Below are 138,190 nucleotides of genomic sequence, written 5' to 3' on the forward strand. Positions count from 1 at the left end.
AAAACTTTCTTTCAGTTAAGAGTGCTGGCAAGTGTTTTCCTTTTATTTGTTTAAAAACAAGTTGATCAGGCCATCTCTACTGCTTTGTTGACAGTATAATATGAATCAGAACTTTTTCTAACTTCCACATTAATCATGGATTCTGATCTGTGGTGCCTGATGGTTCTCAGTCCTAAAAGCTCTTTCAAGCTTGGGCATCTGTGGTTGCTTAGAAGTGTAGAATGTGATATTTAGTGGAACCAATTTGGTGAGATTGAGTTGGAACAAATGAAAATATCAACAGTCATGATGAACTTCTGCTGGATTTGGCAGATGATGTTAAATCCATCTATCTCAACGAGATCAGTGAGAAAGCAGGACATGAAGAATTTAGTTAGACACTGACTTGAAAGGCTTAATATCAGCCCTTTATTTTCCACAAACCTTGCAAGACTATGGAGTTGACTCATCCAGAGAGATGCTCAATCTTTATCCAGTGATGGTGTCCTTCCCTACAAACTCTACAAAGGCTCTGCTGTTTTCCTGTGAAGTTGTGGGAACAGATTAATGATGGAATGGGCTCTGATGACGTAGAAGATGAGGAAATTATTGGAGCTGGTTCCTGGTATTCAATGTCCCATGTGTCACTGTGGATTGTTCTTCATCTCAACATCTGACCCAGATGCTTTTACACTCTGGGATGGCTCTTCAGAGTCATGTCCATAAATCACCTGCCTTTGGCGACCTTGTGTCTTCAAGGAAAATCCTGTGGAACAGTTAGCTTCAACCTTAGGGGAGGACACACTCTGAAGAGCCAGCTCATTAAGCGAGCTTTGAAGGGGGTGTTCTGCAGAGCAGCTTCCTGTTATTTGGTTAATGGTTGACCTAGTTCTATTGCCATATGCCTCCTGGAATGCATTCTAATATAAAATATGTGCTAAAGCAAGACCAGGATAATAGATGGAACGTCAAAGCCTCTATGAAACAGAAATCATATAATGCTGTTGCATTTTGGAGGGTATCATAGTTACTAAAAATGGCAAATCTTCGTGGAACTGTATTTCTGATGGCAAACTCGGGAATGTTAAACACAGCCACCCATGGTTTTTTGATTTTTTTTTTTTTTTTTTTTTCCCCAGGCTGGCCTTGTACAAAAGGTTTGTATCAATAATTCCCCATGCTCCGTATGTGAAGCTAAAGTTAGGTGGTGAAGCACTCAGAGTGATATTACAGCTGTGAGAAAAGATGAGATTTGGCTAAAGGCAGGAGGATTTTTTTCCCTGTGATAGGTGTTTTTTCCATTGCAACCATGGATTAGCAATTTTTTTTTTTCCTTTTTAAATGCTGTCTGGAAGCTAGAAATGGGTATTTGAGCTTTTACCTGATAACAGAGACAGCATACTGATGCACGTACTTACACTTCGGCAAAAATAAAAGAAATTTTGAGGTAGTAGGTAAAATTCAACCTCCAGCCTGAATGAGACTTTCCAACGCGCTGAAGTTCTGAAGAACTTACTGGCTGTGTTTTCTGGTTGATTTGGTTTTCTGCCCTAGGAAGAGGAAGGATGTATGATAACAACTGTTTTCATAAGCAAGTGTGCATTATGGTAGAACAAGGGGGAGGGAAAATTAAAGCCACGTTTTGTAACCTCTTGAGAGCTGAGGACTCTGAACAGTAGAAGTTGGCGATTTATTTTTCTTCTGTTGGTGTGGGAAACGGAACTGCTTACCAGACACCACCACATTGCATGTTCACACAACCTGGCAGTGGCTAACCTTTGTTTCTTCAGTTGCAGATGGCTTTGCAGGCAGTCCAGGTGTGTATTCTGGGCAGAGGTATGTCACCACAGCGGTGGAGGTGGCTGGGGCCAGCCCAGATTGTCTGTGTGGGAAGCAGTAAGCTGTCAGGACACGCAAAGGCAGCTAGCTGTTGGTGATGAGCACGAGGAGTGCCCTGCCTTCAGAGAAGTGGTGAGATGCCTTGGGAGTCAAAATAATCTTGTGCCTAACTCCTTCAACTCAAGCTTGTTCAGTTGCTTCTGGTGACTCTGTGCTCATTTGTATGGGCCTGGGAATATTTTGTCACATTTGTCGAGGATACATGTAGCAACAGCATTGTGCAGGTTCCCCCTCTTCCTTAGTGTGTAACACTGAACTGAGTTTTTTGTAGGAGAGCTGCCTGGTGGAAAACAAAACTGCAACATTTTTAGCAGGACACAATGTGTTGTGTGAGCTGTAAATCATATTGGTCATGAAAGAAAAAAGAAAAGAAGGAAAAAAGGAAAAAAAAAAAAAACCCACCAAAAAAATAACAAGACCCAGAAAAATCTCTGCTCTGCGACTGACACAGGCACAGCTATTTGTGCAACCTGATCAGAACAAAGGATAATGCTTCTGCTGCAAGATCAGACAGATCTGACGTTTCAGCAGGCTGAGCAAATGAATGGCGGAAGTGGTCCGCCTCCTCTTATCCATTGTCTCAAAGATGCAGGCTCATAGAGAAGAAAGGGAGTTTGAATAGGGCTTCTGAAGGAATATGCTGCTTTGTGTTCTGTGGGAAGAGAGCAAGGAGGAGTTCTAGAAGTTCTCTGCATTGGCAGGCTGACAAGCTCGTAATAGGAGAATGTGGCAGTGGACTACTGGTGCTGAAGGAGCACTTTCACTTCTGTAGCCTGCCTAGAAAATCTGATCTGTAATTAGGAAACTGGTGAAATGTTCCAGGCCTGGAATATGGGACCAAGCCCATCCTGAAGGAAGGTCAGGAGGTCTTTAAATCCAGTGAATTCTGACCTCCTGCTTGAGACTTTTTAAATGCTTATAAAATACTTTTTAAACACATTTTTTATACTTTTCTTATACTTTCCTTCTCTCTCTTTTTTCCTGGGTCGCCTGAATAGTCTATGTGTTCTAGGATACCTCTGAGTTGTGTTCCTGATGGGATTTTTGCATAGGAAGGGCTGGACTGATCAAATTGCTGGGACAATCAGAACCTTCTGCTTGGGAGATACTTGTGGTTTCTCATGCTCCAGCTGTCAAATTAACGCATCTGGGATTTTAATAGCAATCTCCCTTTTTAAAAGCGTAATGAAGCCAAGGAAATGTGAGAAGGGAGAGAGCAGGACAGGGATTTTTGATAAGCTGGGTAGAATTTAGGGTTACTTCATATTTCTATAATATATGACTTCCAGCCTCAAGGGGTATTTCAGCTGAGAAATGAATCCTTTGGAGGGAAGGGTGTAGAATTTATATCAGTAACCTGGCTGATTAGATCACTGTATATTACCTTTTGCATGGTCACTGGGACTAGAAAATGCTAGCAGTTAAGTGCACCAAGATCAGAAAGCTTTCATATGGAAACAGTTTTCTTTAAAATCAAGCATTCCCTGGCTCAGGATCAATGACTGCTTCTTCTTTTTTTTTTTTTTTTTTTTTTTTAAGAAAACACGGTATTTTTCTTTAAGTTAATGGAGATTAGATTTGTGTCTGTGATAACAGAATCAGTCATGGTGATCCATGAGATCTTTTCTGCCCTTTGTTTTCCACATACAGCCTAGAAGATTCTGTCAATCCAAAAGAGACATAAATTAATTCCACAGGATGCTGACAGTCCATCATCAGCATGCACTGGGAACAAAGCTGCTGCTTTAGAAGCCCACCTAAAAAAAACCACATCAGAAAGTCATCAGGTTCTCCTAACTGTGTTGAAACTTAACAGATGTGTGATGACTGGGCTGCCATGATTGGTGTGTTTAGCGTTCAAAAGCAATTGTGAAATTTCACAGAGAATCACAGCAAGGGTCAGGTTGGAAAGGGACCACATAAGGTCATCTGTTCCAGCCTCCTGTCATCCCTTTTCAAGAGACAGCCCCAGCTCCCTCAGCCTTTCTTCATGAGGGAGATGGTCCAGGCCCTTCCTCACCTCCACAGCCTTTGCTGGACCCACTCCGGGAGCTCTGTGTCCCTCCTGCCCTGAGGAGCCCGGAGCTGGACCCAGCACTCCAGAGGTGCCTCCCAGGGCTGGGCAGAAGGGTGGGATCACTCCCTGACCCGCTGGCAGTGCCCTTCCAGGTGCACTCCAGGATCCCACTGTCCTCCTTGTCCCCAGGATGCTCTGCTGGCTCAGGGACAGCTGTTTGTCCCCCAGCAACTCCAGGTGCTTCCTTTCTGTTTTCCAGCAGATCACAACCCTCCTCCCTCCCTGTCCTCAATGCTGATGCCTGGGGTTGTTCTTGCCCAGGTGCAGGACCCTGCATTTTTGAATTTCAAAAAGTTCTGCTCTACCTATCCTTTCAGGCTCTCAGGCCCTTAAGAAGGGCAGTACAGCACTTTGAGGCATCAGCCACTCCCAGTTCTGTATCATCAACTGAACTTGCTGGGGGGACAGTCTATCCCAAGCCATTAAACAATACTGGACCCAATAGCAAACCTTGGGGACAGTACAAGACTCTGTGCCACTGGTCACATCCTCTGCCTGCCCTTCAGCCAGTTCTCAGTCTACCTCACTGTTCCCTCTGTTTATTCTCAGCAGAGTCTAAAAAGCCTTCCCAGAGGACGTGCCATGCTGAATTTGACCCAAAACCCACCAGCATGCATTTCCAGCTTCTTTGACCTAAGGGGAAAAATAGGGGAGACAGGAAATAATACCACTAGCATTGCTCCGTTATTCAACCATGGTTGAAAACTGTGTCTAAACTAAGTCGGTGTTATTTGGACAGAGTGATCAAAAATGTTTATATTCCAAAAATGTCTAGTGGAAGGAGTTCAATGAACTTTCAATCCATGCCTGAGTGTGAGGACAAGGGGAGAAATCTCATGACTGCACATAAATCTCACCAAAAAAGTGTTCTCTCAAGTGATAAAGTTTTGGGTCTAAAAGTGAAAGAACAGTATCAGCCTGGCGCTAAGCAGAGATTAAAAGGTCAATTGTGTATCAGTGAAGGCTGCAAAATTATTTCTTACAATCTTCTGCTTTCTCATGTCTTCAGGAAATAGAAGGGACAGCAGAGGATCTTGGCTAGGTCTGGAGATCTTGAGAAAAGTATCCTTTGAAGCTGTTACAGTCCCAAATTTGTATTAGGTAGATCTTTTCTCTGTAGGATATTTTTATTATTTTCTTTGTAATATGACTCCTTAAGCTATAAGACAGCTTTCTGAAAATTCAGAGCACTGTGCCAATCATAAAGCTGATAATTTATTTTTTTTTTGGGGGGGGGGGGGGGGGGAGGGGGGGGAAGAAAAAAAAAAAAAAAGAGCAAGCTATATTGTGACCGAAATCAAGGAGGAAGCATAGGAAGAATGAAGGATTGGATCTCATGGAACTCTGAATGACAGCAATGTGCTTGGGTTTTCAGGCATCTGTTAGGTCAGGCAGAGTGGATGTCTGAAATTCCTGTGGTCCAAACTTGAATTTTGGAATTTATCAGTTACACTTAAAAGACTATAGCTGACTTTTAGGCTGTCATTGAATGTTCACAGTGGGGCTGAGCTGAAGGAGACAAATGATTAAAACATGTATTTGTACCAGCTTTAGATCTACATCTGACATCTTTTGTGGTTTGGGGTTTGGTTTTTGTTTTTGTTCCCCCCCGCCCCCCAAAGTAAAAGGGATTGAGAATTGGGTCAGTGCCTCAGGGATCATCCAGATTGAGGCACCTGTTTTTGCAGTTCTAGGAGAAAGGGACGGTAGGATGAAAAAATTCCATGCAGAGAGTGCAAGAGAGTCATAGATCTCCTTGGCCATTGGCTTTTCTGGTGTATCAGAAGACTTTTGGATCTTTTCAAGATTAAAATAAGTGATGACCTTGCTTTGATGTATCAAACAAATAACACCAGTGTTGTGCCTTTGAGAGCCCATGATCGCAAAGAGATAAGCAAGGGTTTTCCTTTGTATTTTGGACCCATTCCATTCAAAACAAAAGTATCCCACAGGTCAAACAAGAAGGGTATCTTGACAGGATTTAAAGAGACTTTTCCTTTTTTCTGTTTTCTATGCTAGTAATTTATATTGTTTAATGTGTCAGACCTAAAAGCTCATAATTCAGTTTGTATCTGTAAAAGTCAGAAAATGTGGAACAGAAAACTGCCCATGACTCACTCAAGAAATGTGTTGGCTTTAGAGCCTGTGTGGACTTATAGGAAGACTCCTGTTTTCCTTTTAAATTAAAAAAAAAAAATAAAATAAAAAAATCCTGCAAAGTATTTAATATCCTGCAAATATATTTACAACAGTTGGAATAGCTAAGTGGACTAGACTGGAAATGCTCGTGATAGTAAAGGTTTGAAGTCTGGCAAATTGTGCTTCACCATGACAGCTTTCAGGCAGTCCATTTCTCCCTTTCCGAGATTTTCAGGAGTGACATTTGGAAGACTAAAAGCAGCCAATTTGCCTGTCAGTGTACAGTACTAAAGGCATCTGGCATCTGTATGAAGTAAAAAGATGCAGTGGCTGGAACCTAAGACTAGAAAGGTCCTCATTATGTAAACAATTCCTGATTTCTAATAGAATTGTAGAAAAAAAATTAAAGATATTGGAATTTCTGATGGGCTGTCAAAAGTTGTAAGGAGTCAAGGACAGTTTCTCCTCAGATGCTATGGTGGGATACAGGCTTGATTGAATTGGTTTTAGACAAATTGTGTAGCTGTAAAAGCTGAACCTTCAGCAGGATGACTCCCAGTGCTGCTATCTTGTGTCAATTTAGGGATTAAAGCACATCTGATGACAATCCTGCCATGTGGAGCTGCAGGGAGTCCAGGGAGGTGGTTGTGTTCTACCAGAATATGCAGTAAGATTCTTTTTCACCTGGCAAAGGAATGGGAAGCAAATAAACCAAATTAAGGGAAATGATAAGGCCAAGCATGGTATGTAGTTATCAGTTAGGGCTTGATTATCTGTACTGGGTTTTCCTCCATATCTCCATTTTAGGCTTAAAACTATGGACAAGTGATTTGCATTTTGTTTTTCAAGTGGAATCTGTGCAAAAGATTAGTGGAAGCTGCTTTCCTCTTAACAGTCAGATGCATTTTTCTGTTGTCTCTACAGCAGAGGTAAAAAGGAAATTGAAATTTTGTTTGTTTGTTTTGTCCTGACAGAGCTACTGTAGACTTTCACATAGTAATTTCTAAAGGATCAAAAAATCCCCCAGAAGGAAGAGCTCTGGTTTCTTCTGGAACTTAGCAGCACTTTAGTCACCCCAAACTTTTGCCCTGGTTTTACAGATGGGGACCATCTGCTTTTGTTCTGTAGTTACCATAGGGGAGGTTGTTGCACAAAAACCCAATCATAATTTGTCAACATGTCAGTTTCCTAGGGCAACCTAACATTCTACTATAGATAACCCAGCTAAACCATCTGAAATTATTATTAGCAGTAGTATTATTATTGTAAATGCATTTCAATAGATTTGAGGGTCTCAGCTATTTCAGTAGTAATTTGTTTGTTTGTTTGTTTGTTGTTTGTTAGCCATCCCTCAAAACCTTAGGCTTTGGTCTTCCAAGGGTGATAAATCTAGAAAATCTAGAGATTAGGTGGTTTTGTCTTCTGTGCTTATGAAAGACTAACAGTAAGCACTATCATTAGATTCTTTTCTGATAACTGATGCAAAACCAAGTCAGTTTCAAGGGAAAAATAGTTCATTAGCTTGGTTTTGATGGTCAGCAGTAGAGGCCTCACTGTAAATGCCTTTTTTTTTTTTTTTTTTTTAACTTTATGAACCAATTACTACATCAGGATGAAGAAGAATTTTGATTCCCTAATTGACAGGTTGTTTTCAGTTCTTATAGTTTCAGTTTTGGAAGGGTTCTTTCAAGATTTAGAACTCTGTATGGCAGCAGTCTGACTGCAATAGCTAGAAGCCAGTAGGAGAAGAAAGGAGGTCAGGGAGGAAGGAGGGGAAAGATGTTGAAGCTGTTTCCTCTGTTTTTGGAATGAGTGACTATTTTAACCTGTTTTAACCTAAATAACACTCTGATTAGTGGTATCCCATCATGAAATGCAAGTAAAGATAAGATATAAAAAGACTACTTCCTCTTGACAAACCACTTTTTCTCCATTTCTCTCCCATATTCTGTGTCAAATCTTTTCTCCCAGGCATGGGTGCAAGTCCTCTTGTCTTCAGCTTGAACATTTTCCTTTCTTCTAGTAATCAAGCCTACACATACAGACCCTGTGTGCTCCGCTGACCACTTTTTTTTTTTCTTTTTTGACAGTGAACCTTCACTGCTGAAATGATCTTGTAGTGCAGGTGGCTTAGAGGTATACGATATCAGTTATTTTGTCAGCTTTGCAACACATCTGAAGGGCATGCTCTACAGGAAGGGTGAACCATAGAACCAGTCCGTGATTAGCATGTCTGGGTTCGGCATCCTTCAGCCTCTGAGACCTGGGAAATCCATTTCAGGTTCTGCTTTCAGGTGAGGACAAACTCATTCCTGTTTCGACTCCCCACTTCATAATAAAAGGCTGTAGTGAGTACTGGTGTACATGAGGGTCTGGTGCTCAGCTGGGAAAAACTGGCAGAACTCCAGCAAATTTCTAGAAATGAAAACCTAGAGAAGTCTCTAAAACCACAGCAGTTACTGGGACTTGCACAATATTCTACCGCTTGCAACAATACAGCACCATGAAGCTGGGATGACACTGATGGCTCAATATTTTTTGTGATCTCTTGGGATATTTCTATGAGAATGAAAATCTTCAGGCAAGAACTTTACTCCTGTTCTCTTGGTGGCATTGGCTTGGATGGCTTTGTTTTTCTTTGAAAACTGATAGCAGAAGACTATCCAACCTTCAGGAGTGGAGCCATTATATGTGGGGCTGTGGAGCCAAAGTTTAAAAATAAAATACCAGGCTGCCTTCCCGAGGATCCTGACATAGCAAACACACACGCACACGCACACAGCACCTCGGCTGGCCACGGTTGTATCAGTTACAGAGCTCAGAGAAGCAGACAATGAGAACCAAAAAGGGAATCTTGTTCCTCAGAAAGAAAGAGGAAGAAATACAGGGCCTCTGTAGCCTCAGATGCCAGTTTCTGGTGTGCACAGGAGGCCCCTCAGCAGCAGCAGATTGAGGGACAGACAACTGCCAGTCACTCCTGGTGATGTTTGCTATAGGCCCTTCTCGGCCCTCCCTTCTCTCTTCCACATTTTCTCTGCCCAGCTGAGTCAGGGGTCTGAGCTGAGCAGTCTCTTTTGAGAATGTGCTCCTTTCTTCAGAGAGAAAAGCAGTGGCTTTTATGTCATGCCAAGTGCTGAGTGACCAGGATGACAAACACCTTCAGAAGAAAGGAAGGAAGGACCAACTATTTTGGCTTCAGAGCCATATTGTTGGCATGTTTATCTGTTGGACTGTAGAAATAGCAAATGATCAGATGATCTTTCTAGAAGACTGGAGGATGAGAGGCATATAGAGGAGATAGTGGATGGACCAGGAAGAATAATTTGTGACAGAAAAGCAGAAAGATACGGCTTAGTGCCAGGAATACAGCTTGGAAAGTGACACAAGTTATGTTAGAAAGGAATGGTCTTTTGAAAGAAAAGGTGACTCTACTGCAGTCTGGGAACCTAGGAAGATACAATTCTTCATTAATTATGAGCATGGAGAGGAATGAAGAAGGCAAAACATTTGACTCTTTTTTGCCGGCTTCCCCAATGCGCTGACCTCACACCGACTCCCATGCCCATTGGGAGTCGGTGAGCTGGGCTGGCCAGGGTGGGAAGCCAGGATTCTTCCAGGATCTGAGTGTGGAGCAGCTGGGATTGTCCTTTTCTCAGGTGACACTGAGAGAAACTGCAGGAAGCAGCTGTGCAGAGCCTTACCTGCCTGTGTGCCACCTCAGGTGTGCTGAAAGACTGATGCCCATGTTTTTGACTGCATGGTATGCCCAGATGTACCTCACAGTAAATGCAAACTGAGTTTTTAGCCAGGTGTCTTCCAACTGCACCGAGAATGTTTGTGTATCTCAGCTGACAGCTATAGGCAGGGGAAAAAAAACAAAACAAAACAAAAAACCACAACCAAAAAAAACCCCACCAACACCCAATGAAGAGATGTTTTTCATCATCTCTGCCCAAGCAAAGTAGCAGTCACAGCTGCCCATGACACACTTGGCTTTTGGCAGAGCTCAGGCTGGTTCTCCTCTGCAGACATAGGATGAAGCATGCTCAGTGTGTTTCCATTCAGCAGGAATGCCAGTAGTATCTTGGATTATTACAGAGGCTGCTCTGTGTCTGTAAGCTCCTTTTGCAGAGTTTGGGTTCATATGAAACCGGATCAGGACTCTTTGGTAGGCTGTGCATGGCTCTGAGCACAGAGCCTTTTGGAAGGATGTATTTTCTTAGCCATCCAGGCTCTCAGTATGGAACACTTACTTTATTGAAAAAACATATTTTCAGAAAAATCATTGTAGCTTCTCATACTGGTTGAACATAGGCCGAAGGTGATGTGTAGCCTAAAGATTTTGTAAGACGTGATTCTCATACAATCCAAGCATTAGGAAAAAAAAAATCTATAGAATATCTGTGTCTTGCTTGTGATGATGTAAAAACTATGAAGGATAGGTGCAATTGTCAGCATGTGAAAACAAATTGCTTGGTTTGCTGCTGTCATAAATTTTGTCAGCCAGGGTCAAGTGGAAGTGTGCACATGCTTTTTGGCTCCAGCTAGCATGTGTGGAAGAGAGGTCTGATTAAATCCAACTTCTTCTATGGTCTTGAATATCTCCTGTTTAAAAAAAGACATTGAGGAAAACCCAGAGAGTTCCTCTTGCAGGCATCTTTTTGAAGATGCTATAAAGGAGACTTTCTTTGATGACTGCTAGTAAGTATTGATGGGGTTTTATCTAGATTATTTGCTACAGCAAAATTAATATTATGTTGCTGATTATTTAGAAGAGTTCGTGAAGAAAGACTCAGCAGTTTGGGCAAAGTCCTATTAAGAGAAAAGCCTCTCAGATAATCCAAGAATTTAAGTTCTTCTAGCTGCCAGCCCTGCAAAACAAATACTCTTCTTCACCCTCATATAAAACTCCCCTAAAAAAAACAGTTTTTTTTTTTTTCCCATGTGCATCCTCCACTGCAGTGGCAAGTCATATTAGGGTTAGACCATGTTCACCAATCCCAAACTCTGTCTCCACTGGCATTCTTCTCTGCAGCTCTGCAGGCATTTTTCCGAGTTGACCTAAATTCTTCAACAAAAGGCCTGGATTCTGTGCAGAAAGGTGGAAATGGCAACTCCAGCTAGAAAATAAATACACAGATAAATAAAGAGCATCAGTTGTATCCTTGTGTGTGGTGTTTTGATTTACCCTTCCTTCTGGAATTCCAACTTCTGCCATGCTGGAGAGCTTTTTCATTTCTTTTTCTTGTGGAAAGTTAGCTCTGGGATTCCAGGAGCAGTGACACAGGAAGGTAGGGTGGTATCACAGGGAAGGGCTGGAGTCTGGAAAACCACTTTGTGCTGCTGGCTGTGCCACAGACCAGCTGTGTGACCTGGAGCCAGGCTGTTTCACTTCTTTGTGGTTCTCCACTACCAGGTAAAGGAAGGGGTTTTTTGTGGTACAGACTGACTCCAATTGCTTTTCACATAGACAGAGCCCACCAACAAGTGTGGCCTGAACTTCGTGAGTCAAATAAACAGGTTGTGGTTGGATGGAACAGATAGTCAGTATTGCTGCCTGAAATACTTACATCTGCCTTTTTGTTTATTTGCAACTTAAAATCATAAGCCTTCAGATTTTGTTTTGAATTTGCAAATGTTTGAAAACCAGGGAGATACTTCAGTCTTTCGCTCTCTCTGAGAGCAAGTCACTTCTGCTGACTTAATGACTTGTCTGTGATAAATGAATTGAAACCTGAAACATATGATCCTGCCTTTTGTCATGCTCCAGTGTTCCATAAACAGCAGAAGGGAAAATGAAATTTGTGCAGAACTGATTGTACACTTCTCCTATAGACACTTTGTCAATGAGGTCATAAATGAATGTGGAACTTTGACTCTGCGTGCATTCCTGCAAACAAGAACCCACGCTTGAATGAATGCTTGTTCCTAGAAATGAATTTTAAAAAAAGTCCACATGCCTTTTATTCAAATGCTTTTAAAAGGGAAAAAAAGTTTATAGAGTGGACAGCAAACCATGTTACATTCTTTTTTTTCCTCCATACTGTTCAAGAATGTTGGTTAAAAACAAATCAAATGCTCGTAATACTCTTTGTATGAATTCTGATGTCATCAGATTCATGTCTGCCTCTTTTGGGATGAAAGAAACAGGGAGGAGATCACCTGACTAGCAAGTGGTGTTGCTGAATGTTGCGTCTGAAGAGCTGGACTCTTAATGCAAGGCGAATGTGTTGTTTATATATGTGATTGTCCTTGTCTCCTCTCCATGTGTAAATGAAAAGATACACCCTGTCCACCCAACCACCATAAGTCTTTTTTTTTTTTTTTCCCCTAGCAGCTGAGTCTAACATAGGTCTTCGCGCTTTAAGGTTTTTTTTCTGGGTTTTTTGCTTGTTTGTTTTTTTCCTTGCTTGCTTGTTTCCATCTTTATTCCTTTAGTAAGAACAAAATAGAATTCTTTATGTGGTTCTGCTTTGAACTTAATCCTGTTTTATTTTAAAATTTCCTTGATGGAGGATTCAGTGACACTTGATCTACTGGAAGTACTTAGATGTACATCTTGGAAAGCAGCAAGTTGGAAAGGTTTTAAATGCCTTCCCTTTAAGACAAATCTTGGTTCTTTTTTTTTTTTTTTTTTTTTTTTTTTTTAATGGTTCTACAATAATCAGTAAAGATAATAGGTATTATGTACCGATTTGCTTTGGAAATGTGGAATGCAGCACATGTGTCTTTGATATTATTATAGGTGAATTTATGTTGTTGAAATCACTGAGAGCCAGAAAACCATTCCTTTGCTTTCAGAACATTACTTCTGAACTTTCCAGATTAAAAGGCAAGCTATAGTCCCTAATTTTGTTTGGATCTCATCAGGCTGAAGGTTCTATTTGATTTACATACGGATTTTAAACCATGACGTGGCTTCAGTCTTCTGGGTTTCTTTTGCATATTTTAATTTTTTTTTCCTTCCCATCTTTGTTAGCTTAAAAATATCTTACCTGCTCCTATCCACTCTTGCATGCAGAGTATATGTCAAGGTTTGCCTAACCATGGATTTATTTAGACAGAGGCACTGTGGTTCCAAACAGCCTTTTTGGGTCCCAAAGTACATAGCCAAAAGCAGAATACCTGTCCTGAAGAGCCATTGTCCCACCAATTTTCAGTAATGCATTAGCAATAAAATAAAGGTTTTTCTGAAGACAGGTCTTATTAGAAGACCTTTTTTGGCCATTTATTTAATGCTTCTCCTGAGGCTTGTCTTTATTGCTTCTTATTATACACAAACCCAAAATCCTGACAAAGCTTGAATTGCCGCTGGGCTGCCTTTTCTTGAATTTCTCTAAGAATCTTGGTGGGGTTTTAAGTGCATTTTGTTTTTTTCCCTAATTGTAGAAGGTTCAAATTTTTACTAGGGATGCATGCAAGTGCTTTTTAAAAAGCCCCTCCACCTTGAATTTCCCCAAGAATTCTCCTCTTTTAGCTCTTTTAGGCCAGGAAGACTGCAAATCTCTTCCAGTCTCTTCTTGTCTGTTACAAAAGTCAAGTATTTGGGTGCTCATTCCAGATTACTCAGTTGTTGGGTGGTTTTGTGTGGGGTTTTTTTGTTTTTGTTTTTAACCTCAAGAGATACTTTTTATCTTGATAAACTAGTCTTGAACGGAACTTTCCTTGTGACAAGAGACAGCTGGGGTTATATATCTAGTTTGGCAATTGTTTACATATTCTGGAGTGAAGTTTTTGCTTCGCTTTCTTTTTATCAGACGTCATCCTGTATCTTTAAGGCCAGGTGAGAATGGTTCTTCAATTATTTTGTTCTAAAATTGGATTTTGTTATTTTCCGAGATAAATTTAAATGCTTGAAGATCCCTGAGTTTTAAATCATTAAATGTAAAGCATTTGCAACAGTTGGGGAAAAAAAAAAGGTCTTGTGTAATGGACTTGCAGAATAGTAAAAAAACCTCTTAAGAGTTCTGTAATGTCTACATATTTGCAAGGATTGCAGCTTTTGAAGGATGCAGTTGCTTATAATCTAAGCCCTATTACAAAGAAAGTCTTAGTTATTTTTTATTCTTTATGATCCATTTCCTGTTTGAGTATTTCTTAGGAGGAAGCAAAAGAAACTGTATGTCTGTGGCTGACCCTCAAATAGCTTATTTAAGGCAAAAAGGATTAAGCTAGGATAGAAGAACTGCATTAGGAGGTTCAATCTCTTACCATTTCTGATACAACTGAGCTATAATACTAGATTCCTCCTTGATTTGAATGCATCCATAGTAGTCAGGGGCATGAAATGTTTATTACTGGAAAGATATTAAATAAGGTTCACAAGAGGTTGATTGTGTTTGTGGGTTTTTGGTGGTGGTGGTGTTTTTTTTTTTTAATGTGGGAGATTTTTCTTAATTATTACCTGCATAACAAAGTGGTGGTTTTTTTGGCTGTTGTTGTTGTTTTTGTTTGTTTGGGTTTGGTTTCTTTTTGTTTGTTTGTTTGTTGTCCCCCCCCCCCCCCCCCCCCGACTGTGACTAACAGATTTTTCTTGGTTTTAATGTATTAGTTTCTAATTCCTCTTTGATTAAAACACTTTTTGGCTGGAGAACTTTCATTAACCCTGGTCAATTCGCAAATGTTGTGACCCCTAATAACAGGTTCACTCAGAATTCCCTTTTCCCCCCATCCTGCAGTGCACTGTAGATGTTCCACTTGGTTTCTTCTAGAGCCTGTCTGCCATCTATGTATCACATTAGTGGTGATGATTATGAGCCAGAATGCTATTTTAAGCATTTTGTACTTGATCTGTTTTATTATTATACCAACTGCAAAAAATTGATTCCTGGAAGGATTAAGTGAGTGAAAATGGGGGCTGAAGAGGGAAGCAAAAGGAGCAAGGTTCTCATTTGGATCCAGGGTATTGCACTCATACTGCATCTCAACATGAAGTCCAGAGGACTCTTACCTATATCTGAAGTTGTTTGGGACAAAGCATTTTGGGCAATGTGTAAGCAGCAACTTGTTCCTCTTCTGCAACATCCCTTCTCAGCTGGCAGGACCAGCATCTTGCTGCCACCACCACAAAACAGACAGAGGACCTTCACTTGCCCAGGTGGAAAACAACTCTTTGGAGGGGTTGGGAGAAAGGTATTAGCCTAATGGTGATCACTGGTCTGCGAGCTGTCAAATGCTGGAAGAGTATATGTTCTTTCAACTGGGGCACAGGTACTGGCTGCCATACTGCATGTGAGTCAGTGGACAAATAAAACTGTATTCTGTCTGGTATTATAAATGGGTCAGTGATGGATTTGTATTACCTGAGGAAATGAACTGGCGGACAGAGAAGCTTCTGCTTGCTGCCCTGCAAATGTCAAATATAGCAGAAAGCTTGGGGGAAGGGGAGGGATAGCTGGAGACAAAGGCAGTGTTAAAATAGCCAGGGTGTCAGTGGAGCTCTTCAAGCAAACATGTGCTTCTGAGGGGTAGGCTGGGAGAGCTGAACAATCTTTAGATATTGTTCATCAGAATTTTCTTCCCTCCCAGCAGGGTTTCTGCAGTGGATCTTGCTTCACAATTGGAGTCATGCATGAGGTGGATTTGGGTTTGCATGAGGTGGTGTCCTGTTGCACTTAGTTTTGCTGGCTGGTACAGAACATGAATTCTGGTGCTTTGGTTTTATGGGATTAAAACTATTCCTCTGAATGTCCTTTTCCATCTTCTCCACATGTAAGATCTCTGGATGGATGAGATAGAGGGCTCCTTACTCCCCAGGGTTCTTACAAAGCTGAACTCTTACAGGTGATGAAAGACAGCAAGAGAGCTATTGCTCGCTTGGATCTGATCCAGACAATGTTCCTTTGGTTCCCAGCTGCCCTGTGAACTTGTCTTAGAGAGTTTTGAGTGACCAAACAGGGTAACGGGGTGCCTAATTAGGGAAGTGATCTCTGGCTGCAAGATCACTCATCTCACCAGCCAAGTTCAGTCTCTGTTACCAGAGCTACATCAGGTTCAGTTCAGTTTCTGCGCTTAAAGGAGCAACATTAGTCCAGAAAAGTAACTTTTCACATACATCTTCCAAGCTAGTGGCATTCTGGCTTTATTTGGCATCACATTTTTTCAGTAGGAGGCCCAAAGCAGGGGTTTGCCCTTTGCATTTGTGGTTTCTGAGTGCCAGTGACTTGATTTTCACCTCTGTGCCTACACTCAGAGTGCCTGCATATGTTTTAAACCAGCTGTGTTGGTCTAATCTCAGATCCTTTAAGATTAAAATTCTGTGGCTCCTAAAATAATCCAGCAGTTTCATGTTCCCATGGTTTAGCTCTGTCACCAGTTTATAAAGCTGTATTTAGCCTCTGTAAAAATACTGTGCTTCTTGCAAACTGAGGTTTGGTCCTCTTTAAAGCTTGCAGCTCACCAGCTGCAGCACTGCCAGTGACCATGGAATGGAGCTTGGAGCTCAGGGTGAATTGTAAGATGACTTCCAAAGGCACTGGAGGGTGTTTTAAGGACAGATGGCTATCAGGAGATAATCTCTTCTCTCTTCAAACATGACTTCATGACTGTTCTTTCAGTCCATGGTCCAGTGAGGGGTGTGATGGAGTTTGCCAAATCTGATTTGCCACTGGTAGGACCCCCTTTAAAACAGCTCTGCCTTTTCTTGGCAAGGAAGAGATCTTTGCTGGGGTTGTGCCAAGCTGAGGAGCCTGCTTCTTCCAGGGTGAGGCTGGTAATGCATCCTTTGTGTAAAAGCTCCTGGAAGATGTTTGCAATGCATGAGAAGGAATTAGGTTGTTACTGGAGTAACCGGGTGTGGTGCTGCTGTGTTCTTCAGCACCACCTACTGACATCTTCCTCTCTCTCAACTCCACATACACCGGGGTTTGCACCCCTTTCTTAACTCACAGCAACAGCATTACTCGAGGTAATTAACAATACACTCTTGGCTGGAAATTAGAAACCCAGACCCCAGTGCATTCAGTTCCATCGTGCCATATGGGGAGCACTAATAAGCAGGGTACAAAAGCCAAGCTGTTTGGCTCTGGTATCTGTTTTCCTCGGCTGGGCCAGCCCACTTTCCCCTTGAGCACCTGTGTCTGTGGAGAAAGAGCGTTGAGGGGCTGGGTTGTGTCGGGAAGGTGAATGATTTGGCTCATGTCCTATAAGAACAGGAACCAAGTAGCAAAACCACATTTCTATTCAATTTTTGCCCCATGCTGTTTCACCTCCCTCTTAAACTAGTTTGGTGCAGCAAATTAAGTATCATACTTAATAAGGGAGAAAGTCCTACTCTGACCATCCAGTTGTTCAGATTCTTATATATATATTTAGTGTCTTTCTGAATTCTGTAGGGGATTAAAAACTTGCCATGAAAATAATTCAGAAGATCAGAAGAACCCATCCTAGCCTTTCTTGGAACAAGAACATTTAAAGTTTGAGAACCTCTCCCATCAGGGAAGTTCTTTATCCTCAGACTCTGTTGCCTGTGCTCTGTATCATGTAGTGCCTCACAGCTAACCCAAATGAAAGAAGGACAAAAAAAAATCCACAACTGTAATTTGTATGACTGAGTTTGTAGTTTGTAGTTTAATAAGATTGTGGCATTTTATTTGCAATCTGCTTTTATTTGAAAAGTTTGAAAGTATCCTTCAGGCATTCAGATGGCCTCTTAATGTATTTTTTTTAAGCAGAACATATATATATATATATGTAGAGCCCAGGACAGAAAGAAAGAGGAGAAACATTTGTGAGTAAAGAAGGAGTCATCAGCACTTATGTAGCTTGAATCAGTAAAGCCCAGCAGCAGATAGGTGCCACCATCTGTGATTTTCCTGTCACACGTTCTTCTAAAATCCATGGTGTGCCTTTATTCTGCTATGGTTTTACAGCGAAATGGCTAATAGGTATTAATATTCAGCAACCACATTTTTCTGGGGTTTTGGATTTTTTATATGTTTTGCCTTTTTCCCACCACCATTTTTTGAGAAGTTGCAGTTGTTGGAAACCAGTTGAGCGTATCCACCATTTATGTGAGAGGTTCTGTGAATCCTTATTTTCTTGACCTGGGGGGAAAAAAAAAAAAAAAAAAAAAAAAAAAAAAAAAAAAAAAAAAAAAAAAAAAAAAAAAAAAAAAAAACAACACCAAAACAAACAAACAAACAAAACCAAAAAAACCCAAAACCAAACAAAAACCCCCAAGCATTCTTATGGCAGCAATGAGAATCATCTCTACCACGAGCTTTATGTGGTTTATATATATATATTTTTTTAATGCAGAAGATTTTGCAAGCTGTGATAGATTTAGTGTGGTATTGGGTATGCTAAATGTCTGTATTCAGGAACATAAATAAATACCAGCTGTATGGGGTTCAGCAAAGTTTGCCATCCTATTTTCCATGACAGGGAGATTTCTGAAAAGTTTGGAATATAATGTCCAAAGACTATGTAGAAGACCTCCTTTTGTGGAATCAGATCTGAAACCCACGTCAGGTTCAAAAACTCTTTCAGGTAGCTGGATGAGGACGGTTTGGGAAGAAAATGAGTTTCTGTATTCTCAGTTTAGATTGTTTTTACTATTGATTTGTAATGAATCTCTAATAGTAAAGTTTTCCAGAAAACACCTTACATTTTAATATGCATTTCCATATAAGTCAAAGGAAATATTTACAGGAAGAATGCAATCACAGGCATCAGCTAATGTATCTCTTATGTCCTTAACTGTTCAGTTTCAGAATGGAACAACCCAAAACTGGATGTATGGAGATACTGATAATTAAAGCTGTAACCAGTGATAAAGTTTTATCATTAATTCCTTTAGAAAGAAAGTATGAACCACAAAGTATGTATACGGTAGAGTTGCATCCCAGCCTATGGAGCTCTATCAAAACCTATGTGTATCAAATTGAAAAGAAAGAAAGAAAGAAAGAAAGAAAGAAAGAAAGAAAGAAAGAAAGAAAGAAAGAAAGAAAGAAAGAAAGAAAGAAAGAAAGAAAGAAAGAAAGAAAGAAAGAAAGAAAGAAAGAAAGAAAGAAAGAAAGAAAGAAAGAAAGAAAGAAAGAAAGAAAGAAAGAAAGACACCAACAAAAAAACTGTGAAAAAAGAAATGGTATTTCAGTTTAGTTTATGCTGTTACCGGCTCAGAGAAGTAACTCCAAAGACAGTCCTTGGATGACCAAGAATTCCAATAGCTAGACAGGAATTCAATAATTGAAAAAGACCCTTGAGTTGAGTAGGTCTGTCTGACTGTAGTTGGGAGTTGAATTTATTCTTTGAATTCTTAATTAATTATGGGGTTTCCTTTCATAAATGAAAGATGAGACTGGCTTCCTCCAGTTGGAATAGCCTTCAGGTTTCCAGTTTCTCACATGTGTAAGTTTTTGCATTACTCCTATGATTTTATTTGTTTAGTCCTCATTTTCACTGTTGTGATCTTATATTATAAAAAGTGTTTAAGAAGTAAAAATCGGGGGAAAAAGAGCCAAAAACCCCAGATCCAAAGATCAGAGCAGCAGCTTCACTGTACATCAGCTGAACCTGGCCAGGAGCCCAGGCAGCTGGGCTGGAAGGTCCTCAGCACAGCTGTGGGCACTGGTATAAAATCCAGCATTCTCTAGCAGGGAAAAATGCCTGAGGTGTTAGTCATGGGAATTTTGAAAATGTGTCTTATCTGTAATTACATGGCAAAGTTCGTTTCTGTTTCCGTGGTGTTTGGTAGTTAATTTCTGGAAGGGTGGGGAAGACTGGAAAAACCTCGAGGACCGTCTAATCCAGCCATCAGCCAGCACTGCTCAGCTTCACCCACTAAACTGTGCCCCCAAGGTACACATCCACACATCTTTTAACTACCTCCAGGGAGGGTGACTCAGCCACTTCCCTGGTACATGTTTTGAAGAGAAACTTTCTCTTCACCTGCACCTTTTCACTGAGTAAAATAAAAGCTGTGAGTGCAACCTGCAGTTGTGTGATGTAGAGGTGAAGATGCCTCTGATCATCTGACCAGAGGAAGGGCTGGAGAGCTGGAGATGCCTTTGTTTCACATGCAGTGTTACCAGTGCTGAGCTGGAAGCTCGTGGAGTGTTGTGTGGTCTGACTGACCTTTTTAGTTGTGGTTGTGCATGTGCATGTTCTTAACTTGTAGAAGCTCTGCTGATTCCATCTCAAAATATAACGGATGGGTAGTCAAACCACAGAAGCTCAATTTTGAGGTCAGTGCCTTGGGCTTCACAATTAATTTTGTATTTTGAAGCTTTAAAACCAAACTTAAACATAATGATTTGTACTACTTTGACTGCTGCCAAATTCTGTAATTACTGTTGTTCAACAAGCACAATTATCTTTTGTTTTGGATTTTTAAAAACCTCAAAATCTAATGCAACTGTGTCTCAGATGTACTTAGACATTTACGAATGTAGAGAAGGATGCTGTAGACAATTTGAGACCACCTTGTGGCTTTAAAATGTGGCTTTGAGAATCTATTGCCCAATGTTCTGAAAGCTTTTTGCTCATAAGAAAAATGAGAATACCTCCATATTTAAGCATTAAGGCCATGTATTTAAGAAGAGGTTGTAAATGCAAATTAGCCAGACAATAGCACATTAATAATGTTTTGTCGGGTTAGCATTGCATTAGTAAGGGTATTTTAGAAGTCAAATATTATTTATAGGCAATGTGGTCTCAAGAGATTGCTTGTGAATATGTTCAAGGGCTTCTGGGATTTATGGATTAATTTAATAGTGGTTTTGTTTGGTTGCTTTGGGTTTTTCTTCCCACACTTCTGCTGCTGATTTGGTAACTCCTGTTACCTCCTAACTGATTCTGCTAGATTTGGTAACTCCTCCTTACTCCACCTCCATTCTCCTCTACATTTTCTTACTGAAAATGTGTTAGCTTAGCTGATCATGATGGAGAGGCATGAACCTTGCTTTGTTTCCCTGGCTTGGGATGTGTCTTGCCAGTGTATTAACACCTGCACTTCAAAATGTTCTTTGCTGGTCTCCCGGTGTCATGTCCCATGCCGACAAAAAAGAAGAAAGATGCACATTGTGTTACAGTTTCTTTTGATATATGAGCTCAGACTTGCAGTGTTTGTTTTTAGCTCTTACACAGTGGTGGGATTTTAAAGAAGAACATGGAAATGGTAGAGCAGAATCCCTTACAGAATGCTTCATCCTGCTCTCAGCAGGTGATGCATGGTGAAAACATCATGCTGAAGTCCACTCAGTTGTACCTGATGATGTTTGTTCCTCACGGGAAGCAGTAAGATTAACCTTTTCATGGACTTTGTGCTGCAGACCTTGCTGAGATTAAAGCTGGAATCCATTAGAGAGTCTCCATCAGTTTTGTAATCAACAGCTATTAAAGATATCTCTCAACACAGTGTCTGGTTTAAGCTTGTGTAGACAGCAGGCAGCATTAAGGATGCATTCTCCAAGCAGCAGCGTGTGCTGGAGATGAATGAAGATGATGGTGGATTTCACCTCTTGGAGCTGCCAGGATTCTTTTTTTCTCATATCCTCAGCGTTGGTCTCCCTTCTGGCTTTCTATTTCGTAAACTGGCCTGAAGTTTTCCAAAAGAGAAAAAGCTGAAACCGGTTTTCGGTGATGTTTCTAAAGGGGCTGAAATTATCGGGGGGCTGAGGAGGGGGAGGGCTGAGGGGGGGAAAGAGTGAGATTTTTGTGTGCGCGCGTTGTTTTTCATCTCTTCCACACAATGGAGCTTTCAGAGAACCTCTCTTAAAAGGCATAGCGACAGGCTTTGTGTGAAGGGTGTGTCTGCTGGCAGGGTTTGCTGATGCAGACAGGCTGGGTGGTGATTAACAAAGGTCATTAGACTTTGGAATCTGGCAGGGGAGTGGGGTGGTGTGTCTTCTGCGCCAAGCAGGAGAGCTCCCCGGGGACAGGCCCGGCTGGAGGCTTCCCGCCTGCTGTCCCCCCTCACTCCCCCGCGCCTCCTCCTCCCTCCTCCGCCTGCTTCGGGGCGGCTCAGCTGCGTGTCGCCTCTGCCTGTAGGACAGCTTGGACCAGTGTCTTGATGCTGTGAATGCAGGGTTTGTGGTGCGAACCGCCACATTTTGTCATCCATGGGACAGGGGAACCCAACCCTGAGGAGATGGTTTGGGGAAACCCAAGTCTTCTGCTGAAGGAGAGAAGGTTCAGCTTTGAGGAGGGTGCAGGGGGAGAGCAGCGACATGATTTGGAGGGCAAGCCATGCAGGAGAAAGGGAGATGTGATTCTGGAGGATGGTGATTTTTAAATAAGCACCTAAGGAGGAGGAGTTAAAAAGGGGAGGAGGGGGTGGAAAATAAAGACGGGGGAAAAAGAAAAAAAAAAAAAAAAGGCTGGTGTGCTTGAGCTGAAGCTACGTGAGGCCATGTTGTGCACAGGCAAGAAGCTCTGAGGCTCTGAGTGCAGGAATTGTCTGAGCTAAAATGGCTGCTCCCAAAGCTCAGAGGACTAGGGCAGCTTAGTGAGTCTTAAAGCTTCAGTGACGCAGGGGCTCATATCTCTTGAAAGTGTGATAAACACATTCAGTAGAGCTGTGGCTTGTTTGGCTGAGATGAAAGGACTAAGCTTGGGGGATGGGTAGTGAAAACTGGATGATCTGCTTTTCTGTGAAGTGCTCTAAATGCAGGAGTCATCTGCTCCGTGGAAAAATTTGTTTTCAGGTCTAATGGACTGTGCTAAAGGAGACGTGGGGTGGGGCTTCATTCACTGCTGTAATTTGATCCAGAGCAGATAGCAACCTCTTCCACACAATTTGGTCTGGTGCTTGCGCATAAAAGCTTGAGTATCTCGATTATTGTAACTTTGTTAGCTGAAAAGAAGCTGGTGCAGCGTTCATTTTCTTTATTGGTGGTGAGAGAGAGTGGGGGAAGAGAAAGGACGCAGTTCAGCCTCCAAAATAATGTAGGTATATACGTGGAGAGCTTCTGTGCTCAGACTGTCCGGAATTTGACTTGCTAGAAGTTTATTTTAGCAGGCTATCAGAAGAAGCATTCTTTCATCTAAAATCCTGGTGCAATACGTTCTCTTGTTTCTGTTCCTTAATGTTTGGAGCTTTCTCCTCACTTTGTAGGTTGGTTCCTTCATACACCACATACAAGAAACACAAGGAATTTAAATTGCTGTGGGCTGTTGTTTATCATCTGAAATGCTCTGTTTGTCATCCTTTTCCAGCATGGAAAAGCATGGAAGCTTAAAAAGGCAGCTCTTGTGCCTAAGCACTGCACAGGGTAGGAGGGTGGCCTGTTCTTTGTGTCTCCTGTGCTTCATGGCTCTGCAGTCTTCTGTTGCAGGATTAATTGTCACAACTGAACCGCTGTTCTTCACTGTATCTTACGATGCTTTGTACTTGAAGGTATGCAGGGCTTTTGGATGAATCAAGGAAGTCATAGTGTCTCTTCAGTCTTTGTAACTCATGTTTCCGTTGCAGTTTTTTGGTATGGTTATTACTGTTGCTGCCCTTTTCTTCCTCTGGTTGTCTCCGTCCCCCAGGCTTCTAAGGCACAAGGGTATTGTCCCTAGAATAGACTGAAATGAAATGAAACATTTTTAAGGAAGAGTGGAGGTGCCCTTAAAAGCTTGGTGGAAGTAGGGCAGAGCAAGTATTTTGCCTTGGGTTTGTGTAACTGCATCTAACCTTGCTGTTAGGTTTGTGTTTTCAGTATCAGGACAGATAAGATGTGAAGAAAGATAGGTTTCTCCCTGTGAAAGCTTTTGTTGCATGGTAGTGAATGAGGCAGGAATTGGCAACTTCCAGGAAGGTTAGAGTGTCTCTCCTGAAGGCAGAAGCTGTTGTTGTCTGATTGTAAATTCCAGTACATAACTGATAGTAATGTGCCATTTCTCTGCACATGGGCTGTGGTCTTTGAACAAGACCAAATTCTGAATAACAACCCTATGTAATGGAACAGCCAAGAGGTCAAAGTGCCCTGGATGAGTAGTCACTTGTCAAAGAGTTGACTGTTCACAGAGCTGAGTCAGCAGCTTGTGAGCTACCTAGATAGGACTTCTTGTGGATCTGAGTAGATGCTTCTTAATAGGGTAAAGAAAGGTTGAATTCCATGCTGCTGTGTTTATGGAATCTCTGCAAATGACTAAGTCAACAAAAGCTTGGTGTTACCTTGGTGTTTCCAAGGTTTGTTCCAGAAGCAGTGGTGTAAACTCATATTTTTCTTCTTCTCTCCTTCCCCTGTTTTTTCTTGTAGATTTTTCTAATGTAAAAGATCATCCTGAGCCATGGAGGTCCTGCAGTGTGATGGCTGCGATTTTCGAGCTCCATCTTACGAAGACCTAAAAGCTCACATTCAGGATGTTCATACTGCTTTTCTGCAGCCGACTGATGTCTCTGAGGAGAGTCCTACCCAGCAAAGGTCTGGTTCCATCAATGCCAGCAACCAGACTGAGGTTGAATTTTCTTCTGTAAAGGATGAATTTGCAATTGCAGATGACATAGCAGGTAATTCTCAACTCCGAGATTGGTCTCAACTCTTAAGATCTCAGCTCTTACCCCGTATCATATGTGTCCTATTTCAGTGTGTTTTAGTTTCTCCTTTTATTGTGGTTTAAAAATTTGCATTATCTTCATGGCTATGTCAGCAAAGCAGATACCTAGCATCAGCCATACTGGTTCTGACCATGGCTTTTTTTCTTTTTTTTTTTTTTTTTTTTCCTGAAAATGCAAGCATGGAGGATGGTTTTATTTCCCGGCTTCTTTTTATGGGGCTCTTCATACTGATTTTTCATTTTCAGCTTTTCATGGTTGTTCTTCATTACTGTGAACCACCTCCAGATTGCAACTTTTGTTAGTTTTCAAACTCAAACTAGTTTTATTTTTTCCCCCAAGAAGGTAATTTTGGACATTATCCACCCAAAGCTGTACACCAGTCATTTATATGTAGAAATTATGCATAATGGTCATTTTTCTGGCCACTGGCAGGTCTGTAGATATTACCATAAGTAAGTGAGGTAATTCTGGAATGGTTGTTGTCAGTTCAGGATGTGATTACATTCTTAAGCATACAGGGCGGGTGGAGGAAAAGCCTTTTTATTTTATTTATTTACATATACACCTTAATTCTCATTTTAGGGCAAAATGCAACAAGTCAGATGGGGACTGGAAGTTACTATAGCCAGAGCCAGACTTTCTATGGCCAGCATATAGCTCCAAATCCTAAACCAACCAGCAAGTTTTTCCAGTGCAAGTTCTGTGTGCGTTACTTCCGTTCCAAAAACCTCCTCATAGAGCACACACGGAAGGTTCATGGAGCACAGGCTGGGGGGAGCTCAGTGGGGCCACCAGCTTCTAGTTCCCTAAATTACAACATCATGATGCATGAAGGGTTTGGTAAAGTTTTCAGTTGCCAGTTCTGCACCTACAAGTCACCCAGGCGTGCAAGGATTATTAAGCACCAGAAAATGTATCACAAAAACAACCTGAAAGAGAGTTCAGCTCCTGCTGCTGCTGCTGCTGCTGTGTCTGAATCAACGTCTGCTTCTGTGCCAGTGCAGGAACCCTGCAAGGAGCTGCCAGCAGAGGTGGTGGAACGGAGCATTTTGGAGTCGATGGTCAAGCCCCTGACCAAGTCTAGGGGCAACTTTTGCTGTGAGTGGTGCAGCTACCAGACACCTCGGAGGGAGCGCTGGTGTGACCACATGATGAAGAAGCACCGCAGCATGGTGAAAATCCTGTCAAGCCTGAGGCAGCAGCAGGATGGAACCAGTGCACCTGAGGTGCAGAGTAAGAGTGCCCAGAGTGCCTCGCCAAACTCGAATTACATGTCCATGAACACAACAGGACGTGAGATGTCGAGTGCTAATGTCTCAAACTTCAGGGGATCTATGGGCAATTCACTCATCAGGCCCAACTCTTCTACATCTTCAAAGTTTTCTTCTGTGTCTTACCCTCAAATGAAGCCTAAGTCACCTCACAACTCAGGCATGGTTAATTTGTCTGACAGATCCCGCTATGGAATTGCTGATATGACGAATTCTTCTGCTGACCTGGAAACAAGCAGTATGCTAAATGACTCCAGCTCAGATGAAGAACTAAATGAAATGGACAGCGAGAATGGCTTGAACTCCATGGATCACCAGACCTCAGGAATGTCTGCAGAGCAGCTGATGGGATCTGATGGCAACAAACTATTGGAAACAAAGGGAATTCCCTTCAGAAGATACATGAACAGGTTCCAGTGTCCTTTCTGCCCTTTCCTGACGATGCACCGCCGAAGTATTTCCCGACACATTGAGAACATCCACCTATCTGGGAAGACGGCTGTGTACAAGTGTGACGAGTGCCCCTTCACCTGCAAGAGTTCTCTGAAGCTCGGTGCCCACAAGCAGTGTCACACAGGAACAACATCCGACTGGGACACCATGAACTCCCAGGCTGAGAGCGTTGCTTCATCCCTGAATGACAGCACAGCGTCATACGAGAGTGGGAATATCAACGGCAGGAAGTCAGCTGGGATAATGGAACCTGTGCAGCCACAGCCGCAGCAGCAGCAGCAGCAGCAGCAATCACCCCAGCCCCACTCACAGCATCCATACAAGTGCACGTTGTGCAACTATTCCACCACCACTTTGAAAGGCCTCAGAGTTCATCAGCAGCACAAGCATTCATTCTGTGACAACTTGCCAAAATACGATGGGCCACCATCAAACGCACCCCAGGAGAGCGAGGCAGATGCTCACCCCTCTGCCAGCACGGTGAAGAAGAGCCAGACCTCAATCCTTGGGCTCTCATCTAAAAATAACTTTGTTGCAAAAGCCCCTAGGAAGGTCTCAAATGACTTTCCCTTAGATCTCTCTCCTGTGAAAAAAAGAACTAGAATTGATGAAATAGCAAGCAACCTGCAGAGTAAAATCAGCCAAAATAAACAGCAGGAGGATGCTGTGATTAACGTAGAGGATGATGAGGAAGAGGAGGAAGACAATGAGGTGGAGATAGAGGTGGAGTTAGACAGAGAAGAAGAGCAAACAGAACCAATGATAGATGTTTCTAGTTCTTACACGCCCCAGCAAATGTGGGGCAGGGAAGCTAATGATTCTCAGAAGGAGACAAGCTTCAGGAGCATGCAGCATGACTACAATTCCACCAATGGGGCAGAGATTGAGCTCACTTTGTCTGAGGATGAAGAGGACTACTACTCTGCTGTCAGCATGAAGGACCATCAGAGCCCTAATGCCTCTGTTCTGGGGAGTCAGTCCAACATGTATGGTACTGACCAGAACAATGAGAATTCAGAGTTCAGTGACTCTGGCAGACTTTACTATTGTAAACACTGTGATTTCAGCAACAAATCTGCCAGGAGTGTTAGCACCCACTACCAACGAATGCATCCCTACATTAAATTCAGCTTTAGGTACATCCTGGATCCCAATGATCACAGTGCAGTGTACCGATGTCTCGAGTGCTACATTGACTACACAAATTTTGAAGACCTGCAACAGCATTATGGAGAACATCATCCTGAAGCTATGAATGTACTGAACTTTGATCATTCTGATCTGATCTACCGCTGCCGCTTCTGCTCTTACACAAGCCCAAATGTTAGAAGCCTGATGCCACATTACCAAAGAATGCATCCCACAGTGAAAATTAACAATGCAATGATATTTTCAAGCTATGTTGTTGAGCAGCAAGAAGGGCTGAACACAGAGTCTCAGACACTGAGAGAGATCTTGAATTCTGCTCCAAAAACTATGGCAACCTCCACCCCTGTGGCTCGCGGGACTGGTGTCCCAGCTGGTTTTAGCAAAAGTGCCACCAAGAGTTTCAGTCCTGAATGTGAAAATCAGAAGGAACCTTCAGTCAACACTGTGGTTGTTTATGACTGTGATGTGTGTTCATTTGCAAGTCCTAACATGCATTCAGTTTTGGTGCACTACCAGAAAAAGCACCCCGAAGAAAAGGCCTCATATTTCAGAATCCAGAAGACCATGCGTGTAGTCTCTGTTGACAGAGGCTCTGCCCTCGCTCAAATGTCATTTGAGCTGGGGGCTCCCATCTCCCCAAAACTGTCCAACTTGGCTTCTCAGCCTCCACCTCCCCCACCACCACCCCCAGACCTCTCTACGGAGCTCTACTACTGCAAGCACTGTTCCTACAGCAACCGCTCCGTTGTGGGGGTGCTTGTCCACTATCAAAAGAGGCACCCGGAGATCAAGGTCACAGCCAAGTACATCCGGCAGGCCCCGCCGACTGCAGCCATGATGCGGGGAGGAGAGCTGCCGCCTGGCATCCAGAGGCCACCAGTGTCCATGCAGCAGCTAGGCCGCAGTGGGTCCGAGACCTCTGTGAACCCACCCGAGAACGAAATGTTCTTCTGCCAGCACTGTGATTATGGGAACCGGACCGTGAAGGGCGTGCTCATCCACTATCAGAAGAAGCATCGCGACTTCAAAGCCAACGCAGATGTGATCAGGCAGCACACAGCCACCATCAGGAGCCTTTGTGACCGCGGCCAGAAGAAATCAGCTGGCAGTCTGCCCACCCACGCCTCCGGCACCGAGCGGGACAAGTCCAAGCTGAGAGCCCTCAAGTGCAGGCAGTGCAGCTACACATCCCCATACTTCTATGCACTGAGGAAGCATATTAAGAAAGACCACCCGAATCTGAAGGCCACGGTGACATCCATACTGAGGTGGGCGTTTCTGGATGGCTTGATAGAAGCTGGTTATCACTGTGAATGGTGCATTTATTCTCACACAGAGCCAAGTGGCTTGCTTGTGCATTACCAAAGGAGACATCCCGAGCATTATGTTGATTATACCTACATGGCAACCAAACTCTGGGCAGGTCCCGATCCTTCCCCTCCTGCCCTAGTGATGCCAACAGAGATGAAGACCTATAAGTGCAGAGACTGCATTTTTGAAGCATCTTCTATTTGGGATATTACTAATCACTACCAAGCATTTCACCCTTGGGCCATGAATGGAGATGAATCTGTGTTGTTAGATATCATTAAGGAGAAAGATACTGCTGAGAAAACCATGTCACAGCCTGATGAAGGTGGGGTCAGGATGGATTCTGAAGACCAGATAGCAACACCACAGATGGATCAGGATGCAGAGTGTGCAGAGGATCCCAGCCTTTCCCACGAAAAAACTGTGCAGCTGGCTTCTGCAAATCCTGCCATCTCCTCCACTCCATACCAGTGTACAGTGTGCCAGTCTGAGTACAACAACCTTCATGGCCTTCTGACACATTATGGCAAAAAGCATCCTGGCATGAAAGTGAAGGCAGCTGACTTTGCTCAGGATATAGACATTAACCCAGGGGCTGTATATAAGTGCAGACACTGCCCATACATTAACACGCGTATTCATGGCGTCCTCACACACTACCAGAAGCGGCACCCATCAGTAAAAGTCACTGCTGAAGACTTTGTGCATGACGTGGAGCAGTCAACTGACATTGCTCAGAATGATGTGGAAGAGACAAGCAGGATTTTCAAGCAAGGCTATGGTGCTTACCGGTGCAAACTCTGCCCCTACACCCATGGAACTCTTGAGAAGCTGAAAATCCACTATGAGAAGTACCACAATCAGCCTGAATTTGATGTTTTTGCCCAGTCACCACCAAAAGTGTCTGCCTCAGTGGAGCCAGACATGGTGACTGAAATCAAGGCCTCCCCAGAAATTGCTGCTGAAGATGTTGGAGAGGTCTCCATGACAGCGCCTCATTTCTCCAGTTCTCACTTAGTGTCTCACACAGTTTTCCGGTGTCAGCTCTGTAAATATTTCTGCTCCACCCGGAAGGGGATAGCAAGACACTACCGCATCAAACATAACAACGTCCGGGCGCAGCCAGAGGGCAAGAACAACCTCTTCAAGTGTGCTCTGTGCTCTTACACCAACCCCATCCGCAAAGGGCTTGCGGCACACTACCAGAAAAGACATGACATTGATGCTTACTACACTCACTGCCTGGCAGCCTCCAGGACAGTAAGTGACAAACCCAATAAAGTGATCATTCCATCTCCTCCCAAGGATGACACTCCTCAGCTCAGTGAGGAGCTGAGGAGGGCTGTAGAGAAGAAGAAGTGCTCGCTCTGTTCCTTCCAGTCTTTCAGCAAGAAAGGCATCGTGTCCCACTACATGAAGCGTCATCCTGGTGTTTTCCCTAAGAAGCAACATGCCAGCAAGCTGGGGGGATACTTCACTGCCGTGTATGCTGATGAGCATGAAAAACCAGCCCCAGCCGAGGAGAGGAACGACTTTGAAAAGCCTGAGGTGGAGGCTGAGGCTCAGGAAATTGAGTGGCTTCCCTTCAGGTGCATTAAATGTTTCAAGCTGTCCTTCAGCACGGCAGAGCTGCTGTGCATGCATTACACTGACCACCACAGCAAGGATTTGAAGAGGGACTTTTCCATACTTGGAAGTGGCACCCGCTCTCAGAGCCCTGTCTACCAGTGCAAGCACTGTGATACAAAATTGCATAGCACGGCAGAGCTGACTGCACACTTGAATGGTCACAATGAGGAATTCCAGAAGCGTGCCAAGCGTCAAGAGAGGAGGAAGCAGCTTTTGAGCAAGCAGAAATATGCAGATGGTGCTTTTGCAGATTTCAAACAAGAGAGGGTAAGGATTTGTGTGTCTGGTCTCTTTCTCTGCCCCCTGCTCCCCACCTGGGAGCCCACCAATGCCCACTTGCATGTTCTCTTCGACAACCAAATGTCCACAGGCTAATGAATGACGCAGAATGCCAGTGAGCTCCTTAAGTCAATTACACATCCTGCTTTAATTTCCTCATCCATCCGCCACATCTTCCTAGGTTCTGTAGGAAACTTTGTTCCTACCTACCGCTTCCTTCAGTATTTTCTTTATCTTCTGTCTTCCCACGTTTCTGGAGGGCCATCCATGTCCGACAGTCACTTGTTCTTTTGTGGCAAGGCTGCCATGTACTTTGTCGCAGATTCTCTACAAAATGTCTCATCACCTTCTTCCATGACCCTCTGAATAACACATCAGTTTTCTTCTCAGCCTTCCCTCCCTCAGTCCTTTCTCTAATTGAGCTCTCATGATTAGCATTGACATGAATCTGTCCGGTGACAGGAGCTTTAGGCAAGTGCCTCATAAGGAGAGGAAATAGTTTCTCAATAGTTTCTTTCCCACCTTCCCTCTTCCTTCTGCTTTAGTTTGAAAAAAATGCACTTGGCAGGAAAAGCTTTGCACAGAAGTTGGGGAAGTTATGGGGTCATGGAGGAGGAGGAGGCACAGTTTCAGGCCAAACTGAAAGGGTTTTCTAGAGTATCACTGTTAGCCATAAACTGAATGTTTTCTCTGCATGGATGTCTTGTCCACTTTGTAGGAATTAATGATCTCAACAGAAACAGACCTTGCAGTTCTGCTAGTGTAGCATCAGATCTAAAGTCTGGTCTGTGCTCCTAAAAACGAGGTGACAAAACCCGCTTCAGTGATTTATGCTTGTGTGCTCAAACAGGCTTTTGGACACTTGGAAGATGTTTCAAAACTCAAGGAGAGGAAGGTGGTTGGCTACAAATGCAAATTTTGCGTGGAAGTCCATCCAACACTTCGAGCTATCTGTAATCACCTCCGCAAGCATGTCCAGTATGGGAATGTCTCTTCTGTGTCGGCCACAGTAAAGGTAAGAATTCCTTAAAGGTGACTGTAAGTGACTGAAACTACTTGCATTGTTTAAAACAAAGGCCTTCTTGATAACCTGTGGAGGGCTCTTGTGAAGTTGAATGGGTTTTGAACTGGGCATTCCAGTTCAGCATGATGTTTTAATGTAACACCAGATTTCTGAAGTGCATTTGGCTCATTTCAAGATGTTTTATAACTTTTTTTCACTCTCAATCCAGGGACATGAAGACTGTTTAATTCTCATTTCTTCTCGGCCACAAAGGAGTTGATGTCATTGATGGCCAAAAGACTTGGTTTATGAGCGGGAAACTTGTTTTCAGCTACTTTATGGGCTACGTTTCTGTTTAGCTAAGCTCAAAAGAAGTTGTTTGTTTTCTTTTTTTTGATATCTATATGATTTTTTTATTTTAGGAAGAGGAAGTGTGCATATACAAAATGTGTGAAGCTGCTTGTGGTCCTCCTTTCCACATGGAATCTGCATGCTGGCTCCAAACGAAACTTTTAAGTGGCCAGCTGAGCTAGTGATCCCCTTCAAGTGATTAGGTGTGAACATGTTGTTCCTTTCTCCCTGTGGAAGGGAGTACCTCCAATGACATCTCCAAGGACAGGCAATGTTCCAAAGTCTGATTTCCATGATGTTCATTGGCCGAGAAGGGAAAGTGCAGCAAGGCTGTGGGAACTAGCTTTTGTCAAAGCCTCCTTCTGCCTGACTGACAGGCCTTTTTGGTGACATAATCTGCTTTTTGTGGGGAAGCTGTGTCCTCCACAGCCTCTCATGCTACCTGAGAGAGCTTTCATTCCCCTACCACTGACCTTTCCTTACCTTCTTACCTGGTACTCCTGACAGATTTGGATGCTTTTCTCCTAAGAGTCCTTTCCCTCTTCTCACTTCTCGAGTGATGCTTGTATTGGGTCAGTACTTTCTTTTGAGTAAATAAAATCTTCCATCAGGGATCAAAAGCTGAAAGCCATGGCCTAAAGAATGTGCTGGAAATGTCTCTTAAAGAATGTTTAAGTAGCTGCACAAATGCATGCTCTGATTTGAAATGGGAAAGGAAAGTTATGAATGAGAGTTAAAAAAAAAGACTTCTTCTATTTGCTCTGTATTTTTATAGGGTTTTAGGGTCTTAGTGTACCAGCTTGTTTCTTGAGAATTTGACACTGATGAACAAAGTCTACTAAAGAGTAGACAGCTGTAGTAGTCTGCAGGGTGGCTACCGAGACAAACTTACATTGACTTTTCTGTAACTTACTAATTATTATGTGATCAAGTTTAGAAGATTGACACCAAGATCATTGAAAGATAGGTTTCTTGTCTTTTTGCATGATCTGACACAGACTTGATCAGGGAGTGAGGACCTTTTTTTTTTTTTTTTTTTTTTTTTTTTTTTTTTTAAACATATACATGCATGTATATAATAGATGTAATTATGTTTTTCCCTCCCAAGAGTAGGTAGTTTTTCTTCAGAAAGCCATTGATGTGGAGTTTGTCTAGGGATATGTTTAGAGAAATAATGCAGTGGAAGGCCTGGACGTTCTGATGAACACAGGGAAAAGACTGAGGGGCAGAAGGGAGAGAGAATTGATGGCTTTGGGGGGATATGTGTTTTTTAGCAGGAAGCTGAAGATCCTTCAAACACAACTTTGATGGAGGGTTTTGAGGGAGCCAAAGACCCTGGCATTGTGGAATTTACAGAAGCTGAATATGGAGCATCCCTGGAAGATGAAGCCAGGCCTGGGGGCTACCACTGCAGCCAGTGTGACCGGGTTTTGATGTCTATGCAGGGTCTGCGATCTCACGAGAGGAGTCACTTGGCTCTGGCCATGTTTACCCGGGAAGACAAGTACAGCTGCCAGTATTGCTCCTTTGTCTCTGCTTTCAGGCACAAGTAAGTTGTGGCTTTTATTTTTTTTGTTTGCTAAAGAATCGCCAGCTAGCAGTGCTGTTTTTGTGGGCTGACACTGAAAAAGAGCTCGCTCAACTTGACATTGAGCCATGCTTTTCTCGTGGCATTTATGTATTTTCCACACTACAAAATCTTTGTCCATTATGATTGGCTTTTTGTAAAAGATTGCACCTTTATATCTTCTTGAATTCATGTTAGCCGTCTTTTTTGCATGTAGGCAAGAAGCATGCAAGCCAAAGAATAGGGATTATTTCAGTAGGCAAACAGTGCTCCCCACTTATTCACCTTTGTCAAACGTGTAAGACTTAAGCCAAGAAGAGAAAATTAATCTTCCATATTTAAGAGACTTCTGATGGATATAACTACCTTGTTTGTAATTACTAAAGTTCCTTGTGGATTGAGTTTTTGTTTCTAATGTTAAAACAGTGTTATAAATTTACCTTAAATCATATTTCTATGATAATTATGGCATGCAAATTCAGTCCACAGATATTTCAAATTCATACCGGTGTGCTGTATGAGTGACTCCCTCATCTGCTTCCTTGTCTGATATATGGTCATCATTAATAGTCACATTTCTTCCAATTTGCTTCCCTGAGATTTCACTTAGCTCTAAGTTTGTTAGCTTTAAAAATTATTTTAATAATAAAAGTATATGTGTCCCCCCAATAATGGGGTTTGTGATGTATTTTCCATTGGCTCCCTGGACCTGATTCACAGGTCTGTGTTTCCTCTTAATTTCTGGGGAGAGAGCTGCTTGTTCACTGTTTTAACAAAAGTAAACAGATCCAGGTGCTCATTTGATGCATGCATTCACAGCTCTCTTAAATTTGGTGATGATGTCACCATGTCACAATCAAATGCATGTGGAGGAAAAGACATTTTTTAGTTCCCTGTCTTAAAAAAGCAAGGTTTCTGCTGGTGTCACAGCATTGCAAATTGATGCCACAGTTGGAAAGGTTCACGGGACTGAGCAGCCGAAGGTAGGAGAGGGATTTGGGGAAGGACATGCGCTACTGGGTGTATCCCACCCAGCTTTGGCAAGGCCTAAAGTGAGGGGAGCCCCTGCAAGCCTTGCTCTTTTCCTGGTGATCTTGATTGAACAATCAGACCTCTGTTGAGTTTGGTGTCTAGTCACTCTCTTTCCTACTGAGGATAAGTCATGTCCCAGAAGTTGTGGGATGGGTAAATCAAACAGTGCTGGATGGCAGGGAAGAACTCACCACATAACTTGCTAATAGGTGTGGTCTTTGTTGTTGAAGTTGTTTGCTTCTTCTTTTATTTTTGTTTCTGATGCAATTATTCTCCTGGGAGATTAAGTCGGTGAAGGAAACCAGACCAAACGTTTAAACAGCCGACTATTCTCCCAAATCTGACCAAAACTTTAAAGCCTCCTTTTGGAAGAGTGCAGCTGGCAAACTTTGGCTGTGAATATAGTTTTAATTATTGCTATGTCAAATACCTTAAGGTATATATATTTATAATAGCTTATTATGTCTTACATACCTCTTTGGCAGTCTGCTCTAATTGTTAAGTAATGTCATTCCCTGGGGGCTGTTTAAACCAAGTTTTGTTCTATGAAGTATTCACTGCAAGTGTTCAAAGCTTAACTCATTTAGGAGATGTTTTCCCCCATTTCTCTAGAAAACCTGTGCATTTTGTCTTGTCCCAAACTCAGTCCTGGATTTCAGCTAAGTTGTATTTGTATGAAGTGACCCTGAGAGGAGATACAAATTCATTTTCTATTTTTTTGCTGTTATCAGATGTTTGAATACACAGGCTTCAGTGTTAGCTCTCATAAACAGGGATTTTCTGGCTCAGGCTCTTGTCAGTGTGGGACTAAAGATCACGTGAAATCTTGTGTAGTGTGACAGGGCTGGAACAACTGCTATTTGAGCTACACATTGATACTCTGTAAAAAAGCAGGACAATTTATGACAAATAAAAAGAACTATGTCTGAAATACATCTAGAACTGATGTGGGGGAGTGGAGGGCAGTTTTGGCAAATTGCAACTCCCTGCAGTGTCTCTGCCCTGTTGTTGTTCCATCACTGTGTGTGAGATGACTCAAGCTAAGACCAGATCACAAAGGATAAATGTGTTCAAAGTAGAGGCTGTACTGGAAATGTTGACAGCTTGGGCTCAGACTACCTGCCTGCCACCCAGAGACAGTGAATTCATGTCTGTCAGCCACAGTGTAAGAACTGCAGAGCTCTGCAGGATTCACTCAGTTAGAATGAATTTGATCTTCTGTTAGAAAATGTGGGAAGCATCTTTTTTTCTCCTCCAAACTTTACTGAGCTGTTAAACAAATTGTGTCGAGAGCAGTTTTTGATCACTTCGCAGTATTTGGGCTGTTGGTACTTCCATTTTCCCTGAAGAAAGTAGAGGTTGGTCTTTGCCACCCCTTCTTCTCCTGCTGAGCTTCATGTAGAATCTCCTACACTGCTGCTTCTGAAACCGCGCTGCCTTTTAATCCTGGAACTCATCAACTGTAGCCTGCTGGCACCCTCCCCAGAGCAGGATCTCTAATCTGCTTTTGCTGCTATAACCAAAAGGAAGGCTTCCTCAATAAAGCTGGTCAACAACAACAAAAAAAATTATTTTTTTTTTTTACCCTTGATCAACAGGATAAGAGGGGATATATATATATTTTCACAAAAATGTTTGGCAGGAGAAAAATTTGTGTAATGATAATTTAATAAGAAAATAACTGGTTGCCTGTTTCATGTTTCTTCAACTGGTCCTTTCAGTCTGGATTGTGCATAACTTAATTTATACTTATCTTGCCCTATAAGTTTATTTAGGTGGCTTCCTGTCTGTATAAGCAGAATTGATGTCAGCTCTACTCCTCTCCTTCACACTCGATTTGAGTTTATTGTGTAAGCAGACCTGTTGAATTTGTTGAAGAAAGCATGTGAGAAAGGATCTTTGCTTGCTCTGCTGTTGCTGTAGGGTGCTTTGCTTTGCCTCCAAAGGGACAGCTGAAACAATTGACTCTTTTCTGTCTCCCTTTTCTGTCTCTTCTCAAGCCTGGACCGCCACATGCAGACTCACCACGGACACCACAAGCCGTTCCGCTGCAAACTCTGCCCCTTCAAGTCCTCCTACAACAGCCGCCTGAAAACCCATATCCTCAAGGCTCATGCTGGTAAGTTTTTTCCCTCTCAGTCTTGCAGCTGAAATGTGTTCTTGTGGCTGATCACAGATGCTGGGTCGAACCACGTGTTTTGTCGCCAGAACTGGGTAAGATTTTTCAAAAGACCACAGTCGTGGTTGGCCAGCCATTGGAACCTGTTGGGATAAGTGGGAGTTTGGGTAATGGGAAGGGCAAGGATTTAAAATGATGGGTACTTCAAGAACTCTTTTTTTCTCTTTTAATTTATATGAATGATTTTTTTTTTCCTTATTTCTGTGTTTCTCCAAGTGGAGTTCATCGCTTATACCATAATGAAATTGTCAGTGAGCTTTGATCTGCTCTTTGTATTTATGTTTGTGCTTTAGGTGACTGGGGAAAAGTCTGTGAACAGCACCTTCATTTTTGGTAGAGTCTTGTGCTGGCTTTCATGTTAAAACCAAGCCCTGCAAACATTGGGAGTCAGGTCTGTGTGCAACAGACTGAGAATGTCAAAACTGCATTACCAAATGGAAATCTGTCCTGCAAATCTCTGTATTTCAGTACAGAATCCATACAAGCAAGCAAGCAAGCAAGCCATGCTTCTGAGGAACAGGAATTGGGAAGGTGATGTGTCACACAGAGTAGGTCACCTGAAATTATTGCACCTTTGATTATTAAAAAGTAAGACTCAGGATTTCCTCATCTTTATTCCTTGGCTATAAACTCTTGGCACGGTCATGCATCCAGCATTGAAAAGTTATCCGTTGGTTTGCAATCCAGACATGCACTCTGATGCAAATAATAGAATAGTGACCAATCTAAAAACGTGAAAACTAGCCCAGTTGCTAAAAAGATGTGACTAGAAACCCCTTGAACAGAAGTTTCTGATAAAAAAGCACCATAAGTGTGTTCCTTTTTGTATTATTTGCTTACTCAAAGTCATATACTCTGGGTTGGAGGATGAAGGTGGAAGAATGGGGAGAAAAGGCGAAAAAAAATTGTAGCTGTCTGCTCATTAAAAAAAAAAAAAAAAAAAAAAAGTTGCCATTAATCCAAAGGCATTTTTTCATCTACAGATATATAGGAGGGATCGATGTTCTTGTGTATTTTGTTTCCTGGTGGTTTTTTTTTTGTGTGTGTGTGTGGTGATTTTTTTTTTTTTTTTTTTTTTTTTTTGGATTTCACAGAGCTTGTGCCAGTTTCTGTACTTGGATGGATAAAATAGATTAGCTTAACTTTTACCACCGTCCTTTTGTATGGGAGGACCATGGCATTCTGTCCCTTCTAGGAAATCCAACTGTATGCAGCACTTCCACAGCATCCCACATCCAGCATGGAGGAGCCATGGTTCTTTATTTTCACCAACCATAAAATATAGTTTTCTTTATGATATTACACACCTGGGCTCCTTGCTTGAACCTGCCAGATTTTTAGACCCAAAGTTTCTGTGCAACTGATATTTACTTCACACTTCTTTTTATGTAATTCATTGATTTATTTATTAGGAATTCATGCTTCTGAACTTGGTTCAGTGGATGGACACCCCTTGAAAAGGCCATGTTTTGCATTGTACAAGAACACAATTTCATGGTTGCCTAGACAGTGCTTGCACAATAACTTATGTAATAGGGTTTCCAAAGGCTTATTGATATGTTTCTGCCTCAGTCCCATTTCTACCAAACGAATAGTCACATCACAGAAAAGTCGCTTGTGTGTTTTTCAGTAAGAGCTTTCCTTTGGTGTGTTTTGAATCAGTCATTCAGAAATATGTATTACTGAACAAACATATCTGACTTCCTCAGACACCCCAGTTTTTCAATAATGTGGTTCTCTGAACCTCTCTTATGTTAACCGTTTTTTTTTTTTTTTTCCAACTGTCAATTGTCTCATTATCCATTTGTTTAGAATTTAAAACTTCAGTCCTCCTGAATTTTTCCTGAAGTCTCCTAAAAATCTTTAAAAGTCTGTAAAATCCTGAATCCAGAAGTGTTTTACTGAGTCTGCCTCTCTCCCTCATTTTCTGGGTATGGATCAAAATTCAGTGAACTACAAAATTTGTTCTTGTGTGACAGCTGGTACCAGTGTTTCTAGCATTTGTTTTTCATCCAGTGTGTGCCATCTCCTTTGGCATGGAGCAGAACAGTTTACAGTTTTTCTAAATGGACTCTGTTGTTTTCATCTCAACTTTTTCACCTGTTCTCTTCTTTTTTTTTGTTTTGTTTTTGCCTGTGTTTTTGAGGAATCTGTTTCCAATTTCTTAATCAGCAGTTACTCTGGAAATGCAGAAATCGGTGATTGTAAGATAAGAACATTGGCTCTGTTCAGTTTCTGTGTATTTTGGAACATAGTGCTTTGAGTACCCACTACATAACATAAATGCTTACATTTATTTATTTGTATGTGTATTATTATGATCACTTTGTGAGACACAAAACTAGCAATCAGAAAAAAATGCAGAAGACTTCTCTTGGGCCAAACTGTAGCTTTTCCTCTGCAATCAGACATTCTTTCATGTTTTGATATCCATTGGAAATTAATAGCAGGCATATTTATTAGTGTGCCTAGGCTGCTTGGTATGTAATCATCCTTTATTTGCTTTAATGTCTTGTCGCGCTTTTAAGTTAAAGGTTGGTGCATGTTGTCACCCAGGAATCTCTTACATTGACAAAGCCAAGAAGGTCTCACTGTATCTCACTGGTATCTTGTAACTTTGGAATATCTTTTGTCCCTAAATTTTTGTGTTCCATCGAGCAACTCGTTGTGCGTGCTACTCAAAAAATGTTGGGTTTTTTGGGGTTTGTTGGTTTTTTGGTTTTTTTTGTAAAATGGAAATACGTAACTTGTGCAATGCACAGGTGAGGAATGTCACTTGAAAAAACACCCAGGGCAGTTTTTTGTTTTACCACTTCAGACTCTTTGAGTGATCTGTTCTTTTTCAGATGCACCAAAAAAGGGCATTCTAAGAGTTTTGTATTTTGTCCTGATGATTAGCATGTTTTTTCTGGAAGACAGGAGTGGGAGTTTTGTGGAGGATGGTTGCTAATCCTTTCAGGTGTGCTTGCTCTGAATGGCTGCAGACGTGTGTTTTGATATTCTCTTCTGGTTCGCTTATTTCTGGTGTGGGAACCAGTGCTGCTTGAGAACCTTCTCTGCTGGATTTGTCAAGAGGTGGAAAACATTTTCTGCTTCATCCATTACCAGAACTCTTGTTCTTCTGTTACTTACTGTTCATGAATATTTCGTTCCTGTATTAGTTTTGGCACTTGATGTACAACTCATATGTGGCCAGTGTTACTCTTGTACATGGAAGTGGCACTTCCTAAACAATAACTTGGCACCTGTATATAATATCACATTGTTTGTGTTGGGACAGTTTCACTTTGTTTTCCAATTGCCTCCATGCCTCCGTGCAAAACAAATCTTGTATCAGGATTTGTTTCCCCTTGTTTGCTGTCTGTATGGCTTGGAATGTATTCAAAATTAAATCCACTCCTGCGCATTACTTCTATTCTTCCACTTCTTTTGGTGCTTTCTCATAACACACTTCTACACAGCCTGGTAGATAACACCCTTTTGTACTTGGTATTGCTGTGTTCACCAGCCTTGACCTGGTTGCTACTTCTGTGAAGATTGATGCTGCCTAATGGCAAATTTTTCATAAGGAAAACTGTAACCTTTCCCAAATGTAATTATACCACACACTTTTTTTTAAATTGTTTTTTCTTTCTTTTTTTTGTTTGTGGAGGGCCCTTTTTTAGAGTTTTGTAGTGTCCTTCTTGCTTCATTAACAATGACGCTGGATGTGTTGCATGCAGAAACAAATGATTTCACCGCCTCCAGTTGTTGTGCTTCCAAACAAATTTGGAAGTGCCGTGTTTAAGTTACTCCATTTTCATCCCAGAATCTGTTTTCTTCCCATACCATGCAACACAGGCATGCTGAAAGTCTGGTCTCTGTTTTTCTTGACATCAGCCACTGTACAAGGATCTGCAGTTGCCAGAAAGTGATACTTTGGTCCAAAGCAGGTGTCTACGCCCACAGGCTCCAGACTGCTCCAACAAGGAGACACATGTAGCTTGTTTCCTTTGGGATCAGTCTTTTCTCTGAAGAGTCCATGGGAATTTTACTGCCAAGTTCAGTAAGAGAAGTGTGAGGGCTCAATTTTGTTTCTTTTGTGAGCTGATGACTTGCCTGTATTTCGCTCACCCAGGTGAACATGCCTACAAATGTTCCTCCTGCTCATTTTCCACCATGACAATCAGCCAGCTGAAAGAGCACTCCTTGAAAGTGCATGGGAAAGCACTGACACTACCAAGACCCCGCATTGTCAACCTTGCAGCCTCACACGCCCACCACACCTCCAAGAACCACACTCCTGCTGAAGAAGTGGAGGACTCTAATGGTAAGAGGTGCCTCAGAGCAAGAATTTAATTGTCTAAGGTGCCGCTTAGTATTTTTGTTGCAAACCAAACTGCAGCAGGCAGCTTTGCACCAAAAGCATCTTCATTTGGTCATTAAGAAACCAGAAGTTGCATCAAAACCAAGAGTAAACATGTTGTAGGAAGTGATCTGCTTTAGGTCCTCACCATTTCCTGCTACATTAATTTGTTCCCTCACTGCTCCAGCTGACTTTGGAACATGTCACTGCTGGCTTTGCTGACAGAGATTTACATTTCAGACTCATAATTTCTACTCATAGACAGTAGGAAAGGGATCTTCAAATTCCATCCATGCTCCTGATTTTCCTTTATACTCACAGAATCATAGAGAGTGGTTTGGGTTGGAAGGGAAACCTTGATGATCATCTTTCACACCTCTGCCATGGGCAGGGACACCTTCCCCTATCCCAGGTTGCTCCAAGGCCCATCCAACCTCACCTTGGACTCTTCCAGGGATGGGGCAGCCACAGCTTCTCTGGGAAACCTCTGCCATTGCCTCACCATCCTCACAGGGAACAAGTTTTTCCTAATACCTAATCTCAAGAGTAGAGCACTTTGATGGAACTGCATGATTAAGCTTAAAATGTGAACCTGTAAGAGTTTGGAGAGTAATAATTGTTGTTGTCTGTTGTACAGAGGACACCAAAATTACCTTCAGATATTCAGCTGCAGGAAAGAGAGCTTGAGCACTGTTTCCTTTTCAATGCTCGTTTAGAAAGCTGTTAATCCCCTTGTGCTGGAGGGGTGTAATAGAAGATGCTTGGAAAGCAGCAGAGGGAGGGACACTGTTTAACAGAGAAACAGAAGAGGTGATGTGGAGTGTCACAGCAAGCTTTAAGGCTTTTTGAATAGTAGCTTACGGGGCATCTTTTGGTGTAGCTTCCTACCAGTTAAGAGAATAGTTCTTCTTTGGAAAAGAGAAACCTCAACTGTAGTTCCTGGATGAGTTTCATTGACATGGAAGGAGAATATTTGCAGATGTTCAAAGAACTGGAATATATGGAAGGTGTGTTAGAAGAGGGGAAAATACTTTTTTTTTTTTTTTTCCCCCCAGAAGCTTGAGTTGTTCTAGCTTCTAAACAGCAGGAATTTTGTTGTTTGCTGTTTTGCTTGGGATACTGGTGAACTAAGGATGGGAGTTAAATATTATCAGTAATTCTTTTGTAACATTTTTGGTCTCCTATTTTCCTTCTTTTTCTCACCATTAAAAAAGTGAAATAAGAAAGAGTGAAAGAAAAGAAGTTCAGAAAACAGCTGACAGGAATTGAAAGAAGTAGATAATTGGCATAGAAATACCTAATTGAATGGGGGGGAAAAAAAGGCAAAGTATTTTTGTGATTTAGCAAGTCACATTTTGGGTCAGAATCAGAATCTTAACAAGAGATTTTGACCAGCTGCTCCCAGACAACCTTTTTGTCAATGGGTTGTCTGGAACAGTGCAACTACTGAGCTTTTTTGCTAATGCTAGTTTAAGCTAATCCAACAAGCTGGGTACATCTTGAGACGTGTTCTACTGCCTTTTTTTTTTTTTTCTGCTTTTAAAATAAAATGTTCTATTACTGACTTAAGAAGTGCAGAATAGTTTCCAGTGGCTGCCCTAGCCTTTCCTGTATATTAGCAGTCTTGTTAGTGGTGTGTGGAGAGATACAGAAGGGCAATACTCAGTTTTGGGAAGGATGGTTCGGTTACTTTTTTTTCATTTTGCTTATCCCAGGAGCTCAAACTCTGGATTAGTGGAGTTAAAATTCAGGATACCTTCTGTATTCTGTAGAGGATAATTTTGCAGCCTTTAAGAACTCTTCCTAAAAATAATTGAAGTGATGACTCTGTTAACAACAGCATTTCATTGGGTTGACTTTGTTACCTAGATCTGTATTACAGCCTGAGACCAAGGCCAAATTTGTCCCAATTAGCTAGATCATCTTTAAATGGGGTTAATAGTTAAGTCACTTTGACAATAATAGAAACCACCCACTGGGGAGCTGGAGTACAGGTGTTACAATAATGGTGTTAGCATTCTCAGCATTGCTTGAGGAAGGAATAACCTGCTTTAAGTAGTTTTTTCACATTATACAGTTTGCTGCAGATCAGGTTAATGGTGGCTGCTCTTATGTCATTGCATGTATTTTGGGTTTTTAGATGGCAGTAAATTACTCCCTCTGTGGCTGAGGCCTGTGAGTCGCAGGTGGTGTGCAAGACTAGATGAAATACTGGTCCCAGTAATAGGAAATGCAGGCACAGTTATGTCCAGCTGAAGTATTAGGAAGGGCTGACATGGTGTACAGTAGCTGAATTTTATCTGTTGGTCTGTATGAAAAACCTGCAGTGTGAACCATGATCAAAGTTAATTCACCAGGGATGCAGCACTGAACCTGGGCTGTGGTGAAAGGCAGACAAAAGGCTGCATCCCATTACCAGAGAACTTGTTTTATAGGTTGATAGGTGTGCATCAGGTTTGTGTAATTGAAATGGTTGCAGAAAGGAGCTGTTCCTGCCTGTGAATTAATATTGTGGTTGGAGTAGGAAATACAGCAGCATGGCTTGGGGAGATTTGAGGAGCTGGCAGAACTCATCTTGTTGATTGTTGAGCTGTGTAAAAAATGTAGAAGAGGGAGAAGGGTACTGAATTGTAATAGCAGACGGCATGTCTGAATAGAGCTGCTCTGGGACAGCAACCCAGTGGAAGTTGTAATGCTTCTTTTCCCTGCAAAAATTGTTCCCTGACAGGCCTTTCTTAGAACATTCCTTTTGTTCTTTTAGATCCATCCATTCGTTAAAAAAGGTGAATGTATTTAGATTTCTGTGGCTCATCTCTTACAGTTCTGTGTTAGTAGCAGCAGACTTATCTGAAGTAGTCAGCTGCACATTCCAGAGGTGTTTTGGGGTGTCTGCTAGACTTTTCATGGAACTGAAACTAAAGTGGAGTAGGTGCTGAACATTTTGGGTAGACTCATCCTTGCCAACTGTAAATCTGGTGACAGCTGTCATTAGAAAGCATAACAACCTCTTCAGTCCAATTAGTAACAGTCATTCAGAGCACACGTGCTTCTCTCACGGCAGTAGTGTAGGAAGGTGATGGTTACTCCTGATGAGTCATCAGAGAAGGCTTTTTCTACAGATATATCATTAGAAGATCCTGCTTTTTTAATCATACTCCTCTTTGCCTGCTGGGAAATATTTTAATACATAAAGAACCTGTTTTCATTGTATCCTCTTCTAACCAGAAGTAAAGCACTCTGTGGGTTTTTTGGGGATGTGTGGAGTGATGATATTTTGGTTTATTGGTGCTCTTCTTACAAACAGTCACAAAAAAACCCCAAAATATTTTCAACAGAAGATATTGGTCATGAGTGCAATTTTTCTGGTTTTCACAGTATAGGGGCACTGAATGGTTTGCAGTATCCAGCTCTTGTTGACACAATGAGGTTGCCATTGTGGTAAAATATTCTTTTATTCTTCTCATAGTTCACAGGTATTTTTTTGTCTTGCAAGATGGAAATGGTGGAGATTTGCTATAAGTTTGCATGAGTGTTTGTCTTGTTTGTTTGTTTGTATTTACTTATTTGCAATTGACACTAAAATGTTCCTTAACAGTTCTGAGAACTTGAGCAGCAAAATTTAATTGTAAATTGAAATACTACATACTGCTAGGAGGACTGGATGTATCTCTTCACCAAGATCTGCTTCTGTTCTTTCAGTCTTTGTGAGAATAAGAGCTTGTATTCATGTTAATCTCTGGCCAGAATGGGGTTTTTTGATGGTGATGTCATCCTGTGGGGCTCTGTGTCGCAGGTAAGTGTTTGCAGCTCTGCTCCTGTTGAGGGCAAGGCAATGTAATCCCAAATCTGCATTGGCAAGGCACCATGTTGGAATGATTCCATCTCTTTCCTTAAGAGCTGCAAGTGAGGCAGAGACACAAAAATTGTGTGGCTGAACGTGAGAAAACATGGCAGGAGTTGTGTGCAGAGGGATCATCAGCTGAGGGCAAAGCACATGGTCACATACACTGCTTGTGGTGTTAAAAGTGTGTGTTTGTGTTCAGGGGGTGTGAGGTGGTGATCTGCCCTCCTCTCACAAACAGGAGAGACACACGAGCTCAACCCCTTGTCATAAAGTCTATAAAGCAGAGTGACTCAACAGATGGATAAACAGTTTCACATTATGCCTTCAATCACAGCAAAGGCTTCTTGAGAGCATGTGAAATACCTGCCTTAAATTGCCCTGGCTGCTCTTACTGATTTTTGGAGTAGTCTTTTATTTTTTGAAAATAACTCCTTTGGCCTAACCATGTTGTAGAGCAAGTACTTTATTCATATGGCTGGCAGATTTGGAGCCTCGTAAATTTCCTTCTATCATGACTGCGTGCAGTAATTAAAATTATAGCTTTTTAAAATTCTAGTGTTTAGGAATATTGAATTGTCAAAATAAAACAGCAAAGTGCGCTGCTAAACAGATCTGGATGTGGTTTCTAATGTCTCCTCAGTCATGCTGCTATGGTAGAAGACCATTTCTTATTTACAGGCCACCAGGTCTTGAGCTATAGAAAGCAGCACACTTTTTGTGTGCCCTTGAATCTCAGTAACTGTGCTTTTCACTGTTGTGCAAACCAAACAGATTCTATCATTAATGCCAGCACACATCACAAAACACGTGTAAGGTCAGAACTAGAAGAACTTCTTGAGTCTCCCAAGTACATGGTATGTCAACATCCTCAATAAATTTAATTACTTACAGCAGCAGCAAATTCATTGAAAACTGCTAAGTGAAACATCCAGTGCCCTGTTCCTGTTCCTGTTTCTTCCCTCTGAACTTTATCCCTTGCCAGTGGAAAATAACTTTGCCTCATCTAGAGACTGAAATATAAATACATCTGCTTGCTTTGCCAGAGCTAGACGGGGCACAAAACTGCTTGACTAAGTCTTGTTTCTTGGACTGTTGCTCCAGAACTGTAAATCCCTTCCCATTTCTGTACACTTTTTCAGAGTAGATAGTGCATAATCAGACTGTATGTCTTCTTTTGTGCTGCCTCACAGACGAACTCCTGAAGAGTGCAGAGGGCCTTTGGCAGGTTTTGCTTAAGCAATTTTGTGTACTACCAGAATGAGGGGAGAACTGCGGGCAGCAAGGCACCTTTTCAAGAAAATACACTGATCTGGTGCCCGTGATTCTGCCTTCCACCTTTCAGAAGAGAGGCAGGCTTTCTATATGATCTGACATACTACCCTGATTCTTGTGTTCTCCTGTTTTTTTGTTGCTGTTGAGTCTTCTAAATACATATCATGGATCATGGCTGACTTGCTTATTTTTATTCATGTGCACTGTTACTCTTGATAAGGGATATTTTTCTAACCTTGCAATCAGGGCAGAAAGTTCCTGAGATGATCCCTTCCCCTTTGGTGCTGCTTCTCTGTCATTGTTACTTGTGTGTCTTTGTGTTTTATGGCTGCTGCTGTCTGGGGAAAATCACAATGGCCAGTCCTCACAGCCAGAAAACTCTGTATTACAGCAGAATGTATTTAGTTCTGGGTTTGGTTTGGTCGGGTTTTTTGGTTGTTTTTGTTTTTGTTGTGGTTTTGTGGTTTTTTTGTTGTTTTTTTCTCTTTTTTTTGTTTTGTTTTGTTTTGTTTTTTGTTTTTTGGGTTTGTTTTGTTTTGTTTTGTTTTGAGGGAGGGGCTTGGACAAAGACTCTTTTAAAGTTTCAGACCCTGCAGTTTGACTGGAAGGGCAGAGAGCCAGCAGTGACTACAGGGCAAAATCAGGCACAGCCTCAACGGCTAATTGCTTTAATTGCCAGGTGAGTTGAAGGGATTGCATCCATGTTAAGGATGCAAGATGGTGATCTGCATTTTGCAAAACAGAAGATGCCTCTGCTTTTGTGGTTGCAGTTGGGCTACAAAGAACTGTCTGCTTGTTTACCTGCTTTTGTGCCCCACAGGAGTGATGCCTCATGCTCAGTCTCAAGCATCAGATTAACCTGTGTTACCTGCAGGCTGCTTTTTTTTTATTTTCCCCAGCTGTGTTTCTTCTTTCTCTAACCTTGAGCAAGTTCCTGCTTTCCCCTTAGTCTTTGCCTGTCTCTTCTTCCCACAGTGGCCACGCTGCCTTACAGTGCGTTTAAAACTCTGTGGTAATTGTTGGTATGTCTTACTCCTTGTGGTCAGTGTTAAGCTAAATACCAGATGCCTGATCAGATAGGACTTTCCTCCTTCATCAGATTGGCAGAGACTGGTGGAACAAGCACAGGGCTTGTTCACCTCTACTTTCACTGAACAAACTCCTCACTGTTCTGTGGTCCTGAGGCTCTGGGGGGGATGACCTTGTCCTCTGTAGCTCTCTTCCACTGGGGTATAGTTGTTTGGCTTCTGGCCTTTTCCTGCAGCATGTTGAGAACTGGTTTGTGGCCAGTGGAACAGAGGGAGATGTCATTGGCTGTGCTGAGGGGAGTGTCAGCTCGCTGCCTGTGCTTTTTTTCTGGTGCTGTTTTTTGTGCTTGAGCTGAATAGGCAAAGGCAAAGCTGAGATTGAACAGGACACAGACTGGAGCTCATGCAGCTGGGAGAAGGTTGGTGTCAAGAAGGCCTTGTATGGAGTTGGCTACCCTGCTGCAGTAGGATTGCTGTGACATTGGAAGGCTTGCCTAGAGTGGGGAGAAGACAAAATGTTTGGGTAGATCAAGAAATAAATGAAGGAAGAAACATCTTTTGTGTTCCTTCTGAGTAGAAGGAAGTTTCCTGATAGCACCCACAGTGAAAAGAAAGAAGCATATCCTAACTCCTGTTGGGGGTTGTTTTTTGTTTTGTTGTTTTTGGGGTTTTTTTGGTTTGTTTTTTTTTCCTGAGGTTTTTGCTTTCTTTTGGCTCTGGTTTTCTTGTTCAGGACAGAGGACAAAGTGGTAGATGCTGATCTCTTGTGTGTCTGGGGAATTTGTGATCACTCAGCACAGGGTAAAACTTGTGCTGTTGGCATGAAGGGATACAGGGTGCGACTTGACCAAGGGTGTGCAAGAGGGCATTTCTGAAGATTATCATTCCCGTATATTTGCAGCCTTCTCTATCAGCCTCTGTCAACTGATAGTCTCCATGTCACCTGAGGCTCTGGTTTTATCCCATTGATGTAAAACATGCCGGAGGGATTTGGTACTGGGCAGAGAGGTAAAAGTTCTTTGCCCATTTTAGCTCTGTTGAAGTGGATGTATGTTATCATCATAGTTGACAGCCCAAGATTTGACATTTAAGTAGCTGGGTTTATTTCTTCTTTAAGGAACATTGTTACTACAAGTGCTTTAAAACACTGCCTGGAGTGTTCTGGGCTCAGAGCTGGTGGTAGAGATGAGGGCTTTCTGTTGGCAATAAAAATAATGTCAAAGTATGTGCTGGAGGTCTCCAGAACAAATTACACAATACAGGTTCCTGAGCTCTGTGGTTAGTATGAATCCTTGGTACCCACATACTGCCACTGTAATTTTAGGGCCACTTTTAAAGCAGAAAGCCCGTATGTATTGCTTGATAAATTGATTTTTTTCCCCCCCTCTTCATTTCAAGCCTTAGAGGAGAGTGAGCATTTAGGTCACAGAAACGTGTGTTTGTGGCACTGTCTTTTTATTAATACAAATATGTAGAGGATCATATAGTGAAGGAACTGTGAAAAATACCTAATGAATTGCCCTTTAAAATGAGAAGGAAATCGTGGAACACAGTAGCATGAGGATCATTTGGTTACCGATAAAAAGTAAAAAAAAAAATGATTGGTAGATTATTGTCTTGAGTGAAGAATCAGTTGAACTTTGTACATTTAAATTCCAAAAAGAGTCTGTTACCACTAAGTCCTTCTAGCAGATTGGTTAAATCAGTGTCTTGCTAAAGCTATTTCCAGTTCTGTTTGTGTTCCCTTCTTCTGTGAATGCACTTCCATTTATGAAGTTTGAGTTTGGTTCAACAGAATAAGGAATAGCTAGATAAACTTTTTATTTTATGCGTTTTATTGAAATAGGTAAGTTCATGGAGGTCCCAGTGTTTGACATGTAGGAGAAATCTTGGTTTTAAGGGCAATCCTGTATTTAGGCAATGGAATTTAATTCTGTTTACAATGAGAGAGTTGTGTGCAACCTAAATGTGACCAGTAAATGGCCAAGTCACCTAAAGAACAGGAAAGTTAGATTGAATTGAGGCCAGGAAAGAAAAAATTGTTGTGGGGAGAAGAGATGGAAACAAGAAGTTGTGGTGAAGCATTTCCTGGGCACTAACTGATCCTTCCAAATCACAGCATCAGCAGAACAAGGTTGTGCCTGCCTTGAAAGCTCATGCAAATAAGAATTTCTGGTGTTGTTGGATATTCTAAAACAGAGGGGCATGGGGACTGATCTTTTCCTTCTTACGGATGTATTGTGGTGTAACTTATTTCATCAATTATATTACTCCTCTGTAAATCTTAATTAGTTCCTGCTGCTTTCAAATGCGTAATCTTTTACAGACTGTGGTAGCTGCACTTGATCTCAACTATGAAACTCTAAAATTCTTACACAGGCAGCAGTGTGAGAGTCTCTCTGTGGAAATGATTCAGATAATAAAAAATATTTATTATTTTCTTCTTAATAGGTGAGATTTATGTCCCTTGGAAATTACTTGGATATTAACACAGAAGCTGCCTAGCCTCTATCCTGTCTCAGTCCCAATCAGAACTATGGTATGCACGCAACTTCAGAGGAAATTCAAAGTTGTAAGGAAATATGCACATAGCTTCTCTCACCTCTTCTGAATATACAAGATTGCATATTCTCATTGCTCTCTTTTGAGGCTTAGAAATTCATGTAATACCTTTCTCACAAAAGCTGGTCTGGCATGATCAAAGAAGTGGCCTTTAGATATAATGCTGAAAATAAATTCCAACAACAAGGTTTTGTTTTGTTTGGGGTTTTTGTTTTTTGGTTGTTTGGTTGTTGTTTTTGTTCGGTTTGGGATCGTTGTTTTTTTTGGGGGGGGGGGTTGCGGTTGTAGTGGTGTATAAATCCCATAAATTATGATTTTATTCCAGGGCTTTACTTTTCTTTATTTTGTGATTCCTCTTGGGTTTTTTTCTTCTTTTTCTTTTGGAGTGTGTGAGTGAGGACACAAAACTTGTTTCTGTTATCTCTCACTCATAACATTCTGGCAATGTAAAGGTTCTCAAGCAGAAATCAGAATTTAGGTAGAGGACTAGACTCACACTCTGTTTTTAAACACACAGTGAACAAGACTTGCACTGTCTGGTTCCCCGAGCTTCTTTATGAGTGTTTAGCTGCTCTGAGTCTCAGTCTCTCTGAGTCGTAGTCTCTTCTGTCTTCCCCTCCCTTCATCTTAATTTATTGCCAGAGTATTTCGCCCTCCCACGTACTCTTCCTTCCAGGTCAGTGCTGCATGGCATAAAGTGAACAAATGTGTGCATCTTCACAATCTTTGTACGACACCCTGCTTCACCACCTTCCCACTTTTCAAGCTGTTTCCACTCATGGCTGTGTGCAATCCTGCCATTCAAGTCAGCTGGTGATTTTGAGTCTTGTTGAATTTTGGAAGGGACTGTGTTCCTAAATCTCCTAAATTCCAACCTTATGCTTTAGCATTTTAAAATATTAATTTGCCTTATGTTGTTTGTGGGTGTTCTCTGGTGCATCTTTACTTGGTTTTACAAATTTGTTTCTATCCAGAGGAAACTGCTGCTTTTCTTAAATCCTTGGATTTTTTTCTGTCCTTCATAGAAATTTTCTCTTTATGAATGAATTCAGATAACATTAAAGAGCATTCCAAATATTTTCCTCTTAGTCTCTACAGAACATTTCCTTGCAGATCCAGAATATCCTAGGCCTGTATTAATATCTAATTTCCATTTTTTCTTTTCCTCACAAAGCATTACTAAGGAGTTTCTGTTATTTATACATTCTCTTTGGGTTTTTTTCTTATCTCATGAGCCAAACATCTCTGTCCTCAGTTTCACTGTTCTTAAAAATGCTGGTCTCTTTTGACTGGTTGATGTTCCTGTGTGAATATACCAGGAGCACACAGTGTCTTCACTTTTATCTCCCAGCGACTCCTCCTGGTCGTCAAGCTATTCAGTTATTAAAATCCTGTAAATTCAATAACATCACTTTCCAGTGTACTCCAACAGCTGCTTTTCCTGAGCAGTGTTACTCTCTCCACCCCTATCCATCACTGTGCAGGCATGAAAGTGTTTATATTACATATGTCTGGTTCTGTCCGCCCTAAAAGGATGAAGCAGTGCTTTAATTTCCTCCGTGTAATAAGTCCTTTTCCATCTTGTTTCTCAGCTGTTGGTCAGTGTCTCTTACTTAGACATGTCTGGGTGAATTTCTGGCCTGTTGTTGTTGGGTTTAGGAGTCTTGTGAAAGTGTTTTGCTGTTGTATATGGTGTTGGTTGATACCTCTGAAAATACCTACAAACAACTGAAACATCACTGAATTTCTCTGTAAATGTATGTTTTCAGTTCAGGATCTGAAATATGCATTTTTTTTCTACCGGAAGTATCCCAAAGTTTTGTTTCTGTTTAGGTATCTCAAATATGTTATATGCTACACAGGATCCAGTGAAACTTGGATTTTCATTTTGCTTCTGTGGTGGGTTTTTACTGTATATTTTCTTTCTACATTTTTTCCCCAGTATGTGACCCCAGGGTATGCAGGGAATCAAGCTGAATTTTCGTGACTGTATTGCCTTCCTCTTTTTGCTGAGATAGTAATTTCCAGATTTTTTGGCAGACTCATTTGTCCCAGTCTTTGGGACTGTACTCTGGATGAAGTTTTTGGGGTGACAACATCCCAAAACATTTAGTGTTTTAGGCACTGTGGAGGAACACAGTGAGACTTGCTTGTGTGTTCTTACCAGAATGCAGCAGTAATTCAGATATAACTATGTTGATAAATCACCACATGGACAATCATTTTTCCTGCATTCCTTTCAATTTCTGGAATTTTGAGTGTAAAAACGCTCTTTTATACTAAGGAAAGATAATGTCTTTTAGATCCATAGGTGCTGGCAGGTGTTACGTTATTTGTTGGCAATGTTATTTGCCCTGTGCAGGTAATTTGTAGGTAGATACCTTATGTAAAATGTCAAAATTGAAATTTGCAGTGTTGCCGCTGTTCTTTACATTTTTAACTACAGCAATCACTGTTGACACTTTTGCCTCTTGACATGACTCTAGATGTCCTTCATTTTATCTCAGATCATCCTATGCTTTTACCTTGTTTTTAGTGAAGTCCTTCCACCCGTTTTGAATAAAATTAGTTTTTAAGATGGAATCTCAGTGTTTGGGTGTGGGGTTTTTTTTGTTTGTTTGATTGCTTAAAATGAGTCAGGGCTAAGTGTTCCATTTTCTTCCCTTTCATTGCATATATGAATGTGCTTTATTTTCTTGTGCTGCCTCAAGGCTGTTTAGTGGGGGAAAAAAAGAAAAAAGTGCCTTTTTCCTTAAAATGTAAATGGTACTTCCTGGTGTTTAATTTTTCTTAATTTCCCTTCCATTTGTGTTCATTCGCTGCTGCTGTGTTTTACGTGGACTTAACACAAATTTTCTTAACTTTCCCCTTTGCTTATTTTAATGTTTTCTGCTTTCTGATTTTGTAGTCTTTTAGGGCCTTTTTTCTTTTTTTCAGACATGGGTGGCTAAACTCTCTTCCTTCTCTAGGCCAAGCTGGTTAATACTTTATCAGAGTGCTCCCTGCCCTTTATGCTTGGGGGTGCAGGAGGAAGAGGAGGTGGAATTTGCATTGTGTAAGACCATGACTCAGTTTTTGGGTCACTTCTGAGGGAAAAATTCTGCTCCTTTAGTCCTTCATTCTCCAGCCTGGCATCCTGTTGTTGCGGCAACACCTCCAAAATGTGTCTGGAACATCAGCCCACTCTTCCAGCAGGAACAGACCAAGAAAAAATGCAGTTTTTAAAGCGGTGCTGTTTTTCTGTGACTGTGGATTTGCAGCTCCTGGCCCTTCTCTAAGACACTGCTTTTGAAAAAATAAATTTTTAAAAAATATCCAAAAGCTCACTCCCATCCACTGTTTCTCATTTGCTGGCGATTTGCTCTGTGCTCAGAATGCATCTTTGGCGGCAAGCTCAGGTCAGTTGCCGTCGTTCCACTGCCTCTGCTGGTTTTGGAGTGGGCACAATGAAGGTGGGGCTCACTGAACCCAGTGGAAAACTTCCAATCCCTTCAGTCAGCTTTGGGCTCTGTCCAGAGTGTTCCTGGTGGAGCTGGGGTGCACCTTCATGCCAGGAGAGCTGTCTGGCAAACTGGTTCTCAGACACCAACAGAAGCCCTGTGCACATATGTTACTCCTGAGTGTTTTCCTTCAGGAAGTGCTAAATCTTGCACTGCAGCAGGTTTACAGCAAGTGTAATGAAAGAATTTGGCAAGGGAGAAGGCAAAGAGTACACTAGGTCGTGCATGCTACCATTGTTCAAGGGTACAACTCACTGGAAAAACTCTTCAGATGGCTTTTTTTCATTCCTCTAAATATCATTGCTGTTTTAAGTGTAATGGAGCAATATACTAAAAACCGTGAGGTATTTAATGTGAAAGGCAGTATTTTCTTCTGGCTATTCCAGGTGACAGGGAAATCTGCTTGATGTGCTTTCTTTGTTTTTGTGTGTGGGAATTGACATGAAACTATCTTCTTCTGCAGTTTTCACATACCAGATTCCACAGGGCTGTGTAAATAACTGATGGAATAGTTCGAAAGCTGAAATAATAGGCACCAGATGATAGGAGGAGGAAAAATATCTGAAGTACAGTAGATCTTGCAGACAACAGTAGAACTTCTGAAAAGAATCATTTTTAGACCTCTAACCTTCTTAGCCATGGATATCTCTGGGGCTTTGGCCAGGAACATTGGTGATGTGGTGGAAATTTTTGATCCTTTCTTCCTGAGGAGGGGAACAAATGAGCCACAGAGTTAATACCCTAACAGTAATTTGACTGGTACACATTAAAAAAAAAAACAAAAAAAAAATCAACAACAACAAAAACCTCCCCCCAAAAAACCCCAAACACAAAAAACCCCAAACACAAACCCCCCAACAAACAAACAAAAAAAACCCCAAACACCAAAACAACAAAAAAACCCCACCTGCCCTCCCCTTTCCAGGGGATCTGTCCGACTGTGTTTTGAACTTTTAGAATCACTGAACATGGTAGCACAGAGAAATGAGTCAACAAATCCCCCTCTGAGTCCTCAAGGTTCTTTTCCAAAGGAGGGTGAGCACACAGTTGCTGCCTTTGAGAGAGAAGAGACTTCTGCAGAGGTTTACAGTTCCTCAGGCCTGTCCTGTGCCAAAGTAAAGGATGTGGGGAGCCTGCTTCAACCATGAGGGACGGAAGGCCTTGGCATTTAAGCAGGTGGAGCTCATTGTGAGCACTCTTGGTGAACAAATGTGCTGTAGGAGTGGTGGAAGCAAGACATGATAAATGCTGCGTTGCAATCCAGCCTCACTAAGTTCATGGGGATTGGATGAGAAAAACAAAACCAAATTTCATTAATTTTACCAGAATCTTTCATGTCTCTGCCTTTCTCTTTGCTACATATACCTAGTGGTGAAGCCAAGGGACTGTGGAGATATTTACCTGTTGTGTCTGTTTTGTTTCCGTGTTTGTTTTTTTAATTGTCATTATTTGTTGCTCATTTCTTGGGCATATGTAAACCCTGCCCGTGGTAGTGGGAAAAGAAAGCAAGCATTTTATTCTTTTGAAGACAGGTGGAGAAGTCCCCCCCACTCAGTGTTTGTATAGGCCTGTTTGCCTTTTCTTTCACCATACTAATTGGTTGGAATGGATGGTGTTAAGTTCCCAGAAATGTGTGTCTATTAGGGAATTCTTATATATCTAGCCTTGGAGAATTCAGCTTTGGAAAATGAAGTACACATCAAAGCAGGAGGTGGCTGGTACAGTTTGCGTCCTAACTTCTCCCACCCCCTGCCTTCTTGCTTTTTTCCCATCTTCTAGGAAGCTTAGGAAAAGAGCCTTTTGTCTTCTATTCAGGAAACTTGCCCTGAAATTCATCTGTGCTTTATCCATCAGCTTTGATTTGTGCCATTCATGGGCAGCTGTGGGTTATGTACAACAAAGCAGATGAATTCCTAACCTCTACATTCAAGCAATGTGTTGGGAAAGATTCAATACGTCCCTCCTTCCCCCGACACTCCTTTTTAGGGGTATCCAACCAACATATTACAGCTTTCAGTTTCAGTACTGAGAAATCTCTGGACTCTGTCCTCCACATGCCATTAAAATGGTGTGACAGAGTTCTGCTGGCTTATAGAAGGGATGTGTCTTTAGAGATCTCTTTTCTCAGTATAGCAAAATAGCAGTTTGAAAGTTTGCTTTACTGGAATTTATGGTTAAACAGATTCTTTTTCCCAATGATGATTTAATTTCTAACATCATCAGCATGAGTAAGGAAGAATATTCATTTATTTTTTTTTTTTTTTTTTTTTTTTTTTTTTTCTCCCCATATTGATAGATTATTTAAATGTATCCTGTGCCAGATCTTCACCCTGTGTGAGCTGGCATAAGATGTTTGAGGGAATCTGGTCTGATTTATGTGCCAAACCCATAAAACATTTAGCAATATGATTAATGGGCTTTACCTTCACAAATTAAGTGTCTTAAAATCAAGCTTCTTTTTAGACTACTTTAATTTAGATGTGTCACTTCTTCCTTCCCCAAATTAGATTTGAAAAAGCATAATTTATATTGCTCACCTTATAAATTGTAGAATACACAGTAAATTAGATTAGGAAGTGCTGCACCTCTTAATCCCTTCAGAAGGCAGGATTAGTTTCATAACCAACAGCTTGATCAACCCTCTCCAAAAGCTAGTAGGTTCTGGAGCAGGCATCATCAAACCCTTTTAGATTTGTTGATCCACCTGGAATAACAACTTCGCTCTGTTTCCCTGCAGACTCTTCATACTCGGAGCCTCCTGATGTTCAGCAGCAGTTGAACCACTACCAGTCTGCAGCTTTGGCCAGGAACAACAACAACATCAGCCCAATCCCACTTTCTGGGAGTGCTGTGGGAGTGGAAAAAGCCGAAGCGATCCTTAACTGTGAATTTTGCGAATTCTCGTCGGGGTACATACAGAGCATCCGGCGCCACTACCGTGACAAGCACGGAGGGAAAAAGCTCTTCAAGTGCAAAGATTGTTCCTTTTATACAGGTTTTAAGTAAGTACTGTGCAAAATAGATGAACTGAACTTGTAAGGGGTTTTTTTTACCACTTGAAAAGATTTCTGAGGTCTTTGAGAGATGGCTGTAGCTCACAGGAACATGGCCACTGCTGACCAGGGAGAGGAACATAGGAAATGCTGTCTAGATCACAGCAGCATCTGTGTAATCAGTTTTCTTCTCTCCTACAACAGCCAATACCATCTGCTGGAGACAACAGCACACTAAGTCCTTGCAGTAGCTTTCAGAATCATAGAATTGTTTAGGATGGGAAAGACCCTTAAGATCATCGAGTTAACCATTAACCCAGCACTGCCAAGCCCAACATTAAACCTTAGTGACATATCTGCACATCTAAATCCCTCCAGAGGTGGTGACTCAACCACTTCTCTGGGCAGCCTCCTCCCATGCCTGACAACCCTTTCTGGTAAGAAATTTTTCCTTACATCCAGTCTAAATCTCCTTTGGTGCAACTTCAGGACAGCAGGTTCACAACATCCCTGTTGTCCTCTCAGCATGATCCTTCTTGCAAAAGTCATAAACTCTCCTTTTTTGCCCGAGTTCCAGACCCATCTCTCTGTTCAGCCAGGCCAGTCTCATCTTCTGGCACATGGAGTCAATCTGCTCTTGTACCTTTAGAATTTTCTCCTTGGAGGACATCCAGGATTTCTTTGTCCTGTCATTTCACAACTCTTTGTCCTTATGTGTGAAAATTTTCTCTGCAGATATAATTTAATTTCCACGTGCAACCAGCATGAAATGTGGGACAATCAAGTGTCCCATGGCAATGGGGGAATTTATATCACCTTACTGAAGAAACCCTTCTTGTGTGATTTTATTTTCCCCCCAATAGTTCTAGCTTAAATGATAGAAAGATGCTATTCTCTAGGATATCTGATAGCATATAGAGACATTTCAGAAAATCCAATTATTTAAATTGAAAGGCTCAGTGCCTTGTGTGTTTGTGTGTGTGTTTAGCTGCTCTATCGTAAGAAAAGTGAGAAAGGCACCTGTGCGTTCATCATTTCCTCCTAATGTTCTGGGCCCTCAAGCATAACACCCTCAGCTGACATTTGAGGTCACACTTGTTAAGAGTGACAATAAACAGTAGGACTGGATCAAGGGGAGGAGTTCTGTTGAAGAGAATATTGAGCACAAACCTGAGAGAATCCACATGGGAGCAGCCTCTAGTTACACATCTCTACCCTTTGTTTCTTCATCTGTGCTCTCCCCATGTTAAAATTTGCTGCTTATGCTTAGTATCCTTGTTGCTCTCTGTCTTAAATACTACCAGAAATTTACAGATCCAATCTGTCTGTGTCTTGCAAGTCACATTTTCTTTCACCTTAATATTAAGAAATAAATCAGGCAGCATTTAAATACTTTCATAGTAGGATATTTTCTGTCTTAAAAAAGGAGAGGAGGAGGCAAAAAAAAACCAACCCAAAACATACCAATCTCCTCATCAAGCGACCCTAGAAACTTTAAAAGCATGAGAGCAGTGACCAAAATCGACAGAAATATACCTCCAGAATTTAATGATTGCTGGATTGGGTCCAAAGCCCAGTTCAACGTGTCAAGCCCCTTAGCTTTTGCAAGGTTTATCACTGCTTTAGGAAAAAATTACCAACTGCCCCAAGTTTGGAGACAGCTCTGATTTCAGTAGTTTGGGTTGTGGTTAGATGGATGTACAGTTAATTGCTTCTGTTATGCAGATCTCTTGCAACTTCTAAGTATGCAGCCAGTGTAACTCCAGCATGAAATTTTTGGTTCAAAAGTACCATGGAGTATTCATTTATTCTTCCATACTAATAAATACAGTATTCTAAGTGTTGGGTTTTCAGATCATTGCAGCTGATGCTTTGAAAGTTAAACCACTCAGTGCTGAACTCGCAATGAGCACAAATTCCTTTGGTACCAGCAGTCTAAACAGCTTAGCTGGTTAGATCAAGATTGTTAAGGATGCTTTCTACCTGACATAAGTTGTCCTCCCCTCTGCAAGTCCAGAACAGCTGATAAATTTTGTTCAACTTGCTAAAAATTTAACCTTCACCAGAGAAAGTGCACTGGTTTCAGCCTGAAGACAGATAATGAGCATGAAGGATGGGAATTCTTTTGCTATCTTAACTACAGCACTGTGACTATATGGAGCAGCACATGCAGCAGAATATCTTGTCACAACGAGTGTTTGTTGCTTTGAGGGTATGAGCCTGCAGATTCCTGTGCTCATGTGTCACTCATGTGAGCAGCCCCTCTGCAGGGCTGTGCAGACAGGGCTGAGTGGCATCTGCACCTTTTTACACCACACATCCCTTATAGAGCTGTGACACCTCACTGCTCCTGTCCTGACTGCTCCCATTGTCTCCCTCCTCTCTCACAGATCTGCTTTTACTATGCACGTGGAGGCCGGGCATTCAGCAGTTCCCGAGGAAGGACCCAAAGACCTTCGCTGCCCTCTTTGTCTCTACCACACCAAATACAAACGCAACATGATTGACCACATAGTTCTGCACAGAGGTAACAATGTCCGTGGCTGTGGCTGTATCCAGTGAGGGGAATGCTGGACAGTGCGCTGGTCTGATTTCATCAGATATTTCAGACTAGTTTCATTAAATTTGTCCTCTCTCTGTACATGAGGACAAATATGTTGAAGGAGTCACTAGCCCTTTATTGACTTTTTGTTTCATTTCTATAAGATGCATCTGATTTCTTTCCTGTAAAATTTGAAGTTCACTGGTGCTGAAACAGGGCAGATTTGGGACAATTTTTAAGCTTTTCCTCAAGAGAGATGAGCAGCCATCAAACACCTGTTTAGTGAGAGTTGCCCTAATTTGCCACTTTGATCTAGGCCAGAGTTGTGCCTTGCCAATGTCCTTGTTATCTTAAAGGCCTTGCTATCATAAACTCACCCAAAAGGTTTATCAGCTATCCATAGAGGCCTCAGAATATCCCTTGATAAATTCCTTGATTATTTCCTTCTCAGTGTTCTTAGGAACAAAATAATTATCTCATTTTTTGCTTTACTGTAAGACTCTCTTTCTGTCTACACCTCTCCATTTAATTTTTTTTTTTTTTTTTTTTTTTTTTTTAAGGCCTGCTAAAAGTGGGATTAGGGATTTCTATTTTCTATTAACTGTGGGCTTGCTAGCTCAGAAGAGACAGTAGTTTGGGCTCTCTGGGCTGGGATTCCTGCCCACAGCTATCACACTTGATGCATGTGGATGGTCTGTTGGCTGCTGAAATCCAAACCCATGTGTTGGGATGGCACTCTGCCTGCCTGCAGGTTGGGCAGAGTTTCACAGTGGGGTACTGGTGGTGAGCAAACACGGGTTTTGCGTGCCATCTTTTTCTTGGAGGAGATTCTGGTGTGACAAGTGCTGTCGTAATTCCTTACAGCATACCACTCCTCAGTGTTGGTACAAGTCCTTCTTGTACCAGCACACGGGGGTTGGCAGAATTCAGATTTCTTTCTGCTAGCAGGGCTGCTCTGAGGGAACATCTGGGGAAATGACCTGTCAGTGATCCAGAAAGCACATGGTAAATCTGCCATATTTGGTTGCAAGGGTTTGGCTGATGGTTTGGCTTTTACTTCCTGTCTTTGAAGACGTTGCTGTGTTAGATTTTGCCCAGTTTGCTCCATTTTGTGGCCATGCCAGCGTTCCAGCAGACAGTGCTAGACCTTTAAAATGGGGAACTGGATGGGTTTCAGGTATTTTTCATCATGCATAGGTTTGGTATTGGGAATGTCCCATTGCAGAAGTGGAAGAGCACTTCATGAGCTCAAGCAGCTCTACTGCTTGTGCAGAGCTGTCTCTGACCAGTTGAAAGGAGGTTGTCATCTCCTGGGTGAGTGAAACTGCAACTTGCTTCAGTTTCACAAACCAACCTCAAAAGAGTTTTTGGTGCTGAAACAAACCTTATAGCAAAAGGACATAATGGTCTACACACCACAATGCTGGGGGGAGAAAAAGCAGGGTAAAAGAAGTTTTAATGAAAATAGGATTATAGCTGATAAAAGAGTCTCAGAGGTCACAAAATTTTTTCTTTCATCATTTACCCAGCGTTCATACTTAAAGTAATTTCTGGTGCATATATCCAGCTAAAGAAGAGCCCCCTACTGTTTTTAATTGTGTGGCAGCTGAGGTGGATGGTTTTGACAAGACTTAATGTGCACTGAAAGAAAGACTCAGGGAAAGTCAATGTAGTCTGAGATAGCCTTCCTCTTTTATGGCCATTGCATTGGCAAAGCAAGGGCATAACCTTGAGCTGCAGCCCAAGAAAATTAGTTTTGAGGTGGATGGAGTGGTCCAGTATGTAAAATCAGGAGTGAAGGATTCAATCCATTAGTTAATCCATGCTCCTTCTGTGCAAAAGTCATGTTTACAGATGCATGACTCTTACATTACTTCCAAGTTGCTGCACCCGTAATCCTTGGTGAGACAGCATATGCTTGAAATGGAGAATATATTTGCCTTCTAATGAGTGGCTACGGAGGCTGAATTTCACAAGGTTAAAGCAATATCAGCTAGATGTCTGAATGCCTAGTGAGGGAAAAAAAAAAAAAAAAAAAAGGCAAGGAATTTGCTTTCCATGAAGAAGGAGAATTTCCAAGAGCTTCTCTCATGTGCCACCTGCCCCTGATCAGTGTCAGGGCAATTCAACCTGCCTTCTCTGGGTACAAATGGAGCACTGACTCATTACAGGTGTCCTGTCCCAAGGGCCTGACACAGCCAGAGGCTGCTCCAGGTCAGTGAGGAGAAGTTTGGCTGTCTAGTTCATCCTGGTCTTTATGACAGACAAGAGGAGATCTAGCAGCATGTTAGCCTTTAATTTATGCTGGACAGTGCAATTAGTGTGTAACAGAATCAGTTAGGATGGAAAAGAGCTCGGAGACCATCGAGTCCAACCTGTGACTAATCCCCAGTCCAGAACACTGGATGCCACCTCCAGCTGTTCCTTGGACACCTCCAGGGATGGGGACTCCAAACCTCCCTGGGCAGCCCCTGACAAGGCCTGACCACCTTTTCTCCTGATACTATCCTTTCCAGTAGCATTCCTCTCATGCATTTCAAAGTATGTTGGTATTTTTCTTCCTTATCCTTCCTGTAGAGAACTAGTGATTTTCTTCTTCCATATCAGAGAATAACACCTCTATGTTTTGAATAGTAACCTTTAAGATAAATTTTCAAATTTACCTACTTCCCCAAAGGCTTCCTTGCTACAGACCCTGATTCCTTGCACATGCTTTTTTTCTGGCATTTTCCATTGTACATATAGTTTCACTGATACATACAGAAGCCTTGTGCAGTGCTTGCTTTTGACTACTGGAATGCAAATGCTGCTTGTTCTGTGACAGAATTTTGGAACAGGAGTTTGGATTTCCGGGCAAAAATCTATATTTTCAAAACCAAAAATGCATTAAAAAATGGTCTGTGTCTAGATAGTAGGATGTTTTTGTTTGTTTTGTTTACTTTTGAGGGAAGGAAATAGGTTATATATGCTTTGGTGAGTGGCTGACTTAAAGATTTCTACCTTACAAGGAGAAAGGACTAAGAGAGTCCTGAACGCTTATGACTTCAGCAAAAAAAATGTATGTCTGCTTTGAGTTATAGTACAGTCATTAATGTCCTTTCAATTGATTCCCTGATACAATGAGCCTGAATTTTCCAGTCTAATGGAAGGATTGGATTTCTTAAACCAAGATGATGCTTTTATTAGGTGTTCATTTTGTTGTTAATTTTTTAATTACACCTCTCACAAAATTGTTCCACAAGTCAGGACATCTTTTTGTAAGGTGTGTACAGTAGTCTTTGAGTAGACACTGATGAACTTTGAAGAAGTCTCACTGGGGTAAAGAAGCTACTTCTTCAGTTTTTGTATGGGACTTTATAGTTTGCTGTAATTTTGTTGGTTGTCCAGACATGATAAGTGCATTCTAAATGAGTAATTAAATAAACAGGACTTTGCAGGGACAAGCTGGAGGTGAGAGCATCACCTTAAAAAATGGAACATTCCAGGTCCAGGTAGCCCTGCAAGTTTCAAAATCATAGCTTGGAAGAAGCTCACTGATATGAATACATCATGTAAAAGTTATAAATCATTTCCTGAAATTGAAATATTTCAATCTAGAGTTGATATTTGTGTCTGTTTTACTCTTCTCTTACTGTGTTGCCTGTGACTTGGGGACTCTGTGTGTGGCTGTGAGGTAATAGGTTTTGTTCATGAGAATAAGAGAATGCTGATTTACTTGAGACTGGTAGATTTAAAGTTTTATACTATCTCATGTCTTAGCTTTTTTAAGTTCTGCCAAGTGTTAAAGGAAAAGTGAATGTTAAAATATTGTAATTAGTATTTCTGTTTTTGAAAACTTCACTTGGCTTTTTCACTTCTGAAACTGGCTGTGTCACTTGTTTCTGAGAGTCCAAAGGCGTGCAGCTGCAACAACCTTGTAAAAAGTTTTTCTAGTGATCTCAGCACTATAGCTTTAAACTCTGCCGTCTTAAACCCTTCTCTCCTCTCCCCTGTTTCCTCCCTCAGTGGCCACTATTTGGTTTCTTTATAGTTAGAGAAGCTGTTGTTGGTGTAGAAAAGAATCACAAGTCTCCGTGTGTTTGTTTTCTTGGTTTTTATTTGGTTAAGGCATAGCTTTGGGGAAAACTTCAAAAAGTGGAAGTTACAAGATAGATAACAAGACAGATTTTGTGCTCAGGGAGAAGCTAGGCAGGATGGAATATTTTGTTGAGCTGTACAAAAAAGTCTTACTGTAAAGGGAATGTGTGTTTCTGTAGTTGTCTTTGGATGTAATTTTACCCTCCTCACTAGAAGAAAGGGCCCGTTGGCTCAGATCCATGTGTGCACTGCCACGTCTCGCATTCCTTCAGCCTTCATGTCTACCATAGGAGGTTCAGGCCTTTTTTTTTTTTTTTCCCTCCTGTCCTTGGGGATGAGCCTGGATAAGGAGGATCAAACCCCTCCTTTAGTATGCAGTCCATAAAGAGGAAGAGTACTAAGTTTCAAGTGTTCTAGCTCAAAATGCTAGTTTGGGTAACAAAAGACTTAATGAGGATCTGCGGGTGGCCCTCAGCTGAATGGTCAGATTTGGGGTTTCTCTTGTGTGCACAGCATGGAGGGAACCACAGTGTATGGGTGTTGAGGCACATCGGATTCTGGCTGTGTCAAATGACCAAAATTAATTGCTGCTCTGCTAAATATCACTGCTTTGTTAGAGGGGGAGTGCAGAGTTTAAAAACTCAGCAAGAGTATTTTCCGTACATCATGTGTGCAGAGTTTGGGTTTTCCAAAAGCTCTGGGTATGTCAGGAAGTTTCTGTTGCTGGCTGAACTTGCACAGCCTTTTTCCAGGGAGAGGTGCTGCCTTGCTCACTTTCTCTGTCCCCGGAAGAGAGGTTTGGGTATGATGGTGAGGACCCCAGCTCCAATTTATGCAGAGCCAGCAGCATGTGATGCTTTGGGAAGCACACCCTGCAGCTCCCCTGTTTATTACTTTTCTAGAAGCGGTTTCCAGCTGCTGTCAAGTACTGAACAAAAACACACGTTTGGTCTTGGCTGATTTATGGCTGGTTTTGTGTTCCTAGGTTCTGCTCCTCTGACTCATATATGGAGTCTCTCTTGGCCCAAAAAGCTTCCATTCCATCCTCTTCACCCAATCACCAGTCACAGAGGACACCTGCGTTTGTAGCTTTTGGAGATTAACCCTGCCCTGGCAGGGAGGATTGTTTTCCTGGTGTTATTAAGTGAATGTTGTGCTGTCCCTACAGAGGAGAGGGTTGTTCCCATTGAAGTCTGCCGTTCCAAGCTATCCAAGTACCTGCAGGGAGTCGTTTTCCGCTGTGACAAGTGTACTTTTACCTGCTCCAGTGACGAGAGCTTGCAGCAGCACATAGAGAAGCACAATGAACTGAAACCTTACAAATGCCAGCTCTGCTACTATGAGACCAAACATACAGAGGAGCTGGACGCTCACCTTCGAGATGAGCACAAGGTAAGACCCCAGTTAATTTGTGGCAGTCCAGTCTTCTACTGAACTGATTTATTTGCGTGTCTAATTAACTTGACACTGGAGTTATTTTTCCTCTCCCTCCCCAAATCTGAAAACTAATTCTGTGTTGTGCTTCCCTTTCTCATTTTTCTCTTTATTTACCCTTACTTTAGTTTGTTTCTTCAGAAACTGAAAAATAATCGTTTCTGAAGCTGTTCAGATTGATCAGAATTGGCAAACTGCTGCATGCAGAGTGTGGTTATCTGGAAAAGGCTCTTGTGTATGCTGGGTTTATTTAAAGGGGTTTGGGGAAAGGGTCCTGGAGCAATACCAAGGTAGTCTGATTCAGCCCCTGAAAAAGACAGGACATTCCAAATACAGGTGACATGCCGCACATATTTTAATAACAAAGAAGTCTATAGATCTGCATTTACATTTAACAAGGGAAAGATAAACAGCAAGTCTAACCAGCACCTCAGTTAGGACTGCTGTGGAGTTTTCATGGATTACCCCAGTGCATACCCGGTCCAGTCTTTGAGAAGTCATTAAAGGTTTTCCACAGACTGTTAGCTTTGAATTTCTGTAGTTGAGAAAGAAGCTGAGTTTAAATTCTAGAACTGAGATGTGTTTTGGAATATTTCCTAGAGTGCTTCCTTGGCAGGTGTCCAGGGGAGGCAGCTGTATGCCTTCACCTGTTGGAGCTTAGCTGCCCAAGGTTCTCACTAAAAGCTTCATTGACTGAATGACTTTTCATTAAAGCCAAATATATATGGAAGGTATTAGCAGCAGAAGTCCCAGGAAAAAACCAAAACACAACAAAACAAACAAACAAACAAAAAACCCAAACAAACAAACAAACAAACAAAACACCAAAAAAACCAAACACATTTTTCATGCTCAAAAAATATTTGACCGTCTTATAAAACCAAACTTTGTTAATTTTTGTGTTGGCATGATAGGCTCCTCTTCCATCTTTATTACTTCTGGAGAATCTTCTGTGATTCATATGGTACAGAAAGAGTTCCACACCTGCTGATCATCACAGCAAGGTGCTTGGTGTATACAGGAAGAGCTATTGCTTGGGGTTTTTTGACACAGTGCATCAGGCTGGGAAGATTATTCCCTTAACTTAGCTCTCCCTTCTGATTTGGACCTGCAGTGGTGGTGCTGGTAGTTTAAGGTATCATTTCCTCTTTTTTTCCGGGTAAATTATACCTCTCCAATTTGTGTCTTAAGTTCTGGGCTCAGATACTACCCAGGTTGTGCATAGTACCTTAAAAGGTGTTCCTTTACATGAGCTGAGTTCAGTCAAGTGCCTTGCATGTGGTCTTGTTTGTTTAAACCGCTGTGGGTGATGTGTTAAGTTAGAAAACCTCATCACAACTGTCTGTAACCTGGTACTAGGAATCTTCACACCTTTATATTCAGGATATTTTGCTTTGGATGTACGCTACAGCCTGCTTCATGTCCTCCTTGGGATCATTCACATTTCCTTTCCCACAGAGGGGTAAAAAACAGTCAGTGGGTGTTGATATTTCATTCAGCCTCTTGCAGGACGCATTGTACTGCACTCACTGCTCTGTCTCCATCCCCTCTGCCTGCATGGCTCAGTGCCTGTGCTGCTGGAGGGCTGTCTCTCTGCATGAAAGATGAATCCAAAACCCTTCCCAGCAGTGATCAATGAGCTCAGAGGGTGCTTGTCATCCAGCAAGTGTTAGCCTTAGTGTCCCAGTCACGCTCCATGCTCTCCGCCTCCACTATAAATCTGGGCTGCTGCTCCACTGTTCCTGTTGGATGTGGTGCAGTTCCTGACTTCTGTGCCCTGAGCTGCTCCTTTCATACTGCTGCTGTGAGCTGTTAAGTAGCTGGTGCATTTCACCCCAGGGTTAGCTGAATTTGACTGCTGGGTGAAGTGTTCCCATTATAGTCTGTGTATCAGTTTGCTGAGCACTTTGCAGCCCGGCATAATGAAAATTAATCTGTTATTAATGAGTGAGAGTCTCTGTGCCATACAGCAGCCATGTGCTTAGTGAAAAAAAGAACGATCCTTTCATGAATAAAGCTGAATGAACCTGTCACAGAGAGTTTCCCTTCAGCGTGGATGTGTGGAAGCAGTGTTTGATCACAGCGGTTGAGTAATGCCATAAAAATGAGGATACAACTCAATGTTTTACATTTTTTGGATGAAGAGGGTTTACTAAATCTCATTAATTTCCAAAAAACAGAAACGAGAAATGCAAAATAAACAGCAATGGAAGAATCACTGCCACTGGAAATAAATGAGTGTTAATTTGATTGTGGGGACTGCATGTCCCACCTCATGCTGAGCAGGCTTTGGGGTGTACTCAGTTTTGTTTTGCATTTGTGCTCATTTTTCTGTCTGGTTGGTGATTGTGCTGAGTGCTAAGAGAAGTGTTTCTTTCAAAGGTGAGTCGTAATTTTGAGTTGGTTGGACGTGTTAACTTGGACCAGTTGGAACAAATGAAAGGGAAGACAGAGAGCTCTAGCAGTGATGATGAAGAAAAAGAAGAAGAGTTAAGCCCCAAGGCTCAAGAGAGAGGTCAGTACAGCTCTTTGATGTGTTGGGGGTTCTTTGTTGCATTTTTTTGGGCACTGCTACCAGCCTCACCAGTCCAACCATGCCCGGTCATCTGTTGAGTAGACAGAACGTACTCTGCAGAAACAGTAATAGAATGTGGCTTTCCTGAAGACACAGCTCCTGTAGGAATCCTGTGTTTCTAATCCTCCTTACAAGTTTTTTTCATCTGTTCAGAGGAATACATGCACAGAGAAAGCACAGATAGCATCTGTGACTAATCTGCCTCTCCAGATTACCTCTATAAGGGCTTGGAGAAAGTATTTTAGTGGCCTGTCAGATTTTCTGTTTTGGTAACCAGTTTCCAGCTTTCACTTGGCATTCTCCAAGTGAGGGATGAAGGCTGCTTTATAGGCTGTTATTTATCTCTCAGCCCAGCAATATTTGTCAGACTGTCAGTCCTGTTTGCAGTTGCTGCAGTTGGCAGCTCCAGAGCCAGGGCACATCCATGCCCTCCTCTCTGTACCATTTTGTATTTAAATATGTGCCTAGCTTTTTATCTAAGAATAATTCCACTGACGTCAACAAGGCTAGACCATTTACTTTTGGTTTGGTTGAATTTAGATCAGCAGAGAAAAAGTAAGTTCTCTGTTAATTAAATGAAGGGTTTCCTTTCCAACAACCTTCTCCCATAAAAGACAAGTCTTTCCAATACCTGGTGTGACTGTGTTTTGTCTGGTGCCACAATGCATCATTCAAATGCAACAACTCTTTAATATCTTTAGTCCCTTCATGGGTTGAATGACAGACCACCCAATTCTTGATGCTGACAACTGCTAAGCAGGTTCTGTGTAGTTCATCTGAAGGTACGCCACCATGTTGGTGAACATTTTCCTCCAGATTTTTAGCTTTCAAACTCACTCAAGAGCTTTTTACAAAAGAAAAAAAAAATGTATCTTTGTACATTTTTTTTAGGCATTGAAAAATTCCCATTTCTGGATTCACAGGTATTTTACAGAACTAAGGGGATTCAGATCATGCCTCTTACCTTTTAATAGCAAGACCCCAGTATTTTGGGTTTTATTTTGTGTCCCTGCAGTGTGAATTCAGTTTGTGCTTATCAGTAGCACTTGAAGAGCAGTTAGTGATGGCTTTTAACTTAAATGAGAATGCAAACAAATTGGATAGGAAACCATTTATGTTTTAATGAAAAATATCCTTCACAAGGTCTTTGATAGAGCACCAGAAAAATCTGAGGAGGGATATCAGTTCCACATGCATTTCATAGTTCAGCATTTCTTGTGGACAGCTCCGACCCTCTCAGCTTTGCAGCTGGAACAATAATTGTGTCATGACTTCATTAAAGCACCAGCTCACCTCAGCTGCAGATGCAGCAAGCTCATTAATGTTGTATGTCGATGCACAGCTAGCAGGGAGTGAGAAGTCAAGCTGTCCTCGTGAGGATTACCTTAGCATTACACACAGGCACAGGTACTGAACTGACCTTGGAGGCCGTGGTGCCCAGACCAAGGAGAAAAAAGTGCTCACTGCCAAGCCTCACAAATCCCTGTGCATGTGCCACAGGCAGGGCAGCAGCCCAAGATGAAGTTCATTGTTTAAATTGGCAGTATAAAAACATCACCTTCCATGCTGGAGTTAATCGTTGTGTTATCCTCATGTTTCAGAGTTAAGCAAGACAGTGTCTTGATGGTTTTGTACTTTTTTTTTTTTTTTCCCCACCTCTATCTCTGTTTTCTTTAATCTGTGACTGGCTCAAATGATTTCTGCATGCTTATTTGGATGACTAGCTTAAAAAAATCAGACATATTTTCAGGTTTGCTTTGCAGCATTTCTTTCTTCTCTGACCCACAGGGTTGATGTTTCACCGTTGTTCTTTTGGGTTTTTGTTTTTGGGGTTTTTTTTCCCCTTTTTTTTTTCTCCTTTTCAATCTTTTAACAATTTTTAATAGATATTGTAAAAGAGGCAGAAAATGCAAAAAACACGCCTACTATAAAAAGGATATTAGAAAAGATCCAGTTGTATTTATTGGATTTTTTCTAGACAAGTTGTGTGAATTGCCACTCTTTAGGTGCAAGATTTTTGAGAAATATCCCAGTGAGACAGGAACTGAAGGATGCTAAGTTGCATGCTGGCATCTCCATTGGCCTTTTCAGAAGATCTTTCTGACATAGCAGTGGTTTACCCTGACAGCAGAGAGCCAGACCTGTGGTTTCAAACAGAGCCTGTCACAGTGGCTAATGCTGTGACAGCTTTCAAACTATGTCAAACTGCAATCCTGGGTGCTGCTGGCATGCATCTGACAATTCTAGCCTTCGTGGTGTTAGAAGGAAGTGGGATATGTTGAGAGTGCTGAGAGTACTTGTGTTCAAGTGTCTGTCTGAGGTCTGTGACTTTGGGAGAATCAGGATTCCTTCTCTAGATTCACTACTTTGACTTGAGCTGCTCTGTGCAATACTCATGGTGCAAATAAGAGCTTGTGGATTCTTCAAATGGGCTGTTGGACCAAACAAAGGCCACTGACCATGTGGACAGGCAGAGCTGGGTAACGGAGTTGAACCGCACTATTGGATGGGAAAGGAAGGGAGTCATTTGCTTGTGGTAGAGGATATAGTATAAAAGAAGATGTGTGGGGAAAAAGTGTCTGGCATAGACCATGCCAGGAACAGCTCTCCCAGGTAGAACTGTGACTCAGAGAGGCTGTTAACCGATCTTTATGTCTTGGTCTTAGCAGATCAAGAGGCGTTTTTTCCATAATAAGCAAAAATTAAGTGTCCAGGTGCTTGTATGTGACAGAGCGAAACCACAGAGAGGTCAGGTGTCTGTGCAGTCTGTTCCTTCTCCTCTGCAGGACCTAGAGAAGAGCAGCTTCTCATAACCCTCCAGGGGAGCAGCCCAAATTCACATCCCTAGAGGCAAAAGTTACTGGGGAGCAGGATGAACAAGATAGTGTTATCTGAAACAGTGGTGGATTTACTAGAGTAACACTTGCTAAACTTAATGGGATTTGCAAGTATAAATTATGGACTGCTTGGGTTGGAAGAGCCCTTTAAAGAGTGACCAGTCCCAGCCCCTGCCATGGACAGAGTCACCTTCTACTATCCCAGGTTTCTCCAAGCCCCATCCCTAGCTATATTCTTATATATTCAGCAGCAGCATTTGCTTCTAAAACTATTACCCACCAAAAATATTTGTCCCTGTGTCATTATTAGTCTTTGTGTTGCAGTATGTTTATACATTTGTCCTATGCTTAAGGTGTTAAAAATACAGATGTAAACTGAGCTGATGGCACTTGCTTGCATTCTGGTGTTCCCCAACACAGCAGCTTTATAATATTTAACCACAGAATAAATAAGCCCCCCAACAATAAGAAATACAAAGTGGACTTTTTTTTTATTTTCCTTTCATGGAAAGGGGCCAAAAATTGTGTCAAGAACTACTCCATATAAAACTGAAGTAATGATTAACTAGTGAGAAGTGTGTCACAAATATGCATTTTCAGGACTTAGGTGTGGATAATAGGAAATGTTTTAGCAATTTTGAGTTCATAGACTGATCCTGAACAGAGTAAGTCTGAGAGTGAAGAAATCAAGTGAGCAGAGATCAGAACCAAAATTAAGCAAAATCCCTTTTCTTTTATTATGTAGTTCAGGAGGAGTTAGAAAGACATTCTGTTGATTTCTTGCTTAAGATAATCCCTGCTAAGGAATTAATGCTCTGAGCAGATGGTGCTGTCTCATTTCTAGCAAAAGAATCAAGTGAGATAGTGCATGCCATTATTTTCAATGGCTTGTGCAGCGATCTTCTTAATTTGTGAGAAGATGTTTCATCTTTTGTCAGAGCAGGCTGTGTTCACATAGAGCTTGGCTTTCAGGAATGTCACTCCCCGAGCTGCCAGTGACTTCACTCATATTACAAGGTGCTTGACACTTCTGCAAATGAGGCTCCAAGAACTTCGTATAAAAGATTAGGATAGCATGAACACACGTGCAGTTAAGATGCAGGACTTAATCCATGAGGCTTCATGATCTATTACAAGAATCATATGTTAAATGTACCAAATCCATGTCTTTCCTAAAATTTGTACTACCAGTTCCAAAATTATAGATGGACTTGGGTGGCCTTTTTTGATTGTGCTTTCAAGCCACTTCAGTCCTAAGCATTGCAGTTTTGGTTTAGAATTTAAATTCCACCATTTCTTCATTTGTTGAAATAGAGGAGCAGGGACTAGTTTCCTTACTTGCAGAGATGCTTTACAACCTAAGATGGAATTTGCCACTTGCAGTGTTGCTTTTCTTTTCAGGAGCTGCATTTTTCCAGTTATTTGACAAGAAAGTCCCTTTGCTTCTCTGGAATGAGAGGTGCAGCAGAGGGGACTGGAGTAGGATCACAGTGGTCCCTTCTTGCCCTGTCATTCCTGAGTTCACAGGCTCTGCTGTCTTTTTCCAGATCCTATGATGTTTCCTGACAGCAGTGCTCCAGAGAAACGCTTTCCATGTGAGTTCTGTGGCCGATCCTTTACCGAGGGCTCTGAGTGGGAGCGGCATGTGCTGAGGCATGGCATGTAAGTTGGTTTGTGTTCCCTTGCTACGCAACCAAAGGTGTCAGTATCTCCGTGTATTCCCCCTACCCCATCCCTACCCTCCCCAAAAGCTGCAATAAATGCAAACTCAATTCTGTGAAGACAAATTCTGTCTTTGGATGTAGTCATTGGATGTCTCTGCATCCTTTTTATCCCTGCTGCCCAGGATGGCTGTAAACTGTAGGGTTTAACTGTGATTCTAAGACTTAAGATTGTCCCTAGGTGAATGCCTCTTGGCCAGCATTAACTTCCCCTAAGTGTGCTGTTGATTTTTTAAAAACCATTTTGTCTCTATTGCAGTTTGTGCACTGCAGGATTATATACATCTCAGATGGGAATCTCTAGAGCAATCTGTTTCCTTCTTTTGATGTATATCTCATTGGTAGCAGAGATCTCTTTTATAGCCAGACTTTCTTCAAAGAGTAGATGTCATTCAGGGCTGCTGACATCTGGGAAGCATCTGAATACAATATTGTGGGTTAACTGCGATGGGATGAGAAACAATAACTTCTCTTACCCTTAAGAGAATATAAGTCTGAATAGAAGTGCCTGCAACCTATGAAGAGATTTACTGGGTTTTAATAACTCTTTGGGAAGTGTACTCCTTTCCTGTGCCTTTGTTTGGTGCCTCTTAAGTCTTGTTTACAAGGGACCAGAGAGATGAGAATAAACTTCAAGTGTCACAATTTGAGTTCTTCTCTCTGATCCCAGGTCTGTCCCAGCACTAAACAAAGATTCAGTTTCAGGGCTAGAATGTCCCACCAGCAACTTCATTCCTCTGCCTCTCCTTTTGAGCAGTGGCATGGTATGGCTGCCTTTTTGGAAGGTGATCTGCTGCTGTCCCTCATGTGACAGGCACGGGCTGGCTTTGCTGCACCCCGTGCCTGACTGTTCCTGTTATTTGCAGGGCACTGAACGAGAGCAAGTGCAGGAGCCATGAGGACAGCCAGGCCAAGGAGGACATGGAGGAAACAGCCAGCATGCTGCCAGAAGAGAAGGAAGGCATTGAGACCATGGTGGTGGACTACTCCCACCATGGAGAAACAGCGGTCAGCGTGGTGACAGCTGACCAACCTCTCCTAGACACCCCAGAGGCCAAAAACGAATAAGCAAGCGTTTGGTGTGGTTCTAATCAACAGTACTTGAACAGTGATGAGCAGGGCGGGGTGGGCTGAAGGAAGAAATAAAGCTGCTTTTAGGACTGAATGATCTATTTTCAAAGCACTGGTACCTGTGTGAGTGTGTGTATATTAAAGTTATTTAAGTGATGGAATAAGTGGTTCCATTACATCACTGCATCTTTTTTCCTCCTGGATCTGACAATGGGAAGTTACATTCATCTTGGACTAATGAAGCAACTCCCCGTGTTTTTCCTACATTACACATCGTGCTTTGCAGTGGAGACTTTGATTGTTTTATGAGTGGAAGCAGAGCGTCGTGAGTGTGGAAGAAGTGGTGGGGGGACAACTTTTGGACGCACAAGTTCGTGTGCGTTTTTCTAGTTTTACTACATAACGCTTTTCCAGACTGAACACAACTGCTTTAGAAAAGGAAAAAAAAAAAAAAGAAAAAAAAAAGAAAAAGAAAAAAAAAATAAAAACCACAGGGAAAAAAAAAGGAAAACAAAACAAACCTAAACAGAAACTGCTTTGCTTAAAACAGTCACCTGTTTCTTAGTACCTCAGAATTAACCAAGGGAGATCTCTGCATTTGTCAGTACTACCTGTTGTTGTTGTGGTTAAATGTAGAGAGACTGCTGGGCAAGGTGGTGAATGGAGGAAGAAAAAAAAAGTTTTAAAGAAAGGAAAAACAAATTGTGCTTAAAATCCCAGTGTGGGTTTTATTTCTTAAAATACTGTGATTTTTTTAATTATTTTAGTAAAAAAAAAAAACAAAAAAAAGAGAGAGATACTTTAATTCCTAGATAACTGTTTGTGAATTGTCATCCTTTATTCCAGGTAAGCTATTTGTTAGTATTCAGTTATAATTTGAGTATTTGGTAGATTTCATGTGACTGATTGTGCAGTTTTGTTTGCCACATGTTTTATTTTCTGTCAGCCTGAGGTGTTACAAATACAGCACAATTAAGTTTCTCATGTAAAAATGAGTATTTCTTTTTGAGTGGGGACAGGGAAAGGAGACTAGATCTTGTGAATATAACCTTTTTTTGTTGTTGTCGTCATTGTCCTCATTAATTTTAAACATATGGAGATAACAAAGAAGTTTTAACTTAAAAAAAAAAAAAAAAAAAACACCACACACACACACACACACACACACACACACAAAAAAAAAAAAAAAAAAAAAAAAAAGAAAAAGAAACCCACAACAAAAAAACTAAAGAACCAAACTTACAGCACAGCTATGCAGCTCAAGGGCCAAACACATAGGTCCTCATAACCGTTCTGTTGCTTGTTGTATTAACATCAATCAGTCTCACACCAGTAGCTTTTTGTTGAGATTAGCTGCCTTTTTTTTTCCTTTTTTTTTTTTTAAAGTCTGTCTGTGGTCTGTTGTTGTTTTGTTTGTTTGTTTGTTTGTTTTGGTGTGGTGGGAGGGAGGGGTGTCTGTTAACACATCTTTTTGCAAGTGGAGGTGAGTTGGTTACACACCATTGAGCCTGGAGAACTACTTTTAACTCAATTCAGTGGATGGAGTTGCTGAGTTTTTTTTCCCCTCCTCCTTAGCTTTTTAGCATGAGGGGAGCAGTGTAGAATGAATAGGAACCTGCATACCTTAAATGGCTGATCCTGCAACTACTCCTTTGGTAGAAAGCCTATTTAAACTCAATTTGGGGATTTTGCCTGAGCGGCCAATACAGGATCTGCTGCCCATGGTATGTTCTGATTGTGAACAAAAAAAGATACAACAAAAAAAAAAAATTTAAAAAAAAAAAAAAAAAAAAAAAGAATTTTTAAAAAAAAAGAAAAATGAGGAAAAAAAGAAAAAAACTTTCTTTCCAAAAAGTAGAAAGTATTTGACTGAAACCTAGTTTTAGAAATGCATGTGTCTTCGTTTGTTTTTTTTGTTTTTTTGGGGGGTATCAGGGGGAGGGGGAGGGGGGGAAAATAGGAAGCTCTCCAGGAAATTGTGTCCTGGAGAGCTTCAATTAAAAGTGATGGCAAAAATGTTGCATTTGTGGAATAAGTGCTACTTGAGAAGCATGGTGTTTTGCTTTTGGGGATTCATCAATTGTGTGTTAGGGGGATTCTTTTGATTCTTCTGTTGTTGTTTGGGTTGTTTTGTTTTTTTTTTAAATTTTGGTTTGGTTTTCTTTTAAATAGGGAGGGAACATCATAGGAAAAAAAAATTGGAGGGACAAGTATAAATACACATTTTGTGTCTGTATTTGTTTTTTTAATTGGCCTCATTTCAAATATATTTAAACAGTTCCATACCTGGATTGGGTGTTTGTAATAGTTACCAAAAAGGAAAAAGAAAAAAAAAAAAAAAAAAAGAAAAAAAAAAAAAGAAACAAAGATTGTGAAAGGCTTTTATCACTACTTAATTTTTCAAATAACATGTAAATATTGTAATCCATTGGATTTTGTTTTGCTAACCTGTAATAAAAAAATATGGGACCATTATCCTTTTAACAAGCTTAGAATATCATATTTTTTTTCCTTTTTTTTCTTTTCCCAAAAATGTATACCTGATATATTGTGGACACACATTTTAGGTGCATTATTATGATTCTGTTGACTGTAATGACATAGAATTGAAAATAACATTTTTTTCATTGTTTAATTTATACAGAGGACTTTTTCAGAGTTTGACAGAAGGAAATAATAGCAAAATGCTAACCCATTGGCTTCAGCACTCGGTATTTCCTGATTTTAAAATTACTGCTTACTGATGGGGGATAGGAAGGGGATACTGAACTGTTGCACTGACGGGTTTGTTTTTTTTTTTAAAAAAAAAAAACAATGAAAATTAATAAAAACTTTTTAAGAGTGCATAGTCATCTGTGTGTGGTTTTTATATTGGCTTGCTCTGGAGATGGGTCCCTACACGTGACTGGTTCTGCACTTGGCAGCTCTGGGGGGGAGCAAAATCCTCTTTTTTCCCTCCTGCACCCTTTCCCCCAGTGTTTTACAGGGATTTTTTGTTTTGCAGGTCATGGGGAGTGACTTGCCCTAGGTCACACAGGTCTAGGGTCTACAAGATAGATCCTCCAAAAATGCCCCCAGTGTGCCAGAGGACAACATCCATAAGAGGTCAGGGACACGTTGCCAAGCTGCACTGACTCCTGAACCCAAACACAGGTGGAAATTTTGCAGGCTGTATTCCCATACAGATCAAAATAGATGGAGACAGGCTGGTATTTGGATTACCAACTCAAGCCCTGTCATGAACTGTTGAAATATTGTATTCCCCAGTATCTGATGATCTGCTGGATCCAGCGCTGAGGCTGTTCCTGACTGGAGCTAAATATTCACCCAAAAATCTGGAGCTGAGTGTATTTCCTTACTCCTCCAAAAACCTAAAGTGATGCTAGTGGTTTTGTCATGAAATCTTTCTTTACTAAATGCAGGTTTTTAAATACATGTTGGTAAGATGTCAAGGTTTGGGTTTTTCCTTTTTAATCTGGTGTTTTAATCAGATCCTGTTCCCAGTTTAAGCAGCTTTTTGGTTGTACTAGAGTTGGATCTTATAGGAATGTGTATGCTGTGAAACAGCATGAAACCATTGATCACCTGATAGCTTTACATGCTCATGCCTTTTTCCCTAGGGGTCAAAAAGTAGAGAACTATCCCTGTTAAGATGCTTATTTCCTTAACCTGGGTTTAATGGGAAAGGGGTAGAATGTTGTATTTTAGGCTGTCAGACAGCCTTTTTTCAGGGATCTCTGGAAACACTTATTCAGATAGACCTACAAGTAATTTGCATATTATGTGTTCTAGCCCTGCACTTTCACTAAATTAAAAGAGGAAAGGCCTGGTCAGTGATACATCAATAAGAATCACGTCACTAATGTAGTAACAGTAGACCTTGGGATGAGTTCTAGATTTTTGCAGTTGCATTTTCCCATCCACCTTAGTGTCAGGATTGTGTGAGTTTGAAACAAAGCATTTGATCTCCTCACATTTAGGTATTGGGCTGGATGTGACTGGATAATAAAATCATAGAATGATTTTGGTTGGAAGGAACCCTAAAGATCATCTTGTTCCAACCCCATGCCATGGTCAGGGACACTTTCCACTATCCCACTTTGCTCCGAGCCCTGTCCAACCTGTCCTTGAGGAGTGAAGCAGCCACAGCTTTTTTGGGAAACCTGTGCCTCACCATCCTCACAGCCAAGAATTTTTTTTCCTAAAATCTCATCTAAACCCATTCTCTTTGATTTGAACCCACTCCCCCTTGTCCTATCACTACCGTGACAGTCCTACCCTGTCTTTCCTTAAGTTCCCTTCATGTCCTGGATCATCTGTGTTGGGAATCCCTGTGCTGAACTGAAATCACAGGAGTGAGAGGGAAGAAGCAAAGGGAATGATTACTAACAATGATCCTTTACTCACAATATTACCCCTCTGCCTTAACGAGCAAGTCCCTTTCTTTCAGCTGAGAACCCTGGGCTTTCCAGGGAGCATTAGTGCCGTGGGATAACTGGGATTTTGCACACACTATGTTCCCAGGCTCATTGTCCTCCCTTTGCTTATGAAGCCTGGGTAAATGTTTGCCTCATTATTGCTATCTTGACTGTTGGCATTTTCCTCCAGCCTGGAGGTACAGAGGCTGAATGCTCCCCATGCAGAGCTCTTGCCTTTGTATCCCTAAGCAAAAACTTTGCAGGAGTTGCTATGGGAATAGGAGTATCAGGCTGATATCTTCCTGCCTTCCAAACATCCAGCCTCCCTGGAGAAGAGTTCAGTCTTTGAGGCTGTCCTGGGACTCAGGAATAGCACTGAAGTTTGGCAGAGTCACATACAAGTCTGGATCTGTGGGGTTCCCAGAGGAAAATCCACTCTTTGGGAAGTGGATGTGAAATGTTGGTACTCCTGGCCCGTTTATCTTGGAAGACTTCATATGAACCCACACAGCAAAAGTCAATCTCCAGGCTTAGAGAAAATACCTCAACACAACTGCTGGTGTTCAGTTCAATGGAAGCTGGCCCAAGTTTCTTCTCCCCTCCTCAGCCTGAAATCTTCCTTCAGTATTTTTCGGAGAACACAGGACTTTTCCACCATGAAAGCCAGCTGTCTGGCTCCAAAGCAAAGAGATGACAAACACCACTGGCCTGGTCTAGTATCAGCAATAATCCTTCTTTTGACAAGAGGCTGAAACTCTTAATCTCCAGATCTCCCTCATGAGCCTGTTTCCCAATTCCTATTTCTTTGGTGTTCTCTAAACCCTTGACATCTCTAAACCCTTGACTTCTCCAGCTTGTCTCTTTTGGCAAGCCCATGTTTTTGGTGAAGTGTGAACTACTTTGAGGGTGTGTCCACTGACTCACAGCCCTTCTCTGAACAGCATTTCTGCCTGTCCTCTGTCTAATAATTTCTGACTAAAAGGCAAATCTAAAAGTATGAACAAATAAATGGGCATATAAATGTATGCTCAGCGGCATATCATGAAACTAAGACAGTGATTTCTTAGCAGAACCAAACTAGATTTTATCATTTTCTCTTTAGGTTTATAGGCATCGCTGCCAGGGGACAGCACACAAGAGCCCTTAAAGAGTAGAAAGTTGCCATCACAGAGGATAAAATATCGATCTCTATTTCAGATTTAATTAATTTCAGCTTGGATCCTACAATCCCTTCTCGTCAGAACTCACACAGTATGCTGCAAGTTAAGGGAAACACTCAAAATAGTGTCAACGTGGGGAGATTTTGGGTTTGCTTTGGTCTTGTGGTTGAGCCTGTGTTCACACTTTTTGCAGCTGGAAGAATCCGAAGCGAAGTTCTGTCAGCTAGCAAAAAAAGTGAGAAAAAAGGCTCAAAAAAATAAGCAAAATGAAATAAATTCTCATGCAATGCACTGTATTGTATAGCAACAGACAGACTGTGCAGCTAAGACTCAGGTAGCACTATAGACTTTCCTTTAGCTGCATTTGAGATCTGTTTTGTTCCAGCAGAATGTGGAAATTGAGTGTGTTCCCTCTGTTCAATGTCTTGACTCCTGAAGGGGAAAAAGAAAAGCCCATGGTGAGCGGGAAGGGAATAATCTGTCCCTAATGAAAATCTCACCTTAATCCATTCTGACAAAATCTTTATCCACAGAAGTAGAAGTCCTACCTCGTTCACATTCATTTTGTGTTCTGGTAAGTTACAGTACTTTTGCTTCTTATTCAATTTTAGATTTGACTGACCACCTATTTTTTCTGATAAGAACTGAGAGGTAAATATTTTTTGCTATTTTAGTATTCTAAAAAGAAATGCTTCCTAAAATTAGTTGTGTGAACCCTGTTACTCTGACATTGTTCAGAAAATGAATTTTTCATAAAATAATCACCCAATAATTGCAATTTATTAATTTCAGCTAGGATGCTTAAGGAAAAAATGAAGTCAGGTGCTGGAATGAGAAGAGACCTGCTTCTCAAACAAATTCTCTCTTTGAATATTTGGTGTAACAGCAAATGTGCCTCAGCTTGATTTTTGAATTCTTTGTAGAGTTTACACTTCTATTAAGGAAGAGCTTAGCTCAGTCTAGCCAACTGCACATGCATGACTTCCAAATCTATGTGAAACATGTCTCTCTGCAGCTGTTCTGTTGTGCTCTCAGTGTTTAAAGAGAGGTGGACAGCAATGCCTCAAATTAATTTAGCTCATGCTGAAAATGTTGGACTGAAATTCAGAATTTTCTCTGAAACTGAAGAAAACCATATTTAGCTACTGTGCCAAATATTGCTTCAAGTCTTCATGGAATAATTTAGACTGAAGTCACTGCAGGCTTCTAGCACAGATGCTGCAGTTAAAGGAATTTTAAAGTATTGCAGGTAGTTTTGGTCTGTAAGAATCAACAGATAATTAGCAGGCAAGGTCTGTAAAGCACTAGGTCTTTGATGTGTTTTTTCCAGAAAAAAAGCATGTTTTCCTCTACTTAGAGTCTTCAGGACTTCAGGCACGTGATTGTTGAAACCATGAGATCTGAGTAAAAATAGTCATTCAGAAGTGGAAATGGTTTGGCTTCTCATAGACAAATAAATACCCAGTACTCAGAACACGCTGCCTGCAGAAAGGCATGAGGCCTTTGAAATGTTTTTTTCTGCAGCTGCAGAGTATTTCTTAATAATACTACAGAAATATCTTCCTGGAAAACAGGTTAGAAAATGATGTTTGGTCCTTCTGCTCCTCAGCTGCTCCTCTAAGCACCTTTTCCACCTTCCCTCATGGGATTGCTCTGGAAGCCAGGTGGCAAATGCTGGCCAGGATGTGTCTGGTAGGAGCTGAGCTGCTTAAGGAGACTTTATTATGGTTGTTGGTTGCTGCAAACAGGACTGGTGTTTCTTCTGCTCAGTGGCAGAAAGAGGATTTTTGAGGGTCAGCAGCTTTAAATATGACTGATCCCTCCCTAAGGAACTAGTTGTGCTTCTGTGCTGTTGGCCAAAAGCAGGAAGGACAGGTGATCAGATGTTGATATCATATCCCATGTAAATTACTCAATGAACAGCAGCAACAAGAGTATAATTATACTCTTACCATCAGATTAAATGTACATTGTTATTTAATCCATTTGAAAGTTCATGTTTAGCAATTAGGACCTCATTCTGCAGGGTTTCATGCTGTAACCTAAATTTCTTTCCATGTAATTTAATTGGAAAGTTGACAAGGAGATGTTTTTTTCCCTCCCATTCATTTATATCAAATGGGTGCTGTTGCTGAGTCAGTGGGCTGTTCCTGGGGACACTCTGCATTTTGGGAGAGCCTTAGATGGAGAGAATTCACCTGGTTTTAGCTTGTGGGAAAAAAAAAAAAAAAAAAATATATATATATATAGACCTTCTCCTCAGTGTCATCCTTGAGAGCAAAATTTGTGATTTCAAATAGAAGCATGAGAATGTACCTACACCAGACAGCAGTGGAAAAGTGCTGTACTAACAGGTGGTTAAACCACTTAGGGAAGAGGGGATCACTTCACTTTTCATGCAAAATTGGAACCTTGAACAAGACAGGTTTCCAAGATTTCTCAGTTAAAATGTCCAGATTCAATTCCGGAGAGCTCCCATCCTGAAATGAACCTCAGCAAATGCTGTAAATGAAATATCAAGGGTGTAATGAAGCTAGGCTGTTCTCCAGTATTCAGGTGAACTTTGTGAGAATTTACTCATTCTCTGTTCAGTCATATTTTCTGCAAATATCAGGAACTCTGTTCTGTGGTTGGTTCTTATGCACACAAAGGTGGTTTGCCTTTTTATCAAGCTAAAGTATCTCAGACCTTGCCATTATACTTCTGTATTTTTATTTTCCTCCTTTTTTTTTTTTTTTTTTTTTTTTTTTTTAATGTCTAATCTGAAAGCTAATGATGGAAAAGGGAAAACGAAAGCAGAGAGTTATTGTACAAGCTTACTTCCTAGTTTCTTTCTGTCTTTGGGGTTATCTGTAGCTCCTGCCCATGTTGACATGGTACTTTTCCATACAAACCTCAATGCAGAGGATGAACTGAGGTAATGAGACATCTGAGCCTTTGGAGCTTGAGCTGGGCATGAGTTGAATCCCCTCAGGTCCAAACTGAGCAAGAACTTTGGAGACATCAGGATGTGAACACTGCCTGACTCCCATGGTAGATCAGACCAAAGACTCACCTGTAGCCTGTCTGGATCCTGATCAAAACTTTGTGGCTCAGATCCGTATCTGATTTGAAAATCTAAATTGATTGTTCCTAAACAACCTCTCTGTACAGCTGTTTCACTGCTGGACTGCTTTGCTCCGCACCAAGTTTTCCAGATTGTCTTCAGATGACGCTGGGCAGTGGGGATTCTTGTTTGCTTCTTCAATAGCAGGTTTCCAGCACAGCTTTGGTTAGCCCAGATTGTGTCCAATTTCAGACTGGGATGTCTTTCTTTTAAAGGTAGTGATAGTCCCCTCTTGATTAACTTTACTGTGTCAAGAGTGACACTCACTAAACCTAGAATATTTAACTCTGAGTCTCTCAAAGCAAGAGGAGTTGCACAAACTTGCATTCAAAATCTCTAAACTTTAATTTGTGTTTATAGTCCAGTGACAGACAAGGGCTTAAACTATGTTGTAATGGTCTTAATTTAATAAAACCGGGTGGAAACACTAATTAATGTAGGGGGTTTAGTATTTATTATTTTCCTGCGGGAGAGAAAGATTAGGAGAAAAAAACAAAACAGGTTTTGGCTTAAAAATTAAAAAAAATAGTTTTATTAACAAACACTAAAAGAATGAAAAAAAAAAAGTTGAGAAAAAGAAAACTTAAACTAAAACAGAATGACACTTTAAAACACTCCTCTCTCCTTCTACAAACTATTAACTTTCTTATTAAACAACACAGAAAGACACAACTTGAGATTTTCAGTCTGTTTCACTATTTAGACATAATCACTCATTGCATTAGGAGAAGAACCTCTCTAAGAACTTTTTCATGAAGATGTTTTTCACAAGACAGAATAGTCCAGTGCTCCTAATGTCACACATCTGCTGCTGCCCGGAGTTTTCACAGAGTGTGATGTTCTATCAGCAAATCTCCTCAGTATATCTGGGGTACTATTTTGAATACTTCTTCTAGTCTGAAATCATCTTTGTCTCAAGGGCTGAGACCTCCTTTTAACCCAGGAGCAGGGGCTTTAAAGTTCCCAATTAAATCTCAATTACATCAGTCCTCAATTTTGATTAGAATTAGCATTCTACCCAGCAATACTAAGATGCTGCAAAGAACAGTCCATTTCTCCATAATTTACCTTAAGAGAAGTCCGGTTAAAAATATCCACTTCTTCAATCCTATTCCAATATTACTAGTTCTTTCACTTCTAATCCACTGACTTCATGCAGTGCCTGTTCTACGTACCCTCTGTTTTCTTTCTTCTTTTTCTCAGGGAAGAGTTGTGCTTTAAAAGCTCCATGTTGCTAGGAAAGGATTAAATCCATGGAGGCCTGCAAGGGCCACGTGCACGTGCCGGGCTGCAGGAGCTGAAGAAAATGCAAAGCTGTGCTGATGGAGGAAGCTGGTAGATGTCCTTTTTTCCACCCCTCGGTCTCACCCAGGGCGGCTCAGCTCAGAGCTGTTATGGAGCTGCAGGTTTTCTCTCTCCGCTGCCAGCGGCGATTAAGCTGGGCCATGGTTTGGCCCCTTGTGCCACAGTCCGAGCCCGTGGCCGGCGCTGCCGAGCTGCAGCCGCCTCTCTTCCCGGCCGGCAGCAGGGAAAGGGCTCAGCCGGCCCCGGCCCTCCCTGTGCGGGCAGCGGCCCTCGGAGGCCTGGCCAGGCCCGGCCCGGCCGCCCGCGATGTCACCTCATGGCTGATTCCAAAGGGAGAGGGCAACTGATCTCCTGCAGGTTAGTTTTAAATGTCCCCTCCAAAGTCGCATCGACATTTCTCATTGGTCAACCTAGCTGCCAACATCCCGGGCAGATTTTTGGTAGGTCCCTGTCCTCCCCCTACTCCCCCCCCTCCCCACACTCCATGGTCCTGGCAGGAAAAAACACTTCACATTTCTCTATAACCAGAAAACAAACTTGTGCCAATCCATGACATATGTGTAAATATTTCCTATCACCATTTCATGGTCCTTTTCATGGAGGATCAGTTACACTAGAGAGGCTTTTGTTGTTCATGAAGTATTTCAGTTATTTTAAATCTAACATTTCTTTTCACCAACGTTAGATAGAGTTTGAGCAAAAGTCTGTTAGTATTTAATCCTTTGCCACTAATTTTCTTTCAAAGAGAATAATTAGAGGATGAAATGGGAAAAATGGAATAAGACAACAATCTATTTTGCATGAAAATGGCATTAAAAAAATCCTGTTGCACAAATATTTTTGTACTGTTTCCTGTAGTAGGAAGAGAGCAGAAACCTTTCCCAAAATCTTACAATGTAAAGAACAAACAAATTGTGTCTTGATGTTGGGACAGAAAGGGGGTTTAGCATCCCTTTTTGCCAGATGGAGAACTGGTATAAGAAGAAGAGGGAATGTTGTTCTGAGGAGTTCTATCATAACCCAAAAATAAATTCTGGTGAGTTGGGTCCTTGTCCATGGCCTTAGCCTGAAGGCATTCAGAAGTGGAAAGGACTTAAGTTAAATACTTTCTCCAAGTTATACATTTGTGCATGAAAGGCACATTTTATTAATTATTATTTTTACTGGTTTTTCTTTTTAATTTTTTTTTTTCTTTTTAATCTTTGAATCTGGTGGGGTACCATATTTTATTATTTACTATCTAGATGAGTAATGGGTAAAATTCCATCAAATATTGTCAATAATTTAAGCAAAATTAGTGAGACAGTACCCTTTTTCTGAGGGTGAACAAATTTCCACACGTCTTTGGGGGCCAGTTAAAAAACACTTCTAAGGAAAGGGAGGCTTTTCTACCTACTCTGGGGAGAAGAAATCATCTGCTTGTGTGTCCAGGACCAGGAGAAGGCCCTCTCTTGTTGGGCTTTCAGTTTGACCGAACACTTCCAGACCTAGCCCACGGAATCAGGGAGCTGTTTGGGTTTCCCGTCCTCACCACCTCCTTCTGCAATCAGGTAAACCCTACAAGTCTCTGGACTGCACGTGGCAGGCTTGGAGCTGGGGTGAGGATGTCATCTCACTTGGAAAATGGAATTTATGCTTCCAAAGCTCGTTGTGATGGGGGGAGTGGTAACATTAGCTTGGGCAGTAGCAGATGGCTTCTTCAAGAAGGTGTTCTGGGAACATGTTCAGGTTTTGCCTTTCATGTGGTATATGTGCATGCTGGCAGCTGATTTAGACTAAACAAAGGGTAATTCTGCATTGTGGTTTCCTTCTGTCAACAGACTGTGTGATTGTGTGATGTTCTCTGCGGCACGTAACAAATATTACTTTCCTCCTCCTAGGATCTCTAGTGAGAATTCATCCTGACTGCAGGTCCAAGTTGCAGCCCTGCTCTGCCAGCCCTCACCCATTTTTTCCTACTTTTTCAGACTGCCATTGTGATATCAGGTCCCTCACTTCCCTCCTGGTGATGCTGGGGGCCTCCAGCCCTCCAGTTTTGGCTCCCCTTTTGTGGCCTCTGCCACAAACCCTCCTGCTGATGTCATCCACTGCTGATCTCCTCTTCCATCATGAAGACCTTCATGCACCTTTTCTCTGTCCTGATGTGCTGATAGCCCTTGATGGATGTCTGCACACTGTGAATTGCTGTTCACACCTTATTTTCTGGCTAGATTTTTAAACACAGCGTCATGGAGGTGAGGGCTGTAGACCTTGCTCAGGATCATGTCTTCCTACTACTGCTCCCCTGCCTTCTGGCTCTCTCAGGAATATCCTGTGCTGAGAAGTGACTCTGGAATCAGGGGAAATGGGCAGTGTATCATTGTCCCTGATCTAAAATCATTGAACGGTAGCTGAAATCACCTAATTCCCAGAACAGTGTGAGCCCTGCATGCTGAAGGGTGGTTTCACATGGCTAATGAAGAGCTCAACAGTATTCTAGTGATAATTTGTTACTAAACCTTTAGCCTGTTATAGATGTGCTAATTAAATGTTTTAACATGCTGTACATGTTTTATGTATTAATAAGCAATAAGTGTACAAGTTACACTTTTTATGAGATTTGGAAGTAATTGCAGGGTGGTGAGATTTTCTCCTTTATATACTTATTAAACCCACATAACTGTGGTTTTTACAGTTGATGAGTGTTCAGTTAACATATAGTAATTGCTCTTTAAGGGCTTCAGTTAAGTGCATGTTTGAGACAATTTACAATGTTAGCAATTTCCTAGTACTGTTCCTCAGAGGTGCAGGGAACTTAATCACACCCAGCCCTGGATTTCACTGGGAGTCTGCCTAGAGTCCCTCACTGTGCACCATGTAAACTGCATCCAGCTATGAGGATTCCACTTTCAAGGATGATAAACACACAGAGAAATACTTTATTGGTTATCACACAACTGTTTAGGCTGAAAAAGACCCTTTAATATCAAGTCCAACCGTTAACCCAGTGTTGCCAAGCCATGTCGTAAGGTGCCACATCTATATGTTCTTTAAATCTTCCAAGGGTGATGATTCCGTCACTTCCCTGAACAGCCTGTTCCAATTTTTAATAGCCCCTTCAATGAAGAATTTTTTCCTAATATCCAAACTAAACCTCCCCTGGCCCAGCCTGAGGCCCTTCCCTCTCCTCTTGTCTCTGTTCCCTGGGAGCAGAGCCTAACACCCCCCCGACTGTCCCCTCCTGTCAGGGAGTTGTGCAGAGCCAGAAGGTCCCTCCTGAGCCTCCTTTTCTCCAGGCTGAGCCCCTTTCCCAGCTCCCTCAGCTGCTCCTGATGAGATTTGTGCTCCAGCACTTCACTACACAGCATTCTGTGAGCAGCTGGGATGTAGGTACACATCCCTACAAATCAGGAGGGGCATCACTCAGTGTTTCCTGGTTTATCCTGCAAAGCCACAGAGGAAAACAGCCATCTGTCCTCTTTTCTCTTGGTAGACCACGCAGTCCTTCTCTGTCTGCCTCCGGTCTGAAGCCAGGGAAGCTGTGAGCCCTGGTGCCTGCTCCTACGCTCGGTGTCATCTTGGATAGATCACATCATGCCCCTGTGTCCCTCCTGCTGCTCTGTAGGTGTGACACTCTCCCTGCCTTTACTCTGGGGGAATATTGTGCATTCCAGGCTGCAAGCTCCAGCACTAAGTTGTTCAAATTCTTACTTAAGAGAGATTTAAAACCAGACAAACAGCATCACTCTTCTGCCCTATTAATTTAGAAATTTTGTGGGCAGGAGGAAACTGCTTCCCGAGGCAGCAAGGTGCTCTTGCCATTTAATTGACACAGTCATCTGAAATCCAATCTACTGGACAAAGCAAAGGAGGTATATAATTTGAAAATGGCTTGCCAGTGAGAGAGAGTGTGTGGAAAAGAAAGCAGTTTTTTTTGTTGTTCCACTTCATTCCTTTTGCATAATGTTGTATCCTTTTGACAAGGCAGCATAATAAAGCTTAACTCCCTCTCTGCTGTCCACTCTCCAAATGCTAACTTAAAAGAAAACAGCAAAGCTCTATCTTTAGTGTCAAATGAACAATGGGCTCTCTTCCAACAAGAAGAAATGAGCTGATTTTGAAAGAGTTCTGGAGAAAAGTGCAAAATGTTCTTACTTCTCATGAAATAAATATTTGAATGATAGTCACTTGGCTCATCCTGTAATGTCAGTGCAGACTTTGCACTCCAGGTTTATATAAAATATTGGTTGGGGTAGAGAGAGGGGCCAGAAAGCCCATATTGCAGATAAGAAGGGACAGAGACACCATAACATCTAATACACTTCAGAAACAGTAATTAATTAATATTTCCACCACAAGATGGTAAATTTCATCCTGTCTCACAGACTAAGCCTGGCCAAAGCTTTCCAAGCAGGCTGTAGGATGTTGAGAGGCTGGTTTTCACAAGCCCGGGGAAGCTCAGTGCCTCAGGCAGCACTGTGCACTTCACCAGGGGCTCAGGGCTAAGGGTAGCTGCAGGGACTCACTCAGCACAAAGAGTGCTTTATCCTACAGGGTGTTGGAGACCTAACAGAGCACCACGGATTGAGATCAGCCAGGAACCTGCCTGACAATGATCAAGGCTTGAGCCAGAGGTTTTGCCAAAGTTACAAGGCACTCAGATCAGGCATAAGTAGCTGTCCCCACAGAGATAGGGGATAGTCCACTGCTTTTCTTATTCTCTTTTTTTTTTTCCCTCGCTTTTCTTCTTTATTAAGCTGTTCAGCATGGAAAAGACACTTTGTTTACAGTGTTTACGCTGCTGTTATTGTTGAGAGCTTTTGGAAAAGTTTGGAAAAGTTAATTTAAAATATATTCTGGAGGGCTAAGAAGTTGTATATTCAGCACTTTTGAAGGAATACCTTCATTTAACCCACTTTAGGGTGTTTGGGAGGGTTACTACCAGTCCTCTCCCCCTTCCAGAAAACAGCCACTGGTGAAACGAAGCTTCAAACACTTCCTTCACAATATGATAATAATGAAAAATCCATTGTATGTTTGTGCTGGTTCCTGTGCCCACAGAAAAATACATATCAAAATGATAATTTACCTGGATGTGCATAATGTCAGACCACAACGTTGCCCCTAGCAGCTGTCACAGATCTGAGTTCTGTATTGTCTCGGTTACTCACATGTCTCCCAGTTATTTTCCTCCTCCAGTGCAGTTACATATTTCCCACTGATGATGATATATCAAGACTTGGCACACAGCTGCGAGAGGGAAAACAGTCTTAAAGGTCAGGCTTGGGGGTAAGGTTCAGACGAATTGTCCTCAGCTTTCTACACCACAGAATGACTCCTCTTTCAGTCAGCTGTGACAATGCGGTCCTACTCCTACAGGGAGCAGGAATGTAGGGAAAGTGAATCCCACAGGAGGTTCAAGGTGGGCAAAGGGAATGTGAAATGTCCTGTGTAAACCTGGTTCACAATGTGGACTGGTATTTTAGATGATTTTTAGTTCTCACTACCTACCTTCTGGCACAACAGTGGCTGTGGAAAGATATCTAAAAGAGTGAAGAGCAACAAAATATGTATTCAAAGCAAGTTGCTTTTGTGAAACTTGGAGGCATCTGATATTCTGGCTTTTTCACAAAGCTTAGAATTTAGGATTCTTGCTTGTTGAAGCAGAGTGATCGTTAAATGTGGTCATATATCCTGTTTGCTTTTAGTGCTTCTGAAATTACTGCCTGTGAGTAGCTAGCATCACCAAGAAACTCCTGCAGTTGTGAGAGTAATAATGTTAATTTGGCAGAGAGCAGCAAAATGTAAACACTTCTAACAATGCTAATTGCCCTGGGAAGAACTGGAAGTGGGAAAAGGATTTTTTGAATTAAGGGTGTGGTGAAAAAAAGCTTGTTCTGGAAACCCTGTAGGCTTCTATCTGCATCTGAGGTATAATTCAGTGTTGATGTGGCAGTGTGATTTGCCTTAAGCGCTGTTTGCAAAGCAATGATGTCTGGAAACTTTCCACAGGTGAGGTTTTCTGCTGAGACATGCTGATTCCATGGATGCAAAAACTGCTATGGAGGAGCATTACCGTGGCTGGAATCTCCTGGCAAATTGAAGCAGTGGGTGCCACTTGCTCTGAGTCCTGACAGGGACGGCCTTTGTTTAGGCTGATTTGAGAGGGAAGGTTTTAGTTTTGATTGGAACTGCAGCATTCCTGTTCTACCAAGTCCCACAAACACACTCTATCAGCCCAGAGGACACCTGGTACTTCAACACCTGGGCACTTAATTAAACAGATACTCTGAAGCAGGAGTCCATGTTCTCCAATTTCTCTTAAACCTAGTGCTTAAGGCTAGGGTGTCAATTGGGGGCACAGTGACCAAGAGGGATTAAAGTTGAGTTTATAGCATCTCTGTGGACCTGGAGCAGAGATGGAGAGGGAAGGGAGCTTTAAAGATTGGTGGCATCTCAGCCAAACAGCAGAAGTGTCAGTGAGTCAATGCCTTTACTGACAGCTGCTCTGAAGCTTGGTAAAGAGGCAGGCTACTGAGATGAGAAGCTTCAGTTACCGTCCCTGGATCCAGGCTGGACACCGGAGAAAAGGATGAGGTCAGGATTACAGAAACAGCACAGGCTGAGGAAAGGCAGAGCCTGTCAGGCAACATTTCCCTGGTGTTTTTCCATGACCTCACCAGGCTTGGTTTCTCACCTTCTGAAGCCCAGAAGGCATACCAGGGAGTCTCACTAACTGTGGATCCTAAAGAAGGGCATGCACTTCACACTATCCTGATGAAAAATACCCCTGTGACAGAGAACTGGATCATGCCTTTAGGCTTGCAAGCATCCCACAGTAGCTGTCTTGTTTCTCTATTGTATCCTACCACCAGCTGCTGCCTGAAAACTGAAGTATTTTCCTCTCTCTGTGCCTTTCCAGAGACATAACCATAGCAAAAAATTTTCAATTGTCAGTGGACTTGCACTGGTTCAATATACTTTCTTGTTACACAAAGTCTTGTTACAAGTTTTCCTAAACCTTAGTTCAGAAAAGGTTGAGGCTCACAAGATGCCCAGAGCTGTAATGCTCCCTTTCTTATAAAAACATCTATTTTGCTCAACTGCACATCTGTGGCTTGTTCCTCTCTCTCAAGGGGACTGCAAAAAACCCCAGTTTTGTCAGCTTCTCCTTCCTCACCCACACTGGTCAACCCTTTTTTTCCTCTAGCACTTCATGCTGCTGTGAAAAAGAAGATTATGAATGCTCTCAAGTTACCTTCATAAAGATTGGATAAATTCAATACGACCCTGAGTACTATTAAAAATATTTTCACAAAGAATGAATAATACAATGGATGGTGACCTCCTGAGTATTTCCCAGATTATGGCAGTGACAGCAAAGATGCTGATCCTTTATGGAGGCAGCTGAGGCACTAAATTTTGGTTCCAGGACAAGTGTTACCTGACTGAGTTGTGGCAGGTAGATGGTGCAGGAAATAAAGCTATTGGTATGCACTGGGCATAGAGAAGTGGGAAATGTGAGGGCCCTTCAAGGACAGGTTTAGTGGGGACTATGAATATGGAAAGATGATAACTAGAGCATGAACTAGAAGGTGGATGAAGACCTGGTGTTTGGGTAGCTGTCACACAGTCCATAAGGAGCTTGGATGAAGCTATTCCCATCAAGTTGCAGGGAAAAAAAAAAAAAGAAAAAGAAGGAAATCTGGCTAATTTCACACATGCACACACATGCATCTTGCAGTGTCTCTGCAAGAGAAATTTCCTGATGAACTGGAATGTGTGACTAAAATGTTTGTGAACTTTCCCTCAAGGCAACAGCTTCTTCACTGGCACAGATCACCACCCATCCACTGACTGATGGATTTATCTCCCTTTATGCCCCCCAAAAATCTGACTAGAGGCTCTGGCCACTGTTCTTCTCTGCCCTGTTGGGTAATTACATGACCAGGTCCTTTGAAATCCCATCCTTTGGTTCCAGTGACAAAACAAGTCAGCGTGGAGCATTTTCAGTGGTTTGGAAGGTGCTGCTATGTCCCTCTATAAATAGTTAGCTGAATCTAACTCTTTAATCTTTCTAACCATGGTTGCAGTGACGTGAACTGCACCTCATAAATTTGTGAAGCTCTGAGAGTTATTGCTGCTGCTCTCTGGAGGGCAAAAACCCTGAGAATCCTCCAGGAGCTCAGTACGTATATAATTTTGAAAGTGTGGCTGACCACTGGAGCTGCTGCTGAGCTGTGTGGCCTCACGTGGCAGGGTTGAGAGTCTGTGTGTGGAGTGGGACGAGCAGTGTGGGTTCACCTGTACCCCAGCTCTGCCGCCTGGGGTTGAGTGCTGCTTGGCCCAAGGGATGCAGCACGTGGCAGGACAATGCCTCCTTCTAGGTAGCATGGCAGGAAAAAATGTGTATTTCTTGACAAAAAGCTGTCCCTGACTGAAGACCAGCTCCTCTCTCAGAAGTGTCTGGAAAAGTGCAGGCTCAGTTTGCTGATGATGTCCCTACCCTCCATGCCTCAGTGTGCCATGACCTGCCCCTTCTTCCTCACCTGCCAGGCTCCCATGCTCTGCCTCAAGTGCTGAGAACGTGTGGGGTGTGCTCATCCTCCTTTGTGAGCAGCAAGAGTGGAAGGGTCTGAGAGGAAAGCTCTGCTTTTCATTCCAGTCACATTAACCTTTACAGGGTGGTGACAGGAGCTCAGAAAACAATTTCTACAGTCATAGACCAAACCTATATCCTGCTGTCTCAGGGATGTCATCTCCACGGTGTCTAGGGGAGGGAAGAGCTATGAAGTACTTCTGTAATTACTTGGGTCACCAAAGTTGTTGTGCATACACAGAGGATCCCTGCTCTGCAGCAGCTGTCTGGCAGATGGAGATTAAATGTAAACATCAGAACTGGTGAAATAATAACAACAACCACAATAATTACAATAACAACCATAATAATGGGGGTTTGGAGGTGAGGGGAAATTGTTCATAGGAATTTCTGACTTGGCTTTCTCACCAGATTTGTCTGTTTAGGCCATGACCCAACTTTGCCTATTCAGTGTGTGCGTAACACCTCAAAAATTAGCTTTTCCTACTAACCTATGCACATAAAGCCCTGGCAGGTTGCTGCTACTGTCCCAAGAGCACTGGCTGACTTGTGTTGGCCAATGTCTTTCTTTGTTGTCTCTGTACACTCTCCCATCTATAAGTGCCTCTCTTCACTTGCACTAATATTGATCCTTGCTGCAGGACAGGCTATCTGCAACCCTGCCACAGAATCCTGAATCCTGGTTGGATCCTGGACCCTAAACTGGGTGCCCAACAGTAGAACACAGTACAATTTCCAGAGTTTAAGGATTTTACCAAAATCTTCAGCACCATTGACTCTGCCTTCTAGAAATGAAAGCTGTGTTACAGACCAAGGGAGTGAAAAGTCCAAAGCCAGTTTTTTGTGCTTGAGTATTTTGGTTTCTGCAGTCTCAACCCTCTATCATTATAACCTGGTGAAAAATGGAGGTGGGCTTGGTTGTATTGATTAAAAAAAATTAAAAATTTACATATATATTTGCATTTCCTTTCATTAAAATTTTGTAAAATACATCTCTGCTTTAAATATGGTCTTCAGTCAATCCTGACACCATTGCTATTACATCCCACCCAGATCTTCCTGTTGGTGGGCAGGCAGGATGACTTTTGAGAGTTTCACTCTTATTTTCTCAGTGTGGAAGAATATTCCTGAAGGCACAAAAAACCAGGGAGGAACACCATACATTCTACACTCCACACCGGATTGCTGAGTTTGAAATCATTGTTCTCTGGATTGTATTAGCTTTAACCTGGATGCTATTTAATACCATCATCCAACAGCATTGTATTAGCATGTACGGGATGGCTCTCAGGAAATTACTAGGCAGGCTGGGAAGGATCTTTTGGTTTGAACTTGCTGTATTATATTACTCTGGAAAATAAGAAAAGGGAAGATTTGCCCTAATTTCACAGAGATGTTGAATGATTGCAGGTGCTTTTGATTTTTTGGAACTGTGTGCTTCTGGAAAAAAAAATAGGTCGACCTGGAGTTTGTATGAAATAGATTATTTATCTATTTATTTATTTTCCTATGGAAAAAGTAAATTTCCTTTCTCCCCCAAAATTATTTCTATACAGATCTTATGACCCTCAGCACCCTGCAACTTTGCCAACTTGCTGGTTGTAGCACTTTTTGCTGCAGAGGTTGTTATGCACACAAAAGCTTCCAACGGAAAGTTCTGCAGTGCTTTCACAACCCTGAACTGGGTAGGAGAGAAAATACCACGTTCACCTACTAGAAACTGCCAGTCTGTGGTTCCAGAGTTATTTCTCTGCCATTAGAAGGGATTTTACCTGCACTCGTAGGTAAGCACTGTGAGAATTTGGATCCATGTCTCACAGTGGATGGATTGAACATAATGTGGGGACTCCTGAGATGCTGCCAGTCAAGTCCTTTATTTATGAAGTTTTCAGCTCTCTTGATTGTTTTAGCTCGTTATGACACAGGTGAGGTTAGGCTTTTTTTAGTTCTTCTTTTTAAAATCAGAAATGTTTCCCACTCCTTTCAGGAATGAGTCGTGTTAAGGTTGCAAAGGGGTCTACAGCTTTACATTTTCACCCAGCACAGCCTTGTACAAGACCCAAATATCTCCTGTACTCTGCCTCTGAAGGACAGGAGTAGCTGTTCCCTGAGGCTCAGATAATTTCTTTTCCTTCATGTTTGTTGATATTGATGGTTACAGTACAGAGAAAGAGCTGCCTGTTCTGGAGGAATGCATGTTTGGCCAGGATTTGCTTTTGAAACTGAACAGGCGGAAGAGCCCTAATCAAAACTAAGGACAGTGATGAAACCAATAGCCTTAGAAAAATGTCCTCAGAATTTGGAAGGAAATGGCTGAAGTCAGAAAAATGAGAATGAAAGACTGAAAGAATGGAGACTGAAAGAATGGAGAAATGTTCATTTTAATGGAGATAAACTTAGGGTAGATAGTTACTTACAATACAGTAGAAAAACTCGTGAGGGAAATGAAGGTTTCTAATGAACGAGGAAAATGCTGAGGAAAAGCATCCATTTATCTGAATTTAAGACCCAAGGATTGTGTGCACCTTTCTTTACCCACCCTGCATGAGGAGCTGAATCTCAGCCCAATGTTTGTGCTTGGACATCTCTGCTGGCACACATGGGTTCCTTCTGCATGCACGTATATGTGAGAATTGGATCTCCTGGTACAGTTAAAAAACACACTGGCATGTGATAACTGCAGGCTCCTGGCAGGATGCTCCCTCTCCAAAGCACAGTCCTGAAGGTTCAGTCAGAGCTGCTAGGGCAGCCTTTTGTCTGTGTGTGGAGTGACTGTTTGGTATTAAGTACCTAAACCCTTGGTGAGGTGCTTTGGGGTGGCATAAAAAATGTCATCTGGAAATGACTGTTCTTCTCCTCCTTTCAATCCAGAACAATTGGGGTAATAGATGAGGTTTCCTGGACAGATGAGTGTGACTCACCCAGCTTGATGGACAGAAGGGAGGGGAAATGAAGTAAGGGGCCAAAAATAGTCTTAGAGACATTGGCTTGGAAGGAAGGACAAAACAGGGCACAGACTAGAAAATAAAAGACCTACAGTGATGTGACATTAAGACCATCTGGACAATGTTTGGCAGCAGTTGAAAAGCAAACAAAGCCCTGAGAACGGTTTCTAAAAGTGAGGGGAATATAAACGACACACTGATGGGCAAGAGCTCAGAAAGAACTGAGCTCCCCTCATCTGTGTCCGTGCCTCCAGTTTTGAAAGGGGCGGCCCAGAGACAAGGAAACAAAACCAAAAACAAACAAACAAACAACACCAGGGGAAAAACAAACAAAGAAACAAACACCACCCCAAACAAACCAGAAGAAAGCATTCTCTCAGGGAATATGACAGTCTGAAAAGAGAGATTCCACCAAGTCTTGGCTTGCTTACATGTAGAGAAGCTCTCTGAGAGATCTGGCTGAGACAAGGGTGTTTGAAAGGCAGGTAGCACAGTAACACTCACCAGCTATGCAAATAAGTCCTAACAAAATAGGAGGGCTCCGAGACTAAATTGCAGAACCGTGCAAATGGACCTATATATTTGCATAACATCTGCCAAAATTATTGAGGTTGCTAGGTGCTATTGCCGGGGAAGTGAAATAACAGTGATTATATCAAAAGTGGTGTAAGGAGAACCTCAAAGCCTTGAAATACTTAGGGAAAAAAAGCAATGCTTTTGGGGTCATCCTTGGTAGTTGTTTTGGCCCTGAGAAATACTGTAGTTGAAGGGAAAGCCTGAGCTGCAGCCTACTTTTCTGAACTGAGTAAAGTGTTTTCCTGCAAACTTTTTTTTTTTTTTCTGAAGAAAATACCAAAGCAGAAGGTTTGCTGTGCTTTTCAAGCTGGTGGTTTGGAGTTTTCCCCCCCTGCCTATTGTTTTCTTAAAAAATTCTAAACCTTACCAAACCCAAAGATATCCTAACTACAACTTTTTCAGGCTGTGAGTCAGAGAGATAAGGAGAAAGAAGAAATGCCAGGGAAAAAAACCTATTTAATTCCTTGTTCCACTCCCCCTGATAACATTGATTTTGATCCAAGTGCCACAGCAACATTGTTGGGAATGTTTCTCCTATCTCCAGTCCAAAATTAGAGTGAAGGAGCTTTGCTGACGGGCAGCAATGCTTTGTTTTGGGGAAGCATATCTGTATAGACAATCATGGTTTTGGACAGCAGCTGAGGATGTGGGCCCTTATCCACCCAGACTGATGGATGGAACAGAAGTTTTCCTATCCTACAATTCCAAAAAAGTCATTAAAAGCACCACGGCTGCTGAAGTGGACAGGTGTGATTCTGTCAACAGCAGTGTCTTTGGACAGGGAGATGGTTTGCCACCCTTCCATATAATGTGTCTGTTCCTCCTACTGCTGCTCAAAGAGCAGGGAAAATTATTATCAGCTTTGGGGTAAGACATATGGTTTTGTGGGTTTTACTTTTGTGTGCTATCTTGTTTTGTGTGTGTAAAACAGGAAATTCCCCCTGACCCCTCCTTCTTCTGACTATGTTCTTGTCTCCCCAGCCCTGGTTTCTGGATCCTTTTATCACAACTGCTGCAAAGTTCCTTCTTATCTAAATTGACTTCTGTGGTAGTGCATCAGAACGCCCAGCACAGAGGAAACAATCCATTGCAGGAGCACAAACCACAGGGTTTCAAACTGTTGATTTCACACTGATTTCCCTGCAATTGGCAAGCAAACATGATTTTTGACTTGGGCACTCCCAGTTACTAAATTCACAAGAACTGGGAGAAGGAGTTGAATTATGTGAGGGTATTTAGTGAGGGGAATAAGGGCTCATTAATTAGAAATTAATGTAAGTGTAATTAAGCATTCTGCTTCCATGTAAACCTTCAACTCCAGAAGGCTGAGAAGACTATGATCTTTCCGAAAGTGTACTTTCCCCAAGGTTTTCAGGTTCTTTATCTGTAAGCAGAGTTGGGGAGGATGTTTGGGGTTCAAGCCAAGACTGAAGGAGACACCTGGTTCCAGCTGAGCTGTGGCAACTCAAGGGCAAATAAGGGAGGTGCTCACTGTGGTCAGACAGTCAGAAAACCCTGCTTTAAGGCTCTCTGCAATGTCAAATCCACAACTGAGACTGAGTAAAATGGAGGCAGTGAATTTGAGCATCAGCAATCCATTCACACAACAGAAGAGTAAAATAATTCCCTGGAGGTGGTTTATTTTAAAAGTCAATTGGCAAACAGGAAACCAGAGAACAGGCCCGGAAGAGATATCTGCTCCATAGCCATGCCCCAAGGCTGGTTTGAGTTATTCAAGATGGATGTTTGTCTAATCTCTTCTTCAGTCTCTCCACGGGTGTAGGTGTGATACTGATGCCCTGGGGCTCAGCTGTTCCTGCTGCCTGGATGTTTTGTTTCCTGAAGCTGGAGTTAATGACCTTTTCCTGCAATTGACAGTATAATTTTGTGTCCCATCTGCAATGGAAATGGGAGGCAGGTTATTCCATTCTCCCTCAGAGTAGCTGAGGAACAGCTGAGGACATCTCTCACACCTCCCTTTGTTGTCCTTTGAGCTGAACAACCACCAAGGCTTTTCGGTCTTTGCAGGTCAAGATTTCCAGTCTCAGTCTCACTGTCACAATCTTCTGCATTTGCTGCAATAGACTCTCAGTTTTCTTGGAACCTGATGCCCACAAGATGCCCAAATAGGTATATCACGTGCAAAACCTGTGTGTGAAGAAGCAGAGGGATGACTTCAGATGTGTTAGACATAACTGCTCTATTCCTGCATCCAGACATAAGTTGTCTGTATCACTCTTGGTTTACATGTAATTCATGACCAACTATAACCCCCAGATATTTTTATGCTGTATTTATACATAAGATATGATATATGATACACATACAATTGATTATTCCTTCCAGATTTTCTTTATTTTATTTTTAATTTTATTTTTTTTATTTTGAGACAGTTAATTTGCTTTCTTCATCCTTTTCCCAGGTCAATTTCCTACTCAAGATCAGATTGAATTCCTCAGACTGTTTTTCAAAGCTCACAGACCCTCTCACTTAAAATCTACAAACGAATGATCAGACTTTCAGCTCCCTCAAATCAATAAAAATATTGAATAAAAAATGTTGAACACAGTCTTTATCTGAATATTGTTGCAAATTGACCTTTTATTATGGCCAGTAATCTCTGCTTCACTGAGCAATGTCTCCCTAAAAGAAAGCACACAGAGAAGTCTTATTTTTGCCTCATGCAGAAAAATGCAATTTGAGATATCAGAGATATGTGTAAGGAAAGGAGGCAGAGTTTGGAGGCAGACCTGGTTTATGGCTGAAGTTTCACTCTGGCTTTGGGTCTCACCAAACTCGGGAACATCAGCAATCTCTTCTTCACCAAGCAATATAACCAGGAATGTGACTTTCACAGGCTGCCAGACTACACTGACTCACTCCTCGGCATTTAAAAGGGACAAAACTTCTAAAAGTATTATTCCTTCACTTCCTTTTACTACTTGACAGTGGTCCAAAACTTCTTATAACACTCACCAGCAATTACACAGACTGCCCAAGACTATCTGTTACTACGAGTATTTCATATGCAAAATGCGGGGCTCTATGTTTCCAGTGAATTCCTCTGATTCTTGAATCCATTCTTGTCACAACAGCCAGAGGTGGAAGGGCTCATATAGAAAGAGAAAAGGTGAAAATGGATGTGTCTGCATGTTCTACCGGCCAAAGATATGGGCTAAGACACCTATTTATTACTGATTCTTTTAGCTGCTGCTTTGTTATATAAGAAAACTCCAACTTTTTCAGGACTTGAAATGAGTTTACTCAGGCTCAAATTTCTTTAGCTGTGGTACCTATGTTTTATCTCACCTTTTTAAAAGAATGCACCAAGTTGTGAATACAGCTTGCCCTGCCAATCTGAAATTGTGTGGCTGATTCAGCTCCCAAGTATATATTTCATTTTAGAATTTTCTTCCTCATGGAACAGCAGTTTAGCCCCTTAAGCAGTTAAGTGCTTTCCAATGGGATACTGACTTAATTAAGTGCACTTTTATGCATTCAGGTGTGTTTCAAGAGTCCCAGTTTTGGTGTATGCTGGAATTTGTCTCCTCTGGATTTGTAAATCGCCTCCCTTGGAAAGTATGTAGGCAAGATTTCTGTATTTTATAGCAATCCAGACTGGAAAAACTGCACTACGTTGTTTCTTGGGAACCTATTTGATTCCAGCATGCCTAAATCTGCATAACTTCCTTGTGTCACACCCAGAGCAGCTGGAAGAATTGGCTAGAGATACAGGAAGGACAAATAGACCCTATCTAACATTTTGTTTTCAGTAATCCAAAGTTTTCTTAAGGACTGAGACAGGATGCACTGCTCCTGAGGGGAAAGCTGCCTGGGATTCAGTGAGGAGAAACCAATGTGCCCAACAGGAAAATGCAGCACTGTCCAAACCTCTGGCTGCTCTCCTGATACCAGGTCAGGTGTCAGGAGACACAAGGCAGCCAAAATCAATCAACACGGTCTGAGTGAAGTTTTTCTTCTCTCCAGTGGCTTTCAGCCCAGAGTACTGTGACACCAACTGCCTGGGGTGGAGGCCACCACACCAGTGTGAATCCAGTGTCTCATGGTTCCAGTTTATTTTCCTGCTAAAGAGAGTATGTCAAAGAGGAAGGGATTTCTTTGAACCCGTGTGTTTTCTGCCCATCATGGACATAATGATTTCTCCATGAACTTATCCTGTATTTCTCGGAGCGCTGCCTTTGCTGTCCAGCCCACTGTTTGGGTTGTGGTTTCGTTCCTGATTCTCTAGCAAGAGCTCTTACAGTCTTGATGGTGCTGTCCTATTTTGGATAGCCCCCAAAAGAAAAGATTGTTCTTAACTCCAAGAGGTCCAAACACAGCTGGGAGATTTTTAAGACCAGTACTTTTCACTCTACAGCCATTTTTTTGCACTGCCTCTGCAACAGGTCAATCACCTCCCAGCACTGGAACTACTGGTGTTTTCATTGGACCTCCTTCTCCTTCTTCTAGGATATATTCAGTCCTCAAACAGATTATTTCAGGCCTCTTGGAGACCTTACTTACCATATTCTTACTGCATTTTTATGGTGGATTTTGTGCACATTATGAGCTTTCTTTCAAATTTTCTTTTTTTTCTTTTTTATTTATTTTTTTTTTTTTTTTTTTAACCTCAGGAACTGATAGGAAGAGGGAAATATTTTGCCTTCTCTTTCACAAATAAGAAAAACCCATTATAGACCTAGATGAGACAGATATTAGCCCAGCCCTGTATTTCATGGCCATCTCACTTTACAGCCACTCGCAGTCAATGAATCCAGCCCCAAAAAGGAGGGATGCTTGCAGCAAAGCAAAGGAGATGAAATGGGTTCTCCCCTAGAAGAGCAGATTAATCCCCAGGCTATTCCTCCTGTCAGCTTTTTGGAGACACCTTTTGGCCAGGCAGAGGGGAGGAAGGCATAGTGTCTAATCTAGTAGCGGGCTGTCCCCCAGGCATCATTTTCTTATCTCCAACAGTTCTTGTGTGCTGCCGAAACGTACCCCTGCCACCTTGTGATGAGCTCTGACCTGTGTTAACTTGTTTCAGAGACAGGAGAACACAATCCCACAATAATAATACAATAATAATAATAATAATAATAATAATAATAATAATAATAATAATAATAAATAAAGGGCAAACAACGCCACGTGAAGAGAAAGGACAAAGTGGTGCATCCTTGGACACAACAAATGAAGGGTTACTTTGCCATCTACTTGGGGGTGAAATCACCTGACCACATAAGGAGCTGTGAAAGTGAAAATGAGGCTGTGAAATCATGAAATTAGGCAGTTTTCTCCCCTAAATTAAAAACTAAATTAAATACAAACATTAAATAGTTCAGTTAATTAGAGTGGCACAGTGCTTCTTCTTGTGCTCTAATTCATGCCATGGTGAAAGTGGCTGCTTCTTCCACCTCCACCTCCTTATAAATAAACCATATGTTTTCTGGATCAACTCATCCAATTATATCTTAATTGTTTTTAGAAATATATCTCTCTACTACATTAATTGTCATACAAGGATTTGTACACAGCATCAGATTCCCACTGGTGATATTTTAATTATTATCACAGTGCAAACATGATCTTTAATAGCTTATTAACACACCAGAGGGTTTAGCAAACTTCTGTCAGCAAACAGATACAAACCAGGAAGTTTTGTGTCAAAATTTTGGTGACTTCTTTGATAATTTCCTTATAACATGTCTGAAGAACATGGATAGAACATGGACAAGCCTCAGAAGCCCCACCTGGGTATTGGAATGCATCTGGTGATGTATCTGACACTACCACTCCCACAAGGATGTCTGACACACACTGAGTAACACAAATTGCAGAGGTTGAAGAGGAGGGGTGATTGTCTCACTTTGTTACAGCTGCATTCCTGAAAGTGTGGAGGGCCCCATAAGTTTTACAAATTACATTTAGCCAGTTAGTTGCAGATTTAAATGGAGTTTAAAAAAAAACACTGAAGAAAACTTTGGTTTCTGAGCTGCCATTGACATTCAGTGGGGCTTATGCTCCTGCAGTGCTTTGTTGCTGATGAAGCTTCGTCTCTCCCAGTATTTTAAATAAATTACATCTCCTGTGTATTTTAGTACCTTCCAATAAGGTGTGTGGTGAAAGATAGGGAGAGGATAAAAGATGATGGAACTTGCAGTGTCTTACCTATATTTCAGATTAATAAGCCTGCAACCTTGTGAAAAATAGGTCTTTACACTTACTTTAGTTCTACTGGTCATGTGACAATTTTTACAGCTATCTTTTGTTTTCTTTTTTTGTTTGTTCCCTTACAAAGCAAAAAAGTAGCAGGAAAAAAAATCCTTTAGAGACAAGCAAATCTTTAGGCTTGAACAAAAACATTTATCTTCAGATGCCTTGAGTTTTCAAAGTACACACACAAACAGAAGAGTTTTGGCAAGAGACATCACATTGAAATGAGAAATGACAACAATGTTTAGGCAATCATGGGTTTTTCCTAGTGAGTTACATTTTAAGCTGCTCTGATTGAGTAGGTTTTGTGTTTTCATTGATGGGGCGGGAGAGATGAGGAAGATACAGAACTCTGACACCCAGGAAGCCCTGTGTATAACAACAGGGCATCCATGCTTCCCTCTGTCACGGGTTAGTACAGTTTAGTTTTTTAATCATAGAGGAATATGGAGTGATTTTCCAGGTCAGGACCTGGGAATTGCTTTAGAAAGGACAGGGACCTATCAGAGGGTTAGTTGGAATATTGGCATCTGATTTGACCACTGAAAATTGTCGGCTACGACTTTGGGAAGTACCATATAAAACCCCCTGATTTCCTGCAGGTCAGTCCTTTTCCTTTTTTCCTTTGGCTAGAGAGAGACAGGTAACATCAGGTTGGGCCTGCTGCTTCCTTCCCCCTTTTAGGGGAGAGTTGGTTTGAGGTTTGGCCGGATTCCATCAGCTCCCGAGTCGGGGGAAGGGGAGGTGAGGAGAGGTTGCTGCTTTACAACAACTACTTTCTCCAGACTTCCCTGGAGCAGGGAGAGATCTCTGCCGGGCCTATGATAAGAGCTATGGGCACCATTTAGGCTGAGGCCGCCCCGATTTACACCGAGGGGTGGGCTGAGAGGACATTTATGATCCTGCCTGGTTTTTTTTATGATTCCAGACTGCCCGAGTGCTCTATCTCTGATGTTTCTGTGAGTGCTTCCTCCCTCACCAGCGCGGCCTTGAACATCTCAAGTTACAGAGGGAGAGGCAAAGACTCTGGGCAGAATTTTTTTTGCCCTTTCCTGGCAACATGAGCTTCCAGACCTTGGCCTTTCTCTGAGACAGGAAAGAAAGGGACAGAGTGAACATAAAAAAACCCAGCATGAAGTCAGTAGAGCGAGAGTGAAAAGACTATTGGGACAGGGGTTTGAAGAGTTGGTTGTTCCATTCTTATTTGAGCCATGGAAATGAATTCTGTATTTAGATTATTCCTTTAAATCATGGGAAAGATATGCATTTGGGGAGATGATTGTTTAAATTTGTGTGTAGATTTGAGCAAAGGTGTTTGTGATAGACTAAGTAATATTAATCTATAAGATGCTTGAAGAGAGATAAAGATGAGAAGCCCTCTGCGCCAGTGAAGAAGTGAGAAGATATCTCTGTACTTTGAGATGAAGAATCCTGTGCCTTTAGAGTTATTAATCTTTAAAAGGTGAAACCCCAATATAAAAAAGTCTAAGACCCATGACCCCTAAGCACCTTGGGAACCTGCTCCTGGGAGGGGTCACAAAGGCAGGTTTCCCTGGGCGGTTGTTTTTGTGACAGTTAAAAAACCCACAAAAGAACTGTTCTAGGTTGTCAGTGGGATCCATGACTCTAAGAGAGACTCCTCTCCTAAAGAATTAATGAAATACTATTGTCAGATGGTGAAACTGACTGAAAATTACAAGTTTTGTCTCTTTATGTTGTTTTGTAGGAAAGTGAACAGTTTGTGAAGGGACGGGTGTTTTTCAAGTTTCATTCTGTTTTGTTTTAATTTTTTTCCCAACCTTTTTTCCATTCTTTTAGTGTGTGTTAATAAAATTATTTGTTAATTTTTAAGGTTGAGCCTGCTTTGTTTTTCTCCTAGTCTCTCTCCCACAGAAGAAGAGTGAGTACTAAGACCAGAATTTAGTGAAAGTGAAACCACTACACCCTCCCACCCTTTTATGCCATGTGAGTGATGAAAAAGGGCCACAAAAAAAGGTCAAGCCTAAGAGAGGAGCAGAATGTTGCTGGAGCTGAGCTGGGGTGCCTATTCTTTGGTACTGTTCTCTCTGCATCCAGAATATTCCCTGGGAGAGGACATCAGCAAGGACATTATGTGTGAGCTGCAAAGACAACCTGTAATGAAAGTGCAAACTGACTCCTTGTGTCTACAGCCAGATAAAGTGAACCAATAGCACTTGGAGAGCTGGACATTTGCCCACACTGGGAACTTGCCCACTTTCAGTGCTTCTTCCCATGCCAAGAGAGACCTAGCTCAGGCACTTCATCAGGCATGGACAGAGGCACCACCATAAAAGCTCCACTCCTGTGAAAGGATACTCTGCAGGACTGTATCTGCAATCCAAGCATGCAAATTGTAGTTCCAAAAGCCACTCACTGGCTGGAGGAACCATGGGTGGTTGTATAATTCTCCTGCAAGAAGAGGTGGTGACGCTGCAGATGGGTGACCTGTCTGTCCCCTTCAGGGGTGAGTGATGGACAGGATGGTGGCACTTGGGAAGCAGGACAAACCCAACATCTCAGCACTTGGCTCCACCTGTGGGTGTTTTCCATGGGGTTGTTTGGTTCTTTGGTCCAGCAGTTCCTCACATGAAAAGAAAAGTAATATTTCCCCTGCCCCATTCCAGTGAAAATGAAAGAATGAAAGTGTGAGGTACTCAGATCCTGCTGTGGAGGCATAACAGTGGTATGCAGAACTGAGCTGCAACAGGACTTCTCACAACATCTCATTTACTCATCTGGGCCAATCCCTCTCTGGGAGCACAAATGGGACTTATTTCAGGTGGGGATCTGGTTTTTGAGGTCAACACCAGAAATAAAACCTCTGACAATCAAAGACTTTGTAGCCAAAGAGAAGAAGATGCCAGAAACTCAGACAGGAGCCTTGAGGAAGGGAATCTGGAGGAATAGTGGTTCAAACCCTTCTGTTCCATTGTCAACAAAGCCTTGGGGACCTGACTCCTTGTTCCCCCCTGCTCCACTGCCATTAACAAGCAGAGCAGTGAGACAGGTTCAAGTCACTAGTGAAGACACCACTAAGGGTCCGAGAGTGTCACGCACAAATTTCCACTGGCAATAGGTGTGAGACAGTTTGTAGCCTGACCCCAAAATGCAGTTTTTAAGCAAAACTGAAGTCTCTGATTCATGTTAATGATGAACAAGTTTGCTCAGCCTATGCCCATTGGCACAAATGGACTTAATTAGAGTAGGTGTATCTGTATCCATAGTTGTATTTACATTTCTATTAACTTATCTTTCTCTATCTTTCCTTTGTATTTGCTTCTTGTTCTTCCTTCCCCTCCTTGTCCCTACAAGTCCTTGCTGCAATAGTGGTTTTTTAACACTCATATTTATTCTACTCTTGCAAAATGGTGAATTCTGGTCAACCAGAAAATTCCAGTTGCCTTGCTGTCATTTTCAAATCTAACTTAACCTCTTTGAAACCTAATGATTTATTGAAAATTGACTGGATTTAGGATATTAAATTTCTGATTCTCTTTTGGATAGGAGGCATAAACTGCATATCTTCTAAGTGCCATGAATTCATGGGCCAATAATCATTCCTAATGAGAAGCTCCTGGGTAACTGCAAAAATAGGCAAGAAAACTAGCTGGAGGAAAAAGTGTTTTAATCTAGATTTTTATCTCTACCTTTCCCCACTGAATTAATTTGACTCTGTAAAATATACAATATCTTTCAACTGGCAAATTCTGCAATGTTGTCTCACTGTCATGAATATGACTTGAGTCTTTACTGATCTTCTGCACTGTTCCAGACCCTTTCATATTTCAAAGGTAAAAACTGAGGCTTCAAGAAGAAAAGCCAATCTCAATGCAACTGCAAAAAAGCCTCCAAAATACTGCAACAACAACAAGAATACAAACAAAGAAACAAACCCAACAAAAAAACAAAACAAAAAAACCCCAAACAACCTAATGCATGATTTAGTTTATAAATATTCTGAAATAAATTGCAGCTATGAGGAGGTATTTTTTATTGTTTTTCACAGCTAATTCACAAATAATCACTATTATTTGCTTTGGCAAAACCAGCAAAGATCACTGCATAGTCAACAGCACACAGAGATAATTATGGTCTTGCCATTCACAAGTTAAAATCTTGTGCCTGACTACTCAACGTACCTGTTCTTCTTTCTGAACTTTCTAGGAGTTCAGATGGTTTTTATCTACACCATATTCTCTTAACAAAAACTTATTTCTACTTGATTGGAGATTTTTTTCTGTTGCCACTAGAGGTCTATTCACCACTACAAATATACAAGAAAGAGACAAGCAATGCATTTCCTTCTCCAGAATTTATTTATTTAAACCACTGTGCTGTGTTGGGGTAGTCTTGGGGTAATGATCTAAAGGATGATGATTGTGGGTACCTTATAGCAATAGAGGTGAAATCAGACAGTGCCACTGTTGTTTCAGGGTGTGTACAATTTGGTCTTACTGATGTCATCCTTTTGGTTTGGTAACAGACACTGCTCGGGTTTTATTTTCTATTTCCTTATTGCTGCACCCAGGTCTGTGTTGCCCAGATTCATACACCTGCTGTGTAAGTACATTTGCCTATAATAGGCAACAAGAGGCAAACGTTCCCATCCTCACCCAGAGTATCACACTCAATTATCACAAACAGCAGCAGCCTTTGTTTCAGCCTGGGTAAGAGCAGAGTCTGTCCTTTTGCTCCCGGAGCTTTCCTGCTCCCTCTTTCCCTCCTCCCGTCCTTGTCAAAGTCTATGTGAATGCTGCCTTTGCCTCTTTCATCTTTTCATCCCCAGCTCAGTGCGGCCTCCTGTTTCACCGTAACATCCCAGGGTGTCTGTGAGGTTTCTAACTCTCTACCCCCTTCGGCTGACATTAAATGCAGGCTTTTTGCTGATCATCAGAAACATGCCTTAGCCCAGCTCTGGAGGGAAGGAATAATGCTGCTCTGTAAAAGTGGGGTTTGCTCTCTCCTGCCTTTATTCTGTTTTCGTTGGTAATCATGAGTAAAATTCCTGCTAGCTGCAGTGAGACCAAAGCTGGGCAGAAACTCGTGGCTTTTGAAAATCTCCTCCTTGCATCTTTTGGATATGTTTTTCCAAAGGACCAAAATTAGAAGGCACTTACTGAATTCCAACCAGTTTTTCTCAGTGGGTTTAACAGCTGTCCTGTCTGTCCATCTTTTCCCCTTCAATCTGTGCAGATTATCCTTCTTAGCACAGGACAGGATTATGTCCCACTTCAGGAGAAATGGTGGGAGGAAATCTCATATGGAAGAGGCTTTCCTGAAGCACTTTTCCTTGACTCTCTCTGGAATCAAGATGTGTCAACAGCACGGGATTGGCTCTTGTATTTGTCACCAGAGCCGCCACTCTCTGGTGCACCTTTCCACTCCACACTGTCCCCATGCCTGTGTCTTAAGCTTGGAAAAGCTCTTTGGAGAGACAGCTTACTTGTAAGGTGTCTACCAAGCCCATGGGTGTGAGGAAGTTAAACTCTTTGAGTACCTGCTCATCTAGACTCCCAATATTTGGACTGATTGAACAAAACATAATTTTGAATGAATCAGTCAACAACCAACCTGCGGGTATTTTACAAATGAATTTCCAAGTTTCTTCCTCCTCTGCTGGTGGAGATTGGTAATGGAGCTGAGCACTGGTAGGGAGGTCACCTCAGGATGAGCATATTCACAATTCACCACTGTTGCAGCAGGGGCTTTTGGGGACAAGGAAGGGAAGGAAGAATGAGAAGCAAATACAAAAGAAAGTTTACAAATTAGGAGAGGTTTGGTGCCCTGCACAGAGATCTCTCATTTGCTCATGAACTTGGCTGACACAGAAAATTGTGCAGATGAACCATCCCTGGCAATGGGTGATCCCCAAGGTGTAACTCAAGATTCCTGAGCAGATGCTGGTGTCTTGCCTCCCCCTGTGTGATTGTACACAGGCCTCCTCCCCTCCCCTTTTCCCTTTTCCCCCTTTTCCCAGGATAAGCACTTTTACGCTCCTAATCAGAGAGAGATGTGTCGCTCTGAAGAGCTTTTAATCTAGAGCAGTGTTTCTCAGTCCTGTTAACCCAGCCTGGGTTAGATTACAGTGATTTAGTGATTTTACAGGTTTCATCATTGCTCAGTTCTCCAGGGGCGGACAGAAAGATGCTTTCCACTGAGCTCTGGGATACCGCACAGAGCTGGAGAAGTGTAAACCTGGACAGGTAATGCAGGTAAAGATTAGGGGAATATAGTGGCAATATCCAGAAGACCAGCAAAAAACATACAAAAATTATCCCACTCGCCTTAAATCTTCACTCTCTTCCAATGTGATTTTGGATATTGCACAGTGCATAAAGACTTGAACACTGAGGCTTTAGAGTGTGGCTCCTGATTGTGACCCTCAGTGGGAAGGAGATGCCATGCCAGCACTTTTTTTCCTGTTTGGCAGTCCTTGGAAGCTTTTTTGGCTTTGCTTTTCACCTGACCAAAAAGCCACAAATGCAAATCAGTGCAGGCCTCCTGCTGTTGGCCACGACCAGCGCAAAATGAGAGCTATACACACCTTTGTGGGCATGTGTGGACACCAAAAAACACCCTTCTCTGCCTTGAGCTACGCCAGTAATCTGGACTTAAGGGCTTTCTGAGTCGTGGAGGTAAACCCAGGCAATTTTCCTGATCTGGAATGATAATCTTCTTTGCGTCCGTGCTCCAAAAAAGCTTGATAGGAATGAAATGGTGAAAGGGTCACCTCTTCTCTCCATGTGAATCATGAGGCGGGGGGCATTACCCCAATGGGGAGCAGCCCAGTGAAAGAAAGCAGGGCACTCATCCTGACACAATTTGCTTTGCATCCAGAGGTTTGGAAGAAATCCTGCTGGTCTCAATGCTGGAGCTGTTTACTAGTTTTAGGCTTGACAGCCTATTATTAACTGTAACAGCAGAGAACACCATCTGTCTTCTCCTGAACTACTCCATCATTCTGTGAGTTGGGGGTTTTGCTTTTTTGAAGGAAAAGGTGTAATTATCCTGATTTAGTGAAAGATCTTGCATTATCATATCTAAAGTGGAAATTTGAACCCTCCAACATTTTTCTTTCCTTTATGACCTCTTGATATCCTGAGCCCATTTTCTGTTGACAGCTTGCTGCTTTTCCTAATTGTTTGCAGGCAATGTAGGAAATACAAGAAGAAAAATAGGATGAGGACAGAGCAGGACTTCAAAGATTTTGGGGCAGCTCATTAGCTAATGTCTAGCTTAATAGGTAGCACTAGTTGTTTCTTTCCATTATCATGTGCACTTTCATTTTCTATCTTTTCTCTCTGCAAGTAACAGGACTTGATCTTTTGTGGGTTTTTTTTTTGTTCTTTGGGGTTTTTTTGTTTGTTTGTTTGTTTGTTTGTGGTGGTGGGTGGTTTTTTTGTTGTTGTTGTTGTTGGGTTTTTTTGAGGGGAGAAATTTTTTGGTTAAATGAACTGTTAACTACTGTTGGCTAAATTTGGAGGACCTAGAACCTACCAATAGAAAACTGACAAAGGAATGGTAGACTGGTTATCCTTGGGATGAGCATTAAGACAAATATCACAGAAACTGGAAACATTATGAGCAGGTGTTTTTGGTTTAAGCAACGTTGGAGCAGTTTGTTCCCTGTGGAAAGGATTTACACTGGAGCAGTCCATGAAGAACTGAAGCACAGGAGAAGGATGCACCTTGGAGAAGTTTGTCTCCCACAGGAGGAACCCCGAGGTGGAGGAGAGTAAGAGTGTGATGAGATAGGAGTGGCAGAGGCAATGTGCAATGAGGTGACCACAACCCTCCTTTCCATCTCCCTGTGCCACCTGCGAGGGTGGTGAAAATCTAGAGTGAAGCTGAAGGAAGAGAAGAGTGCAAGGAAGGTGTTTTTAGTTTTGTTCTTGTTTCTTATTATACTAATCTGTTTGATTTGCAATAAATTAAATTAATTCCCCCAAGCTGAGTCTGTTTTGTCCATGATGGCAATTTGTGAGTAATCTCTCCCTGTCCTTAACCCACGACCCTTTTGTGACTTCATTTTCCCTCTTCACTTGAGGAGCCAGAGTTACAGGGAATATTAGTGGGATCCTGAGAGACAGCCAAAATCAGGCCACCATGGCAGGCTCAAATTTTTTAGTGGGCTCTTCTTTCAAGGTTAATGCAATCTTTATGAGCACTGTGGGTTCTTTTGCTCTGCACCAGGATGAGAGAGGAGAGGGAACCAGTTTAGAGGTGAGAATTCAGGCTGGCTTTGAAAATTACTTGCTGGCTTCCTGAAGAAAAATCCCTGAACAAAAATCCCTCACCTGGTCTGCAGGGAAGATGCTGCCCCTTGGGCACATTTGCTCCCCACTGTGGTTGTCAGTACACTGAACACTGTGCACAGCTACTGTGCTGTCTCAGTACAACCCCAGCCATCAGTGTGTGGTGGTGTTGCTTTTGCAAAAAACCCAAGAGAGATGTCCATCTCTATGTAACTGTGGGTTTTTAGTCACGTAAAATGCAGAGCCCCAAGTAGCACAACATTGATTTTTGCACACACACACTGCCCCAAGCCTTCCATTTTTGCTGGCACTGATGCTGCTGGATTGCTCCTCCAGCACTTGTGTTACAGGTGAGGGATTTTCCAGCCTTTGCTTAGAAAGCAAGGATGGATGGTGTCCACTCCCAGCCTCAAAATGGGAGTAAGAATCCCTGAGGAAGTGGAGGAAAGAAGGCCTGGGGGCAACTGCCACCTCTTGCAGGTGACAGTGACACCACCACCTGCTCCCTGGTGGCTCCTCCCCAGGGTTTGAACTGTGTAGACCTGAATCCAGCTTATCGTTAATTAATAACAAATTAATTTTTTTATGCTGCAATAATACTTGGCTGTTCCCAGAGGGGAGTCAGACTGCAATTCATTATGTTCTTAATGCAGTAAACATGAAAATGAAAAGAGCCAGGTGATATTGTAATTATAGTGGGCCTGGATAGACGTCATGGAAATGGGGGGGGGGGGGGGGGGGGGGGGGGGGGGGCGGTATTTCCCTTAAAGAGCTGAAGAAAACTTAGACTTGTTTTGGAATAATTAAAGGAAACAAAAATAAGCCCTCCACATTCTGCATTGGTATGAATGAGAACTGAACACTGTGTGACTTTACATGGAAAATAAGATGTTTTAATTTTAAAATTGATATTTTGAGAATCAAAACTAGATTTGAGTCAGCAAAACTGTTTTTTAAGTGATGTTCTTTTGCCTAGGTTGTTTTCCAGAAAACAAATGACAAAGAAAGAAAGAAACCCTCCATCTTTTTACCTGTATCTGTTTCTCTCTCCATTAAGGCTTTTCACTGGCATAAGTTAAAAATGGATTAGTGCTATTTTTTGGTGGGATTCTGATCTATAAAGTACCCAGGGCATGTGCTGAAAAAAAAGGGGAAGGTGCTCTAATGGTTTAGGGAACTGAAGTCCTGATTTGCAAAAGATCCGTGAAGGTGATACAACTCACATCACTGTCACATCCTCTTGGGACAGGTGCCCATGAGGTGTTCAGGCACCCCTGCAAGGTGAGCTGTGAGACCTCAGAGGCAGTTTTCCAGCCCAGCTGGGTGTGTGGAGGAAGGGGGTTATGGCTGCAAACTCCCTTGGGTGGAAGTGGTACCTCAGAAAGCTCCATCTGGGGCCTCAGAGACTTCCCTAGTGGAGATGCAGCAACTGATAACCTGCTGGGATTTTTCAGAGAGGTGATGCCACCAAGGTGCTCAGCTGCTCAGCATCATTCCCTTCCCTTGGGAGAGACAGATATTGATTGTTACTCTTGGCCTGGGCAAGCTGTTCCTGAAATGGCTTTTCAGGGCAAAAACCAGAGAGACACAAGTCTCTGTGCTCCAGGACTGGCTGGATGAGGTGTGATAGCTGAAATGGGTGAGGACTGTGAGACAGAAAGCAGAACAGCAGCATCAAGAACTTTCTGCACTTTGACATTGAAGTGTTACTCCTGCTTTTAAGTCAGGTCTGCCTTTCCATTTCTCCACTGGATAAGCTTCACTGCTGCTGCCTGTCTGCCTCCTTGCAGAGCTTGTGGAAATGAACCTTGGAGAGGCTTCTCAGGCATTAAGGAGTTATTGTGGAAGTCACCAATATTACCCCCATTTGATAGGGCACAGTGCATCAGAGCAGGGAAGCTCGGTGTGCTTTTTCGTAGCAGAGACCTGCAGTAAGGCAGCAGCTTATCCAGAGAGAGCTCATGTGTTTCAAACATTATTTTCAAGATAACAACTGTAAAAACATTTGTGGTGCTGTGTGAGGAAAGCCACAGGCATTAATGCAGCTGCCACCACTGTCATGCTGCTGGTGAGTCACTGGTGAATACCACTGTAATGACATGGTGACGAGCTCCAGCATGTCCAACTTGCTGAGTCCTTCCAATGCTTTGGGCACCAATGCATTTTACAAGAGCAGATCTTCACTCAAGGGCATAAAGGCCACTGCATCCCAAATTGTGTGAATACAAAATGGTTTTTTAGGTTTCCATGCCCAGGGCTCACCTGCACTTAGAAAAAGAGCAAATTCACCGTGTTTGTGGAAAAAGTGTGTTTATCTGGGTCAAGGAGACCACCATGCATTTAAGTCCTACCCTGATTTTGTAATCCACTTAGAGCAGGCGGGTGGCCACATCCTTGGCCCTGCTGGCAGAGCACAAAGCTGTGGTGGTGTGAACCATGAATTCATGGATGGGCATCCATCTCCTGGAAACAAAAGAAAGCAGCCTCTGTGAGTGCAAAACCAGCAGTGTGCTGGTTATCCAGCACAAGGAGTAGGTGTGGGAGGGAAGGTGATATTTTACACAGATCTCCAAACTCAGACTAGCAAGTGGTCCTGTCCCAATTTTCACACTTCTTGCCATTGTCATTAATAAAGGCAGACAAGTATGTCGGAACAGACCTCAGGAGATCATCAAGTCCACTTTCTGGGTCCAGAACAGGCTCAGCTGTGTCTAGGTTATCCCCGGTGAATGTTTTCTTAACCTGCTCTTAAATACATCCCCCGAGAGAGGCCCCACCTTATCTCCCAGTGCCTCATTGCTGCAGGATTGTCTAAGCTTCAACATCACAGCTTGAGCCCATCACCCCTCCAGTTACGGAGATTTCCACTCTTTTTCCACCTCTCCTTCTTAAATATTTGAAATTCTTTGTCATGTTCATCTTGAATCACTTCACAGTCTTTCTCCCAGTCTGACACTTCCCGGAATTCTCACTATTCCCACCATAGACTGGAAATTATATCCAAAATGAGACACAGCTGCCATGCAGAGAAGGGAATTGCTCTGGGTGTGTTGTGCATGAAAACCCTTGTTTGGACACCTTACAACCTTACCTTCTATTCCTTGCTTTTCCCACAGCAGCAAACCACTGCCAGCTCCTCCCTGGTTCTGCTGGACCCTGATCATTGTGGCTCCCTGTTTCCCAGGCCTTTCAGGTAGCGGAAAGAAATCTCCACAGTGGCCTGAACTGTTTGCCTGAACTTCAGCACTCTTTAGGGAGCTGGCTGTGAAGGGTGCAGGGCAGGGGGGAGTTCTAGCAGGTTGCAGCTACCTCCCTGGTGTCAGGCTAAACACAGCTCCACCACATAAGCAGTTCCATCTCTGCTTCATCATATACAAAGCAGACAAACTTCTGAAATTCTGATTTTTTTGTTTTTACTTTTTTAAACCATGCTAAAAATGGTATTCATTCTGCTCAGCCTAGCCAGTGAGGAAGCTGGAAGCTATGTTCAGGCCTACCATCAATACCAAACAGAGCTGGTGTGGTGGGAGCTTCTTGATTTCCAGTATAACTTCCACTCAGCATAAACCACACCAATTTATCTAGTAGCTGTGACCAGAGAAGAGCTCATGGTCTCCAAGGAGATCACAAGTAGCTTGGAAAATAAAATGACCCTTCAGGCACACCCTTAGTGTGCCCAAAACTTTCCTGTCTGCATTTTGGCATTTTTATGGGGTTTTGTGAGGGGTGGTTTGTCCATAGGGGCTGGACATGAGCCCAGGGGTGCCCAGGTGGCCAAGAAGCCAATGGCCCCTGGGCTGTCCCAGCCACGGTGTGGCAGCAGGGGCAGGGCAGTGACCGTCCCCATGCTGGCACTGCTGAGGGACCACCTCTAATCCTGGGGGCTCCTCTGGGCCCCTCACGACAGGGAATTGAGGGGCTGGAGCGTGTCCAGAGAAGGGAACGGAGCTGGGGAAGGGTCTGGAGCCCCAGGAGCAGCTGAGGGAGCTGGGAAAGGGGCTCAGCCTGGAGAAAGGGAGGCTCAGGAGGGACCCTGTGGCTCTGCACAACTCCCTGACAGGAGAGGGCAGCTGCAGGCGTGTTGGGCTCTGCTCCCAGGGAACAGAGGCAGGAGGAGAAGGAACGGCCTCAAGTTGCACTAGGGGAGATTCAGATTGGATGTAAGGAAAAATTTCTTCCCAGAAAGGCCTGTGGAACAGACTGTCCAGGAAGGTGATGGAGTCACCACCCTTGGAGGAATTTAAAAGATGTGTAGATGTGGCACCTGGGGACATGGATTAATGTTGAGCTTGGCAGTGCTGGGTTAATGGTTAGACTCACTGATCTTGAAGGTCTTTTCCAACCTAAATAATTCTGAATCTAGTGACATTTAAGTGAGTCCCTGATACCCCAGGAAATGCAATTAGATATAAAGAATTTAGCAAGACAGAAATTTTTCCCAGCTGTTGCGTGCATTGAAAGTTGCGATTTGGAAGACATATGTTTCAGTGCACTAACATTATGCACTTTGTTTCTTAGTCTAGACAAGCCTTTAACATTCCCACCACACCACCAGAAATTCCACATTCTGAGGAGGTGAAAACCTCGCAAAGCTCCACACCAACTTGCAAAACACACCTCCCATGGAAAAGAGTGCTTCCCCTTCACAGCTCACTTTAATATCTACAGCAGAAACAACTGTTAAAGAGAGAATGTGGGGTTTAGAAATGAGGGCTGCGGATGCATGCTTATCCAGTGACTCGGTTTTGTTGTTATTTCTTAACCACAGGGATAAGAATATGCATCACAAAGACAAGCACAGAAGGGAGAGAAAAGAGAAGAAAGCTGATTCTTTACCCTTCCTGAGGTACAAAAAAGGCTACTTTGATTCTGCAGCCTACTGAAGTGCAGTGTTTTCTTCATCTACATGCAGTTGCTCCTGTGTTTTTGTTGCACTTGTACTTTGCCAACTTTTTTTTTTTTTTGGGGGGAGGGGTTAAGTGGAGGGAAAGGTGGGTTCCTATCCCATGCAGTCAGACACCTTGGAAAATGTGATAGCTTACAGCAAAGACCCTCTGCCAATGGGGAAAAAAGGAAAGGAAAGAAAGGGAAAGGAAGGGAAAGGAAAGGAAAGGAAAGGAAAGGAAAGGAAAGGAAAGGAAAGGAAAGGAAAGGAAAGGAAAGGAAAGGAAAGGAAAGGAAAGGAAAGGAAAGGAAAGGAAAGGAAAGGAAAGGAAAGGAAAGGAAAGGAAAGGAAAGGAAAGGAAAGGATACAGCATAAAATCCACATTTTAGTCTTTGAGAAAAAAAATACCCTTTTAAGCTTTTGCTGCCCTGTTTCATGCTGGGCTGAGACTGCTCTTTCAAACCCACTTCAAAGCTCCCACTCTGATAACCCGAGCTAAAGTGACCCATCTTTCCCTAATACAGCTGGATTGTCCTGATGCAAGAGGACAGGATGCAAGTATTCTCTGCCTGCTCTGGGCCAGAAGATTTAAGCACAAAGATAAAACCAAATAAAACCAGTGGCAGTACTTCTGTAGCAGTAACATCTGAAACCACAAGTCGGCTCAGGGCTCCACAGTGCCAGGTCTTGTGAGGTAAAAAATACAATAAAAGTCCCTGGTTTTTAGAGTCAAAAGAAAGGTTGTCTGACAGTAGCACACCAATCAAGCCCCAGCACTAAGTAATTATAAGACCCTCCAGCTAAGTAACTTGCCTTGTTTTACAGTGGGGGGAGGGGGGGGTGGGAAGAGAAGAATAAAAAAGAGAAAAAAGAAAAAAGGGAGGGGAAAAAAAAAAAAAAAAAAGCAGAGGCAAGAGCTTATCTGTTCCAGATAAGTGTAAGATATACTTTCAGCAGATTGTTGGTACACAGAACACCCACACAGAAATTAAATAGGGCACATTTTAATAATACTATATCCTTTCAACCATGCTTTCAAGAAGATTATGTTTCTTTTTTCCCCTCCAGAGTAGAATGACTTATCTCATAACTTCTGCCTTATGAAAGTTTAGCTGTTTGGCTAGTTGAACCCCTTTACTCCCTGCCATGTGCTATGTACCCACCAGGTCACTCTGACACCAGAGCTCTTTGCTCCTGGGTACACTTTGCAGGACTGCTATGACAGCTGAGCCCCTTTGGCAACTACCTATACTAGGATCCCCAAACAAATACTTTTCTGCTGCTCTTTGCACTAAGCCAAGGATACAACACATTTTAAAACAACAAAATCAAACTCTTTCCCTGGAGTGCTGCACCTTCAATAATTTATTTCTGAATGCTTTAACAAATTCCCATCTGATGAAATCATTGATCCCAAGAAAGTACCCGCTCCACTTATTTTTTAGTAAGAAAGTATCTGGCAGATCTGTTGGACAGAGCAGAATGGTAAAAATACAAACTACACAGGCAAAGTAACAGATTTGTACTTTGTGGCCATGTTCTGGCCCTGCCTGAATATTTTCACTTCTAGATTCTCACTATTCAAAGGCAAGGTGGAGATCAGGTTTAGACAACCACAGCCCAAAGCACACCACCTGCTTTGCAGACCTTAGAGAGAGAAAAAATAAAGAGAAGATAGGTTAATGCAGTTTAAGAGGGGACAAGGCAGGTGAAGTGACTTGCTAAATGTCACTCACTAGGGAAAGATCATCTTAATTAAAAATAAAGAAGGTAACATAGCGAAGTAATTTTTTTTTTTTTTTAACCACACTCCTGATAACTCCACTGTACAGTTCAAAGACAAAGCCTGTGTTTTTGTGTTTGGCAAGTATCAAACAGCAACTGAAGAAGGAACCCTTAGACATGTCTAAAATCAACAAAATGTACAACAGCTGTAGAAGATAAGCCAAAATCCTTGGAGAAACTTTATTATAGAGTTGAAAATGAGAACTATTCTGCAACAAAAGAAAGAAATTACTTTGACCCATTAAAACAGGTAAATTGATAAAAGTCAGACCATTTCCACAGCAAGGCACCAAAGACAGCGAACCAAAGGGCAAGCTGGCACAATTCTAGTCAGAACTCACTGGGGCACCCTCCTGCAGCAGCTGGCACTCATCATTTGTTGCATGGGGCTTGCTGACTGATGTTGTCCCCTTGGAGGTGCTGGACAGGCTTCCTCTGAACTTTTGAGCTGCCAGATCTGGCTGTGCAGAGGCAACATGCTGGCTCAGACTGCCATAGCTGCTTCCAGCACAGTGCTGCCTGATGGCTCAGGGAAGGACACCCATCCCAGCCATCCAGCTTGCTAGGGCAAGGAGCCCCTTCTTTGCCAGAGGGACTGAGGAGAGTCACCTGAGCTCCACAGGCACAGGAGCTGGAGGCTCAGAATGAGATAAGGGAGGACTGAGCTCTGCCAATGCATTTCCCAATCAGCCTCAGCTGATGCTGTGCAAGAATTTTGGCGCTCACCCCACGCTGACCTCTTCTCCCTGTGTGGTCTGTGTGACACACTGCCAGCTGCAGCATTGCTGTAGTCCTTAGAGCAGTTCAAGGTTATTAAAAGAAAAAAGAAAATAAGGGAAAAAAACCCCCAAAACCTAGCTCTCTCTTCTGAGAGTGGGATGGTGCCCAACAGATACAAAGAAAAGAAATTAAATGGTGCTAATTTGTTGATTGCTTACACTGCCATAAACACGGCAGATTAAATAGCAAATTTATAACCTGACTACACTCCAACTGAAAAATTACAGTGCTTGGAAGAGAAAAGTCCCATAAGAGTGGTGCTGTGCTACTTAACTGCTTATTCAATTGTAATGACCCACCTCTCTGCCTATTTTACAAGGTATTTCTTTTACTTTTCTGCTCCAGTTTAACAGGTGCCTGGTGAAGGAAAAGGGAAAGGAGCAAACATGGAGGAGGACAGAGTCGAAAAGGTGAGTGGAAGCAGGGCAAAGGGACACAGAGACATTGTTTGAGCAATGCTCAGACTTCACATTTGCAGGGTTTAATATGTGACAAAAGCTCTTTCTCGGGAGCAAGGGTGGACCTGTTGACCTCAGAAGGAAAGAAATGTTGTTGTACGAAGAAGAGAGGAAGAGGCCAGTGCTCTGACTTTTCTATTTGCTCATCAGATTGGTGGAAATAAGATTTCCTTGTGTTGAAGGCCAGCAGCAGAGAGTCCATTTTCAGGGAAAAAGCAGCACAGAGGACTTGTTCTGGTATCTCTGGGCATCAGACTGGCTGCTCAGGAGGCCAGGATGACTCTTTGAGGGCTGCAAGATAAGCAGGCAAAGAGAACACCTGGAAACCAGTGATGTTGTACTAATGAGGGCACAGCATCTCTTTAAAACTTCCCTTTTATTTTAAAAATGTGATTATGGCTTCCTAACACCACACTGAATAAATCCAAAATGTGGAAGTGTCTAAATACAACAAAAGAAATCTGTTATGGGAACAGCCTCAAGCATGCAGGGAAGCTTTTCAGAGAAAGTCCCAGTGGGAGAAGTGGTATGAGCACTGCTCTTCCTTATCTGCATCAGCAATTCCAGTGATCAAGTGGGAGAGTCAAGAGGAACTCACAATTTCTGCCAGTAAGGATTTGGCTTGCTTGTAGATGGGGCAGGAGGACACCAAAATTAATGACTCTTCAGGACCAATCAGTGTTCATTACATGCATGTGTAGGAAGGTGTTGGTAATGGCCCATAGTAGGAAGCAACTCTGAGTCACCCTGCCTAGAGCAGATTAGAGTTGTGACTTGACTTTGCTTTCCCTCACCTTCACCCCAGGATAAAAAGGAGTAACGATTGCCTCTATTCTGACTCTTGCTTATTTGCTCCTTCCCCTGCAAGCAGGGTCTGCTGAGTAACCAGCAGCACTGGTGATCCCCAAACCAGATCTGTCTCCCCTCATCATCCTGTTACCTACAGGAGAGCCAGGTTCTGGTTGACAGGCTGCTGTGCCTGAGTACTTGTGAAACAGAGAGGCTGTGCCAAGGAATAGGCAGAATGTCTGAAAACTGAGCACACAGATCACTGTTTGGCCCTAAGTAAGGACATAAAATATATTACAATGTGTGAGTGTTAGAACTGATCCAAGTTTTCACATTCTGAAATCCTGAGGGGAATTACTAATCTAATTTCAAGGGTGAAGAAGTAGGGAAAGGTGTCCTTCTGAAACGTTAACCATTTCTACACACCCTAATTAGCGCCCTATACAGATGAGGAGTGCTCTGCACAATTCATGCTGGGTCTTAATTAGGAGGAGGTGGTGATTCTTGTATTTCACTGGGACCGAGGCAAGGCCAGGGGCCATGTCATCAGCACTGGGTTTAACTGTCTGCTCTCAGAAGCAGCTGCTGGCAGTAAGGCTGTTTGATCTCCTAAGATTTTCCCTACCTGATATGCTGGCAGTTCTTCAAGACAACATTTTGCTAACCTCTCGTAAGACTTTCAGGAATTTCTACAGGAAACAGAGGGCCAGGCCCTGGAGCTGCTCTGCAGCAAAAACGACAGAGGGGAGTTTGGAGGATTTTCATGTGGAATTCAGGGAGGTGTCCTGACAGTGGCAGCAGGGGCCTGGAGGGGTGCGGTGGCCTCATCTGCATGGCTTTGGGCAAACTTCTTCTCCTGTAAAGGTCTGTGAGCCACAGCTGTCTCTTAGCAGATACTCATGTGGCCACCAGCCCCTGGTCTCAGGTTGTGGCTCTGCGGCCACTCTAACACATACAGAAAGGCTCTGGTGCAGAGCTCCATCCTTCCAAGTTAGTCACACTGGGTTCACAGGAAGGAAAGAATCCTTGGGCTTCCAGACACCCCAGCTGAATTGCAAGGAGAGTCATTGAGGAGTTCACTGCTTGCATCCAGCAGTTGCACTGTTTGCATCAATCCAGCTTGCAATCCCCAAAAAAGACAGATCTACAAGCGTACAAAGCTGAAGTTATCATTAAGGCAGTGAAGACATCATTATCATAGCCTCACTTTAAAGTTTCCTGGAACTCCACAAAGGGTCCTTTGCCCAAAATTACTCCACTCAGCTGCTTCCTTTTTACAGCCAAAATAGTATGGCTTGATCTCAGGAGGAGGTGCAGGGTGAGGGGTGAGAATTAATTCTCTTGGAGCAAAGGACATCTTATGAATGAGTCTCCCACCAAAAATAAGCCCAGGACATCCAGCACATGAAAACATCTTGGACCTAGGGGTGTAAGTGTAGCCCAGGACATTTTTCCCTGCCCCTAGTGTCTACAAAACTCCAAATGGCTTAGAGAAGGCCTCTGCTCTACCTCTCTGGTGAAGAAGTGCAAGCAATTGTTGGCAGCAAAGGCAAATGGAAGTCTGATTTAAGCAGGAGGTGAGACAAAACACATGCAGTCATTTTCTTCTAACATGCTTCCCATGGTGTGGATTTCATCAGAAGATTTTGAATAGCCAAGTTGCAATGGCTGTAAGAACAGAAGGAAGCCATCGCTCTTGAGCTGGAAGCTGCCATCTCCCATCAAGCAGCAGTGTCCAGTGCTCTGCTCCTCCTCTGCAGCAGATCTAGCTAAGAATAAAATTCCCACAAAATCTATAGCAGTTGAGTAAGACATATCCAGACATTTCCACACTGAATGTGGTTCTATCAGACATGGCAGACAATAAATTCTTACATCAACCTAAGAAATGAATAGCATTTTGTGGAAAAAGTAAACAAGTAGGAATAGCAGAGAGGACAGCTAAGTGACCCCATGCTGATTCATGAACACCCATACTCTCATTATTAAGGGGTCAAGACTACAGAAATCTGAGGCCTGGAAGCTTCAGTTTTCACTTCAAGACATCACAATAACCAGGGTCTAAAGCACAGGTTCTCATGTGTGAGGCGGGGAAAGAGTGGAGCTCTTACTAAACCAGAGAAAGAGGATTGTGTATGGCACAACATTTATATTTCCATTTCTTATCATCCTGTTTCTAGAGAAAGACTGTACCAGATTTATCCTTGTCTTCCAGGAAGAAAAGCATGTATGAATCACACATATGATAGCATGGGGCCAACCTGGATAAAGAGCAATTCTCTTGTACTCCATCTTTATCCAGATCTTCAACTGTAGCTGTATAACAGGACACATCTTTCTTTATAGTGAGGCAACTGTACTGCTTAGCAAATCAAAGCCAAATCAAAGCAGTTCTAAAAGACACATTCCAGTCAAATCTGTCATTTTCTCAAGCCCTTCATGTCCAATTTTGGGTGGCAAAAAGGGCTGCCAGTGAGTAATTGTTGCCTTGCTTTATTTGTTTTCATACTGTATTTTATGTTACTTATTTTTATACTGGGTTTTGTGTTATAATGGTTTGTTCTGTACTCCCTTGTTCTCCTGGAAAGTGTTTTATCCCAAGGTTTGTCACTACCCCTCTTCCCTGTCACTCCTCCCAGTCCCCTCCCATGGGCCCTGTCTGTCATTCGGCTGTTCCTCCCAGCTTCTGGAGAGTGCAGGTAAGGACATTGAAGGATAGGACAGGAGCTGAGGAGGTTCCTCCCTTCATGTTCCCATTGGTTTCTTTGAATGTCCCTCCAACCCTGTTCCACTCCCACCTTATCCCTCACTGGGTGTTGGTTTGTCCCCTCCCTTAGGCCCTCCCCTGGATATAAGCCCGGAACATGAGGCCTGAATGAGACTTGGCTGGAGCAGTTGAACTGAGGCAGGTGTCCGACCAGGACAAAATAAAGACCTTAGACTTTGCCCTCTGACCTCCTGACTCCGCCATAGATGCAGTCTCCCTTGTGATAAAGGGAAAAGCCCGTTCACCGCTCCCCTGGTTTCTAGGACCCAGGGGACTTTTCCTGTCTGGTCGCAGTCTTGAGCTAGCCTGGGCAAAACAAAGCCAGAGGCTCTGATAGAGACAAGCGACAAGTAATGAACGCACAGCCACTTGGCCACTCCCCCACCAGTGCAACGGGGGGGGGGGGGGGGAAGTGGAAGAGAAAAAAATTTAAAAATACCTCTTGGGTTGGTACAAAGACAGTTTAATAGCTGCTTAAAAAGCTGCCCACACAAGCAAAGCAAGACAAGGAATTAATTCCCTCTTCCCCATGGACAGGCAAGTGTTCAGCCATGCCCAGGTGTATTGGATTATGTAACCTAAAAATGTGTATTCTATTTCATCTGTTGAAAGCTGTTTTTTGGGAGATGTGTTATCTTCCTTACTGCAGGGGGGGAAGGAGGAGGATGCCTCCTGATAATGACCCAGCCGTTAAATCCAGGTGGGGCAGTGTTTCTTATCTCTTTCACCACCCCTCCATCCCCCAGGGGCACATCTTCTGATAATGGGCCATTAGGGCCCGCCGATGCCATGACACATTCCATCATCCCATTGTGAGATGCTCCACACAGTGGGGCAGGAGCCAGCTGTTCCTAGCTAGACAAAAACTGGCACTGAAGGACACAAAGTATCCTGTTTTTCCACTGGATTCCCAGAGGAAGACTGGACCCATCTCACCACCACTGGATTTTCTACAGGACCATCGCTACTCCACAGAGCCACATCTGTTCCTCCAGGAGGACTTCTTTGGACTGCTTCCAACACCCTGACCAACAGGGTGCCAGGTCGTATCCCTGACTCTGTCAGGGGTTTTTCCAGGATTTTTCTTTGCTTCCTTGCTTGTTTTTTGTACTACTACATTTGTATTTTCCTTTTTTAAATATTCCTAGTAAAGAACTGTTACTCCAATTTCCCATATCTTTGCCTGAAAGTCCCTAATTGCAAAATTTTAATAATTTGGAGGGAAGGGTGAAGCTTCTCTCTCTCCCTTCAGAGCCTGTGCTCAGTTTTAGCCTCGGCAAGTTTGAGAGAGAGAGCCCATGCCAGAAGGAATCATCCTTCAGGGTCCTAAAGATACCCAGAGGCTGCTGGAATGTTTTCCTTTAGAGAGAGCAGGCATCTGTCAATGGCAAAAGGAAAGAGCCTGCTCTTAGTCCGAGGGGGGGGATTCATGGCTTTATTTAGGGGTCCTGCTCCTGCAGAGTCTGGAGCTCAGTCCAGTCCCCGGCCCATCCCGGTGCAAGAAAGGGATCCCCATGCAGTTCCAGGGCTTTTTCCCAGGGGGTAAGGGGCTAGAGGCAGGGACAAGCCGCTACTCAATCAGGGACAAGGTGGGAGTGAAACAGAGTTGGGTTACATTCCAGCGCGGGAGGATAGGCGGGGCTGAGCAGGGACAAATCACGGGGTACTTTTTCTAGGGGAACCGGGTGGTACAGAAGAAACATTACAAAACCCAATATAAACCAAATTAATGCACTGCAACAGAAGGGGGTTTATATTCTCCATTGCAAGGAGGCTCTAGTTTTCCCTGGCAGACAACCATCTTTCAAAACCAAGACACCAGGAAAGCCAGGCTTCATTACAGGTGCCTTGGGAAGACAAAGGCCATCACTCCAAATGTCACCCTCTTCCTTCTGCCCTGTGTGTTAAGCCCAATCCTGTACGGTCTGTAACATCCCTTGGGTCAGCTGTCCCTGCTGTGTCCCCTCCCAGGTCTTTGTGAGGAGCAGCAAAGCCTTGATGTGCAAGCACTGAGCTTCCATAACCAACACATCCCTGTGTTGTCAACATTGCTTACAGCACAGTTCCAAACCACGGCCACACTCCTGATACTGTTAAGGAAATTAACTGTGTTCCAGCCAAAAGCAGCACAAAGTGATTGCCATACCCTGAAAATCACAGTAATACTCTGTTCCAGCTGTCCTTAAATGTGCCCTTTCCATGGCATTCTGCGTTAGAGTGAAATTGCTCACTTTTTTTCCTGGCATAGAGTACTTTGTGCTACCTTGCATTTACTTCAAGTAAAAGCTTCAAACAGGTTACCAACACAGAGCATGACAAGTTGTGACCCTTTGGGGACTGGTAGCTTTGGGCTACTACAGTAAATTGAGTAATTTTTACTCCTGAGTAAATGAAAATTTATATTGATGCCCTGTCTTGGGAGTTCTGGTAGATGAAGCAGGCATTGCTGTGTTGATTAACATGGCCTTTTTTATCTCTGGAAATTTCTTCATGACTGAAAGGGCTAAAATCTGATTCGTCTGCAGGAGGCTACTACCCACATTATGGGAGGTGGAGATCAGAGTATATCTCTGCATTTCTGCTGCTCTCCTCTTGTTCAGGGTTTTATTTTTGTCTGTCAGTAAATGTGCTAGGCAGTGAACAGTGGTGGCTGAGACACAGGCATGTGCCCCTTCCTGCTGCTCCTTTTCACAGAAGTAGAAAACCTTTGGTAGCAGGAGAATGAAAGTGAGCAGCACTCAACACCTGTCCAGCAAGGATGAAGGTGGGGGGGCACCAGTCAGATCCAGACAGTTTCTGAGTAAGAGACAAGGCAGGCAAGAACAGTGCAGAGGACCAGACTGCTTGGATACTGCAAGTTAAGCAGTGTACTGATGCCCTGGAGACTTCCCTCATACTTGTTTTGTACTTGTACTTGTAAAAAACCAGCTGAATCTTCACCACTGTCAAGAACCCTTTTGCTCTAAATAGACAATTTCTAATGCCTGTGAAAAGTTCTGCTGAACTTACTACTTTGACAAGTATTGTGAGAGAGGATTTCATTACCACTGATGTGTGGTTAGAAAAAAATACCCCACAATCTATCCAGCTTAATCTGCAGCCACAATTTGTCAGACAGATGCAACTGCCAGATTTGCAGCTGCAGAAGTGAAACCAGAGTTTGGTCAGAGTGAGTCACTGAAAGGGCTGTGCTGTGCAGCTAGACCTGCACTTGTTGTATGGCGAATCCAAAATTTCAGTGCATTTCCAGCTGCTGCAGAGTATGAAAGCCAGCACAATCCAAATTGAGCAGGACAGGATCAAATATCAGTACATGCTTTTCCCCAAGCGCTATTTTATTAAAAATATTTTAGTGTAGAAAAAACTACATAGCAGTCAGAGAAGTCAGCAAGTTTGGGGTTAGAATTGCCATCAAAACAACCTACTCTCTTTCAGTTTGATGCCATTCCCCCTTGTCCTGTCACTACAAGCCCTTGTAAAAAGTTTCTCCATCTTTCGTTTTGGCTCCTTCAGGCACTGGAAGGGGCAATTAGGTCACCCTTCAGGGTGACCTCCTCTTCTCAAGAAGAGAAGCCCAGTTGAACAAGCCCATTTCTCTCAGTCTTTCCTCACAGTGAATCTGCTCCATCCCTCTGGTCATCCTGGTGGTCTCGTTTGGACTGGCTCCAAAAGGCTGATGTCCTTCCTGTGCTGGGGAAGAGGAAACCACAAAGGAAACCTGCACATACAGAGCTAATTAAGGATGCTGTCAAGAATTCCAGGTGGGAATGCTGGGGCAATTCTTCCTTGGCCATTCTTCACTATACTGATAGCACAGTGCTCTCTGAAAGCACCACTTCCACAGCAGTCCCCTCACTGGTTTACCACAATAGCTCTGTCATCCAGTACGGGGCTTACCTGCAAGGCTGTTGTGTGTTCTATCCTATTACCCACCTATTTGCAGCCTGCAGGCTTTGCTTGCTCTTTGTTCAGTCAGAGTGCGATGTTGCTGAGGTCAGACTCATTATTGCACTGCATTCTGCAATGCAGGCATCCCCTGGAGCAGTTCCCACCGTTTGCAACTCTCAGCACATACACATCTGCTTCTATGACCAGCAAAATGAAACAGCAGAATTATCCCATGGCAAGATCTCCACAACAGGTTTGAAATGCTGCTGTCAGCCAAGGTATTTGAAGGCATGAACTGAGACCTCTGCTGTAGCCTACAGACAGCCTCTGTTGCCATGTTGTAATTTACATCAGTTATCTCAGCCAGTTACAGCTTTATTTTTTCATCTGCCCAAATGTCCTTCATCTGAACAAAAATCATGTCCCTAACAACAATATAGCAACATGTCAAAATGGGAGCCTCTTCTGTCTTATGAACTTCTTGATGAATTCCATGTCCATTGGTGAGGATGCACCAGCATGGAAAACCATCACCACCCAGTCAGAGATGCTGGTAGAAATGACCATCGTTTATCTATCCAGTTTAGCCTATCCTGTCTGAGTATTAAAGTAGGCTAGACAAGATGTCAGACCTCATACGCTATCAGTTTCCATTTAAGAGGAGCTCTGAATTTTGTTCTGCTGATTCTTGCCTAGTGTATCTAGTAGTGCATGCCTTTCTCTTCAGTGTTTTTAGTTATAATTTAAATTCCAGAGTTTTCAAATTTGATATTTGCTAGGCACTCTGTAAGTGTAAATCAGATTTTCCACTGATTCTAGAACATCACAACGTTGGAGGATCTGACCTTTTGAGCTGACCATAGGTCAGCTTCTAGGTCTGTCCAAATAAAAGAAGATAGTTTTTTCTTTCTAGCTGGGGAATTCTGCCCTCTCCAAGCAGTTTCTGAAATCACTCCTGGGATAAACAAGCGTATTTCACATGGGTAAGATATGACTTTTCCTTAACAGCCAAATTAAGACATGTTATCTGATGAAATACAGGGCCTGATGCTAGCTACTGAGAACAATACTTATTTTAAATGTTAATTCATAATATCTTTACTATAAATCACTTGAAAAATAACGTCTTGCTTTTGTTCCCATATAAAGGTCAAAATGTCGTAGTGAACAGAAGTTCTCTACAAATACTAGGAGCTAATACTCTGCATGACTAAATGCTTGACAGAGAAAACACATCAGTTAGAGCAGACCTGGACAGAGCAGCAGATTTTTTAAAACTCCTTGATCAGACTTTCTGATATGCCTGTCTGCAGACAGCATACCTGAAGGGCAGCAGAAGTGACACAAATGGCTTTTTGCCATCATTTCACACTGTATTTTCCCCACAATTTTATCTCAGATCTCATCTTATCTAAAGAGCATGACGGGTTATGACACCAAAAGCATGTATGTTTGTGCCTTAGTGCAGTCTTGAACCCCCAAATATTGCCTGCTTTTTGAAAAAAAAAAAAAAAAACGGCCATAGAAATGACAAAACAAAACAAAAGGTCCAGTTTTGGTCTCACATTTACTTTAATCTTCACAAAATTCATGGTTCAGAAGGGACATACGGGAGGCCTGACCAGGATTATTGGGGTGTTTGTTGTTTTATGGCACTATTTGGAACAGTTTTATCAAGAAGGCTGAACACCAAATTGTATTGCAGACAGCTTCCAAGAGCAACTTTTTGTTTTAAGACCATAAAAGGCAAAAATAAACTGCCTTTTTCTGTGTGATCAAAGACCCAGCATAAAAAGTGTCAGGAGGACCTTAAATACCAGTTCCTGTACTCCCAGTGTGTGTATCTTGGACTTCTTCCAGTGTGGGAGCAAGATGGACTTTTATTTTCCTTTTAAATGAAAGAAAGCTGCCAAAATACATAAGGAGAAGGATTAGAGCCAGTTGCTTTTTGTTGGTTCTTCAGTGGGAACACTGCCAGGCAAAGCCGTACGCTAAATTCTCAGGGAATTTCACTCTCAAAAGCCAGCTTCTGGATTTCCCTCATTTGGGAAGCTCTCCCTGAAATGGATATTCATATTTAGGAATCAGCTCTATGCAGAATTGTTGTACTGGCAAATTGGCTGATGTCTATTCAAATGCTGCTCTGCATAGCAGCCTTTGCTGGTTTTTCTGTTGGTTATTTATTTATTTGTTTGCTTGTTTGTTTGTTTGTTTATTGGGGGTGTTTTGGCTTTTTTTTTGTTGTTTTGTTTGTTCGTGTGTTTTGGTTTGGTTTTGTTTGGTTTGGTTTGGCTTGGTTTTGTTTTCTCCCATTGGGTTGGGATGACTGGTGAGCTAGGCATGTTTCCAAAGCAGGACTGCAGAGCTTTCTGGGTAGTCCAAAGTGTGCTCTTACAAAAGCAGGAAGAGACCGTTGCTCTTGGTATCAATAGCTGCTAACACTGACTCTCCAGGGTCAATTGCCAAGGCTGAACAATTGGCCACAAACACATTATTTCTGTCTTCTCAGGGCCCATGATGGTGTGGCAGCTGTTATCCTATAAAGGGAAAGAGGGATGTCTCTTGCTACTCATCCACACTGTGCCAAACATCCTCCCTGTCTTGCACCTCCCCTCTGCTCTGTTAGATGGTCACATTGTTGGGGAAGAAAGCACTGTTTCTAAAGGAAGCTGCAGCTTCCCAGAATTTCTTGCTTGCCTACATAAGCAGAGGAAAAGGATGTGAAAATCAGACAAAAGATGCAATTCTGAGAACTGTTTTGACATGGCAACCGTTTTGTCAACTTGAAAAAAAAAATCTTGGCAGGAATCACACTTCTTATTTTTCATGTGTCAAGGAGAGATTTCCTTGATGCTTTCCAATAAAATACTGTAGAAAGTCTAGACCCATGATTAAAGTATTAGACAAAGCATCTGGATTTTTCTTCCTCGGAAGATAATTTTTACACGTCTATGTATCACTTCATGCCCTTATATTTCACTCTGTAAAATAGGTACAATAACATTTATGTATTACAAATAAATTCTTGAGCTGTTTTGAGACATTCAGAGGCTGTAGTGATAAGAAAAACAACAAAAACTGTTAAGAAATAGCAGTATATATTACAGACGCTGCACAGAAAAACTAAGCAACTTGTCAGACATTTCAGTTGGCTTTAGCAGATAGCAGAGAAAGAAAGCAAGAGCATACATCATTGCCCAAGCATGAAAATCACACAATCCACCTTTAACCTACAAACTTCAGTGGTTTTGAAATAGATTATTTCTCTGTTCATTAGTACATGAGTGGAGGCATTATTTATCTTTGCAATAAAGTCCAAATGCCCTTATTACTGCTGAACCCTGATGCTGAAATGTAGCTCTTTTAAAGTTAGCAGAAATCATTTGCAATACACTCAGCAGATGGAGACCCCATCAGAAATCAATGTCCCATTGTAATAGGTCCTGTGTGTCTAGACAGTCAGAGACAGTCCCTGCCTTTGAAAAGATTACAGGCTGAATAGACAAGAGAAACAAAAAATGTGGAGAAGAAGCCAGAAGACCACAAATGAAGTGTTGTGCTCAGGTTCCCAGTGCTGGTCCTTGGTGAAAACGGAGATGAGGATATGCCTGGGGGTGCTGTGGCTGAGTGCCTCACACCCCACCTCTCACTCCAGGCTGCTGAAGGGCTCCTGCTGCCAGTGAGAATAACAATGAACGAAAGATAACAGGATCATCCAGGGATTCAGCAGCGGAGGAGAGCTGACGTGATATTTATCTGCTGTCTGCAGGAGAGAATCATATTTCTTTTGCACAGATGGATGTGCACACAATCAGCTTCTGAAGATGCAAAACAAGGGGTTCTGATTTCCACCCAGGCTTACCTAGTGATTACATTAAAGCCAGAGACAGCAGTACCTGCATCTGAATAATTTTAATTAGGAAAAATTAATTAGTGCTCATTCCTAGCAGTACCTGCAGGTGTAGTGGACTTGCTTAAGGTTAGTTAAGGTCTAGTTAGGATTTAGCTTCTGTGAAAACTGTTTGCATGACCTCCAAAAGTGCTTACAAATTTCATCCAAACTTGGCAATTAGTTTCCCCAGAAGAACTGTGAAAATCAGTTGAGCCCATAGTGAAGACAGAGACAGTGATAGCATCTCTCCAGCTGCACAACCTTATCCCACTTGATATTGGAGCTTCATGCAGACAAACACCCTAGGAATAGGGGTTTCTTTTGCCCATTGCACAACTTGTTTGTAAATGCACTTATCGTAGCTCCTTTTAACATTCCCTTACATAGCTTTCTTCTCTTTAACAGCAGTCAATGGTTAAATCAGGTTTGGGGGTTTTTTTAGTATATATGCTTTGACTATGAGGAGTTATTTTTAAAACTCTTATTTTTCTTAGCATCTTATTCTGAAGCTTTGATAAAAATCTGAAGTCCAGAAACAATCCTGTCAAAGTAACTTATGAACAAACAAAAATCAGTATTAATCTGGAAATGCATATCTTGGACTTATTTCGCTGGTCCAGGACTTTCACAGTGTAATCATTATGAATACACACTGAGAAATCTGTCCTTGGTGGGTTCCTCGGGCCAGATTTTGCTGCAGCCCCACATTTGGGCACAGCCAGCTCAGATGGTTGTTGCGACAGGCCACTCATCCTGCATATCCTGCCTGTCCCTGCCTCTTCTTCTAACCTGTCCCAGGCATCCAGACAGCCAGAACATTGTTCTGAATTCAAAAACACAACATTTCAGTGGCTAAACACCCCAGTCCCTGAAGATCCCTGCCTGTTGCTGGGCAGGCATGCACCCCACTGCCAGCCCAAGCCTTGCACCCAAAGGCTCTCCCACTCAGAGACTATTTCCCTGTGGTGATAAGAAAAGAGATGTGATACAGCCCAGGCAGATGCTCCTGGCAGTAGTGCCAGCTTTCCCCACAGGGCTGGAAGCATGGCTGGCTAGACAGGAAGAAGTGGCCTCTTCCCTCACTGAACCAATGTGTGCCACCAGACTGTGCCAGCTGGCCGTCTCCAGGTCAGAGAGCCACTCAGCATTTTCTCCTTGCTGGAAAAGAGGAACTGAAGAAGAGGGGTTGAGGGGAAAGGCAGCCAAAGGTCTCCTGGGGATGTACAGCTGCCAGCTCACTGCCTGTGATGGTTCTCGTAGTGCTGAGCAGCAGGAACATTCCAGGAGAAGGAGAAGCCTATTGTATTTGGGGAAGTATTGCAGTTGACAGAAGAATGTGAATAAATGGCAGTATATTTTTCTTCATTGATCTGAAGACAGAAGGCCATCAATGATGCAGTGTTCTCATCAAGAGGACGTTGGTCTGATGAATCATTGCTTGGCTGTTTGCAATATCGAGGGATGTAGGGGGCACTGCTTTGCATGTATGTGATCAAATTAATAGATCAGATCTACACATCTACATCCAACTACAAAAAAATCACACCAGTGCTTTTGCTGATCACCCCAAGCCCACATTTGGTTAAAGAGCTTTGCTCAACAGATTTTACTATAGGGACGTTGTGATATCTTTTCTGAGCAAGACACAGAGCTATCGACATATTGTGTTGATGTGCTTAAATGTACTGGTCCAAACGAATTTCACACAATTAATTTCCCACTAGATTAATTTCCCACAATGTTTCAGTCCAAGACTCAAACAAATATCTTCCATTTTAATAAATTTATAGTTTCAACAGCTGAGTTACATAATATTAATCCAAACTTGGAATAGACACATCAAAAACGTACTATGCCTTTTTTTTTTTTTTTTTTTTTTTTTTTTTTTTTTTTTTTTTTTTTTTTTTTTTTTTGTGAGATGGTAATTTACAACTAGACAACAAATGTCTAAGCTCTGGGAGATGAATTTGAGGAAAGAAGCATTAATTTATTGCAAGAACCTTAGTCATAGATGAAGAATCCATTTTCTTGAGCATTTAACTTTCTGTTTAAAAGTATGCTTCGATCCAGCTGGGTTGCAAATGAAAGAAGAGTGTTTTCTTAATTAGGAAAGATATATCTCTTATAAGGAAGCCCATTTTGCACTTTTCTTATTCATGTCTGTCTCTGTGTGCATGCAAAACAACCTGTTAACCACCCTGCTTATAAACTGTCTGATACTAGGGACTCTCTGTGTTATTCTAGTCTACATTGCAAATTCTGTTCTCATTGTTGTGCACGCCTGCGACCTTTTGCCTTCAGATTCAGCTGAAGTCCTCTGGGAAGTGACAGAAAGAAAAAACCCTAAACTCTTTAACTTGGCTAGATATAGCAGTGGAGAGTCATTAAATCTTGGTGGTCAGGTATTCAGTTACAGTCCATTTAATCATATAGCAGCAAAATAATTGGCAAATGGCTCAAGGCAAACTAATTATTCCAATCTGGAACTCAGCAGGGTAACAAGTAAACTGTGGATGAGGTGGTGATAGATTCTGCACGTCTGACAGGCCTGATCTTTGAGGCTCCTGACAGGGAGACTAATGACAACTCAGGAAGTGTTCTCTTTTCAGTCATGTCAAAAAATGAGGAACGACTGGGAGCGGAAAAATGTCTGCTGGAAGGAGAGGAAAAGACCACTTTCAGGAGAAAAATGAGAGACGAGGAATGGCGGGCTCTTTAAAAGCCTCTAATCTAAACCTTAAAGTTGTATGGCCACAGGGGCACAGAGGCAGGCTAATGTGTACAATTTGCCCTTTCTTTTTTTGATGGTAATTATCTCCCCTCTGTATGTCTTGCATCAGCCAAAAAGTAATTAAGTTTGCTGGCAATCATACGTGTCCTGGGAAAACCATGTGGCAAGCTCAGAGAGCTCTTGGACTTGCAGTTTGGGGAAGGAATTAGCTGGAGCACTCTGGGTGTCAGCACCAGAGCTGGGAGGCTGCCCTGTGAAATCCCAGCCACAAAGGCTGTGGAGTGTCCAAGAGACAGAGCCTGAAATTGCAGTAATGTTGACTCTGCCTACTGGAACTCAAAAGACAATATTTGGGTTAGTATTGGGTTAGTATGACAGGTTAGTGACTGCACGGACTCTTCCTCTTCGTGAGGTAATCACACCACTGCTGTCTGGTGAGGCCCTAAAAGGCTCTGGGACACTTTAAAGAAATAAACGTTATTCAATCCTGGAAAAACATAGTAGTCAGCTGGATATTGTTCTGGTGCAGGGTGGAAATTCAGATGTTCCTCACTAAAACTTCAAAGATCAGGAGATCTGCCAAAATGTTTGAGGGATATTTTTGAGGACAGAATTTCCTGGAATGGAGATACAAGAGTGTGCCTCCTTCTTTCTGTGTAGTAGCACAAAAGCTTTCCAAAAAGCAGAGAGGGGTGTACCAAAACAACAAAGCAACAAAGTGGAAATTATTCAAATGGGAGCTGTGAAGAAGTTATCATATCTTGCTCTGTAAGGCATAACCTGGTGAGTAGCTGTAAATACCAGAAACTGCAACAACGTTTTATCATTAAGAAAATGTTTTTCCACTGACCCATAAACAGAAGTTAAGAGCTAATGACAGAAGCCAAAGCTCAAATATTATGAACAAATAATTCAGAATAAAAATTTCATTGTTTGGGGGAATAAAACTTCTCTCTCTGCAGCTATTTATGTGATCTTTAGTGCAGGGGGAGAGGATTGTCAGACATGTAAGAAAAAGAGAAATTAAGTTTAAACTGAAGGGATGAGCTATGTACAAGCGTTTTTGAAAGTCACCACTAGAAATATACAACAGGTTCGTAATCAGACTACTTGTTTTTCATTCATTGCAATTCTTCTGCAGAAAACAGAGTTGTTCATAAAAATGACATAAAGGTCCATATTTGAATGGGACTTCAAACTTCCATGGAAAGCAGTGCTTTAGATTAAGTTTTCCCTTCTCTGTAAAACTGTCTCTGGAATACTTTAATCAAGAAAAGTCCTCCTCTTTCCTGGCTCCCATGACTAATTACTCTTCTGGTGATATTTTTCCCAACTGAAACTGGGGAAGGTATCTATAGATGTCCAATTTGTGGAGGTGGTCCTTAAATGAACTCTCTCCCACATTTGCTTGTCATTGCTTCTCAGCATAGAGACGTAGGGGCTGATCTCACCCATGATGACTGACATGAAGAGGGCACTGAGTACTGATGTCTTTTCTGTGAACATTTTTAATTAACCTTCCATTCCCCACACAGTAGCACACCTGCAGCTTTGTCATGCTTCCACTCTGTAACAGAGCAATAATAACTCTTGATGTGTTTGAGATAATTTGCCAGTTTTGATCTCTGGCTGAATTTTTCCTTTGTTAACTACATTACTGCATGCAGGAGCACTGTTTCTATGTTTCTTTGTGGTGGTATTCTCACCTTTTCCATCTCTCTCATACCTCTATTTTGCATTGGAGCTCCTTCAGTAACTTACCATTTACAGGATGTTTTCCTGTTATGATTGTTCCCTTTTCTGATGAAAAATGTAGGCCAATTTTATGCCTTGAAAATGAAAATATTCCAGTACCCCTGAGCTCCTTTGCCCTCCAAGGTCCATGGCTGGTGCAGAACTGAGCTGTTTTCCCAGCAAGATACTGAGTTAGCTGGAGGATAGAGAGCAACTCGCATGTACCATTTGAGTGACCTGCTGATAATCAGATGAAGCCACTTCTGACAGAGGGGTGGTTTTCTTGCACAAAGGCAGGATAAAAGAGCCTGTCCTGCCCATGCCGAATTTACTGTGAGTCTGTACACCATTTCTCTAATAAGTTGAGACAGAGAAACAAAGTATCAGAGTTCTTCTGAGAGTTGATCATTCATACCTAAGACAGGTCCATGTAAATTTATGGCTGTGGGTGAGCACCTGAGGCTTCAAAACATGCAGAGAAAAAGATCCTTTTCACAGACAATTAGGAAGGAATGGAATTTTGAGCCTGAGTTACTTGCTGAAGAAACAGAGAAGGCCTTTTAATCATTATTTACTCTGTGAAGTGGGCATAAAGACAATGACAGCTGACTGAACCTTGCCTCCTAAGCCAATTACAGTCCTGCTGCACTGCCTCTACAACAAAGAAGCTGAGGACACCAGTACAAGTGATCCTCACCTCTGTTTGACCATCCCTACTGTTTCACTGACTGTGATGATGGCAGAGAAAGAGCCTGCAGATAAAATGTGCTCACAAACACAGTTTTTTCTCCTGCCAGCAGAACTGGCAATCTGGGTATTACCACCCTCAATTTCCTAAAAAATTGAACCTCTGGGGAGATTCATTTGAGAAGGAGTTCTGCTGGAACAATAGCAACTCCTTGTTATTTGTACTGCAGCAGCACTGTGGGTTCGGATGGAACTCTCTGACCATTCTCAGCTGATGAAACCCGTGTCCTGGAAAAGCAGAGTGGTAGGCTGAGGAACTGCCCAGCCAGGGTCACACAGCACTAAGGTTTCACACAGATCACTGGCCACTGGCAGTGAATCCAAGCAGTGAGATCTTGCCCAGCAGCCTGAATCAAAACTTGGTTCAGACAAATTTCCCCCACCTGCCATCCCTTCTTTTTCACACCTGCATTTTGTTCTGAGAGCAAACTTTGACTTCCGGTAGCAGAATACTGAGTCAGCCACATGATCACTTAACCTGGCAGTCCCCAATACTTATTCAATATTTAATAAGCATCTCATTTCACATTACGTTTTCTACAATTGTTATTTTTGTTAACCTCAATGGTATAGTATCAATTAAATTATTATGTCTGATAAGTGAATAATTAAATAAAATTAAATATTTCGAAGCATCATTCAAGAAGGCGTATTATTTGTCTTCTTGGGAATGTTATGCAAGTATGCAATCATGCAGATATGTTTTAAATTAATCTTATTAACAACCAACATATTATTTATTTACTAAGAATGTGAAAAATTCTGTCATGTTACATATCTGGAAAAAGCTATTGTTAACCAGCATGGATAATCTCAGTGAAACAGAATTAAGAATAGAGAATTAGAATAGTTTGTAACAATAGAGTCAATAACAATAGGATTAGAATTAATACAAGCTGTAATTTTTAATGATATGGAAAACAATCACAGAGAAATACACTTGAATGTTCTGTATAACCTAAAAAATCTACTACCCAAAACCTAAGTAACACTTCAAGAAATCTTTAACAAATACCTTTATCACAGAGGCCATGCCACTGAGGGATGTAAAAAGTTATTGATGCAGATGTTGCTGTTTTCCCAACATCAGTAACTGAATATACAATGGATAAACTGGGAACAAGCAAAAATTACCTGTCCAATATCTACATACTTCTTGAACAATCCATGATTATGAAAGTCAGGAAAAATCTCATCACCAGAAAATGTTAGCTTCCTATCTTATTAAGGCCAAATGGACTTCACTTTTTAAACTTTTCCTCTGTTATTGTTCATATCAGAGAGACACAAAAAAGATTTTTGAGTACCACAAATGATGAAGTATGAGCTACAATTATTTCATCCATAAATATTTAAATCAGAGAAATGGCTCAATACTTCCCCCCCCCACCACCCCCCCGCCCCCCAAAGGACTATTTTCTGGATTTCTGAAGAAAAATATTCTACCATACATAACTTCTGTTGAACTAACAGAATTATTTGGACTCTGACCTCATGTGTGATTTAATATTCCTGGTATTGGCAGTGTTAAAATGGTTTTGTTAAAAAGAAGAACAACAGGAAAAAAACCCTACAAATTTAATACTTTTTCTTGTTCTGTTTGCACCTATAAAAATCATCTCCTAGGAAAGAAACTGGAACAAGACACTTTCTACGAAGACTAGTGTGTTTAGGATTAGACACAGACAATCAGCTGTCTTTTGCCATCCTGGAAATTAAAGAGTAAATAGGTTATACTTTACTTTTCATAAGAACTGAAGTGATAATGACAAATTCCTTTCTTCTTACAAAGTATAGAAATTGGAGTCAATTTTGCAACAGAATTCATTAGATCTTATATATTCATAATCTTATATATTCTTTTTGTATTAGTTTTTTTTAAGACATGTAAGCAGCAGTTTTGGACTGAGTATTCGTAAGTTATTGAATGCTATACTAAACTGTGAAATCTAACATCAGGAAGCCATACGATTTAGAAATTATATTACTTTAATACATTTGATTAACATCTGCTCTTCTACCCAATTCAGCATTCATAGTAATGTCCTCCAGAACCAAACTTCTGGAGGACAGATATTATTCTAAAAAATAAACTTGAGAAATCGGACTTAAAAGGAGAAATAAAATGAATTCTCAGTTAAAAGCATTATAAGAGAAATTCTTAAATTTCCTATAAGTACCCTGAAGGAGAAAAGTAAAATTCCCAGGATGCTAAGCTTCAGGAGGAAGATTTTAAAAATGTGTACATGTACTACTACATATACTACTGTCATAAGGGTTTGGACGGCTTTTTTTTTTTTTTTTTTTTTTTAAAAAAAAAACCAACAGGCTAAATGAAAGCCTACTAAAATAATCGTCTTTGCACCAAGATGTCGAAACCAAAAAGAACCTGAACAGGGTCAGCGAGAGCGGTGACGGGCAGACGTTTCTGGAGCTTTGATGCCATCTGCTGTCCGGGTAAAAAGAGTGCAGTGATTCCAACACATGCACTCAGCACTTTTACGTTCCCACATAGAAAATTGAGCATGGCCTGTCCCCCCAGCTGCCGGTTCCTAAAAAAGTGACGGCAGAATCAGGAAAAAAACACCCACCAAAGTTTCTTGGGACTGGGCAGCTCTCCAGGGAATGGAAAAAAAAGAGGCATAAAAGAAGGATGTAAAACAGTAAACTGATACCTTGATTCTGTGCAAAAGGAGAATAACTATTTCAAGAAAGAGGGAAGTGGGCACCAGCTTCACACTTTTTGAAAAAGTTTCTCTGGCAAAATTCCTTTCAAGACGATAACCTCTCTGCTTGGGTCCTAAAGTTAGGACAGAAGTCTATCTTACACAAGAACGCTTACACTTCAAAGATGAGAGACATGAGAAGAAGTTACAACAAAACTGCAAGTACAGATGGTCTAAGATTTATGTCTTAGTTGTAAACGGCAGGAGACTGACAAATAAAACTCCAGGGATGAAAGATTCCAAAGAAATTTATGTGCTTTGAAGGCCCACAAAAGTGAGATTTCTACTCTATTTTACCCAACTTCAGATTTCTGCTGTGCAAGTTTGGACTTTCACACTGACAAACTCTGTGCCATTCACAAAGCAGTAAGGTTTCTGTGACACTCTCACTTCAGAGAGCAAATGGCAACGTCATTTGGCAGAGAAAAATGAGGCAGTGCAGTAAGTAAGCAGTAAGATTTGGGAATCTCCTACCCGAAGCAGCAATCAGATACTTGAGAAATGCATGTTGAAGAATGAGCTAACTATTTTTCCCAACCCAATACAGTCAATATGTGCATATTGGAAAAAACCAGCACTTACCATACTACAATTAAATTCTTACTGTAGGGGTGAGAAGCATTGGCTTTTAAAATTGTTTTCCTTGGGGAATGCAAACATGAATCTTCCTGCGAAGCCAGTTAATCTCCACTGCAGTCTTGGCTATGGATATTTCTTTTTTCCAAGGTTCCCTGCCCTGTTTTTTTCCTCCAGCAGGATAGCAAGAGTGTCTTCTGCAATGCTGGAAATCTCTGATGAGATCCCAGAATGGCCTCAACTATGGAAACCAGCTGCAAGAATCATGCATGGCTGCTCTTCTGAATAGCTGGGTTCCTTGCAATCACTGCAATCACTTGGGTTTCCATGCACAAGACACGTCCTCTGTCTTGTTCTCAGCAGGTAGAAGAGGTTTAATGCATCTTGAGTGAATTGGGTAGCATGTGTACATGGATAAGCATGCAATTCACATGAGCTGCCTTTCTCTTGTACTTCAGCTGGAAACATGAAAGTTCTGTCCCATAAAAGAAGCAGCACACTGCTGAGGGTTGTGGGTATTTGGGTCTTTTGCTTCTCAGTGTGAAGTGCTATTGAACATGTACTAGCATTGCTCCACTGCCAGGTTCTTTCTGTTTTCCTCATTACTCCTCTTCTGCTCCTTTTTCTAAGTATGTACATCTATGGAAGCAGGGTCCTTTCAGTCTTTTCTCTTACAGCAACCATGCAACAGCAATGATCAGCAAAAAGAATAATTTATAACTCCTGATAACTCCTTTAATTCCTCTCCTCAGTGCCAGGTGACTTGAACAACATGACCTCTCTGTTGGGTCTCACCAAAGCTTGGTTAAAATCTGCCTGCTCTGCAGTATCTGATGTTCACCCTTTATGCTCATGAATGAACTTGAATGACTTCATGCTCAGTTTTTAAAAAGTTCTTACCTCAAGCAAGTTGTCCCTTTCAGGCTTCTTGCACTTCTAATAATCTTAATTGTATGTGACAATTGCAGCAGAAATGAAGTGCCACTGTAACTACCAATATTTGTAACCTGACATGCAAATGATCTCTACATAAATCCTGAAACAGAACTGCTGTTGTTTGGTCCTCTCCCTGATCTCAGAAAACACCATTTAGGCAAGAAAGTATGAAGACAAACCCAGCAACACTGATCAAATTCAATTTTCCCCTTCATTGAACCTGTTTTCTGACAAACAAATAGTGAATGACTGTTATTTCTTGTTCTCACTGGCAGTAATTTAATTTTCTCTTTCATTGTAATTAAAAAAAAAA

At 42.1% G+C, this 138,190-nt stretch overlaps 1 protein-coding gene across 4 annotated transcripts; it reads left to right on the forward strand.

Moving 5' to 3' along the window:
* Positions 1–8,370: 8,370 nt before the first annotated feature.
* On the forward strand, positions 8,371–73,039 carry ZNF462 (zinc finger protein 462). 4 transcript variants are annotated; one of them, XM_040089586.2, is made up of 13 exons: positions 8,371–8,388; positions 24,283–24,533; positions 25,164–30,661; positions 31,524–31,688; positions 33,302–33,576; positions 36,627–36,745; positions 40,923–41,114; positions 56,094–56,358; positions 58,740–58,876; positions 64,137–64,360; positions 66,785–66,917; positions 71,362–71,476; positions 72,402–73,039. In XM_040089586.2, exons 2-13 carry the CDS (start codon positions 24,314–24,316, stop codon positions 72,601–72,603), a joined length of 7,545 nt encoding a protein of 2,514 aa, XP_039945520.1. In that variant the 5' UTR covers positions 8,371–8,388; positions 24,283–24,313; the 3' UTR covers positions 72,604–73,039. The 4 variants fall into 4 exon arrangements, with proteins under 4 accessions (XP_039945520.1, XP_039945519.1, XP_039945522.1 ...); XM_040089585.2 differs by lacking the exon at positions 8,371–8,388 and adding an exon at positions 22,745–22,981; XM_040089587.2 differs by lacking the exon at positions 8,371–8,388 and adding an exon at positions 22,746–22,981 and having other exon boundaries at positions 33,473–33,576.
* The last annotated feature ends 65,151 nt before the right edge of the window (positions 73,040–138,190 follow it).

This window comes from Hirundo rustica, chromosome Z, assembly GCF_015227805.2.
Source record: "Hirundo rustica isolate bHirRus1 chromosome Z, bHirRus1.pri.v3, whole genome shotgun sequence".
NCBI lineage: Eukaryota > Metazoa > Chordata > Aves > Passeriformes > Hirundinidae > Hirundo > Hirundo rustica.

Bases quoted from the DNA above. Each gene is read 5' to 3' on its own strand.
- ZNF462 (XM_040089586.2), top strand. From the start codon at position 24,314: ATGGAGGTCCTGCAGTGTGATGGCTGCGATTTTCGAGCTCCATCTTAC. The intron at 58,877-64,136 runs GTAACAATGTCC...CTGTCCCTACAG, and splicing joins CCACATAGTTCTGCACAGAG to AGGAGAGGGTTGTTCCCATT. The intron at 71,477-72,401 runs GTAAGTTGGTTT...TGTTATTTGCAG, and splicing joins CATGTGCTGAGGCATGGCAT to GGCACTGAACGAGAGCAAGT.